General features: G+C 39.5%; 2 protein-coding genes and 1 non-coding gene across 9 annotated transcripts; 1 reads left to right on the top strand and 2 right to left on the bottom strand.

Annotated features, from left to right (window-relative positions):
• Nucleotides 1–5631: 5631 nt before the first annotated feature.
• Nucleotides 5632–28528, bottom strand: DDIAS (DNA damage induced apoptosis suppressor). The gene is made up of 5 exons (XM_047878281.1): nt 28437–28528; nt 17406–17534; nt 11137–11298; nt 10132–10249; nt 5632–8800 (listed from the first exon to the last, which is right to left on the bottom strand). The coding sequence occupies exons 2-5, from the start codon at nt 17516–17518 to the stop codon at nt 6224–6226; spliced, it is 2970 nt and encodes a 989-aa protein (XP_047734237.1). The 5' UTR covers nt 17519–17534; nt 28437–28528; the 3' UTR covers nt 5632–6223.
• Nucleotides 28529–28578: 50 nt separating this feature from the next.
• On the top strand, nt 28579–105675 carry PRCP (prolylcarboxypeptidase). Of its 7 annotated transcripts, XM_047878287.1 has the most exons (11): nt 29325–29416; nt 29687–29868; nt 60942–61062; nt 72948–73088; nt 76325–76426; nt 82713–82894; nt 84218–84375; nt 84947–85119; nt 95946–96110; nt 96819–97006; nt 104930–105675. In XM_047878287.1, the coding sequence occupies exons 5-11, from the start codon at nt 76331–76333 to the stop codon at nt 105144–105146; spliced, it is 1179 nt and encodes a 392-aa protein (XP_047734243.1). In that variant the 5' UTR covers nt 29325–29416; nt 29687–29868; nt 60942–61062; nt 72948–73088; nt 76325–76330; the 3' UTR covers nt 105147–105675. The 7 variants fall into 7 exon arrangements, with proteins under 7 accessions (XP_047734240.1, XP_047734239.1, XP_047734238.1 ...); XM_047878284.1 differs by lacking the exons at nt 29325–29416; nt 60942–61062 and adding an exon at nt 28579–28638; XM_047878283.1 differs by lacking the exons at nt 29325–29416; nt 60942–61062 and adding an exon at nt 28675–29216.
• Nucleotides 98470–98576, bottom strand: LOC125147349 (U6 spliceosomal RNA). The gene has a single exon (XR_007145160.1). It is a non-coding gene; the product is annotated as a U6 spliceosomal RNA (small nuclear RNA).
• Nucleotides 105676–136005: the final 30330 nt, after the last annotated feature.

A 136005-nucleotide genomic window follows, 5' to 3' on the forward strand; every position in this document is an offset into this window, starting at 1 on the left:
AACTCTGACACTGATGAGCTGTGTGACTTTGGACTAATCATTTAATTTCAAGCCTTGATTTTCTCAAATACTAACTACACACTAGATTAGATATCTTTAAGTTCCCTTCCATCTAAAACACACTATATGGTTCTGTATTCTTTAGACATATCACTTAAGATCTTATCCTTCACAATTAGGAATGAAACTACATACTCATCACTAGAAAGGCATTCATTTATTCACCCATTCATTTATTCACAATTTACTAGCATATGCTATAAGGCAGGTGCAGGAATCCCTCCCCTACCTCTACTCCAAGAGTCGGATTTGTTCTTTTTCTTGAAATTCATCTCCTTTCCAATCCTTTCGTCTTATCCTCTGCATTGGGACATGCACTTGAGAAATCAGTGTCTTGGATTAAGAGTGAGTACATGGGTCATGGAACATGCTAGGTAGGGTTAACGGAATGATAAAAGAATCAAACATTTGGGCTCCCTGACATGGTGTTCTTTAGTTACTAGATCATAGGCAGTATGATTATTTGACATGATCATTTAGCATTTATAAAGTATCGGGTTTTAAAAAATCATTTACTATAAATTTATGTTATTGTCTAATTATAGCTTTTCTACAGTTGGTATGAAACTCTTATTTTTGCTATTTTAGCACCTTCATTAAAAGGATGTGTTTTGTTGCATTTCTCTTCTGAATTTATACATTCTGTGGTTTTAAGTGTTCTATTATTAATATTAACTTGCACCACAAAAAATTTGTTTTTGTAGGTCAAAACCAGTCAGATAATTTCTTATCATTCTAATATGACCTAGTATGCTGTAAGCTGCAAAGACTGAGATGCAAATACCACTAGCCAGTGAAGAAATGGTTTCTTATGTATTTTCATTCTATTTTTTTTTTTCCCCCACTAAGGAAATTTGGACAAGTTACTTCACCTTGAACATTGATTTTTCCATTAGTTAAATGGGATACATTGCAAACTTGAATAGAATTTTTAAATACTTATGCATGTACAAATATTTACAGATCATTGGAAGAAAAGTATGAATGTGATTTATTCCCCAAATAGCTAATGTTTAGATCACTGTACTTCTCATTTGGGCAATGTAATGCTTCAGATACACAATTCCTTGGCAAGCTGGAAATCAGTGTTTTAAAAAACTTTGAGGATAACTATCCTCAGTTGACTCAATTATTCCACATCTGCTAACCGGCAGACTATACCTCATATAAGCTATCTATATGCTCCAAAACACATCTGCAGCTGAGATGAAACTGGGAGCTATGTTTAAACCACAGTCATGTGCCTGTGCTTTTGTCCAGGTGCTCACCTCGGAATATTTCAAGAACTAAAATATCTTATTTCCATTCCTTGCAGGAAACCACATGTTGGTAACATTAAGACATCATATCTAAATTTTCATACCTGGAATTTATTCAGGTTCCTAGAGAAGAGTTACATTTTCACATTTAGATAAAAATAAGCTTGAAGAAACAGGCTGGTCTTTCTGACTTTGATCTTAAGAGATGAAACCACAAGAACTAACAACTGTATGTGGCCTAACATTCTACAAAGTTTGTTGATGTTTACATTCACATTTAATCTTCATTGTAACCTTGTGAAGTGCTTTCAGCAGTTGAAGTAGAAAGTACACAAGTTTTGATGGAAGACAAAGATTAAGACATGCTTTGAACATGGAAAGCATTCCAAACAAAAGGAATGAAGAGTACAAAGGCTTTAGGTCAAGATATCTGTATTACTTTGGGCCAATTAGCCTTTTTAATCTTGCTTTCCTCATTATAAAATGAGGATCTCAATGTTGATAGCCTTCAGTTATCTGTCAAGTACCTACTGGGTGCCAAGAAGTGTTCTAGTCACTGAAACTATGGCAGTGAACTGTAAAAACTTACTCTAATGGAAATTATAGCATAGGAAGAATAGAAAAGAAATACATAGTAATATAAGATGGTGATAATCACTGTGAAGAAAATAAACATTTTTTTTAAAAAGGGCCAATAATAGAACACTGACAGGCACCATCTTTTTTAAAACGCAGGCAAATAAAAGGATAGTCAAAGACATAAGGGGAGATGATCAAATACTTCTGAGACTTGAGTATGCAGGGATCCTACTCCAGCACACATGCTTCCGGGAGACTGGTACTTTAGAGTGCCTTCAAGATTTTCTAAGTTCTCCAGTTTCTGGGACTAAGCAAGGCACCCTGAGTCTGGATCTGGTCCCACATGGGATGTGGTTGCTGGAAGTACCTCCCTTGAAATTTTCTAAGTTTCACTTAGTGCCTGGGATAAGTACCATTTCTCCCCTTTCAAGTACTCTCCAACCCCCTAACTCATGCTGGGTGTGCAGCAAATGCTCAAAGGAGCTCTGGGTCTTGCACCTATGGCATCGCCCTGGGTCTGAAGAAATATTTCATTCACATGGCAGTATGTGATTGGGCTGCAGGAATGGTGCTTTGTTTAGGTGACTCTCCTATTGAACAAATTCCAGGTTCGAGGCTACCAAATGTCACCACTGACCTGTGGGATTGAGTTGTGTGTGTGGGCTTGTGCATGGGCTCTCATCGTTTTAGCTATGGCGTTGCCTCTGGTCTGTAGACCCCAGGCTTGTGAGGTGGTGGCAGTTGTTCTTTACCGTTTACCTCCTGCCACTGGCACTAAGGAGGTCCCCTACACTTTTGCAGGTTTTGTACCTTGTGCCAGGCCAGGCCCTTCTCATCTGAGGCCTTTTATGACTATTGCTCCACAATGCCAATTGTCCCTTCTAACCAATGTCCTCCTTTCAATTGATATTGACATTGTGGTGTCAATAAGTTTGGACTTAAGCCATGCCGATGGAGAAATGGACATTCCTTGTACAAATGAAACCCCTCTTCCTGTTCCATCTCTGGGCCTCTTGTCTATTCTTCCTGGGTGTGGCCAGAGATCACAGCCTAGGAATGCAATTACAGCTTAAAAAGTTCAAGAAAAGACATTGTGAGAATATGTGTTCTGTGTTTATGCTACAAAAGTCCAAATGATAAATACAATATGACCATAAAATGAAATATTATTCATTTCCCTGAATATTCTGGGTAAGGCTTGCATTTTTGGTAATCATCAATGAAACACAGCAACAACCTTTGATAGTCACTGGAAGCCAGTATTCAGTGGCACAATGGGTGCAGCATCCTAAGTAATGATGTAATGAGCATTAAAAAGATGGTATTAGGGAACTCTAGAGGGAAGATCCACATAGTTCAATACAAACAGGTTCTTAAGAGCCATAGCATTGTGAGTAACTGCATTACCATTCTTTTAATGCAGTTGGGAGATATATTATAAAGAATCTTTATGTGCACTGATTGAACAATAAGCGTGTACCTTTTCTATTCAGTGTTCTAAATCTTTATTGACAAACCACATTACCTTATGTGGGCCCATGAATTTCATAATACATTTTAAAATCAAACTGTTTATAGACAAGGGCCCTGCAAAAAAAGATCTGCCCTGGAGGTAGCCCCAATCAAAGAGGAGCAGAAACTAGGCAAAACCAGAAACGATGAGAATGGTAACTTGGAAAAGGGGGAAATGCAGAGATCACATAAAATAAGAAATGACAAGTCTGGGGCACCTGGGTGGCTCTGACGGTTGAGTGTCTGACACTCACTGCTTTGGGATTCTCAAAAAACAAAACAAAACAAAACAAAAGACAAATCCATTGGATTTGGAAGAGACAGATTGCAGCAGGTTGAACAGTGAGTGGTGAGAAAGTTGACTGTGACCATTTTTTTTTTTTTTTTAACATTTATTCATTTTTGAGAGTGACAGAGACAGAGCATGAGCAGGAGAAGGGCAGAGAGAATTGGAGACACAGAATCCGAAGCAGGCTCCAGACTCGGAACTGTCAGCACAGGGCCAACACAGGGCTTGAACTCTCGGACCACAAGATCATAACCTGAGCCCGTCAGACGCTTAACCGACCCAGGCGCCCTGACCCTATTTTTTAAAGGACCCTGGTTATGAACAACAGTACTTAGCAGGGAGGTAGCAAGGACTATTATAGCAAGAATATCAAAAAGAATAATGAGTGCAATCGAGTAATAAAAGTACTTTTACAAAAGTGAGATCTGGTAGGCACAACTGAACCAAGCAATCTAATTTAGCATCACCAATAGACAGCTTGACATTGTCTCTTAATGAGAATTCAATATGAAGTACATAATATAACCCATGAAGTGTCTCTGCCAAAACCCTGAATCTAATCAAGTCTTCAGGACTTTTTTACAGGAAATAGTGGGGGACATAGAAATAAGGTACTGTTACTATAAAGAAGCAAACATACAAATCTTAACTGTGGGATGTTCTACAAAACAATGGTCTGATTTCTTCAAAGAGCCAGTGTTGAAAAATAAGAGGTAAAGTTCTAGAAGAGACAAGAAACATAATGAAACACCGTGAATGAAACTTAATGAATTCCTGGTTAAACATCATCAACAATTATAAGGTAATTTAGGGACAAGTAGAAAAATTTGATTATGCACTGAATATTACATGATATTTGGACAATTGCTGTTATTTTTCTTTGGCATGATAATGATACTACAATTCTGTAGAAGAAAAACACTTACTCTAAGGAAACTCAGGTTGAAGTATTTGGGAGTGAAATGTCCGATCTGCAGCTTATCTTCAAATGGTTCACAAAAACAACTATATGTATCCATTCAGACACAATAAAAACAAATACGCATACACAAAAGGCAAAATCTTAAAAATGATTTTACTATTCTTCCAAATTCTGTGTTTATATATTTTCAAAATAAAAGTTGGGTGGGGGGAGATCCAAAAAGCCAGTAGTGACAAGGCAGTGATGGGTATAATAATCAACAGCCCAACTAGAAAGATGAGCACTAAACGGAAGGTGTGTATCATTTTCTGAGATTAAAGAAGCTGTGGAAGAGTACAGATATGGACAAGTGGGTAGCTATGGGTGTGGGAAGTTGAGGGAATACCAAATGAGCTCAATCTTCCCCATGATGTATGAGGTGAGGAGAGTAGTGTGGGTTGGAGGTATTAAGAGTGAAGATTTGGAATGGCCACTGTGACAAACAGCAAAGGAAGCTGACCAGACATATGTAAAAGATTTCACAGGGTACAGCTGAGGTGCTGCTAAGGATAGTCTAGAAACTACTCATTTTTGCTCCTCTAAGCTTTTCAAGCTTATCTCCTATCATAGGACTTACCAGATGCTTACTAATTGTTTATTTTACTAGACCTTGAGTTTCTTGAGGGAACAGGCTTGACTTTCATTTTTGAGTTCCTAGCACCTAGCCCAGTGCCTGATATGTAGTGACCATTCAATAAATAGTTACTAAATAAAATAATGACAGTTTCACATTTAACTGTAAATAGGTTTTTATTGACCTTTCTTATCCCCAGCCCATAAATGTTGCTGGGTTAAATTAATTCTGTACCACACTCCCATAGCAACATAAATGTTTTAGTACCCATTAAAAACCTCTATCACTGCATTTACTGCATTGCCCTGAAATTGTGTTATATGTCTGTCTTATCCAGCAGACTAAAATCTTTTGAGATTACTGATCTGGTAGCTTTGTATCACAAACTCAGCACAGTAGTTGGCCCTAACATATAGCAGGCATTTTCTGAGATGAACAGACCAATCAAGACTTTAAGTTTTGGTTTGCAAAAGCTTTATTTCTAAATATACATGTGATTTTAACAAATACTTTTAATAAGCAAAATTAACAGTGTTACTAAAGGACAATCAACAATATAAGATAAAGTGCCAAAGTGTTTGAACAAATGTATGCTGGAAAAAACAATGGCTTTATTTTTTATTTTTATTTTTTTAAGTTTATTTTTGACAAAGAGAGCACACGTGCGCACAGGAGGGGCAGGGAGAGAGGGAGACAGAGAATCCCAAGCAGGCTCTGCACCCTCAGCAAAGAGCCCAGTGTGGGGCTGGAACTCACAAAACATGAGACCATGACCCTGGTCGAAATCAAGAGAGTCAGACATTTAACCGACTGCAACACCCACGTGCCCAAACAAAGGGTTTATGTTTTAAAAAGCACGACGATACCTATTTACTATTTGCCTCTGTTCAAGTTCTCAAAATGGCAAGATTGCCTTCCGGTATATACCACGGGAGCCAAGTTTCCAAACAGATTTACTTTTAAAAGTTTAGCAATTAGGTTCAGGTGACTTATGAAAATAATTCAGGAGACCAACTGCTTTTAGTCTCAGGCACAGAAGGTGGCCAATTTTTTGAAAACGGAAGGCAACATTTGACTTCTGAACAAGAATCAAGTCCCAAAACTGACTCTTTGCAAAACCAGTCTGAACTTGTGTTAAGAGTTTTCTGTTTTGTTACTCCTGCTGTAAACATGTTCTTTAACTCCTTTTTAATTAAACATTTTTCAATTCTTCGTTTGACACATTTCAGTTTCTTTCTCGGTGGTTCTTTTTGATCAGGAGAATCACAGGCAGCAGAGCATTTCCTTAGACTCAAGGCTTGGAATCCAAGCATTTCTGAAGGAAATACTTTTTTAGTGGTAGGAGGGACCCATTCATCTTCAGTTTCAAGACACTCAGCAAAAGGACTATTGTTGAAAACCTCTGGTTGTGGAATACCAGATATAACAGGGCTTCTGGATTTCTGGCTCAGCGTCCTTACATTGTTTGGACAGCTAGGGGTGGCTTGCTGTGCATCATTTTCAGAGGAAATCTTTCTTTTTTTATAGTTACCATCAAGATCCAAATAAAGGTCAGGTAAGTTTTTGAAAGCTCCTTTCATCCCATGAATTCTTGTTTGGTGGAATCCTGCAACTGGAGTTGACTGTGAACATGGAACAAAATCTTGGCTATCTACAAAATCATATTCTGAATCTGACTGACAATGAGCTGGAGAAGAGCATGTTCTTGGACACAGAGTGGCAGACATACTTTGCAAAGACAATTTTTGTGAAAACTGGCTGGAATTCTCAGGGAGTGATCTCATTAGAAAATCAGATTCTATATGATGACTTTCTGCCAAAGATTTTCCCCACTGTAACAAAATATGCTGTGACTTTTTCGTAATTTCTGTTGTGATGTCCATTTCTTTAGCACTATCATCAAAGAGATCAGCAGAAGCATCGTAGCTACCTTCGTGACCAGTAGAATAGTTCTGTGTTAAGTTATTATTGATATGTCTACCAGGCATTTCTTTCAGTGTAATTGTAGTTGTATCTGGACTACAGCCAAGAGCTTCTGAAGGATACGTAAGTTTCCTGCAAATTGCAAAACTGTCATCTTGGTTCTTTGGCCATCTACAATGTTGTTTATTTTCTAAGTTACAAAGCTCAGAAACATCATTATATCTCCTAGAACCCAAAGCTACCAACTTTTCACTCATTTCTGAAAGTGATTTTTCTCCACACCTATTGAAGTATTTGCTACTGAGACAAGAATGGTCACTCTCTGAAGTAGTGAGCTTAAGTGAAATTTCAGCCCTATGTAGTGGAATTCTGGTAGACTTCAGAGTAACTGTTGTTCCTAAACTTTTTGAAGATGGAAACAGAGCTGAGAGATAAGCATTTGATGGAAAATATTCAGAAATATCACTTCCATTACTATTTATAGAGACAACCTCTGCTGTGTTATTTAACTGTGACTCCTTTTGAACACAAGGACTTGAATTTGCTTCACAGTTGGAAAAGAAGTTATCTTTGCTACAGCTTGCCTTGACTGTTGCTTGTGATGATCTTAAAGCTACAGGTGGTGTATGCAAGGCTCCAGTTCTCTGGGAAGCCACAGATAACCTGACGTGGTCTGCCTGTAATCTATCGATATTATCTAGATGACATTTCCTATTACTGGCATGTGTCTGAGTTGTAGCAATTTCACTTTCGATAACTGCCAGGAACTCGTTCAGGCTTTCAGAGAATGGCAGATCATCCCAAATCTCAGTGTCACAGTCCTGGGAACCAATAGCTATTTCTTCAAGTCTGAGTGATGAAGGTGTACAACATGTAGATCTCTTCTGAAGACTAGGGGGGTTATCTAAATCAAGATACTGGTCACATGTTAGCTCATGCTGGGAATATTGATTTTTAATTTCCACTGCACTGTGGAAGGATTTTTTATTATTTGACTCCAGGAGCTCTCGCATTTTTAAAGGGAAAAAATTAGAGTCCACAATTCCGATTTCATGACTGCTATGGACTACACTGGGCTGATAGGCTTGCAAGACAAGTTCTTCATCCAACTTCTGGGCTGTACTCTTTTTATCCATGTATGAAACAAGGCTCCAAGAACCCTGAAAGGCATCATGGCAGCTATGGGAACCAGTGGCCTCGGAAAAAGAGATGCACTTTCTGTTCTGGTAAAGAGTACCAATGGCCTTGCTTTCTTCTGAAGCTGAAAAATCATCACCTGTTAGGTGTGAAAGTGTGTAAGTGAGTTCAAGTGATGCCTGCCAGAATCTTGAAAAACTATCTCTGCCATGGGACTTGAAGAAACCAGAACTGCTGTCAGGGCCACATATGCTGCTGAGATCACTATTTGTGTGTTCTAAAGCAAGTAAGTGGCTATTTGGTGCCTGGGAGCCATCATGAAGTTTCCTGAAATGAGAAAGCTGCAAAAGCTGATGGAAGTAGTCAATGACAGTGAAGCCTGCAACACCTGGGTCTGGTAGAACAATCTGGCAAGCTATTAGTGCTCTTACTTCTCTCTTGTGGTCAGAACGTTGCTTTAAGAAGTTATTGGAATCTGAACCTCGTCCATGTTGGTTTCCAAAATTCTGTCAAAGTAAATGAAGTTAAATGAGAATACACATTTTTTCCTTTGACTCAAAGGTGAAACAGGGACTTAACAGATTAAAACAGACACAATTACATCTCCTACTCCTATAGTTTTAATTTCTGTAGTGTTATAGGTAGAGAAGCATAAGTAATAGAAATAAACCTTGGAGTAAAGAGACTGGTTCTAACATTTACTAGGGTTGGGGCTTAGGACAAATTATTTAACGTCTCTGAATCTTAGTTTTCTCATGTATAAATTAAGGATAAATATGCAGGACTACTGTATTATCAATAATACTTGGAAAACTATAGTGCTTAGCAAATAGTAGTTGCTCAATAAATAGTGCCTACTATTATATTTCTCATTAGTGTCCATAAACTTCGAATGTTTAAGGAAGTGTTCCCACTCATAAAGAAGAAAAAAAAAAAAAAGGAAGAAGAAGAGAGGCACTTGGTGGTGCAGTTGGTTTAGAGCCTGACTTTTGATTTTGGTTAACGATCTTACAGTTCGTGAATTTGAGCCCCACATCATCTCTGCACTGACAACGCAGAGCCTGCGTGGGATTCTCTCTCTCTGCCCCTCCCTCACTTATGTCCCTTCCTCCCTGCCCCCAACCCCGCCAAGATAAATAAACTTTAATAAAAAAAAAAAATAAGAAAAAGAACAAGAACCATCTAAGACTTTAACAGGAAAAAAAAAGCTCCGTAACTCCTAATTTACTGCTTTGAGTTTTTCTCACTGTTCAGCTATGGAATGCTCTATTCCCACTTGTGAAACCCTGAATCCAGTGTGGGCAAAATTTCCATTTGTTTCCTTTAGCATAGAGGAGACAGAAAATGATTATTCCTTTAGAGTCAGTATATTCTTGTAACTTCTACATCACTTTTGTAATTCTTTAAGGCCATCCTTCCCACTGATCCTTAAAGTAACCAATATTCAGATGCTTTGCTTTCCATGTTCGTTCCCTCCTTCTTTTACAGCTGATAGAATCAAAAAGCTAAAAGAGTTGATACAAATTTTACTACAGAATTTAAACAAAATTTGGAGATGAAATAAACACCGAATATCAAAACAAAATTATGTATTCTGAATTTAAAATAAATTTGGATTTTTAAAGCTCTGAAATCTTTGAACTGGGCTCTTCTGACTTTTGAAAGAGGAAGTTGTCACATTGGTGTTTTAACAGATCATGTATAACCTATTTTTTATACATTTAAAATGTTATAGACTCTCACATTTATGACTCCTAAAAACTACTCAGAAAAGTCAAATCATTTATTACAATGGAAATGTTAAAGGAATACTAAAAAGAAAGCTAGTTTCAATTACCGTCACTCCAAAAATAAAGCTTTGTCCAATGAAGCAAATTTCAACTGCTTTAGTTAATAGGTTCTGAATTGCATCACTGTCCAGTGTTTCTGAAATTTCATTATGGTCCTGAATGTACCTTGATTGGAAAGAAAATTAAAGATGTGAAGAGAAAAAATTTGAAATTTTAACTTGCCATAAAGAAAATACAATTAGTTTGAAAATGCAGTATAACCTTTTCAGTTACATGTAGGAAAAAAGTGTCTTTAAAAATAAGGCATTTTGCTCCCTCTCTAGTGTCCCATAGCCTAGAAAGCCAAAAACTATCAAGTGTATTATAAAGTAGATGCCTTCCTAGTAATCAGGCCCAGTATTTATTCCAAAAGTGGCTGTAGGAGTAGTAATGGAATCTCTAGCCCTTGTCCTCAAAGCAGAGGCAATTCTTTTCTCTTCCCTGGCAATGCAGTTTGCTCTCAACTATAAGGAAATAGAGATTTCTTCTGTCAGGGGATTGGGGGAGGAGGGTAGAAGACTGAAGGGAAGAAAAAGTTTTAATTGCTTATATATATCTTTCATACGTCTCAGGACATCTTATTAGGTCAAACTATGCAGATGAAGACACAAGGTAAGTGAGAGGAACAACATTTCTACCTCTGATATGCAAATATTCCCTCAATAGCTTCTTCAACCTCAAGGGACTTTAGCCACTTCAATAGTTTGAAATGGTTTGAAACAATTTACTTTCTTATTTCGTATTTCTCCAATCTGGATTGGACTATTGTAAATTAATACTTTAACTACAGTTCAGTTGGTCTAACTAAAAGGAGCCTAGTTTAACATCACAATGTGTAATCAGAAAATAAATACCTTTCTATTTCTTTGATTATCTTTTAAAGGAACTGATGATCTGAGGTCAAGCTATCATATTTTAACTAAATGCATACTATCTTAAAAACATGTATCTTCAAATTCTATTGGTATACTAAATGAGTAGCTAGGAAAAAAAAAAGCTTTAAATATTCTTACCTGTGCAAAGCAGTGGCTGTAAGACCAAAAAATGCATCTAAGCAGCTCCCAAATACAGTAATGCCAAACAATTTGCTTGATTCTGCAACTTTTAAGGAAAGTTTGTATCTGTAACTGGCATTTTCAGCTTTACCAGTGGAGCCACATTTTGGACAATTAGACCTGAAAGAGTGGAGGAAATAAAAAAGGATAGAGATGTTCATTAATTTTTTTTTATATTACAGGAAACAAATCTGGAAAAGATTAAAAATAATATTGTGTGTACAAATGTACTTATATAACTTATATCCTTCTTAAACAATTTCAACCAACATCTTTTGAATCTCTATTCGTAACAACTACTTTTACGATTTAAGTAGCACCAAATTGATAGAAACCTGAAGAAAAACTGTGTGAGAGGAGAAAGTGGAAAAAGAGGGAGAGAGAGTGAGAGGGAAAGGAGAAAGGGAGGAACAGATAGATTTTCTTATTGGGTAAATTATCATTAACAAATCGAGGCATATAATAAACAGTCTAGAATTGGGAGGCAAAGTAAACATTAATGAAGTGAACACCACACCAACCGAATACCTGATGTTTAATGTCTATCTTTTATTAAGAAAACAGTATCTGTGAAGAGAATAATGAACAATCTTGAAATATTTAAAAAATCTTGATACACAAAGTACCTAGTTCCATGGTCAACTGTAACTCTACTGTTATGTACTAGCAGTCAGGTCTTGGGATAGTTACTAAATCCCTTAAAACCTTGATTTTCTAATCTGTAAAAATGGGGTTGAAGAATAAAATGAGACAAAATCTAAGAAAAGAAAGTAAAGAAAGGATCTAGTACAGATCTTGCCAAATTAGTAACTATTGGTCTGCTTCTTCCTCATAGTTATATTAAATACTGTGATGATTACTGTCAACTCTACTTACTGTTTCCCTCCTTTCTAGTTGTTTGCAAGGTCTTACAACTGTGATAGCCATCTTTCAGGTTCTTAAATTTAGCAAAATAACCCCTTAGTACATCTTATGGTAGTTGTTAATCCTAGGACTTTATTTTTGTCTCGTGTCCCTAATGATCTGGCTTCAAAATGAGTGGTAAAATGCAAATAGAGAATAATGTTAGAGATGGTTGTATAATTGATGGTTGCCAGATAGCCACTAGGGGGAGCTTAAAATCCATAGTTCACAAGGTGACTATTTTGAACAGAGGTTAATCCTTTCTATAAGAAGTTACTGATTCATAATCACTAGATCTGTGCTAATTATTATCTTTTTGCCACACTGAAAATGGCTCTGTGCTAATCCATTCATCTAACCTTACCCTTATATATTAATAATGCATTTGGGTCTAATGTAAAAACTATTAGTAAATCTTAGAAAAATATGCATCAGCATTTTGCAGTTTACAAACTAAAGTGGGGGCCCTAGAGCCTACCTACTAATCAACCCTGGCCACTACTGCTTCTCTAATTCCTACTTCCCTCTAGAAGCACCTCCTACATGGAGAATGCAATTTGAAAATCATCACTGCTCTAATTTTGAAGGTTAAAAAAAGAAAAAAGTTAACTCCATAGGACACAAACACCTGTTTTGTTTGCTGTTGCTAAAGATTTGAGGTTCAATAAAATTCTTAGGGAGCAGACCTTTTGCTTTTCATTGTCTCTAAAATGTGTAAAGGCTAGAGTATAGAATTCTTCTGTCATAAATTTGCTCTTCTGTAACCGTGGGGAAATGAGAGAAATCTTCCTTCCTTCCTTCCTTCCTTCCTTCCTTCCTTCCTCCCTCCCTCCCTCCCTCCCTTCTTCCTTTCTCGTTCTTTCTTTCTTTCTGAATGTGGAAGCAGGGCAGAGGGAGAGAAAGAATCTTAAGCAGGCTCCATGTTCAGTATGGAGCCAATCACGGGGCGGGGTCCCATGACCCTGGGATCATGACTTGAGCCAAAATCAAGAGTTGGATGCTCAACCAACTCAGCCATCCAGGTGCCCCAAGAGGGTGAGGAATTTGTTTCCTGTGTTGGCTTACAAATGATTTCAAGTAAGAAAAAAGGGAAGCAGAAGTAACAGTAGAAAAGATACACACTGGAAATCACAGGGATGTATTTTTTATATAATGTCAATATAATATATAGAGACAATAGGTTATATTTCTGTGGACTATAGTTCTACATGCAAGGACAATTGCTGTGGGTTTTATGTACCGAAACAGTTCAGTCAGAGCTCCCTTACCAGGGCATCTTAAGCTCTGGAAGGGGGTCAGTGATGTCATTCTGGATACATATTCCACTGCTAATTTGAAGGTAACTTGGTAATTAGGAATATAGCCAGTAGTCATGTTGTTTAGGCTTGAATATGTTTCTGCCACTAACTAGATAGCTGTGTTATTTGGGGCAAGTTATTTAACTTTTCTAAGCTTTAATTTTTCTCCTCTGAAGGCTGGCATTAACAATAGCATCACCTCATAGGGCTGGTGTATTAAAAAATATAATGCTTACAAAGCTCCTAGCAAAGTACTTACGTGTATGGTAAATGTTTGTTAATGTTATCTATTATTATTACCAGACTCAAGAGGGAACAATGGCACTACTGTTCAACCTAAATTTTTGAGGCAGATTACCTTTAAAAAAAATTTTACTGTTTATTTTTGAGAAAGAGTGCAAACAGGGGGAGGGGCAGAGAGAGGGTGAGACAAAGAACCGAAAGCAGGCTCCAGGCCAAGCTGTTAGCACAGAGCCCACCATGGGGCTCAAACTTGTGAACCATGAGATCATGACCTGAGGTAAAGTTGACTGAACCACCCAGGTGCCCTGAGGCAGATTATCTTTAAAATAAATGACTTGGTAAAAAAACACACCCCAAAACCAGTTTTAAAAATATTCCACATGTATAGACTACTGATTATGTAGCACACAATGTCCTAATAAGCATTTCATGTATCTTAACTCATTATATCCTTTATAACAACCCAATGAGGCAGATATTACCTTCCCCATTTTGAGGCCCAGATAATTCAAGTGACTTGCCCAAGGCTACAGTTTCAAGTGGCAGGGTTGGGAGTTTGGCTCCTGAAAAGGCAGTTTGGCTCCAGAGAATTATGCTTTTTAATCACCATAACATACTGCAATACGTAAAATGTACCTATAGAAACTATCATATTGTCATTCATTCATTCAACAAACGTTTTTGTGCTTTTGTTATAAACTAGACCTTGGCCTGGATGCTGAGGATTTAATGATGAATACCACAAGTGGGGTTGTTCTGAGTTTATAAATGCATACCTGAGAGAATGGCTCAATAAAAGAACAAGTGATAAGGGGATCTTCTGGAAAGATCCCTTAAAGTCTAGATGGTTGTTGGAACTGCTAATCCTTCCCCATTGAATGCTAACTAGACAGACTATTTAAGAATATTGCTGGGGGCGGAGTGGGGGTGGCGTTTGGGGGCTCAGTCGATTGAGCAGGAGCATCGGACTTCCACTCAGGTCATGATCTTATGATTCAGGGCCCCTGTCCAGCTCTGTGCTGAGTGCTGAGCCTGGAGCTTGCTTTGGATTCTATAGCTCCCTCTCTCTCTGCCCCTCCCCTACTCACGCTCTCTCTCTCAAAAATAAATAATCATTAAAAAAAAATTAAAAAAAAGAATATTGCTGGCATACTATTCTTCCATACTACTAAGTACTTACTATATATCCTCTTCGCAGAAAAGAAAGTGTTCTTAAAAAACTCCAACCCTAACCCTTACTTGTACTTTAAAAATCAAAGAATCTTAGACTCTCAGGTATAATTGGCCTGTATCTCAGGACCACAATAAAGTATTATGTGTCAAGCACCATTCAAGCTGCTGAAAGGTAGAGATTTCTAACAGTCTCTGTTCTCAAGGAATTTATTTAAAAAAATAATCTAGGTATAATGCAAAAATAAACAAACAATAAGGAAACAAAGAAAAAAACCCTATTTCTAGGGATATTCCAGAAGTGGACTAAATTTTCATCAGGATTGAGATGTACTCTCAAGAAGTTATTTTTCTCCTCTAAAGTAGAACCAATCCAAGAAAATCTTATGTCCTGGTACGGTGAATTTTTTCAAAAGAACTTATTATAACTAACTTTTATGTAATCTAGTCCTATAACTTATTTTTTTTTTAATGTTTATTTACTTATTTTGAGAGAGAGAGAGAGAGAGAGAATGAGAGTTAGTGAGCTGGGGAGGGGCAGCTGTCAGCTCAGAGCCTGATGCAGGGCTCGATCTCACAAACTGTGAGATCATGACCTAAGCCGAGATCAAGAATCAGACACTCAACTCACTGAGCCACCCAGACGCCCCATAGTCCCACAATTTATTAAACAAAAGTACAATTCTGTCTGTAGGCACTTTCACCTTTAGTACATTGGGCAGGCTTTTCTCTGGAATGAATTCTCTGACGATTAAGGAGCTCTGAACTCCACCTAAAAGCTTTCCCACATTTTTTACATAAAAAAGGTTTCTTTCCACTGTGGAGTCTCAGATACTGACTTAGATATGAATTCTGACTGAAGGTCTTCCTACACTCATTACACTCATAGGACTTTGATATGCCCAAATTCGAAAGACCCCCAAGAACAAACCACCAGAGTCCAGAGTCAAAGCCAAGCGGCAAGGGTCGTTTATTGCAGGTTTGAACCCGGACCTCCGCGCACTCGTTACTGGTGACGCTAAGAGGTCACGAGCGAGGAGGATCTTACAGCTTCTTTTATAGACAGGCACAAACAAGTTAGGGATTTTTCGCGGTTACAGAGCTGTTATTGGTTGTCATTTAAATTTGAACACTCAGCAGAACTTGATTGGTTCCCGCCTTTAGGTCAGACCACAACCGGGCACGCCCTGGCTGGTTCCGGGAAGGCGGGGGGGGGGGGGGGGGGGGGGGGGGGGGGGGGGGGCGGGTCTTTTCTTTGCAGTTGAGGGTACACCTGGTAATTTTTCTCTTAGTCTCTCAACATCTCCCCTGAATGAAACCTCCGATGCCAAAGAAGATGAGCACTCCACCGGAAGGACTTCCTACACTCATTACATTTGTAGGGTTTCCTCTTGTATGAATTCTCTGATGTTGAATGAGGTTTGACTTCTGGTTGAAGGTTTTCCCACAGTTGCTACACTTACAGCATTTTTCTCCAGAATGAATTGTCTCATGGATATACGGTGTGAGTGATAAATGAAGACTTTACCACATTCACTACATTTACGGTCTTCCCTGTGGGAGTTTTCTTATGAGTGAAAATCATCTGCCTGAAGCATTTCTCCTGGACAGGGGACCGCCTTGTTCTCTCCACTTCGGGATTTCTCTGTTGCTGCTCTAAAGTGCTCTGAACTTCAGAGGTAGCTTCAAAAGTAGAGGTGTCAGTGGTGAGTTTTTCTGAGAACACCTGTGATTCTACTTTGTAATGAGTGGTTGTGGCAGTGATCCTTTGTCCCTGGACTGTGTGTCATCTTCACTCATTGGGAAAGGCCAAGTCTCCTGAGATTCACACTGGAACTGGGTCTCCTTAGACTGGAGTTGGATGCTTGGTGCCTCCTGGGCTGCTCCCAGAGGTGCCTTCTCCTCCCATGGGTCTTCTTGTACAGGTCCATGTGTAGGGCCTAGGATCTGGAGGTGATCAGGCACCACCTGGTTTATGTGGAACCAAAACTTCCAAGAGACCATCCTCAGAGTAAGCCCAAGGGGAAGGAAGAGTAGCTTGAATCTTGTTCAGGGCTTTGAAGGCAGAAAAGACACACAGAAACACACACCAACTGCTCCACCTGGCCTGAGAGAGATCTGAACTTGGCAACTCCCCCTCTACTATTGCTTCTCTGTCCAGCCTAAAGACCAATGCTCTGGCTCCCCTAATGGATCACATGTCCCCTTCTCACCTATAGTCCTGGTTCACCAAGTCCTTTCTGTAAATGCTCTAGCACAGTTAGTTTCCTTTCCACTTTTGGGATGGTTTCTGGTATGATGGATGTAAACCTTACTTGCCCTTGAGTCGTAGGAAATCTATAGTGTACACATGTATTTCCTCTCATGCTTACAGACTTTACTTTTTTTTTTTTTAAGTTTATTTATTTATTTTGAGACAGAGAGAGAGAGCAGAAGGGAAGGGACAGAGGTGGCGGCAAAAGAGAGGATCCTAAGCAAGCTCCATGCTGTCAGTGCAGAGCCTGACACAGGGGTTGAAATCATGAACCGTGAGATTATTACCTGAGCCAAAGTCAAGAGTCGACGCTTAACAGACTGAACCACCCAGGGCGCCGCCACAGGCTTTATTTTTACCTTTTGGAGACCAGGATTAGTCGAGAGAAGCACTTCTGACATGATGGATAGATAAAACTGGAATTCTGGAGAGCAAGAACTGAGGCAAGAAGAAATCTTCTCCCTCCATTCATGTGTTCTTACTGTGTCCTACAAAACAAAATATCCATGGGATGATTGGCAAATCTTTAACTGTACGTACATAATTCATCTCTTAGGAAAACAACTTAGCCTCCACTGTAAAGCAAATAGATAGATGGCTTTTGTGGTTAAGTGCCAATGTATTGGAAAACTCATTTTATTTGTCTGCCTAATTAAAACTATTATAGTAAGAAAACAAGATTTAAAACAAAGTAGCTCAAACAAATATTCTGTTTTTTAATAAATGCTGCATCCCAGTAACCAGGAAAGATATCATTTAGACCTTTTCACATATTTAAAAGAGCTATAAGAGCTTGTTTCTTCAATTAATAGGAAGGAACTTAAAGAAACTTACATGATTCTTTTAAAGATTCTAAATTGGTAAATGGTTCTTTTTGGCTGAAAAAAAAATCGCCTTATTAGATTTCGGTATATATATTTTACACAGCCTAATGAAAAAAAAAAGATAATTCTGATTCTGCAAACAGAAAAATAAAAATGTTACATGGTCAAGAGAGTACAAAGTACTTTAAGATCCTTGTATAAAACACTCAGAGAAGCAGAACAGTAAAATAGCAATGGTCTCCTCTTTTTAAAAATTCAAATGTTGGTTTATCAAAAATTTAAAAATTGATTAGCTTGGGGCCCCTGGGTGGCTCAGCCGGTTGAGCGACTGCCTCTTGATTTTGGCTCAAGTCATGCTCTCGTGGTTCGTGGGATCAAGCCCTGTGTCGGGCTCCACACTGACAGCACAGAGCCTGCTTGGGATTCTCTCTCTCTCAAAATAAATAAACTTAAAAAAAATTTTTTTTAAACGGATTAGCTTATTCAAAGCATGTTTAAGATAGAGTTGCATCAATAAATTTTCATTTGTAAACATATGGCAAAAGGTTTCAATTTCTGAAAATGGGTGGAACTGTTTCTGTGACTGGCATCAGCAAATTCAAACAAAGGGATACTGATTCTATCAATCAAATATTTCTGTGAAAATAAAATCTTGCCATCTAGGCAGTAAGATGAAAACCTGCAAAGATGAAACATAAAGGGGCGCCTGGCTGGCTCAGTCAGTAGAGCATGCAACTTTTGATCTCAGGGTCATGAGTTTGAGCCCCATATCGGGCATGGAGCCTACTTAAAAATAAAAAGATGAAACATAAAGGGATTTATATAAATCACTGACCTATGTTATTAAAGGGAGCATAGAAAAAAGAAAAAATCTAATCCTAATTCTTTGTTGTTAATCCTTGTTTTGGGACCCTTAGGATAACGTGAGCAGTAAGGTTTTATCATAAGCAGATATGTAGTCCCAGATTTGGTTGTCCTCTTAGGTCACAAGGCAATCTCTAAGGGCAAAGTAGAGTAGGTGAATGGGCTACAAGGGGAAGGCAGAAAGGTCACAGAATACTGAATTAGTGCTCTTAACCTCAAGTTCCTTTCCAACACAACAAATGATAGAATGTAAGTCAGCAAAGGCATCTTCCCTCTAAATCTCCTCTAAAATCCAGTTTGGGGTAGAGTGTAACACAGTGGTACACCTATCTGTGAGCTATGGGAGATAAAGGCACAGCTCCCTCCTGAAAAATGTTGTCTCTTACCTGCTTAAAATGATGCTATTTATTTATTTTTTTTTAATTTTTTTTTTTTCAACGTTTATTTATTTTTGCGACAGAGAGAGACAGAGCATGAACGGGGGAGGGGCAGAGAGAGAGGGAGACACAGAATCGGAAACAGGCTCCAGGCTCTGAGCCATCAGCCCAGAGCCTGACATGGGGCTCGAACTCCCGGACCGGGAGATCGTGACCTGGCTGAAGTCGGACGCTTAACCAACTGCGCCACCCAGGCGCCCCAAAATGATGCTATTTAGATTGAAGCCACAGTTCCTTACAATGGTCTATGAGGCTCTTGGTCATTTAGCCTTACCTCCTTGACCTCACCCTGTACCACACTCCCTCTTAATCTCTGCACTTCAGTCCATACTTGCCTTTTTTTGCTCCTCAAACACACCAAACAATTTCTCTTCCCAGAAGCTTCTGAGAAGAGTAATCTGTAACTCTAATGTTACCCCTGAGAGAGCCCCACATTATTTCAAGTAGACTCACCAGCTTTCCTCTTAGCTTCTGTGGCATCACTCATTTTATTCCTTTATAGAACTAATGCTGCTTGTGATATATCCAACCATGAAAATGCATATATTATCTTACTTATTTTTGTTTGTTCTACCCCTACTAGTCTGAAAGTTCCTTGAAGAAAGGGATGTAGTCTAACTTGTGTTCTACTATATATCTCCAGTGCTCAGAATATATTATACTCTCAATATTCTGAATAGAAAACTATAAGCAGAATTTTGCAATTTAAGAAAAAATTTCATGATAGTAGGTATATACAATATAACAGAATTTCCTTTTTCATTTAAAGCTCCATTTAAAAAGCCTTCCTCTGGGGCACCCAGGTGTCTGAGCCGGTTAAGCTTCTGACTATTGATTTCAGCTCTGGTCATTATCTCTTGGTTGGTGGGATAAAGCCCCATGTCAGGCTCTGTGCTGACAGCACGAAGCCTGCTTGGGATTCTCTCTCTGCCCCACTACCCTCCAAATAAATAAACTTAAAAAATACAAAAGGCTTCCCCTTTTAACAAAAAGATGATGGCTTTTCTTTTTTTTCTGCATCTTATACTACTGTACTTCTATAGTCCTACCATCTGTTTTCTTTGTCTACTCTAATCATTTCCATTTGGTTTTATTCTCCCAAATACCTTTTCTCTTGATTCTCTCTCGTTATTTATGTGTCAGTAATCTATGCTTAAAGAGAACACATCCCTTGTTCTCTTCTCAACCCTCCAACATTTCCCTATTACATTTCTCTGCCTTTGCTTCTTTTCATTCTTCCCTCTAAAATGTTCTTTCATTTTCCTGGCTAATGCTTATTCTTCTTTAAGAGTCTTCTCAGGGGCTTTCATCTCCAGGAAGCTTCTCAGGTTAAAGACCCTACTTTTTTCCACATCATAGTAAACTTACCTGTTTAATGTTTTTTTGCTGGAAACCAGTGTAAGTTCTTAGAGGGACCATCTCATTATACACCCAGGGCCAAGCTCAAAAACTGTCAATCTGAACTTCAGCTGTTAACTTTCTTCTTGATGTTTAGCTTTCCTTTACCTAAGCCAGTTTTGCCATATACCACTAAATACACAATTTTACCAAATCACAAAATAATCTTATATTTATATAGAGTGCACAGAATAGTTTCACATATAATACCTTATTTAAAACTTATTTTAATCATCCACATTATATCTTCATTTCCATTGTTCCCCCTTAATTGTGGTCAAATTATGAGCAGAGACTATCTTCTTTAGGGCTCTAAAATAGAATTTTAGGGGCACTTAGGTGGCTCAGTCAATTAAGGGTCTGACTGGATTTTGGTTCAGGTCACTACCTCATGGTAAGATTGAGCTCTGCAATGGGTGCGGGGCTTGCTTAAGATTCTCTCCCTCTTCCTTTGCCCCTCCCTCGCTCACGCTCTCCCTCAAAAAAATTCTAGACATAAAAAAAGATTCTCTGGGTTCGCTGGGTGGCTCAGTTGGTGAAGTGTCCAACTTCAGCTCAGGTCATGACCTCATGATTCATGAGTTCAAGCCCCACATTGGACTCAGTGCTGATAGTGCAGGGCCTGCTTGGGATCTTGTCTACCTCTTTCTCTGCCCCTCCCCTGCTCATGCTTGCTCTTTTTCAAAATAAATAAACTTAAAAAAAAAAAAAAAGAAAGAAAAAGATTCTTTCTCTCACAAAAAAGTAAAACAAAATATTGTACCACAACTATATGGGCATTCATCAGATCATATTCTTAGACAAACTGTTATCAAATTCAAACCTTAGGAAATAGAATAAACCTTAAAAGATAACTAACTAGGAAGCTGTGCTATTGTAGGGAAAACAATGAAAAGATGTTTACTGTCTAATTGGGCAGACAGCTCACCAACAAATGAAAAACACAAGCAGAAATATTTGGGTTATTTCTAAATTCACTGTGCAAGCACTAATTGCTAGATTTTAAAAGTAAAATTGATTAAATTATATTTATGTAAGGGTTTATTGCCCTCTAGTGGATCAAATAAGTATGTCTAAAAAACTACAGTATTTACAAATTACTGGCAAAATGAAAAAGGTCATTAAACTATTTTTACTATTTATGTTTCACCTGGTAAACTTCAGAAATGGAAAGAAGGCTTCTCATTAATTGTCTGGTGGACAAAAATGCATTAAGATCCTTTCAGGCAGTCACTGTTAGTTATTCCTTTTGCTGTTTTTATAGTATTTCCTTCAGGACACTTGTTATCTAGTTGGTTTTAGCTCTCTACTGTCTGGCTTGTAGTGTGGTAAATTCACGTTTGACAGAGAACTGAATGAAGCATCAGGAATAAGTATATACTAAAGTTATGAAACCTTATGATAGACTTGGGAACAATTTCATATTTAGTACCTCTTGCTTTTGATAAGGATGGTGATATAGCGTTACAGTTCTTTCAGCTCTAGCACAGCCAGAAAACCATATTCCAATACATATTATCAATTTTTTATTGTGCAGCTGCTAAATACCAGGTACTGCGGATAATATAAGTGATGGGCAAAACAGACAATAATCACATAAAAAATTTAACTGAATTTTAACATAGTAAACTCTATAAAAAAAACTAGGGGCTCCTGGGTCACTTGGTTAAGCATCTGACTCTTGATGTTGGCTCAGGTCATGATCCCAGGGCTGTAGGTTCAAGCCCTGCATTGTCCTCCTCACTGAACGTGAAGCCTGCTTGGGATTTTCTCACTCTCTCTCTCTCTCTCTCTCCCCTGCTCACATGCTCCTTCTCTTAAAAAAAAAAAAAAAAGTACATAATGCTATGAGAAAATATAACAAGGAGACTTTTCTAGTCTTAGCTTGGAGGAGTGGGGAGAAAGGAAAATAGGCAAACACATAATCTTTGTTTGAAAAGTATTTTGGGGGCACCTGGGTGCATCAATCAGTAAAGTGGCCGACTCTTGATTTTGGCTCAGGTCATGACATCATGGTTAGTGGGATCAAGCCCCACACTGGGCTCCACAGTAACAGTGTAGAACCTGCTTGGGATTCTCACTAGCCTGTCTGCCACTCATGTGCACTTGCATGCTCTCTCTCTGAAAATAAACTTAAAAAAAAAAAAAAAGGTATTTTGAAAATGCATTACATTTATACTTTTAAAAACCAATAAATATAAAAAAACACTAGGTAGGGAACTCAGCAATAACATATAAAGCAAATCTTGGGTCCTCTCAATCTCTCATACATAAAAGTAGAAACAAGGAGGGGTGCCTGGGTGGTTCATCTATTGAGAATCCGACTCCTGGTTTCAGCTTAGGTCATGATCTTGTGGTTCGTTGCCTTGAGCCCTGAGTTGGGCTCCGTGCTGGCAATTCAGAGCCTGCTTGGATCCCCTCTCTCTCCCTCTCTCTGCCCCTCCCCTTTATATTTGTGTGTGTGCTTGCACACTCTCTATCTCTCTCAAAATAAATAAAGAAACTTTATAAAAATGCTCTGGAATACCTGCTTTCTTTCTTTCTAGTCAAGCTATATGAGAATATGAACCATATCCAAACGTGCTTTACTAATTTGCCATGAAAAATTATAATCACAGGGGACACATCTTAAGCCCGTATTTTCTTTTGGGTATAACTGTATGTCAAGCCAAATTATAAAGAGAAAGTTGCTTGAAGAGGGGGCATTACGTGAATCAAATATTTTAATGGAATCAGGCTAATACAGCTGATGAATCTTTTTCACACGAGAGATGGTTTTGACAATGGGCCCAGATACATAAATCATTGATTACCATCCATTTTCATACTAGCCAAGTGGTTCTCAAACTTTAGTGTGCCTCAAAATCACCTAGAAGGCCTAATAAAATGGACTTCTGGGACCCAATTTGAGTTTGACTCAGTAAATCTGGGAGGAGGACCAGAGAATTTGTATGTCTCACAAGTTCTCAGATAATGTTTATGCTGCCTAGGCTTGAAAATCACTGGCTAGCCACTGAGGCCATCGGATAGTGAACAACACTTGTGATTAACATGGTTATAGTTAAATCGTAAAGCCTGAGAGCATTACAGTATCTTTCATATTACTTTGTAAATCTTTGCTCTAATCTATTATCTGGGGACCCTTCAGCTTACCTCCTTCACTATCAATTTCCTAGAAAGCAGCTTAATATGAAAAACGATGCCCCTAGCCCCTACATACACACACACACTAACATACTTTTTTTTCTCCTCTGGGCTAACCTAGAAAATCAGAATAATTTTTTTAAACATGTTTATGTATTTTTGAGAGAGAAAGAGCACACAAGCACACAAGGGGCAGAGAGAGAGGGAGACAGAGGATCTGAAGTGGGCTCTGCGCTGAGAGCAGAGCCCAAAGCAGGACTCATGCTCACAAACCTCAAGATCATGACCTCAGCCGAAGTCAGATGCTTAACTAAGTCACCCAGGTGCCCCTACAGTAATTCTTATTAAATGTTAGATCTTGGAGAAAAATTTAAGTGTTTAATATTGCTGGGCACACAAATTCCTGTCTCATTCAAGGTCCTTTTACCTAGACTAAGAATCAAATTGACATGAGACTGGTTAACAAGAAATCAAATTTAATACACGCATACGTACAGGAATCCACAGACATGGAAATTCCAAAGACAGTCAAGCAAAATGAGGTATACTGTTTATGTTATCCTGAACTAAGGAGAAGTGGGTAGAGGAAGTACAAAGCTTTTCCTGAATCTGCTAGATTTTGATTGTTTTTTAACTCAAAAGAATCTTCATGTCAAAGAGGCCCATCATGGGGCAGCTTCCATACTCCCCAAACTGTTCTTGCTTTGCAAGAAAACCTGTCACTTTGCTGCTCTCAGATTTCCTGTTTCATACTATATAGGCCAAGAGGCCTCACCTAAGGGAAGGGTGGCTATTTTGAGCTGTTTACTTAAAACTATCTAAAGGTCACCCCCAAGGGTACATTGTCTAATTTTTCTAAAAGTAGTCATAACAAATCCTTGAGAAATGATTTACTGACAGTAACATGAAAATTCTAGAAAGGGATAAGAGAAGGCAGGAGACGGAAAATTAAACAAAAAACAAAGAAAGAAAACCTCTTTTGTTTGGAGAAGTATTGGTGAAAAATACTTTTATTAATTTTTTTAAGTTGATTTATTTATTTATTTTGAGAGAGAGAGAGAGAGAGAGAGAGAGAGAGAGAGAAAGAATGCCAAGCAGGTTCAGTGCTGTCAGTATAGAGCCTGATATGGGGCTCGAACTCAGGAACTGTGAGATCAGGACCTGAGCCAAAATCAAGAGTTGGCTGCTTACCTAACTGGACTACTCAGGAGCCCCAGTGAAAAATACTTTAATTTTTTTTTAACATTTATTTATTTTTGAGAGACAGAGAGGCAGAGCGTGAGCAGGGGAGGGGCAAAGAGAGAGGGAGACACAGAATCAGAAGCAGGCTCCAGGCTCCGAGGCTGTCAGCACAGAGCCTGACACAGGGCTCGAACCCACAAACCGTGAGATCATGACGTGAGCCGAAGTCAGACGCTCAACTGACTGAGCCACCCAGGAGCCCCCAAAATACTTTTAAAATACTACCCAAGAGGGGCGGCTGGCTGGCTCATCCATAGAGCATACAACTTTTTTTTTTTAATGTTTTTTTTTTTTTAACTTTTATTTTTATTTTTTTTTCAACGTTTATTTATTTTTGAGACAGAGAGAGACAGAGCATGAATGGGGGAGGGTCAGAGAGAGGGAGACACAGAATCTGAAAGAGGCTCCAGGCTCTGAGCTGTCAGCACAGAGCCTGACGCGGGGCTTGAACTCACAGACCGAGAGATCATGACCTGAGCTGAAGTCGGACGCTTAACCGACTGAGCCACCACCCAGGCGCCCCTAATGTTTATTTTTGATAGCACGCTTGAGTTAGGGAGGGACAGGAACAAGGGAGACAGGATCTGAAGCAGGCTCTGTGCTGACAGCAGCAAGCCCGATGCAGGTCTTGAATTCACAAACTGTGAGATTATGATCTGAGCCAATGCTCACCAACGAGACACTCAGGCACCCCAAGCATGCAACTCTTAATCTCAGGACACCGAGTTCAAGTTCCACACTGGGTATGGGGCCTACTTAAAAGAAAAACCCAAAACAACAACAAAAAACTCAGAACACTACCCAAGAATATCTTAGTACAACATAGTCTGTCTAATGAATTTATGATACATGCAGTACTATTCTAGGGATGGGAAAGGGGACAGTTACAGATAGAAAAGACAGGCTCTAGTGTTCAAGAAATTTATAAGGTACATATAATATCTGCAAGATCCAGATTTCCACATCTCAACAGCTTACCAGAGAGCCAACTATTTTGATATTTCATAGACATCTCAAGTAAAAAAGGTAAAAAAGTTGAATTCTTAGTTTCCCCTCAAACTGCTTTGTAGAAGCTGCTTTTAGACAACAGTCTTGAGCAATGGAACGTAGAGCAAGGCAAAAAGGCGCAGTGACCACCTGGCTGAATACAGACAGGCCCATCAGGTGACCCACCTCAAAATATCCGTAGGCCCTAACAGACCAATGGACCAGTTACCAAAAAAGGGAAAATTCCATTCGAAGCCACACCTCCTCATCTTCTCCCTTTAAAAATGGCCCCCCAACCCCCACTGCCTTGAGACAGATGGTCTCTCCTTTGCTGTCCTGCCCACTGCTCCCTTGTGGTGTATTCAATAAACTTCTATCTCCTTTGTTCTGCCTTGGATGAATCCTTTCACCACCTGCACTGTGCCACCGGCTTCTATGCGATTATCTCCCCACATTTGGGGGCCGCCATCCGATCTGACAGACATCACATTCTTTTCTTACAATTTTCTTCATCTCACCAAATGGTACAACTCTCCAACCACTTAAGTCAGGTCAAATACCTAGGAGTCATCTTTCATTTATTTTTCCCTCAGATCCCACATTATACCCATCAGTGTGTCCTTGGATCTATTTCCATATCTAAAAACCATCATCTACTTTCCCTCCCTTATATTCTGCCACCATCTTAATCCAAACCACCATCACCTGTTTCTGCTGCTGCATTAACCTAACCACGTGATCTGGTCCCTGCCCATCTCTCCAGACTCATCACCTGTTCTTTCTGAATATATTCCAGCAACACTGGTCTTTTCTTAGGTTCTTGAACACTCAAATGCCAAGCTCTTTCCTGCCTCTAGGCCTTTGCACAACCTATTCACTCTGGAATTTTCTTCCTTTTCTCTATTGCGTGGGTGGATCATTCTCACCTTTTAAGCCTTGTAAACTGTCCACTCCTCTGTTAAAAAGAAAATCACAGATCCCAAATGGAGTCACTTAGGCAGAGTCCCCAAACCAGGGCTTAATATCTAAATCTAACTGTAGTTTCAACCTTCCCCAGAAATGTAGTCTTAACTAGTCAGAAAGGAATTTTCCGATCTGTGCCGACATCGGGCTCTCTCCCTCCTACAAAGGTAATCTGTATAAGATTCCTCGCTCTCCCCCCTGAGGGAAAGTAACCTTGCCTGGAACAATCCTTTTTTTTTTTTTTTTTGTAATAATTTTCTTGCCTCACTCTCCTTCCTATAAAAACCTTCCATTTTGTACAACTCTTCAGAGCTCCCTTCTACTTGCTAGATAAGATGCTGCCTGAATCATTTAATAAAGCTAATTCATTTTCAAATTTACTTGGCTGAATTGTTTTTTAAGACCTCAGGGAGGCCTTCCCAGACCAACCTAACTCCATCAGATTCCCCTGTTATCCTTAACTCCCTGCATAAAAGGTTTAAGTTCCATTAGGTGAAGAATCTAACTTCTTTACCATTGTAATCTCAGGGCCTACCAATTCTTGGCAGAGGGAGGCACTTACAACTATCTATGGAATAACTACTGGATATTTTGTGACCCAATCTTGCAGGGCAGTAAAGCCTTCCTGACTGAAAAGTCTTAATAAACTGAGACTTAAAGAAGAGGTAAGAATTGGCTACGTTGGGGATGGGGTTAGAAGAGGTCTGCAGGTGAGATGGGAAGGTGCATTTGAGGAACTCAAAAAAGGCATTTCGTAGGACTGGAGCCTAGAGTGGTGAAAAACAAAGAGAGGTAGGCAAAGGCTAGGTGAGAAGGACCCTGTAAAACATGTGAAGGAGTTCAGACTTAAACCTGAGGGCAAATAGGAAGCAAGGAAACGCTTTAAAGGCGGGGGGGGGGGGGGGGGTGTCCTGATCAGATCTGATTTACATATATCCTGGCAATATGGAGACTGGATTGGAAAGTAACATGATTGAAAGAAGACTCGCTGGGAGGCTGATGACTTAAGTGGCGAGAACTTTAAGGATTTGAGATATTTAAGAGGCTGGTAATGAGTGGCTGGATAGGAGATAAGGAAGGAGTCTAGAAAATTGCCAGTTTCTGGTTTGAGCACAGTGGTCACTTAAGCGAAGCACTCTTCCCTCCAGGCCGTCAAAGAGGTTTGGAAAAGACTCCCTTTCCGTACGTATTACTCGTCATAGCAGCCTGCTAAAACCATATCTCTGAGCACCTCAAAAGCTGGAGTAGTACTTTTCCTCTTCGTATTACCGGTTCCAGACACTCCCCCGTAACTAGCTCGATGGCACAGTAAATGTTGAGTAAACGTTCGCTGAGCGGTTATCAACAGCACTAAAATTTAAATGACCGACCTTTTTACTCTTTACCCTCCCGACCACTGTTTTACGGAAAAGACTAACTCCCGAAGAAACAAAATAGAACGCTGTTAAGTCTCATTTATAACGACAATGAAGGCTTCGTTAGGGGCCTCGTCCTTTGCGCGCCCCGTGACTCTCTCCCCACAGCTCCTCACCTGAGACACAGAACCGAGACCTGCCCGGGCGACGCTCGTTGGCGCAGGCCACCAGGACTCAGCGACCAGCCAAGCGCCTTGAATCGAATCTCCCGCGTCCTTTTCCGCAGGAAGTGACGCTTTGGCCTTGGTCCCTCAGAGCCAATCAGAAGAAGGCGCCGCAGAGGGTGGAGATTGAACACCGCGTTCTGTGAGCATTCGGGTACGACCATTTTCGTCGAATTGGGGGTAGAGAGACAGGGTTTGGGGAATGTTCTTCCCTGACTGGTGGGGTAGTGGCACAGTCTATAAAGCTGGTTTGGGGGGTAGCATAGGAATCTCAGGAAAGGGTGGTAGCGCCTCTCCAATCGGGGTTCAGCAGGGTGACTGGAAGGAGGAGTGGTAGCTGGGCGAAAGGGGTTGGCGGCGCGGTGAAGACGGAAGGGAGGCTACCCGGAGCCGGGAGAAGAAAGGGGGGCGTATCCTGGGAGAAGGGCCCAGGACCAAGCGGGATTCGGGGGCTACCTGGGCGACTCCCGTTATGGGATGAGTTATGTAGGCAACATAGAAGTTTGGGGTGATTCATGAACAGAGAGTACCACAGGAGGTGGTTGGCTAACATACTGGAAGTGGGTGCAAGGAGCCAGACCGAGTGGTCTGCGAAGCTGTGCTCCATTGCCTCCTGAGTCACCCAGTGCAGGTCCCCACACTTCTCGGAGTTTCAGTTTCTTCATCTGTAAATGGGAGTAGTAATCATACAGGACACACAAGATTGCTGCGCTGCTTGAGTTAAATGAGTTGGTATGTGTGCCATTATGCCTAGCGATAATAGTGACATGTAAAGAACGCTCAATAAATTGTCATGGTAGCTATTATTATTACCATTATATGGGGTTTGCTGAGGGCAAGGGGTGTGGCAGTGGAATTGAGGCAGACAGGGCGTGACAGGGAAAGGTGGGCTTGGGGAGCTCTCAAGGAAAGGATGGGATTCCGGCAGTCAGGTAGGAGGGGTCCTGAGATGCTAAGGGCAGACTTGGAGTGTGATCGCAATTAAGGTGGACTCTAAAGAGAGAGACTGCACGGTAGGAAAATAGAAAAGTTGCGGCACCTTCTGGCACGCGGGCGGTGTGGTTTAGGTTACCAGGTTTGGGCTGTGTTGCTGTGGGGCAGAGTGGCTTTGGGTTTCACGGGGGAGGAGCCCATCTGCGGTGGGTGGAGCTTAGGACTCTAGCTCCCCGCATTTGCTGGTCTCGCTCCCACTCACTCTGCAGCTGCCACCCTGGCCATGGGGCGCCACACTGTCCTGCTCCTGCTCCTGGCTTTCCTGACGCTTCGGGAGGTCATCCCCGTACCGCTGGCCCTGAGGGCCCTCAGCAATCTGCACAGGTCAGCCAGCTTCACATCCCGCCCCGCTGTACCCACGAAGTACACGGTTCACTACCTCCAACAGAAGGTAAGGCGAGGCGGGGCGGGCGTGGGAGAAGACTGGGGCTTCCCAGTCCCCCTGGGGCTTCCCAGGTCACCGGGCCTAACCCACCCCAGCTGAGGCACCGGAGCCCACCCGGAGTTTCAGACCCCTGGTGCCTAGGACTTGTCTAATCTTGGGCTCACAGTTTCCAGAGGGTGGCACCAAGCCCCAGTTCTGTTTAAAATCTCATCTCCCATTACCAGTACTTTAATATCAGCTCTGGGTCCAACTCTCTTCCGTAATTTGACTTCCCATCAAATTAAAATTATTTAATGCCAACTCGGGCTCCTACTGGTAGTGACAACCATCCTTTGTCCCAAAGCCGCCGTTAAGTACACACTTCCAATATCTTGTTAGATAATATTTAGTATTCAGCCTAAAACACCAGTCTGTCATCTCATGCTCAGCTCAAAGTTGATTTTGTAGCCCTTTTGTTGAGAGTTGTTAACCTTTCCTTGGTGGCACAGTCCTTTAAGTATCTGACTCTTGATTTCAGCTCAGGTCATGATCTCAGGTTTGAGATGGAGCCCCACATAGGGCACTGTGCTGACAGCGAGAGCCTGCTTGGGATTCTCTGTTTCATTCTTTCTCTTTCTGCTCCTCCCCCACTCTCAAAATAAACTTAAAAAAAAAAGATTTTTAATTTTTCCTATTTTCCATAAGACTGAACATTTATGTAACCCATACTTGTAAAGGAAGTTGTAGAGGTATGTCAGGATTTGACGGTCAGCATGGGGCTGGGGGTTAGCATTTATATGGTTCTGAAGATTGAGTTTAAAGTAGGCTTGATGCCTTTGTGTTGGCTGAAGCATGAGGCACTCTACAAGTCTGGATGGAAAAGTACATCCTGTGTGAAATACAATTCTGTATTTCTGGGGGCCTGTGTAAAGGTAGGCAAAGATTTGGGAAAGTTTTAGATTAGAAAGAATGCAAGAGTCTGAGGTTTGGCTTTTGGAGTAGCATAGATCAGCATTCCACTCTGCTAGCTCCGTGACCTTGGGAAGGATACAGTACCTCTCTGAACCCAGTTTCTTGATCTGGGGCTTTGGTGATGGTTGAATGAAAACAGATAACATGTCCCTAGCAGAATATCTGACCATGAGTAGACACTTTTTAAAGTTCGGCTTATTGACCTGTGTGAATTTTAATAGGAATTTGGGATAGAAGGGGTGCATGAATTTGTAACTGATAAGAAATGATTTTTAACCCGGAAATTTAAATTAGAGTTTCTGAGGAAGAGAAAGCATTTCAATTTCAGCAGCGACACCAGGAAACGGGCCTTTTTCTCAAGCAGCTCACATAAATGCACTCTCTAGGCTATGACTTCCTCATTTACAAATTGAGCGGTTTGAACAAGGAATGACATGTTACACACTGTACTGAGGAAAATTTAGGGCTCTTTGGGAAGCTATCTCAGAGAGGTGGTAGGTGAAGGCCCAAGTGAGAGTGCTCCAGTAACCTCTCTCTCCCCGAACTCTTTGAGCCTGAACTTTATGCTTTGGTGTGTTTTATATATTTGTATTTTGTATACGACTATTTGCAGAGTTTCATCGGTAAAGTAAAATTGAAGGGAAACTATTGGAATGAGGGTGTCTGAAATCTCTTTAAAAATGATGAAAAAGAGAACTAGCAGCTGAAAAGGAACAAAAGGTGGGAGAGACCAAATGATCTGTGAGCACTTAATTTATATTCCTTCATTATAGATTACTTTTTTGACCACTTTACTGTTTAGAAACATAATTTAAGATCAGTTCTTTTTCCATTCTTGGTGGCTTGCAAAATCTGTTTGGCTTTACTCAGCCACCTTTGCCCTCTGGCTTAGCTTGTATTTTAGGACACAGATCCCACATGTTTATTTATTACTATAATAATAATATCCATTACATAAGTTCCAACTGAATTTTATTTCATTTTTTGGAGAAAACTTCCACATATGTATTTATTGCATAATAATAGTTATAGTAGTTACCAATTCTGGACTGTAGATTTTTAGTTGGGACTTACCATGTCTGTATAAACGCAACTTGATTTTTTTTTTTTTTTTTAGTTAGAGCACATGAAATATTTTTATGCCTTTTATTTTTTTCTTTTTTCAAGTTTTTATTTAAATTCCAGATGGTTAACATAAAGAGTAATTTTAGTTTCAGTGTGCTTTTATGCCTTTTAAAAATAAATGTTATTATTATAACTGTAAGTCTCAGTTTTTATTCAAGGCTTAAGTTTTATAAAACCTTGTAATGATTTTCTTTATCTGTAGTTATATCTGTCCAGTTGGCAAAGCTATTCCCAGCTATCCTTATATGAACATAAGCTCCATTTATGGTCTGGGTAAAAACGCCTTAGGGGAGGCCTTTTCCTCTCCTTTGCCCCCCAACACACACATATACTTTTAGCAACATAGAATGTAGACTCAATTGAATTTTACAGTGGTTAAAAATTCTATCTGGCATACCATGTCTCTTCTCCTAAAGTTAAACTCATACCTGTATCCCAACTGAAATGTCCCCTCTTCTGTGAAGTGTTCTTGACTTTAGGGCAACTTAGTTGATCTTTTTTCGCTCTGCAGACTTATTATTTTGGTGTGTCCCCCATACCTAGATAGCACACTCTAGTACCCAGAGGAGCCCATAAAAATTATAAAGTACAAAATACATATTTGTGGAGGGAGTGAATGAATGACTATCCAAAAAAGCCTAAACAAGGCAAAGTCTGTCATCATTTAATTGACACAAATCACTTATTTTTATTTTCATCTTTTACTTCTATTCTTTACTAATTATTTTTTCTCTTCTTTCAGAGTCTTCAAATGTTGTTGATTTAGTAGGAATATTTGATTTCTTTTATCCGAAGTAACTGAATCGGGAGACCAGAGAAAGGATAGTACCTCACTTGGTCACATCCAGGCTTTGGGCACATGCGTGATGCCAGTGTTGTAAGGGACTCCTTGGAATCCATGGCTTGTGGTTACAATGTTTCCTTACTTCTCATTACTCTTCACCTCTCACCCAAGCCTGTCACAGTAGAATTTGAGTACTGAGAGCATTTTACTATGTGATGTACTGGGAAAAGGGAATGGGTCCTTTGAGGCTCTCATTTTCCTCAGTGGTGACTTAGGAAACAGTATTCATTGTATTAATCAGACTTCTCTACAGAAACAGAACCAATAGAATGTGTCTGTGTGTGTCTGTGTGTCTCTCTTTTCACAGAGATTGATTTATTTTAAGGAATTAGCTCATGTGATTATGGAGGCCTGGTAAATTCAAAATCTACAGGGGAGGCTGGCAGGCTGGACACCCAGAGAAGAGTTGCAATTTGAGACCAAAGAGAGCCTACTTGTATAATTCCTTCTTGCTCAGGAGAGGTCAGTCTTTTTTTTTTTTTTTTTTTGGCTATTCAGGCCCTCACCTGGTTGGATGAGGTCCACCGACATTATGGAGGGTAAATCTGCTTTATTCAAAGTCCAGTGATTTAAATGTTAATCCTGTCCAAAAATATACCATCATAGAAACATCCAGAATGTTTGACCAAATATCTGGACCCTATAGCCCAGCCAAGTTGACATGTAAAATTAACCATCACTTCTACCAAGGTTGTTTTGAGGGCCAGATATGGTAACCCATAAAAGCACATGCACAGTGCCTAGAATATGGTAGGAACTTAAAGAAAGTAATAGAGTAGTGCTGGTTTCTTCCCCACTCTGTCCTAAAACCACACTCTCATAGTGTTATCATTTCAGATTGATCCAAATGCATGACCATTGTGGTAATGCCTCTTCTAGAAATTTAGTGGTCAGTCATCTATACTCAACTATTCCTATTTACTGACCAGTGTTTATGTTAGAATTCTGCATCTTCATGCAGCATTAAGCTCATGGCCACTGACTTCTGCAAGGCCTTCACACAGCTCCTTCCTTGCCTGCTGTGAGGTAATCCCATCAATGGGCTGAGCTATTTTTATTTGTGTTACAACTTTACTTTCATTTCCTACTCCAGGTTCTCCTTTCCCACTCATGTCACGGTGGCCCTAATGTCTAGTAAAATATTGCTCTTTTCCTCCTGTTCTTTTTAGTTTTTGCCCTCTTCTCTTCTTATTATTAATTGGTTCATCTGTTGATGGTTTTCCCCTTATGGCCTGGACCACATGTCACAAATATTATATGAACTGATTTCTGTTTTTAATCATGGAATCAATGCCAGAAGTGGTCTTAGAGATCATGTCGTCCATCCCTTAGATATGATGAAGTAACCTTGATCTAAATTATGGAGAGTCAGGAACTTGATAGAGATCGAATACCATACAAGTTTGAGAACAAATTCTGTTTCTCTGAGCATCTATTTTTATAATCAGCAAGATGGGGATAATTATATTATTCATCTCACAGATTTGTTGTGAAATGAGCTAGTATGTGTAAAGGGCTTAAATAGCACAGTTTATATCACTTCACTCAATAAATGGTAAATATTTTTATTTTATCTTGTGGTTTCTTAATGCATGTGGCTTTAATCTACCCCCTCTCCACACAGAATATTTAAATCATCACTTAGCATACCTAAAATAGTTATTTTGTAAAATATGAAAATCTGTATGAACTTTTCAGTTACACAATAGTAATATATGCCTTTTTATCTGTGAGATATAATTTAATACACTTAGAAATAAGGCAAAGAAATTAACTCTTTCCTTGTTTGAAACAATTTTCTTTTACATAAGACTGATAACGGAAAGCATATAAGCTATTTCTATTATTTTTTTCCTGTTCTATTTTGTGTTTTGGTAAATTGTGGAGGGGACAATATGACAGTGAATGCATTATTTTAGGTTTTTCAAGTATCTTCTCTTTTTGATACTAATACTAAATCTAACACTATCTTTCTAATAGCTCTCAATGTTTTACTAGTTAATGCTGAAATGTAATTTCAGTAAAAATTAATTTTAAGGTTTTGCTATGTCATATTTATGTCCCTCTGCAGCATATTACAAGGACTTTAAGTACTTAAACATTTTCAAAGTTTGGGTTCTAGTATCAACCAGACTTGTTACTAACTCATATAATGACCTGGGACAAGTTGCTTACCTCTAGATCTCAGTGTAAGGTCTCTTATGTAAGATAAGAGGATTCCATAAGCAATCTGTGATACATGTGTCATTCTGTTCACTGAGTGCCTCCTGTCTGTATGGCCCTATATCAGGATCAGTGGGGATTTGAATACAGGTTGTGTTTTTTACCCTTGCCATTAATTGAATTTGGCACAGCAGACATGAACAATTTTTCCATCTGAACTTTGAATTAGACACAGACTCATATAAAGGGTTTTTTTAAATTAAAACTACTTAGCTCTATGGGGCACCTGGGTGGCTCAGTCGGTTGAGCGTCTGACTTCAGCTCAGGTCATGATCTCGCCGTCTGTGAATTTGGGCCCCACATCGGGCTCTGTGCCGACAGCTCAGAGCCTGGAGCCTGTTTTAGATTCTGTGTTTCCCTCTCTCTCTGCCCCTCCCCCACTCACGCTCAGTCTCTGAAAAATGAACAAACCTTAAAAAAATTTTTTTTTAATTACTTAGCTCTACAATTAACACAGTATTTATAACATAGAACACTATATTTATGATTTTGAAGTTTGCTTGGTTATGGGTGGATTGGAGAAGAAAGAAGAATCATAGGGAAGAAGAATACTTTGATGATATGTCTTATTTGTCTTCATATTTCTAGTGCATTGCACAGTGCCATCTACATAATACTTCTTTTTTTTTTTAATGTTTATTTGTTTATTTGTTTTTGGGGGGAGGGCAACAGCAGGGGGAAGTAGAGAGAGAATCCCAAGAAGGCTCCATGCTATCACCATGGATCCCAATGTGGGGCTTGAACCCACAAGTCATGAGATCATGACCTGAGTTGAAATCAAGAGTTGGATGCTTAACTGATGAGCCACCCAGGTGTGCCTACATAATAGTTCTTAATAAAGATTTTCTTTGAATGGAAAAAATTGACTAAAAATTAAAATGAATAAGAAGTAAGAGGAGGGAGAATAAAATGAAATGTGCAGTATATAAATGTCTAATGTACTGATAATACTAGTAATCTGCTACTGTTGATTGAAAACTTTATATGCCCTTGGTTTTTTGTTTTTGATTTTTTAAAGTTTATTTATTTATTTTGAGAGAGAAAGAGAGAGCGTAAGCAGGGAAGGGGCAGAAAGAGAGGGAGAGAGAATCCCAAGCAGGGTCCACACTGTCAACACAGAACCCAATATTGGGCTCTAACTCATGAACTGTGAGATCATGACTTAAGCAGAAATCATGAGTTGGACACTCAACCGACTGAGCCACCCAGGTGCCCCTTATATGCCCTAGGTTTTGAGTACTTAATAGACATTCATTTATTTAATTTCTATAGCAGTCCTATGAGGTAGATGGTATTATTATTCCACTTTATAGGTGAGAGAATGATCATACAGAAATGTTGAGTTACATGTTCAAGATGCACTGTCCCATTTTGTTTTTCTGAAAATAAACTATAACGAGTTTCTAGTTCTAAAATAAATGTTATAACCTTGCTTGTTATACTAGTTGGGATAGGATAGGTTATGCTGCTGTAGCAGAACTCCAAAAATTTAGTGACTTAACCCCCCGAAAATGTATTACTCAAATTGTATTTCCATTGGGGTGAGCAGAGGGTTCCCTTATTACATTCACTTCAAGACTAAAGGACTTATGGAAGCTTCCTCTCAACATATACTTTAATGATCACCATAGCAGTGGAAAAAGAACATGAAATGATAATAAATGTTCCAGTCTGGAAATGGCACATTCATTTCATAATTCATTGGCCCAAACAGACTACATTGCTGCATCTGAGGACAGGTTGGGGACACAAAAAATACTGATTCTGGAGTGCCTAGAAGGAGAAACAGCACTAATGACTACCATACTCATTCAGTCTCTTATCCACCCACCCATCCACCTACTCACTGTTCATCTAATTCCTTTTATATATCAGGAATATATATAATGATATATATTCCAGGTCCCAGGAAGGCAGAGATGATTATATCCTGGAAGACCTCACATACTTGTTGGCCATTGCAGTCATACATACTTAAGCTTGTATCTGAAAAATATGGAAAAGGACTAATACATTTGTAATGTAGATTACTTCAAAAAGTCCCTGAAGTAAGGCTGGTCTACTTAATATTTTCTTGCTCAACTTACCCTTATCATGATAGTTCACTGACCTGATGTATATATACATTGGAGCATGTAGTAAATAAAGGAATTTATTTATTCATACTGTCATTCAGTAATTGAAAAAGATTGTTTTGCCTGTGTTTTTTCATAATAAAGGAAACAAAATTGATATAGAGATTTATGTAAAAAATCTGATGTATGCTTTGTAAGTGTTCATCAAAGGGACAATTTTGCATTGGACAGTGTGTATGTGATTGGGGTGTTTATAAAATTTGTTTTTTTTAAAATATTTTTTGTTATGATTCACAATTTAAGAAGAGTCATAGTTGTTTATGAGTGGTGAATGAATAAACATTTATTGATTGTCTTATCTGGGCCAGGTATTATTTTAAACTCTTTTATATCCTACTTTTAATTATTACAATCACTTTTAAAAATAAATACTTTTATAAAGTTATTTATTTATTTTGAGAGAGAGAGAAAGAGAGAACATGCAGAGGAGGGGCAGAGAGACGGGGGGAGAGAATCCCAAGCTGGCTCTGCTAACAGCACAGTCAGGCTCAGTTTCATGAACCATGAGATCATTCAATCTTTACAACAGCCCTGTGAGGTAGATATCATGCTCAATTTTAGAGGTGAAACTATGAAGGTTCAGAAAAATCAAAAGAAGAAATATTCAAAATATCCCACTTGTCAATTTGCTGGTTTCTCAATCCCAAATTGTAAATGATTTATTATATATCCATAAAAGGGAATATTATTGTCTCTTGAAAATGGTGGCCTTGGGGTGCCTGGGTGGCTCGGTCGGTTAAGTGTCCGACTTCGGCTCAGGTCATGATCTCACGGTCCGTGAGTTCGAGCCCCGCGTTGGGCTCTGTGCTGACAGCTCAGAGCCTGGAGCCTGTTTCAGATTCTGTGTCTCCCTCTGTCTCTGCCCCTCCCCTATTCATGCTCTGTCTCTCTCTGTCTCAAAAATTAATAAACGTTAAAAAAAAAAATTAAAAAAAAAAGAAAATGATGGCCTTGAAGTATATCTGGTAGTGTGGGGAGATGTTCATCAATTAATGATAAGTGAAAAAAGCAAAATAGAAAACTTGAGTACAATGTGTTTCCAAATTCATTTACTCAATTTTTGTTAAGTTCCTACTTTTTGCAAGGCTCTTCTAGGCACTGGGGGAAGAGCATTCAAGGCGTAGAAAAGAGTAAGTACAAAAACCCCAAGGTAGGTGTGTGCCTGGTGGGAACAACTACAAGGAGGCCAGTATGGCTGGAAAGATGTACCCAAGGAGAGAATAGTAGGGGATGAAGATAGTGAAGAAGAAAGAGAACATAAATACTTCACTAGCAGAGAAGGAAAGTAAATGGACTAGGAAAATGCAGTGTGATGCAGGCAGCTTTGAAGCCTCATACATATTAGACCATTTGCCAGGCTGTGTGTTTTTCTAGCTACATTTACTTTCTTGGGTATGAGTGAGAAGTTGGTGGAAAGTTCTTTTTAGCCAGGATTATCCTTTTGCCAAATCAGTAAAAGAAAGTCAGAGAGAGACATGGGGACTGAGGGGCATATGCAAGGGAGTAATTTACTCATTGACCATGAAATTTAAGCCAAGTCAGAAAGGGAGTGAGGATGGGGTGAGGGACAGTAAAAGGTAGACTATATGAGGTTGAAGGTCCTCCTTGCTTCCTGCAGTGCTCCCTCTACTGTAGTCCCTATGGGTCACATTAATCACATCTCCTCCCATCAAGCCACTTTTCTGCTCAGAGCCTGCAATGATTCCTTATTGTTTGCTTTATTTAGAATAAAATCCTGTAGCATTCAAGGCCTTCCACCTTGTGACCCCAACCCACCTTTCCAGTGTGTTAATCTATTCTTCACACACGCTCATTCTTTTCCTGTTTCCTTGCTTTAGCCCATATTGTTCCTTTGGCCTGGAGTACCTTTCCCAATGCTGTCCCTGCTTTACCAATCCCATCCATTTTTTAAGCCCCGTCTCAGATACTGTCTGCCTCCTCCATGAGACATTTCTTCATATCCTGGAAAGTGTGTGAAAGTCAAATCTTTGTTTGTACTTCTCTCATGGCATGTGTCTTATTCTAGCCTTGCTTTAAAATCTTTTGTATCCTTGTCTTACTCCGTTTTTAAAGCAGAAATTCTGTCTTGTATCCATAGTCCTCTATAGAATGCTGCCCATAGTTTTACATAGTTTTTATAGTTTTATAGAGTATCATTTTTTTTTTAAAATATTTTTTCAACGTTTATTTATTTCTGGGACAGAGAGAGACAGAGCATGAACGGGGGAGGGGCAGAGAGAGAGGGAGACACAGAATCGGAAACAGGCTCTAGGCTCTGAGCCATCAGCCCAGAGCCCGATGCGGGGCTCGAACTCTCGGACCGCGAGATCGTGACCTGGCTGAAGTCGGACGCTTAACCGACTGCGCCACCCAGGCGCCCCTAGAGTATCATTTTTACAAATGCTTGTTGAATCTGTATCTTTCTCCCTCTCCCTTTTCCTGCTTCTCTACCTATTGAGGTAAGGGAGGTGTGTGTGTGTGTGTGTGTGTGTGTGTGTGTGTGTGTGTGTGTAGGGAGGGAAACAGTATAGAAACTTGATTCTCAACTGTCTAAATCCTTTTGGGAAACATTATAGAATGCCAGGCAAATAAAAACAGGCCCACTTCTTCACATTCTCTTATTTTCACGATCTGGAAGCTGTAGCTAGTTATCTGTACTGACCCTTCTCATATATGTACAGAGAAAGAATAGTGGGAGGGAGTGCAGCAATTTCTGTTTGCTCTTTCCATTGTGTATGGGTGAGGGCCAGGGAAAGGGTAAAGGATGAAGACATTAGGAAAAAATGTCCCCCTAAAGCTTACTTCTGTGGCAATTCTATACTGCCCATATTTATTAGAGAGCTAAGGTAAAAAGGCAGTACTTTTTATGATTTGGGTTTGCATTTGCAAAAAGAATCCAATTAGCTACGTGTATTTGTAAATCCATACTTTCTGTTACATATGTGTCAGTTCTAGGTTGCCACTCAGTGCTGTACCTGAAGAGGATCAGCTGTTGTGTCTCTGTCAAGCTCACAATGTTCTCTTTCCTGTTGCTCATGTTGTGGGGTCTGCCCACATGGGTTAGGAAAAGGCAGATTTATTAAAGTACAGTTTCCTTAGGAGCTTTCCCTGAGCAGCTCTTCAAGTTGGTTGTATGATACAGGGAAATATCATTCTGTTATAGCAGACAGGATATCTAACATTTATATAGTAAAACAGCACAGTTGTATGTTCATTCAGAAACATTTACTGGCTCTTCCTATGTGCCACGTGTTGTGTTAATAAATGGGGATAAGTGGAAAGCAAAGACAGACCACATGAAGTTTACAGTTTAGTGGGAAAAAACACAATAACAAGTAATTACAAGTGGGACAACACATGCTTTAAGGAAGTAATTTGCTGTGGGATCTACGATGGAGTCCTGAGTCCTGAGTCTTGGGTATTAGAGAAACCTATAGGCAGCTATAGTATCAAAGCAGAGACTGGGAAGCTGAGCAGGAGTTAGCCAGGAGAAGGGAGATGATTGAGATTTCTGTCCAGGTAGAGGGTGTATCATGTATAAGATCCTAAAATAGAAAAGAGCAGTCTATGTTGGAGGAACTGAAAGTTCAGTAAGACTGGGAGAGGCAAGAGGTTGGCCCTCAACAGTGTGAGGTCAGTATTGTCACGATTTCCATTTGCACACGCATGGTATGGGTATTCCTTCTCTGAATCTGTCATTGACTTTAAGAATATAGCTTGGTGTTGAAGTGGTAAGGGGCAAAGCACTGCTCTGCTGACCAGAGTAAATGCATTCACCTTGTGACAGATACTGCATAAGTGTTCTTTTTTTGTTGTTGTTGTTATTTCTTTATTTATTATATGAAATTTATTGTCAAATTAGTTTCCATACAACACCCAGTGCTCATCCCAAAAGAAACATAAGTGTTCTTAATATATTTATCTTCCACCTTGCAAGGAGGTACTACCTTTCTTTTTATAGAGAAATAAAGGGCTCAGAGGTAAAGTAATATGTCTGTGATCACATAGCTAATAAGTGGTAGTACCAGGATTTAAACTGAGCTCTGTTGAAATCAGCTCTTGATCGATGTTGTTTCTGTACTAACTGTATTTCTGGAATAGACAGAAGTTTGTGTAACTCATGGCCTTAATTAGAGATAGCGTGTAAGTCACATTAAAAAATGTTTTTTAATGTTTATTTATTTTTGAGAGAGACAGTGTGAGTGGGGGAGGGGCAGAGAGAGAGAGGGAGACAGAGGATCTGAAGCAGGCTCTGAGCTCTCAGCACAGAGATCATGACCAGAGCAGATATGATAACTAACTGAGCCACCCAGGTGCCCTGGCGGTCATATTTGTTAAGGAAATCTAGATTAAACAGTAATAAAGTAGAATAAAAGGAATCTTAATTCTCTAGCACTAGGTTGGTTAATTTTGGAGAGAAAAAAAATCATAATGGAGGTTTTAATAATACAGAACTTTCTTCTGACTTGGCTTTTGTGTTACAGAAAGAATACTTTTACATGAATGGGCTTTAAATAAATGAACCATGTTAACAGGAGAAGGGAACTATGAAGCCTTCTAAGATATAGACTGTGAGGTATTTGTGGGTGGCTCTATACATTCTAGACTAAAGGATGTTAAGAGACCTCCACTGATGATCCCAAAAAAGGTACTATCCAAGGAAATAAAGGAGGAGACTAAAGTGGTAGGTCAGGAGTGAGGTCACTGCTTTAGAAATTGTCCCTATAAATTTGGTGCTCAGTACAGTTTACCCTAATTCCATTAAGGAAGCCTCCTTTTTAAGCTTTCCCAACAGTCTGTGTACAAAATTGGCCTTGGAGTATGTTGAAGTTCATGTAAATGTTCCTCATCTATGCTGCATGGACTGGTCACTGCTATATATTCATCTTCTACTCCACTTGAATGTTCCTCTCTTTTCCAGTAACTCAAAGGAGGAGAGGTCACCCTTTGGCACTTGGCTTTTGAAAGTCTTCCTTGATTAGAAAGTCAAATTCAGGGGTGCCTGGGTTGATTGAGCATCTGACTCTTGATTTCGTCTGGGGTCATTTCATCCCAGGGTTTTGGGATTGAATCCCGCTTTGGGCTCTATGCTGAGCTTAGAGCCTGCTTGAAGTTCTCTCTCTGTCTCTCTCTGTCTCCCTCTCACTTTGCCCCTCTCTTCTGCTCTGCTTTCTTTCTCTAAAATAAAATAAAAGAGGGCACCTAGGTAGCTCAGTCGTTTGAGTGTCTAACTCTGGCTTAGGTCATGATCTCATGGTTCGTGGGTTCAAGCCCTGCATCGGACTCTGTGCTGACAGTTCAGAGCCTAGAGCCTGCTTTGGATTCTGTGTCCCCCCTCTCTCTCTGCCTCTCCCCTGCTCATGCTTTGTCTCTTCCTGTCTCTCAAAAGTGAATAAAGACTAAAAAATTTAAAGGGGGAGGGGTAAAGAAAATAATAAAATAAAAGAAAAGTTCAGTTAACCAGACCTAGGTATTTTGTTTTCTATAAAAGCCTGGATGGTAGTCTCATCTTTAAACATGGTGCTTAGAATGATACTGTTATTCTTCTGTTTAATAAAGTGTTATTATTTTAAAGAATATTAGACTGAAAATTTAAGCTAATACCTTTACTTTTATGAGAAACCTGGCTGTTTGAATCATGATTGTAATTCTATTATTCTGATACCTTAGAGGAAATAAGTAGTGCTTTGAGATGTGGATTTATAATCTTCAGCATATGAGGTGATGAAAGTGATGTCACAGATTATTTTAAAATTCTTTAGAAGTGGATATTCAGTCATGTTTTATTTCTGTGATACATACTTTTCCTCAGAGCTATACAATTCATACAGTGATGAATGTGTACTAAAGGTGTATTGTACTGTCACAGGACTGGATTGAAAGTCAAAAGCAGAAACATATCACATATCAGGCCACATGATATTTGGTGTGTAAGGGGCTCTTACTGTCATCAAGTCATTGCTTTTTTGCTGTCTTCAGTTCCATGATAACTGCAAGTTTTTTTCTTAATTTCACTTTGCAAGGTCATATTGTTTTAAGTGGTGAAACCAATGTTGCACTCTGTATGTTAACTAACTAGGATTTAAATAAAAATTTGAAAAGAAAAAAATAACTGTTTTAAGTGAATAGTCAGAACAAATTGCTAAAGTTTTAATGTCACAATTTCTTTCTCATATGTAGTACTATTAAACACATAACATACCATTGTAGATGTTTGTGTGTGTATTTGGCAGTGGTTTCAGACTGGGGAGGTGAATGCTAATAAAATATACTCTACAAAATGTCCTAGTAATACATCAAGCTCTGACTTCATGCAGCTCCTTGCTAGGCACTCTCATGCATGCATTACCCAACTTAATCAACATAAGACCTCTCTAAGATAGGCAGTATTTTTTCATTTTACGTACAAGAAAACAAGCCCAAAGACATGAAGTAACTTGTTCAAATTCAAATAGCTCTGGTAGTTGGCAGAACCGGTACTCAAACCCAGATCTGTCTGCAAATTCCTTTCTCTTTCTGCAACGTCACAGGACATTCATTTATGGTTTTCTGGAGGTGCGGGGGGAAACAGTTTTTGAAAGATATGCTTGGTGCTGGTCAGATTTTATTAGTGCAAAAGCAAGTGTCTGCGTGTGTGTGTGCATTTAAACCTTGCCACACACTGGTATTTTTTATTAAGTTTTCCTGGTGGTGTATGACTGCAGGTTTGGCCAGCATCATTGTGATTTAATAACCTAATTTAAACAAGGAACTACAACCCAAACAATGGCTCTGATTCAGCTCAGAGGAAAGTGAGGAAGTACTTGTTATCATTTGTCAGTGAATTCTTATTTTTATGCAGTTTGAACCATGGGTCACACTGCAGACACTATCCTTTAAAACTGTCGGAAACCTTTGTCATTTCCTGAGCACTGATGGCCTCTTCCTTGGAGGGAGCTGCTCATGCAACAATTTCAGAAAGCAGTGATGATGACTCCCTTCTCCTCCGCCTACGATGCTTCCTTTCTCTTAAACAATTAGCTTTAAATGACAATGACTGGTGAGGGTAGTGCAGACCCAAACAGGCTTTTTGTTTGCCTTTTTATATAGTGTGATTTCTAGAAAATGACCACAGTTTAAAAGAGAAGAGAATTAATATTTGCTAACCACCTCTCCATGATCTCTTCAAGGGCAGCAACCTTGGGTCTCATTCATCTGTGGATCTGGGAGGGTGCAGTACCAAGCTCTGTACATGTGGAGCTGAGCTGATAGAATGACACTGCATGTCATGTCCTCTGTTATTGAAAACATTAATTGCAAATAAACATTAGGCAAGGTATAGAAGAGCCTATTGCTGTTACTTACATACACCCAGTGCTTTGGTTCATCTCTGAAGAATTTGAATGTAACATGATGAAATGAATATTGGCTAAGATGCTTGGAGACTTACTCCCCAAAAAATATGGATCACGGTTTTTAAAGATTTCCAAAAGGGCTTTTTGCAGTTAAATTCTGTAACATTGCCAAACCCTTTTCTTGGTTTGAATTTATAGTCATTTATCTATAGTCTCTGTTCTCCAGATGATCTTTCTCCATTTCATACTCCAGCCAAGCATATACATACATTTACTCTTTCCTGTTGGTATTCCTCTGAAGATCTATTCTTTAAATACTTCTTTGATCTTCAAGACATCTGGCTTGTTTAGCACTTGCTTGTTCCTTCTGTTATAAAATATTCCCCTCCAGGAAGCCCTTGTTAATTGGAAAAGGAGTGAAGTCTTCTGCTGTTTTTTTGCTTCTGTTTCACACTCCAATTCATTCACTGCCCTTTGCTCATCTTTGCTTACACACATCTAACAAGTGCAGGCAACTCTAGTTGATTTGTGAATTCCATGTGCTTTGTTTTTATTTATTTATTTTTAATTTTTTTAATGTTTATTTTTGAGAGAGAGAGAGAGAGAGAGAGAGAGAGAGCGAGCGTGCATGAGGCAGGGGGAGGGGCATAGAGAAAGAGGGAGACACAGAATCTGAGCTGCCAGCCCAGGCTCTGAGCTGTCAGCACAGAGCTCAATGCGGGGCATGAACTCACAAACCACGAGATCATGACCTGAGCTGACGTCTGATGCTCAACCCACTGAGTCACCCATGCACCCCAATGTGCTTTATTATTTTTCATTTATTTTATTCATTTTAATTTTTTTTAATGTTTATTCATTTTTGAGAGACACAGTGTGAGCAGGGGAGGGGCAGACAGAGAAGGGAGACACAGAATCCAAAGCACGCTCCAGGCTCTCAGCTATTAGCACAGAGCCTGATGCAGGGCTTGAACTCAGGAGCTGTAACATCATGACCTGAGCCGAAATCGGACGCTTAACCGAGTGAGCCACGTAGGACCCCATAATGTGCTTTATTTTTAAATTCCAAACTGACTGACCTCATGCCTCCCAGGATATGTTGATTTCCCCATTCCTTGCTCAGCTAGTGTAGGCTTAGACAAAACAAATGAGTTTTAGGATCAGCCTTTAAAAACATAATCAGAGAAGTAAATCGCTAGAAAAGAATCTCTAATATTTATTCTATAGTTATTTATTATTGACACTGTGTGCCAAGTATTACACATCGGTCACTTCATTGTTTTGTACACACTGTGTGTGTGTACACAGTGTTTTGTACACACGCTATGCTGGGATGTGACTCACACAGTACTGGTATCTCTCTACTCGGAATGGTTTGTCTTCCTCCTTTCTCTTCCTGGCATTCTTGTACATCTTTCCTGGCTCAGGTCTTATATATCACCTTATCTGTGAAACTTTATTTCTCTTTATTTCTCTTCTCAAGCTGGGTATTGACTACTGTTCCCTTTGTGTCCTCCATTGTACTTTATAAATGCTTCTTTTGTACTCAGTTACTCTGGATTGCAATGATTTGTTTATATGTTGGTCTCCGTATAAGGATGTGAGTAGCCTGAGTGCTGGGACCACACCTATCAGTGTACCCACAGTGTATGCCCTCAACAATGGTTTAAATGAGTAACTGACCCAACCTGAGGTGATTTCTCCCTTTTCTGAATGCTGTTAACACTTGCTTTTATTTTATATTTTGTCTAGTACTACCAATATGGTATAGACACTGTCCAATCAGAACAGAAACTGATCATAGAACTGAGGGTTCTTGCAGTGCTGTGGGTTGGTTCTTTAGACCTGAGGTCTGGAGAAGGAAATGGGACAGCAGGATTGGTGGGCGTAGAAAGGGGGCAGACATCACTCAAGTTACTAAGATAATTATTTGCCAACTGGTATAGAAGGATTTCAATATTAATAATAACTGGCTGAGTATCAGCCTTGGTTCTTCCAAGTAGTAAGTGCCTCAAGAATAGCATGCTGCTTATACTGGATAGTATCCCTTATATGGATACCTAAGTGCAATTGAGAGGTATGGGTGTTCAAAGCAAGTTAAACTTTAATAACAAGTATTAATGTCATTATATAACATTCCCTTCTAAAACTCCTTTGATTTTTTTCACATTACTATTAATGGCACTAATCTCCTGGTCATCCAGGATTAGAGTATTTTGGAATCATCTGATTCCTTCACTTTCACCTCTACACCAGACCAGAGTCCACTTAACCATCAAGACTCTTCCATGATTCCTTCTTAGTTCATGCCACCTACTTTGCATGTTCAGGGTTATTAGCTTTTTTCTACCCACACAACTCCAAGCTAAACTATTACAGTAGCCTCCTCAGTCCCTTTGTTCTATCAGCCTCAGTCCAGGCCAGCTGGCACTGTGTTTTTTTCTCCCCTCCTCTTTTCTAATCTAGGTCTGTACTGGGCCCTGCTTAAACCCCACCTCCTCAGGGAAACCTTCAATTGACTCAGCTTAGTATCAGCTATCTTTCCCTGGGCTCCCAGAATACTTATTGTCTGTAGCATTCATTAACTATACATTAACTTTCTGAAATGGCTCTTGTTGCCTGAACTGTAATTATATCTTGGAATGTGATTTAACAGGTAGTTATCTCTCAGGTAGAAAGCATACTTGCCCTAGAATTAATATCCCCACAGGGGCATAATGGTTCAGAACATTTAGAGTTTTAAAATTTCCTGATTGACATAATTTCAAATTCTGTAGACAGGCTGCTGAATAGCATGCAATTCTGTTTAAAAGAAATGCTGACTGTGACCTGCTAACTTCAGTTTATAACCCATGAATGGATCACAACCTCCTTTTTATGAAACACTAATGTAGACTATATGGGCTCTACAAAGATGGATGTTTCTCCTATAATGGAGAGGTAAGGCCTGGAAGCAAAAATCTTTACTAGGTTGTATGTAAATTATTGCAAGAGAGATATATAGCACAAGATTTCGGAGGAAGGAGAATTGCATGGTGATAACTACTTCCTATTGTAGGAAGATTCTGTTTGGGAGAAAAGGGACTTGGTATTTCTTAGAGATTTTCCCTTGATAGTTAAATCATTCTTTTCAGAGTTGTTTTTTTTTTTCAAGGGCCTGTAGGAATAATATACATCCATTTCTTCTTTCTTTAAAAATATTTTTAATGTTTATTTTTGAGAGAGAGAGAGAGGGACAGAGAGACAGAGCTTGAGCAGTGGAGGGGCAGAGAGAGAGGGAGACAGAATCCAAAGCAGGCTCCAGGCTCTGAGCTGTCAGCACAGAGCCCGACACAGGGCTCAAACTCACAAACCTTGAGATCATGACCTGAGCCAAAGTTGGATGCTTAACCAACTGAGCCCCCAGGTGCCCCTCCTTCCACTTTCTTTAAATTTTTATTTCATTTCCAGTATTATTAATGTACAGTGTTATATTAGTTTCAGGTGTACAATTTATTTTTTAGATGGTACCACAATTCTACACATTACTCAGCGGCCATTATGATAAGTTTACTCTTAATCCCCTTCACCTATTCACCCGTTGCCCCACTTACCTCCCCTCTTGTTACCATCAGTTTGTTCTCTAAGAATCTACTTTTTTTTTTAAGTTTATTTATTTATTTTGAAAGTAAGGGAGAGAGTGAGAGAGAGAGAGAGAGAGAGAGAGAGAGAGTGAGCATAGGGAGAGAGACAAAGAGGGAGAGAGAGAAAATCCCAAGCAGGCTCTGCACTGTCAGCATGGAGCCTGACATGGGGCTTGAGCCCACAAACCGTGAGATCATGATATGAGCCGAAACCAAGAGGCAAAAGCTTAACTAACTGAGCCACCCAAGTGCCCCAAGAGTCTACTTTTTGATTGCTTCTTTTCTTCTTTGTTGTTTTGTTTCTTAAATTCTGCATATGAGTGAAATTTAATGGTATTTGTCTTTCTCTGACTGACTTATTTCTCTTAGCAGTATATTTTCAAGATCTATCCGTTTTGTTACAAATGGCAAGATTTTTTTTTTATGGCTAAGACTATATGTGTGTGTGTGTATATATATATGTATATATATATACACACACATATATATATGTGTGTGTATATACATATATATGTATATACATATATATACATCTATATATATGTGTGTGTATATATACATATATATATATATATATGTATATATACACACACACACACACATACATACACACACCACATCTTCTTTATCCATTCATCTATCCATGGACATTTGGGTTGCTTCCATAATTTGGCTATTATAAATAGTACTGCAGTAAATGTAGGGGTGCATACATCTTTTGAATTAGTGTTTTCTTATTCTTTGGGTAATACTCAGGGAATTACTGGATTAGATGGTTATTCTATTGTTAATTTTTTTAGAAATCTCTACTGTTTTGTACAGTGGCTGCACCAGTTTGCATTCCTGCCAATAGTGCAAAAAGTTTCCCTTTTCTCCACATGCTCACTATCACTTGTTTCTTCCGTTTTTGATTTTAGTCATTCTGATAGGTATAAGGTGATATTGTGGTCTTGATTTGCATTTCCCTGGTGATGAGTGGTGTTGAGCATCTTTTCATGTGTCTTTTGCCATTGGATGTCTTTTTTGAAGAAATGTCTGCTGCTCATGTCTTCTGCCCAGTTTTTATTTGAATTATTCATTTTTTGGGTGTTGAGTTGTATATGTTGGATACTAACCCTTTATCAGATGTATCATTTGCAAATATCTTCTCCCATTCAGTAGGTTGCCTTTTAGATTTGTTGATTATTTCCTTCACTGTGCAGAAGCTTTTTATTTTGATGTAGTCCCAATAGTTTATTTTTGCTTTTGTTTCCTTTACCATGGGAGACAAATCTAGAAGGATGTTCATATGATTGATGTCAGAGAAATTACTGCCTGTGCTCTCATCTAGGATTTTTATGGTTTCAGGTATCACATTTAGGTTCTTAGTTCATTTTGAGTTTGTTTTTGTGTATGGTGTAAGAAAGTGGTCCAGTTTCATTATTTAGCATGTCGCTGTCCACTTTTCCCAATACCATTTGTTGAAGAGACTGTCTGTATCACATTGGGTATTCTTTCTGCCTTTGTTGAAGATTAATTGGCCATATAATCATGGGTTTACTTCTGGGCTCTCTGTTCTGTTTCATTGATATATGTGTCTGTTTTTTTGTGCCAGTACCATACTGTTTTGATTATTACAGCTTTGTAGTATATCTTGAAATCTGGGATTGTGATACTTCCAGTTTTGTTACTCTTTTTCAAGATTGCTTTGGCTATTCAGAGTCTTTTTGTGGTTCCATATGAATTTTGAGATTATTCTAGTCTAGTTCTATGAAAAATGCTATTGGTATTTTGATAGGGATTGCAGTAAATCTGTAGATTGCTTTAGGTACTGTGGACATTTTAACAATATTTGTTCTCCCAGTTCACGAGCATGGAATATATTTCCATTTGTGTCATCTTCAAATTTCTTTCATCAGTGTTTTATAGTTTTCAGAGTACAGGTCTTTCACCTCTTTGTTTAAGGTGTTTTGTTTTATTTTTGAGAGAGAGTGAGATCTCTCTCTCAGAAGTGATCTCAGAAGCGTGAGATCATGACCTGAGCTGAAATCAAGAGTTGGATGTTTAACTGACTGAGCCACCCAGGCACTGTGTCACCATCTTAAGTTTATTACTAGTTTTTTTAAAAATTATTTTTGATACAATTTTAAATGAGACTGTTTTCTTAATTTCCCTTTATGCGACTTCACTATTAGTATATTGAAATATGACAGATTTCTGTATATTGATTTTGTATCCTGTGACCTTACTGAATTCATTTATCAGTTTTTGTAGTTGTTTTGGTGGTCTTTAGGGTTTTCTATATGTAGTATCATGTCATCTGCAAATAGTAAAAGTTTTACTTCTTACCAATTTGGATGCCTCTTATTTCTTTTTGTTGCCTGATTGCTGTGGCTAGGGCTTCTAGTACTATGTTGAATAAAAGTGGTGAGAGTCAACGTCCTTGTCTTGTTTCTTACCTTAGGGGAAGTTTTCAGTTTTTCTCACTTAAGTATGATATTAAATGTGGGTTTTTCTTTTTATTTATTTATTTATTTATTATTTTTTTATTTTTAATGAAATTTATTGACAAATTGGTTTCCATACAACACCCAGTGCTCATCCCAAAAGGTGCCTTCCTCAATACCCATCACCCACCCTCTCCTCCCTCCCACCCCCCATCAACCCTCAGTTTGTTCTCAGTTTTTAAGTCTCTTATGCTTTGGCTCTCTCCCATTCTAACCTCTTTTTTTTTTTTTCCTTCCCCTCCCCCATGGGTTCCTGTTAAGTTTCTCAGGATCCACATAAGAGTGAAACCATATGGTATCTGTCTTTCTCTGTATGGCTTATTTCACTTAGCATCACACTCTCCAGTTCCATCCACGTTGCTACAAAAGGCCATATTTCATTTTTTCTCATTGCCACGTAATATTCCATTGTGTATATAAAAAATGTGGGTTTTTCTTATATGGCTTTTATTTTGTTGAGGTATGTTCACTCTAAACCTACTTTGTTGAGGATATTTATCATGGATGGATGTTGTACTTTGTCAAACTTTTTCTGCATTTTCTGTATGATCTTTGAAATGACCATGTGGCTTTTATCCTTTTTCTTGTTTCACGCTGATTGATTTGTGAATATTGAATCATTGTTGCCTTCTGGGAATAAATCCCACTTGATTGTAGTGAATTATTTTTTAAGTGTGTTGTTGGATTTGGTTTGCTAATATTTTGTTGAGGATTTTTGTGTCCAAGTTCATCAAGAGCTTGGCCTATAGTTCTCTTTGTTTGTAGTGTCTTTATCAGGTTTTGGTATCAGGGTAATGCTGGTCTTGTAGAAAGAATTTGGAAGCTTTCCTTCCTCCTCTATTTTTTGGAATATTTTGAGAAGACTAGGTAGTTAACTCTAAATGTTTGATAGAATTCACCTTTGAAGCCCTCTGGTCCTGGACTTAACATTCATTTCTTCTTTATTCACCATCTTGTTTTTCTTCTCAGTGTTGATGTGTTTGCAAAGTAGCAGAGCTTATAATTGAGGTTTCCTGACTTGGACTGTATTTCTAAACATTAATGAGCAAAGCAGAATACTATAAGGGAGAAAATTTATTTCTTTTTTTATAGTCATGCATTTTGGGGCCAAACAAAAATGATTCTTTTAAAAACGGGGAGCTCTAAGAGGTACTAGGCTGTGGGATGAAAGCATTACTTGTGAATAGTTTACCTTCTCATTGTAGGCTGCTTGGATTATAGTTTTAAAGGGAGACAATGTCCTATTGTAAGTAGTTTTGGGAGATTATAATTATTACTCTTGAATAATTTCCTTCAGAATGTGCTGTTTGTTTTCCACGAACTTTGCTTTTTAAATGAAATAAACTTTTGAGGTGAAGATTTCCTTGGTTTTACTCTTTATGGCAACTCTCTTCTCTTATAGAAGATCCTTTATGTAAATTCTATCTTTCATTATTTTTACTGCCTTAATGAGAACAGAATTGCTCCTGGGGAAAATGTATTATCAAACTGCTTTTTAAGGTTTCCCAGGGGTCACATGCCAACTGTTGTGAAAACATTGCTGTGGTTGTAATGTACTTTTATGCGTGTGTGTGTGTGTGTGTGTGTGTGTGTGTGTGTTTAATACCACAAAGTGTGGGCCGCCTGGGTGGCTCAGTTGGTTAAGTGTCTGATGTTGGCTCAAGTCATGATCTCGTGGTTCATGGCTTTGAGCTCTACGTTGGGCTCTGTGCTGACAGCTTGAAGCCTGGAGCCTGCTCTGGATTCTGTCTCCCTCTCCCTCTGCCCCTCCCCTACTCACACTCTTTCTTTCTGTCTCAAAAACAAGTAAACATTAAAAATATATACCACAATGTGTAATTACTGATGGCTATCAATCATCAGGGAGTATTTGGTATAATTCAATAAATTTTGAGCCTCTACTGTGGTCAGGGATTTATACAAACACTACCTTCTAGGGAAGATATTAATATTCCTTTTAAAGATGAGGCAACTAAGGTTCAGAGATGTGAAAAAATGTACTGAAACTCACCTGGCTTGGAACGTGACACAATGGGTTTTCAACTCAGGACGTGTCAGGCAGCAAAGCTGGGCTCTTTGCACTGGAGAAGCAGCCACTCTGTAGGCCCTGGGATTGTCCTGGAAAACTTTATGGAGGGGACACTTCTTAAATGAATACTTGGATGGATGGAGGATGAAGTAGGGAGTTTTCTGTAATGACGTGGGTAGGAAAATATTCCAAGCAGGGGAAAATTCACGTGCAGTAGCCTGGAGACTTGAGAAAGCATATTATGTCCAGTGGGTTTCTGAATTATGAAATAGGAGAGGGATAAGCAATGGAAGATGAGGTTGGAAAAGAGGTGGGCAGGGTCCCAGTAGAGGCATTATCATGTCCTCTGTGTTTGCCTTCATTGCAGCCTCCTATACCAGCAGTTAGTTAGATTGTGTTTCCTCTTTGCTGCTATAACGAACATCTTGTGCTACCTGGATTCATGATAGCATCCATTGTGTAGAAATAGTTTCTTTACTTGCTTGTCTCAACTGGGCTATGACCTCTTTTAGAGCAAAGACTGTGTCTTTTATCCTTGTGTCTGGTGTAGCCAGGCACATGCAGTAGGCAGTCAGGAAGTAGTGGGAGGATGAAAGGGCCTTGTCCTTGCTGAAGAGAGTCAGTATTGAGTTGGATTTTAACATGATAATTTTTGGACCTGTCCATATTTCCTGATGCTAACATACCTGATAGAAAGATAACATAGTGTCACTGGTAGACAAAAGGGGTGAGAGCAGAGTTAATTGGTTCAGGTAGGCTACTTGGTCCTCTGGTGTCACATTACACTTCTCACTTTTTCTTTCCAATTCAACTCAACAGTTATTGATGAAACAGTGCTGTACCCATTGTGCTTTGTGCTGTGGGGGTTCAGATGTGAATAAGAGAGAGGAGGCAGACTGTTATTGAACATAGTAGTGGAAGTCTTAGCCTCTGCAATCAGACAACACAAAGAAATAAAAGGCATCCAAATCGGCCAGGAGGAGGTCATACTTTCACTCTTGGCAGATGACATGATATTATATATGGAAAACCCAAAAGATTCCACAGAAAACTGCTAGAATTGATTCATGAATTCAGCAAAGTTGCAGGATATAAAATCAATGCACAGAAATCAGTTGCATTCCTATACACCAACAATGAAGTGACAGAAAGAGAAATCAAGGAATTGATCCCATTTACAGTTGCGCAAAAAACATAAAATACCTAGGAATAATCTAACCAAAGAGGTGAGAAATCTATACACTGTAAACTATAGAAAGCTTTTGAAAGAAATTGAAGAAGACACAAAAAAAAATGGAAAAAGATTCCATGCTCCGGCATAGGAAGAATAAATATTGTTAAAATGTCAATATTCCCCAAAGCAATCTACATATTCAATGCAATCCCTATCAAAGTAACACCAGCATTCTTCACAGAGCTAGAACAAATAATCCTAAAACTTGTATGGAACCAGAAAAGACCCCGAATAACCAAAGCAATCTTGAAAAAGAAAACCACAGCAGGAGGCATCACAATCCCAGACTTCAAGCTATACTCCAAAGCTGTAATCATCAAGACAGTATGGTACTGGCACAAGAACAGACACTCACGTCAATGGAACAAAATAGAGAACCCAGAAATGGACCCAGAAATGTATGACTAACTAATCTTTGAGAAAGCAGGAAAGAATATCCAATGGAATAAAGACAGTCTCTTCAGCAAATGGTGCTCGAAAACTGGACGGTGACATGCAGAAGAATGAACCTGGACCAGCTTCTTACACCATACACAAAAATCAACTCAAAATGGATGAAAGACCTCAATGTAAGACAGGAAGCCATCAAAATCCTCGAGGAGAAAGCAGGCAAAAACCTCTTTGATCTTGCCCGCAGCAACTTCTTACTCAACACGTCCCTGGAGGCAAGGGAAACAAAAGCAAAAGTGAACTACTGGGACCTCATCAAAATAAAAAGCTTCTGCACAGCGAAGGAAACAATCAGCAAAACTAAAAGGCAACCGATAGAATGGGAGAAGATATTTGCAAATGACATATCAGATAAAGGGTTAGTATCCAAAATCTATAAAGAACTTATCAAACTCAACACCCAAAAAACAAAGAATCCAGTGAAGAAATGGGCAAAAAACATGAATAGACACTTCTCCAAGGAAGACATCCAGATGGCCAACCAACACATGAAAACATGCTCCATATCACTCATCATCAGGGAAATACAAATCAAAACCACAATGAGATACCACCTCACACCTGTCAGAATGGCTAACATTAACAACTCAGGCAACAACAGATGTTGGCGAGGATGCGGAGAAAGAGGATCTCTTTTGCATTGTTGGTGGGAATGCAAGCTGGTGCAGCCACTCTGGAAAACAGTATGGAGGTTCCTCAAAAAACTAAAAATAGAACTACCCTACAACCCAGCAATTGCACTACTAGGCATTTATCCGTGGGATACAGGTGTTCTGTTTCGAAGGGACACATGCATCCCCATATTTATAGCAGCACTATCAACAATAGCCAAAGTATGGAAAGAGCCCAAAGGTCCCTCGATGGATGAATGGCTGAAGAAGATGTGGTATGTATGTATGTGTGTGTGTGTGTGTGTGTGTGTGTGTGTGTGTGTATATATATATATATATATAAATATTACTGAGCAATCAAAAAGAATGAAATCTTGCCATTTGCAACTACGTGGATGGAACTGGAGGGTATTATGCTAAGTGAAATTAGTCAGAGAAAGACAAAAATCATATGACTTCACTCATATGAGGACTTTAAGAGACAAAACAGATGAACATAAGGGAAGGGAAACAAAAATAATATAGAAACAGGGAGGGGGACAAAACAGAAAAGACTCATAAATATGGAGAACAAACTGGAGGGGTTGTGGGAGGGGGGATGGGCTAAATGGGTAAGGGGCATTAAGGAATCTACTCCTGAAATCATTGTTTCACTATATGCTAACTAATTTGGATGTAAATTTTAAAAAATAAAAAATAAAAAAAAAAAGAACAACAAAAAGGAGAAGGCAGTATGATGTGGTGGTAAAAGTCACCTTCATTAGAATTTCTGTGAAGAACAAATGAGAGAATGTACATTTAGGCCTTAGGTGCAGCCTTTGCACTATTCACAGGTACAAGTGGGATTAATACACAATCATTTGATCAACAGATTCTAACATCTTATTTAGGGTTACTTTAGGTTTGGGTTAATAGTATACAGCAGGGATAGGATATGTGTCTATAAATAACTACTGTGAAAGAGTACATTTGAAAAATGTTATAAGAGAACTAAAATTACCAGAGAAGCACAAAGAAGGCAGGAAGGCCAAGGACTGCTTTGCGTAGAAAATGGCATTGAATAGAATCCCCTGGACCTCTTCACACAGTGACATAACTGATAGAAGGCTATGGAGATTAAAGGCTTAATTAACTGTTATCTGCTCTGAGACCCCTTCTCTGACCATTGTATTAAAATTAGGTGTATCTCTGTATTCTGTTATGGTTTCTGAGTGTTTATTTGTGTCTTTGCTTATTTGTTGTCTGTTTCTATCATTAGACTATAAGCACTGTAAAGGCAGTGACCATATCTAGCTTGTCCACTGTTGTCTGTAGTACTTACCCATGGTAGGCACTCAAGAAATGCTTTTAAATGAAGAAATGACTGTAACTACTCACTGTCACTTCTCTGTACATCCTATTAACTCTGGGAAGTTGTTATACAAGATGGTGACACAATGGCAAAAGCACCTGAAAGTAATCAAAGAAGCAACTTGGTCATGTTTGAACTTGTCATTGTTCTGAGTTTTTTGGTTTCAGCTGAGGATATCCTTTTCCCTTTCCTTTATCTTTTTTACAGTGTCCATATCACTCAGACCGGATGAATGCTGAAAACAATGAGTAGTCTAGAGAGTGTATTTTTAAGTTGATGATTAAAGGTCTCTAGAGACCATTTTATAGTGAAATCGGGACTGAGAACTTTGACGCTGGAGTTCCCCAGGAAGAAGCTTAGGCAGCTACTTTTCTTCAGTTGCTTCCTTTTGTGGATGATTTTCATGTGAGGATTTCGTAAAGTTTAATATTTTGGAATGCTAAAAGCTTTTAAAATCTTGTATTATTCAATGTATTAAAAATAATTCATTTTAAAGCAATCTCTGAAAATGAATGCTATAGATTTTTGTTTCAATGGTTCTCACAGTGTGATTCACAGAAGATCCTCCATGGTGGAGGAGGAGATGCATTTTAGCATGTGGTAACATTTGACAGAGGTAACAAGGTAAAGATTGTGGTCCCTGATGGCTTTTGTCTCATCAGAGGGGAACAGAGGCCGTAAAGTTTGAGAACTTCGGGGTCTCACTTTGTACAATTTCTTTAATTAGATTTTGGAGGAAAAAGGTGGAAATAGAATCTACTTTATTAACTTCCACTATTTACTAGGAGGAGCCTGATGGCCTTGGAAGTCTTGTATTAGTTTAGTGGGGATCTTACTATTTAGAATGCCCACCATCAGGTTCAGTGCAGAATCAGTCATTAAAGAGCAGAATGGTGGTTACACTGGTTTGGAAGACTTCATTTTGTTGATGGCTGTTGTGCATATACTGCTGATATTATACACTGGGCCCTTTTTCATTGTGATCTTTCTTGGGTGTATTATGATTTTGGAAAATGAACATTGTTATATGTGATATATGTAACAATTTAAAAGAGATCTGGGCTTGGGTGGCTAGTGGCTCAGTCAGTTAGTCTCCTGACTCTTCATTTTGACTCAGGTCATGATCTCATGGTTCGTGAGTTCAAGCCCTGTGTTGGGCTCAGTGCTGGCAGTACAGAGCCTGCTTGGGATTCTCTCTCTCCCCTCTCTCCCTGCCCCTACGCTGCTTGTTTCTCTCTCTTGAAATAAATAAATAAACTTAAAAAAAAAAAAAAAGAGAGATCTGGGTTAAAACTTAGCTTATTTATCAGTCTTGCAGTGATCTCTCATCTGGCCCTTTCAGTAGTAACCTTCTGTTTATTCTTTCTCCCTTTTTAAAAATCGTCTTCTCTAGGCCTGCCTCAGCAGAATGGCTGGAGTGATCTCTTTAAGACATGGATGGGAACAAGTCTTAAAGCTTTTAGGGAAAGGGGAGGGGGCGGTGCCTGGATGGCTCAGTTGGTTAAGTGTCTGAGGTCAGATCAGATCATGATCTCATGGTTCATGGGTTTGAACCCTGCTTGGGGCTCTGTGCTGACAGCTCAGAGCCTGGAGCTGTTTCAAATTCTGTGTCTCCCTCTCTGTCTCTCTCTCTGCCCCTTCTCTGTGCGCTTGCTCTCCCCCCCCCCCACCCGTCTCTCAAAAACAACAAACAAACAAACAAACAAAAAAGCTCTTAGGGCTTCCCATTGCCGTTAATGTTAAATTTAAACTCCCTACCCTAAGCCTCATCCCATATTCTTCTCCCCCTTATTCACCATGCTCCATGGTGACACCTTTCTGTTTCTATAACATGCTAAGTAAGCCCTTTCTGGCCTCTGAGCCTTTATATTTTCCATTCCTTCTTTCTGGAATTCTTCCCCTGGCTGGCTCCTTTAGGCTTTACCTTCAATGCCACTCTGTGGAGAATACTTGTGTGTTAGTTTCTTAGAGCTGTTGTAACAAACAGCTGTTTGTGTTAGTTTCTTAGAGCTGTTGTAACAATTCTGTTGTTGCCAGAATTGGTTTGTTTAGGGGGACCAAAGGGAGAATCTGTTTCATGCCTTTGCTAGTTTCTGCTGGTTGCTGGCAGTCCTTGGTGTTCCTTGGCTTGTAGCTGTGTAATTTCATTGTCTCCCTCTGTTGTCACATGGTTGTCTTTCTTTTATTCATCTGTAACTTTACATGGCATTCTCCTCTCTGTCTTTGTCTCTGTGTCTCTTCTCATTAGAACATTAGTATATTAGATTAAGGGTCATCTTGCTCCAGTATGACCTCATCTTAACTATTTACATCTACAATGACTCTATTTCCATAAAAATTCATATTCTGAGGTTCCAGGAAGGATATGAATTTTGGGGGGTTGAGGGAAACCCTATTCAACCCAACACACCTTTCCTGAACTCTTAACTTAAAGTAGGCTGTAGCAGTGGAGCAATATCTATGAACATACTCACAAATTATTTGTTTCTGGCCGGTGGTGAGGAAGGCACTTCATTAGACCGCATTTCATGCATTTTACTCAATTCTGGGCACGCCATGCATGAGAGGAACATAATTGAACTAGGATGTGAATGGGGTTATGAACATTTCAGAAAGTGTCATATGGGTAAGAAACAGGGTTGCTCTGTTGGAGAAGATCTGAGAAGTCATCACAGCCCTCTGCAGGAGGACCGTCCCTTCAGAGGAGGGGAAGTACAGAAGATTGAATGGTGTTACTTATACCGCAGGCCTGTGGTCCTGTATGTGGAAAGCCTGGTTTTGCCTTTTTAGGGGTAGGGCTAGGATATTTATTTTTTTACACTATAGCAGATACCAGCCTCCATCTCTCAGAAGTTCTGGGATGGTATACGATTATAAGAGTGCTACCAGAAGAATATTTTGTGTGTACAGAAACATTTAGAACACTATAGGGGCACCTGGGTGGCTCAATTAAGCGTCTGACTATGGCTCAGGTCATGATCTGGTGGTTTGTGGGTTCGAGCCCCACTTCAGGCTCTGTGCTGACAGCTCAGAGCCTGGAGCCTGCTTTGGATTCTGCGTCTCCCTCTCTCTCTGCCCCAACCCTGTTTGCGCTCTCTGTCTCTCAAAAATGAGTAAACATTAGAAAAAATTTTTTAAAGAACACTAGAGTATAAAGGAAGAAAAATGATGGTAATACATCATATTATATTTAACAAAGCAGGAGAATATTAACATGTAAAGCTTTGTTTGGTAATATACAGCATTATATAACTTTTATAAGATTATCATTGAAATACATATTGCATATATGAGTTCTGTCAAGATTTTTTACTCCATGAAATGGAATAAATATAACAGAGTTTAGATTCCCTTTCAAGTCAGCAAGTGGATTTCGATAGCATTTGTCTGTGGTGTAGAGGACCTCGTGGTTCTAGGTATTCATGTTTGTGTAGAGATCAGGGATGATCTCCGGTCTTTTTACCCCTGTCCTTCTGTCAGCTTCTTTATGGAATTCCCATCCTAGTTTTATATAGCTGTTAAATGTCTCTACTCCTACTCCTGGGTTGTGGATCTCTGCTGAAGCAAACCTTCAACTGGGCAGATTGCTATCTATGTCTGCAAATTCAGCCTCCACCTCAGGGACCCTTAGGAGGCCTAAGCATCAGTTCCTTCTTCCATGTCACACTTTTACCTCTATCTTCAAATCATTGAAACACTATGCCCTGTCCCCTACTTCACTGATTAAGAAACTAAGTTGCTGTGTAACAAGCATTTTAGCTAGAACCCCTTCAGTTTCTTCCCTTTCCACCTAGAAATGTAACTCCTCCTGCAGCCATCTGTTTCTCAGTGAAGGAGAGGTTCTTCCTCCTGTCCAAGTCAAATCCCTCCATCTGTGCTGTTGACCGCATTCTGTCTTGCCTCCTTAGACTCCCCCTGCATCATGATATGCCTCCTTGTATATAGTTTCAACTGTTTTGTCTAATCATGTGCTCTTGACCATGATACCTCTTTTGTGTTTCTTCCTTCTTTATAAAACTCTGTTGTTCAATAAGTGTATCTTACACATTGATCAGATCAACATTTTGTAGCACATTTGGGTTTACCAAATACCAGTATGCTGCTGAATGAGCCGTTATGATATACATTTTACAGGAAACTGTCATTCAGGTTAGGTAACTGTGCACTGGCTGAGAACCACACCTTTAAATTCTTTCCAGTCCTAAAAATTGTGACTATAACCCTGTCACAAGGTCAGGTATATTTTAGGTTATATACTTCAGAAGAATGCTTATTAGTTTTCCCCCTGCCCCTACACCCAGATGCTGGTCTATTGTCTATATTAATTTCATACTTCTTTATCTTCCTGTTTGTACTCTCAGCAGAGGGCATGCAGTTCCTGTGTCCTCAGCATCCTGGATAAGGCTAAACTATTGTGAATTGGTTTTAGATTTTATGCTTGGGTCAAAAGGCACAGCCACTTACAGTGTTCTGCAACTCTTCCAAAGCCAATAGTAGACTCATGCAGTAAATGAGCCTGCACAAACTTCACTCTTGGGCACTTTGATCTCCATTCTCTTTGCTTTGAACCATGCTGTTCTCTGAAGCCCCGTTGGGTCTAATTTTACACCAATAGCAGAGCTAGGATGTATGCATGCAATCATTCATTCTCTGTATATTCACTGATGTTCTTTTATGTGCTAGACATTATACAAGTCCCTGGACATTTAGTGGACAAACCAGACAAGTCTCTGCCTCATTAAGGCTGTTTCCAGTGAACCAGTTTCATTCAATGTTGGTTTAGAGATGCAAGCTCAGATTTCAGGTAAGTTTCTCTTTATAGGAAGATTTTCATTGCTATATCTGGAGGCAGCCTGATGAATATAATCTGATCTCTCATTTCTTCCCCTCATAAACTGTATACCTCCTGCCATAAAACAACAACAGTTCTTGAGTAGGCTTGTTCTGCACAGCTTACCTTGTTCGCTTTACTTGAAATGCTCTTCTGTTTCTTCTGTACCTGAAAAAATCTTGTTACTCTTCAGAGTTAAGCTTGGATATTACCTCTGTGGTAAAGCCTTGCATGATTGCCTCAGGCAGGATGGTAACTACCTCTTGTGAGCTCCCATAGCCCTTTGTAGAACTTAACTACACCATCCTGTGAGTGTTCATTAGCATGTTCACCACTTTTGTTAAATTCAAAACTTGACAGATGGAATTGTATCTTAGTTCTCTTTCCTTAATGCCTATCATTTAATGAGTACTCAATACATATATTTATTTTTTATTTTATAGAGGGAGAGAAAGCACAAGTGGTGGAAAGGGGTAGAGGGAGAGAGAATCTAAGCAGGCTCCCTGCTCAGCATAGAGCCTGACACAGGACTCGATCTCATGATCTTGTGATCCTGACCTGAGCTGAAATCAAGAGTTGGGCGCTCAACCAACTGAGCTACCCAGGTGCCCTTCAGTACATATTTTTGAATGAAAGAAAATCTAATACAGATGTGATTTAGTACAGTATAATTTCCATATGATTATAGTGAATAGAAATATAAACATATATACATATACATGTATCTTGGAGGAAATTTTAAATGTTTACAAGTCTATTTTGTTGATTATCTTACACATATAGAAAAACGCACCATTCTAATTCTAGAATCCCCTTATTCTCTTTTAGAGTCACTTTCCCCCTACAAGAGTAACCACTATTCTGATTTTTAAAAGCATGAATTTTTGAACCCTTACTTTAAAAAAGATGATGAATGCCATATTTAAATTATGTGACTATATCTTTATTTTAAAAAGATAGATTTCGGGTGCCTCAGTGGCTCAGTCAGTTAAGCGTCTGACTTCGTCTCAGTTCATGATCTCATGGTTCGTGGGTTCGAGCCCCACGTTGGGCTCTGCACTGATAGCTTGGAGCCTGGAGCCTGCTTCGGATTCTGTGTCTGCCTCTCTCTCTGCCCCTCCCCCTCTTATGCTCTGTCTCTCTCAAAAATAAACATTAAAAAAAATAAAATAAAAAGAGAGTTTTAAAATAATTGGCATCACTATATCTCATTTAAGAGTTTGGACTTGAGATCTAATCTGAAATGTTATGAATCTAGTGTATAAAACTTAATAGGCTCTCCCACTACTTATACAACAGCGCCCTCTGACTGTGTAATATTTACTAAAATGTATGTATTTAGTAATCACAGTAATACTTTCTAATTTGAGAGCTTAAGCTGTGGCCAGGTAACTCTAGTGGTACAAAGCTTCCTAAAGCCATTGGGAGTTGATCATGTGATTATTGATCATCTGATGCTTGCACAAAGTTAGTCAACAGATAATGCCAGAATTGTTGTCTGATCCATCACTTAACTGTTTTTTGACAAAACATGTTTCTTTTTTTTTTTTCTCCCCAAAGTCTTAGAGTTCTTTTTAGGTAAGTAGTATTTTTTTAAATTATTTTTTAATAATAAAATTTAAATCCAAGTTAGTTAACATATAGTGTAATAATGATTTCAGGGATAGAATTTAGTGATTCAGCACTTCCATGTAACACCCAGGCTTGTGCTCTCCTTAAATGCCCATTGCTCATTTAGCCCATTCCTGCACCCAACACCCCGCCAGCAACCCTCAGTTTGTTCTCTATATTTAAGAGTCTTTTATGGTTTGTCTCCCTCTCTGTTTTTATATTATTTTTGCTTCCCTTCCTTGTGTTCATCTGTTTTGTTTCTTAAATTCCTATGAGTGATATCATATGATATTTGTCTTTTTCTCAGTGACTTATTTTGCTTAGTATAATACATTCTAGTTCCATCCATGTTGTTGCAAATGGCAGGATTTCATTCTTTTTGATCTCTGAGTAATATTCCAGTGTGTGTGTGTGTGTGTGTGTGTGTGTGTGTGTGTGTGTGTACCACATCTTCTTTATTCATTTGTCAGCTGATGGACATTGGAGCTCTTTCCATATTTTGGCTTTTGTCAATAGTGCTGCTATAAACATTGGGATGCATGTGGCCCTTTGAATCAGCACTCCTGTATCCTTTGGATAAACATCTAGTAGTGCAGGGGTGCCTGGGTAGCTCAGTCGGTTAAGCATCCAACTTTGGCTCAGGTCATGATCTCGTGGTTCGTGAGTTCAAGCCCCGTGTTGGGCTCTGTGCTGACAGCTTGGAGCCTAGGGACTGCTTTGGATTCTGTGTCTCCCTCTCTCTCTGGCCCTCCTTTGCTCATGCTCATGCTCTCTCTCAAAAATAAATAAACATTAAAAAAATTAAAAAAAAATACCTAGTAGTGCAATTGCTAGGATGTAGGGTAATTCTATTTTTAATTTTTTGAGGGACCTCCACACTGTTTTCCAGAGTGGCTGCACCAGCTTGCATTCCCACCAGCAGTGCAAAAGAGATCCTCTTTCTCCGCATCCTCGCCAACATCTGTTTTTGACTGAGTTGTTAATTTTAGCCATCCTGACTGGTGTGAGGTGGTATCTCATTGTGGTTTTGATTTGTATTTCCCTGATGATGAGTGACGTAGAGCATATTTTCAAAAACATGTTATTTCTTGATTTACTGTAATGTTTTAGGTGTTTCAAGGGCAGGATATCTCCACCTCTGTGTTAGTAGTAGAGCAGAGAGTATTTTGTTTTTGTAGAATTTTGGTAATTTAGAATGCGTTTCCCCCTTGAGGCATACAGTACTCGGTCAGAGGAAAAGGGAGTAACTGAGCACTGCGCAGTTATTGGAGAGGGTGCATGAATCCATTTTCTTGCCAAGCATATATTGTTTTTTCAAATGTAATTAGATGCTGTTGTGTATTCATTTATACCAGTATTAAATTTATATTAGCTTCTCCTGTATATTTTCTCAAGCAGTGACTATTAAATAGAGCATGTATGAAAATTCTAACATTAACAAGAGGGCTTCATACATAAAAATGTGAGGAACCACTGATTAGAAGAATTGAACTATATTCATTTAATGATTATTTATTAAAAAAATATATTTTTTAAGTGGGGCCCCTGGGTGGCTCAGTCAGTTAAGTGTCCTAATTTGGCTCAGGTCATGATCTCACAGTTCATGAGTTTGAGCCCTGCGTCCGGCTCTGTGCTGACAGCTCAGAGCCTGGAACTTGCTTTGGATTCTGTGTCTCCCTCTTTCTGTGCCCCTCCCCTGCTCTCTCTCTCTCTCTCTCTCTCTCTCTCTCTCTCTCAAAAACAAACATTAAAACATTTATGAAATATCTTTTTTTAATGTTTATTTTTGAGAGAGAGAGAGAGAGAGAATGAGAGCACACATGCAGGGAGTGGCAGAGAGAAAGATAGACTGAGGATCCAAAGGGGGCTCTGCACTGACAGCACAGAGCCCAATCCAGGACTAAAACTCATGAACCATGAGTTTATGATCTGAACTGAAGTCAGACATTTAACCAATTGAGCCATTCAGGTGCCCTAAAGTATCGGTCTTTTAAAAAAATATTTATTTTGAGAGAGAGGAGGGGATGCATGAGCTGGGGAGGGACAGAGAGAGAGAGAGAGAGAGAGAGAGAGGAAGAGAGAGAATCCCAAGCAGACTCTGCACTCTTGGTGAAGAGCCTGATGTGGGGCTTGATCTCATGAACTGCAAGATCATTACCTCAGCCAAAATTGAGAGTCAGATGCTTAACCGACTGAGCCACCCAGGTGTCACTAAAGCATCTGTCTTATACAGGTACACTGTGGTAGCTATTGTGTTCTTGCCTTTCTAACTATCCATTTATGAATATAGGAGACCGGATGGTCTAACTTTTTTCTACAGTGGACTCTCCCATATCACCCCTTTTCTATACTTCTCCCCATGTCATTTTCTCTTTAAATAATTTATTTCTAATTGTTTCCTTTTTAAGATTAGGAGTAGGTTACCAAAAAAGTATGGAAGGGGGGAATACAATTCTCTCTCCTGGTTAATATGCACAGAAGGATGTGTGCAGAACAGTGTCTTATTATACAGAATGATGATTTCATTTGAAGGGTATGTCTGAGGAAACTTCCACTTTCCTTGTTAAAATGGAAACTAGACCTGCAAAGGATGGCAATGAAGAGAACATCCCTGTGGGAAGGGAAGGACAATCCTGTCTCTTAGACTCACCTTCCTCTTGGAGGGACTTGGACCATTTCCTTTGTCATCACCACAATATCCTCAAGGAATATTGATCTTGTTTTAGCTTGGGCTACCTCCTGTATGAGGGATAACTTAACTTAGTAGGATTCCACTTGTAGATATCCAGCCTTCTTCGGGTACAGACCCATGGCCTGCCTAAGCCTTACCTTCCAGATTTTGGTTCCTTCTTTGAAAACCTGTGTCTTTCCAACATGAAGGTGTCTACCCCTTCAGGAGAGATCAACCTTGCCTAGAAACAATGTGTCTCTATTTAGGAACTCTAACAGAATATAATGGCACGGTTCCAAAATTAATACAGGACATACACATCAAGTGGAAGAAAGGGGGTCTTATTTCATTTTAGCATCTTTGGATTAGAATTGGAAACCAGAGAGCCCTCTTTTAAGGTACTTTTGTTTATTGGAGGTATGAGTCCATTTTTTTTTTTTGTCCTGTATATCTCTGAGTATACTTCTCATACCTTTAGTAAAATTTCAATTAGCTATGATCATATATCTGGGTGCATAAATAAAACTGTGTACTATGTTTTCTAAAATGAAAGGCTATTGTATAAGAGTTAGTGTAATTTTAAAAATTTTTTTATTTTAATTTTTTTGAAAAAGAGAGAGAGAGGCAGAGGGAGAGGGAGAAAGAGAATCCCAAACAGGCTTCACGCTCCACACAGAGCCTGACTCCAGGCTTGATCTCACAATCATGAGATCATGACCTGAGCTGAAATCAAGAGTCTGATGCTTAACTGACTGAGCCACCTAGGCATCTCTGTGATTTTGTTTTTTATTAGTGACTAATTAAATGGGTTAAAAACAGTAATAGTAACAATTTTTGAGTCAGGCTGGTGAAAAGACCAATATTCCACATATTCTTCACTTTAACCATTAGTAAATGGCTGGAGGATATGTCCTTCATTTTACAAATTTGCAGAAAGCTAGTATAGTGTCTCCTGCTTAAGGTTGACATTGGTAGTCAGCTCTCTCTGCAGTAGTATGTTACAGCGAAAAATCAGACTGGGTTTCTTTGGAGGTAGGATTGGGTAGGGGATAAAAACACATGAAAAACTTGTATTTGATTTTTATTTTTTAGTTATGTTATCATGTGCGAGTATTCTGACCTCTCTGAGTGTCGGCAACCTTTTTGTAAGACTGGTGTAATGAAAGTGCCCCTAGAGCTCCACTGGGAAGATGGTGATATGATCTGTATAAAGAAAGCCCCAGCATGGTGCCAGAGATGTAGTTGGTGCTCTGTGTGATTTACTTTCCTTTCTCCCCTGCATCCCCAAATTGCCACCCAAATTGTTGGTAACAGGTATAATGTCTAATAGGCTCTTCTGGATGTGAACTTTATTCTTTGAACAGTTTTAAAGTCCAATAGTTATTTTTGCCACAATAAATTTTACTTAAAGGATATTCTCTTTGTTCCTTCTTGCCTACACATTCTTATGGATTTCTTTCTTATCTACAAGGTGGAGGGAAGTATCTCTTGAAAACTATTGGCACCACATTTTAGAAAGAACTGCTGTATGTGACTAGAGGTGTGTTTGCTTTTTGAGTTCATGCTTTGTTGCTTTTACAGCACTATTATCTATTTTAGTTATTTCAGTAAACCAAATTGCAAAAATAATTAAAACCTCTAGTTCTGCCTCCAACTTGTGACCTTGATCAAGTCACTTGACCTCTTTGAGCCCAGTTTCTTCAATTGAACACAGATCAAATGATTTCTAAAGCCCTTGTTCCCTTTCATGCTGTGATTTATGAAATCTCTTTATTCAGGAGCAGAGCTGAAAGTGGCATGTGGATCCTAGTTCTCAACAGCAGAGGGCACACGGCCCCTAGTGTGCTGGGCCATTAGGTATTGGAAACATTCTACAGTTTTGTAGCCTGAAGTTGATATTCTTGAAGCTAGGAAAAGCCAAGAAAAGTGTAAACTAATATTTTGCAAACAGGATTTCATAGCCTGTTTCTAGCTATTTAATATTTAGGTGAAACACTAAAAAAATAGGAGATTTCAACATTCCAAGGGTACTTCCTATAATTAAGTGAAGAGCTTTAGAGTTTTGTTTTGTTTTGTTTTGTTTCTGAAGAGCTTTATCCTTTCCCTCCCCCTTATTTACCCCATCTAAGTACCCCATGCTTAGGATTGGTTTCCAAATGGGATGGAGAGGAGAATTAACAATTATTAAGTACTTATTATACATTAGAAACTATACCTGGTACTTTAGGTACACTTTCTCTAATCATCACAGCAATCCTTTATTTTATTTTATTTATTTATTTTAATTAAAATAATTGATTTTATTTTATTTTTATGTTTTTAAATTTTTTAATGTTTATTTTTAAGAGAGAGAGAGACAGACAGACAGACAGACAGACAGAATGAGAGCCGGTGAGGGGTAGAGAGAGGGAGACACAGAATCCTAAGCAGGCTCCAGGCTCTGAGCTGTTAGCACAGAGCCTGATGTGGGGCTCGAACCCATGAACCATGAGATCATGACCTGAGTGAAGTTGGGCACTTAACCGACTGAGCCACCCAGGTGCCCCTAAAATAACTTTTTTTTAAATCTTTATTTGAGAGGGAGACAGAGTGTGAATGGGGGGAGGAACAGTGAGAGAGGGAGACACAGAACTCGAAGCAGGCTCCAGGCTCTGAGCTGTCAGCACAGTGCCCAAAACAAAGGCTCGGATCCATGAACCGTGAGATTATGACATAAGCCAAAGTTGGACACTTAACTGACTGAGCTACCCAGGCACTCCAGCAATCCTTTAAATTGTGTTATCCTTATTTTATATAGGAAGATACTGGGCTCAGAAAGGTTAAGTGACTTGCCTGAGGCCTCACAGTAGAGATTCAAGTTTAGGTCTATTAATTTGCAAACCTGCTTTCTCTACCTGAGTTCTTCCCTTCTCTTCCTAATCTAAATAGTTAGGGATGAATTGCTCACAGCAGTAGTGGCCAGACAGTGGTCACACATGGAAGTTGGCTTTCTCTGGTTCTAAAGTTTTTGTGGCCCTTGTAATTCTACATGGTTTCAAATTTCAAACCTTTAGACTGGATTATTGAAATACGGTTTTTTTGCAGGCTACTTTTTAAGGGTACAACAATATCTCATTTTACAAGAAGCAGAATAATCTTTGAGAATCCCATGGTAAGGTGTCTTGTTAGAGAGACATGTACCTACTTTCTTTAAGTCCAGCACAGCCAGTCTTTTCTTTTTTGGTGAAACAGATGATGGTTTTTCCTTTTGAGCTTCAAATGATGAAGTTGGCTTGTATTTGGGGACCATGTTGGGTGGTAATGCACATCTTTAAACACCAGAATCTCATTCAGAATGGTGAGATGTTTATGGTATTAGAGGTATTCTGAAACCTAGATCAAGAGAAGGAATAGCAGATTCATGTTCCATTTTGTGGCTTAGGCTAACTTAGTCATTGTTAAAACTTCAGCTGTACACCTGAATCACTTGGAGGGCTTGTTAAAACACAGACTACTGGGTTCTACCATCCACAATTTCTGATTCAGTAGTTCTGGGATTTAGCCAGAGCATTTGCATTTTTAACAGATTCCCAGGTGATGCTGATGCTGACTTGTAGGGACCTCACATGGAGGAGCTATACTTACTGAGTGGAGGCAAGTGGAATCACTTGTCTATCTTCCCTCCATTGTCTGTTTCTCTTGCTCTCTTTTATTTTTAGGCTGAGTGGGTATAGTTGAATTAGTTTATTTGTCTTTAATTTTCTTAATGTTTATTTATTTTTGAGAGAAAGAGAGAGACAGAGGACAAGTGGAGGAGGGGGAGAGAGAGGGAGACACAGAATCTGAAGCAGGCTCCAGGCTGTGCTGTCAGCATAGAACCCGATGCAGGGCTTGAACCCACAGGCTGTGAGCTCATGACCTGAGCCGAAGTCGGACACTTAACCGACTGAGCCATCCAGGCGCCCCTAGTTTAAATTAAATGTAGGGATTGTGGCTCAGCCAACACTTCATCCCATTGCTTAACTTACTTCTTGGTCCAGAACGAGAACTTGGCCATTCAATAGATGCTGGTTGAATGAGTGATTGATTATATATGTTGAATTAACATATATAATGCTACTGGTTTTTAGCACATGGACATCATTATTATAAACCTGTTCTATACAAACTGTTTATTTTCCTGAGGGAGGCCATCTTTAGATTAGAATAGCTTATGTATTAGGACTATATATAGTAATGATCATGGACCTCAGGAGGTATGCAACTTAGTGCAGTTTTGAGAAACTTGCCTTTTGGGACCTCTGGTATGAATGTGAAGTAGGTATGTGTGTGTAGATGGAGCTGGCTTATGGAGTCCCATCTGTTTTAGAATGGCCTACGGAAGTCTTGCAGAGCCTGGTTTAGGCTGGACAGGCTGGAGCAGCTCTGGATCACTGGGTCTGCCTCAGACCAGATGCAGCATTTTCACTTCTGTGTCTCCCAAGTACTAGAGAAATTCATCTCCGTGATCCTTTTTTTTAAAGTTAATTAATTAATTAATTTATTTATTTAGAGAGAGAGAGAGAGAGAATACATGTGCATGGAGGAGGGGCAGAGAGGGAGAGATTGAGAATCCCGAGCCAGCTCCACACTGTCAGCACAGAGCCCATAGGGCTCGAACTCATGAATCATGAGATCATGACCTGAGCCCAAATCAAAAGTCGAATGCTTAACCCACTGAGCTACCCAGTTGCCTCTGGCCCTATGATCCTAAAGGCTCAGTGGGCCTCTGTACTGTGGGATAACACTGTAAATTCAGGAAGATTGTGCATGAATCTTGCCATGTTGTAGGATTTGATAATTATATTTTAAATGGTGAGTTTATTAAGTGAAAGGTTAAAAAAATCCCCAAAATTTAAAGTTCACTTAAAAAAAAACTTTTTTAAAAAAGTTTTATTTATTTTTGAGAGAGAGAGAGAGAGAGAGAGAGAGAGAGACAGAGTGCAAGCAGGGGAGGGGCAGAGAGAGAGGGAGACACAGAATCTGAAGCAGGCTCCAGGCTCTGAGCTGTCAGCGCAGAGCCTGATGCGGGGCTCGAAGCCACAAATTGTGAGATCATGACCTGAGCCTAAGTCAGGAGCTCAACCAACTGAGCCACTCAGGCACCCCCTAAAGTTCATTTTTTTAATGTTTATTTTTGAGAGAAAGAGAGAGTGCAAGTGGGGGGAAGAATAGAGAGAGAGAGATACACAGAACCTGAAGCAGGCTCCAGGCTGTGCTGTCAGCACAGAGCCCAATGCAGGGCTTGAATTCATGAACCGTGAGATCATGACCTGAGCCGACTGAGCCACCCAGGCGCCCCTAAAGTTCATTTTAAGCTTGAAATTATTATGTCATTTTTATCATTTTTGACACGTTTTATACACGTTTTAAAGTCTCAGTGTGTATTTTGTCTCTTTCAGCATAGATTAAAATTTCTTCCTTTAAATTCATCTTACTTTTTTTGCGTTGAAATATTTTCAAGTAAATTGCAGACAGCATGACATTCTATCTCTAAATCCTTCAATATACAGGTGTAAAAAGTAAAAACATTTACTTATGCAGCCACAATATGATCACCCCTAACAAAATTAACAAGTTATTAGATTCTTCTAATACCTAGTCCATATTCACATTAACCTACTTGTCCTAATTATCATTTGTATCATTTGTTCAAACTAGGATACAATCTGGAATCATGCATTGCATCTGGTTATTTTGTTCCTTAAGTTTTGTTTAATCTAATTTATTTATCATGACATTGCCTTACCATTGTCTTATCGCACGTTTGGATTTGTCCAACTGCTTATTCAGAGTGCCTTTCGCTTGTTGTTCTACACTGTGTATTTCCTGGAAACAGGAAATTAGATCCATAAGAAATTAGATCTAAAGGGTGGAAAAAGATACAAGTTGAACATTTTGGGCACGATTTTATCATAGGTGAAGTTTGCTTTGTGTTGTACCACGTGAGGAGGTGCATAATCAATCTATGCCTGCCCCACTGTTAGTGATGCTAATTTTCATCACTAGATTGAGGTGATGGCAGCCTGATTCTTCCATTGTAAAGTTCCATTTTGCCCTGGTGACAAGAGAGCACTCTCCGTGATATTACTCTGGCACTAAGATGAATCTTCATTTCCCTGTCATTTATTCTCCTAATGTTTTTAACACCATGTGGTAATTCTTGCCTGAATCAGTAACTTCATAAGGGTTTGCAAAACTGTCATTTTTCTAATTCTGTCATTCCTTCTGCATTAGCTGACATTTAATTAAACAGAGGTCTTTTTCATTAACTGGGACTATTTGGTACCTTGAAACACAATTCTATTGGAAACTCAGGTTAAATATTGAGTTCTTTTTTGTATTCCCAATTTCTAAATTAGGAGTTGGTTTAATAAATACCTTAAACGGTGGCATATGACCATATATATTTGTTTCCTTTTTGATATCCATCTGAACTAGTAGATTTTTGTGAATTGAATGCTTCAATCAGCTACAATCATTATTCTTTATATGTTCAACTTGTTTTATGTTCAGTTTGTTAAAACAAGCCAATAATATAGTCCCTTGTAGTTGGTTCCTATATCTGTTAGACATCGCTGCATTAATTTTTGAGCACTTCCTTGCTTCCATGCACAGCAAGATGTATAGGTTTATCATTTAGCTTCCTTGTCCCAAAATGTTAGTCAGCCATTTCACTGACAAGCCCTAGTTCCTTTTAGTGTGGAATGGTATTAAACACCAAAATCCTAGTTCTTGGAATGTCAATTGTTACTGGGGTGACAGTGTTTATAGACCTTTTCAGTGGTCTGTTTAATCCATGAATTTTGATATTGAAAGTTTGGATAATGAAAATTCAAAACATAAAGGATATCTGTATTTTAAAAATTTAATGAATTCATATCCTATTTCCACTTCAGTTTTACCATACTGTGTTTTTAAGTAACTCCTTGATTTTATAATTGTTATCTTTTATCTTTTCTGTTATCTTATCACTGAGAATCTTGAGTACCAATAACATTGTTTTATTGTTGTTGTTGTGTTTAGGTAGGCTCCACACCCAGCGTGGGTCTTGAACTCACAACCCTGGGATTAAGAGTCACATGCTGTCTACCAGCTGAGAAAGCCAGGCACCCCTAACATTGTTTTATTTTACAATATAAAGAAAGTAACTTCAAAATAACAGTGCCAATATTACTACTGCAATTAAAATCAATTAAAAATTTTTTTAACATTTATTTATTTTTGAGAGAAACAATGCACGAACAGGGGAGGGGCAGAGAGAGAGGGAGACACAGAATCTGAAGCAGGCTGCAGGCTCCAGGCTCCGAGCTGTTTGCACAGAGCCTGACACAGGGCTTGAACTCATGTACTGCGAGATCATGACATGAGCCAAAGTCAGATGTTTAACCTACTAAGCTACCCAGGTGCCCTTGTAATTAAAATCAAATGAAGTTTAAAAAGTTTTGTGAATATTTTTGTAGCTTAGTTCGGTTTTAATGAAAGAATAAGTTTAATTACTTTTTTGTTGATCTCATTTACTTTCCTCTGAAATTTGTCTGCTTTGTTTTTGTCATAGGTTGATCATTTTGGATTTACTACAGATAAAACTTTTAAACAGCGGTACTTACTAGCTGATGAACACTGGAAGAAAGATGATGGATCAATACTTTTCTACACTGGTAATGAAGGGGACATTGTCTGGTTTTGCAATAATACGGTATGTGCAAATTTGTGAAATTCCTATGCTCACTTTGCCTTTTATTATGACAAACTAGAAAAAAATGTTTTGCGGTATATATGACCAAATATTACTGTACTTAATCAAGAAGCTCTTTAGAGTTTAAAGAATTACTCATGAAAAGAGTGAAATACTATTTTTGGACAATTGAATCTTAGATTTTTTTTTTTTAATCCCAATTTATTTCTAGAGTGAATAAGGATATGAGGGACATGGGAAGAGGAATATTATTGCATATAGATTTTTTTGGTTTTTGTTTGTTTTGATTATGGTCTCCAGGATATAAACATGAGGGCATGAATTTTTGTTTTTTTTTGTTTAGTATTGATTTTCAGTCTAAGAACTGTGCTAGACATACAGTACGTGCTCAATAAATATTTGTTAAATGAATGAATAAAATCTAAACAATGCCAGTGCAAATAAGAAAAACAAAATGCAAGTTTGATTGTCAAATAGAAATGGACAGAGGTAAAGTTGTAGCTATATTTTAGTTTAGCTTTCCTGTTCTACTATTTTTCTTATATTTGTGAGTAAAAAAATAGTATAGATGTTAGCTTGCTTTCCTGACCATACATTCTATTGTCTTTTATAATAACACTTAAATCCATTAACAAAATTTACTTTAGAAGGACACTTGAAAGGAAGATATTTTCCTTTTCTTATGTTCTAGCGCTATGACTAGAAAATGTCAATTTTCTACCAAAAAGCTAGTCTGTGAATTACCTTAAACTGAAGACTGAGTCACATTTTCTCCATTGCCAATGTCTGCCACGGTGCCTGGTATTCAAGAGGTCTTAGTAAATGTTTGTTGAACTAAACTGAATTGAAAGCAAAGATATCGACCCAATTATAATGTTATTGCATTTCTCATTTTTCAATATTTCCTTAAGACTGTTGAGTCTAAATATGTTAGTTGAAATCAAATAATTCAGATCCTAGGATGTCTATTTCTCTTACATCAGTGACAAGTGAAATCAGGATTTATTTTCCATCAGATTCCTGCTTAGTTATTCGGTGAAACAACTGAGGCTGCTTTGTCTTTTTCTCTTTCTCATGTGTGATTTCCCATTTATGCCACAGCCATGGGGCAGCTTCTCATGTCCAGTTATTTTTCCCAGCTCTTTTTCCTCTTTCTTATAGACAGGCAGATGTTCTTGCCTCCACTGCTCTGACAGGCAGCATAATTTAAGGCTTACCTTAGAAGTGACAGAAAGGAAGAGCTACACAGTGTAGGAACAGTTCCAGGGAAGTGACTAGATGTATATCCTTAGAAGGGTCCTGGCCCTTTCCCAGCCCTAGACAGCTCCCTTTATACTAAAATGTCCTGGTTGCACTGTCACATAATCTGGATGTTCATTTATTAAGACACTGTAGCAGAATGGTCAAGAGTGACAGACTGGTTAGGATTGAATTCTGGTTTTGCCATTATGCTGTGTGACTTTGGGCAGTCTCTTATTCTGTGCCTTGGTTTTTTTACCTGTTAAATGGGTGTAGTGATAATAATCTAGTTCATACAGTTGCTGTGAGGACTAAATAAGAGTTAGGAATTTAGGACAGTGCTGGCACAGAGTGTTATTAAATTGTTAATATATTACATGGACCTCTTCTGAAAAATAAAAACACCCTGAAATAGATGCAGGTAAAAATTACTGACTACAATCAATGTTCAATTAAATTGCTTCCTTTGAAAGCCTGAGTTCAGCTCCCCAGAGGCCTGGCTATTTTGATAGATGATCCTTACCCTTAAGAAGCTCACAGTCTGAGGGCACCTGGGTGACTCTGGGTTGAGCTCTTGGTTTCAGCTCAGGTCATGATATCATGGTTTGTGAGTTCAAGCCTTGTGTCAAGCCCCTAGTCGGGCTCCAGGCTGGTGTCTCAGAGCCTGCTTGGGATTCTCTCTCTCCCTCTCTCTTTACTCCTCCCCTGCTCGTGCTTTCTCTCTCCCAAAATAAATAAATAAACTTTAAAAAAAAGAAGTTCATAGTCTGGTAGGGTAAGACACATACAAACAAATATTTCAGCGTAGTAATAGAGATCTATACCTAGCACGGTGATGTTGAGAGGCAGGACTGATCAGCAATGCCAAAATGGGGCAGGCAGAGGAGGGCATGCGTGAGCTGGTTGTTACAGGGTCTGCAGATAAATGGCAGGAAATGGGCAAGGAGTTAAGAGAGAAAGTGAAGGTTATTGAAACCATCACAGATAACAGGTTAAATTCTCCATCGTCACGTGCATGTAGCTCTTTAAATTGTTCATTTATTGATCAAGATGAATAAAAACTTTTAGAGGTTCTTAGCCCTTGTTAGGAAGCAGCAGTTCATTAAAAAACAGCAGTGTGCCCTAGGAATGACAAATAGTTTTTAATCTGTGCTAAATTTAAATCTAATCGATTGATGTTGGCTGTCTAGAGTGCTTTGTTGAGAAGGATTCTGAGGGCACCACTTGAGGTAAGAGAAAAAATTCAGTGATTGATTAATGACCAGCATTAAGTATGGAAATAAGATCTGAAAGCATTTGATGATTGTACTGTGAAGCTAGCCTGTGCTTGAATCTTGGCTCTGCCGCTTTCTAGCCGTGTGACTGTTACAGGATATTTAAACTACTGTGTCTCAGTGTCCTTGTCTGTAAAATGGGGTTACTAAAAGTACCTATCTCTTAGATTGTTGTGATAATCAAATGAAGTAATATATATGGAGTATTTAGAGCAGCCCGACACATTGTAAGTACTCAATTATTATTAGCTATTGTTAGCTACTACTTATTTTTGAGAAAATAAGATTAATATAAAACCCAAGGGAGCCCAGTATGCTTATTTGTATTTCTTTTTTCTTTTATGTTGTAAATGTTTATGGGTAGCCAGCTAACTTAGATATCTACAGTTTTTCCTAGACTATTTTATACACAGTGCAATTTGAAGACTATTTTTGACAAAATATTGATTATGCAGCTCCAGTGTCAGAATAAGGAGAGTTGGAATGATTGGTGGTTGAGTGACTTGGGCTTATTTTTAATTATCTCACTGTACTATAGTATGAGATTAACATGCAACAACGAAACAACAGTTATTTATCTGTAGAACAAATATAAATTGTGCAACTTCTCAGAGCTCTTTTTGGTCTGGTTTAACATTCATCTCATATGACTTGGCAAAAGGTTCAATGACTGTTTCACATAAAAAATGATTTTTATCCTGTGAATTTGTAAATTCTCCCTAGGGGTTCATGTGGGATGTGGCTGAGGAACTGAAAGCTATGTTGGTGTTTGCTGAACATCGATACTATGGAGAATCCCTACCTTTTGGTAACAATTCATTCAAGGTAGGTACAGGCATACCTTGTTTTATTGAACTTCACTTTACTGGACTTCACAGATCATGTGTTATTTGCAAATTGAAGGTTTGTAGCAACCCTGTGTTGGGCAAGTCTATCAGTGCCATTTTTCCAACAGCATTTGCTTACTTTGTTTCTCTGTGTTGCATTATGGTAATTATTGTAATATGTCAAACTTTTTCATTATTATTACATTTATTATGGTGATCTGCAATCAGTGATCTAGAAGATGCTCACATAAGATGGCAAACTTAATTGATAAATAATGTGTGTGTTGTGACTGTCCCACCAACTGGCCATTCCCCCATCTCTGTCTCTCTCCTCAGGCCTCCTTATTCCCTGAGACATAAAAATGTTGAAATGAGGCCAGCTGGCCTCTGAGTGTTCCAATGAAAAGAAGAGTTGTATGTCTCTCACTTTGAATAAAAAACTAGAAATGATTAAGTATAGTGAGCAAGGCATGTTGAAAGCTGAGAGAGGCTGGAAGTTAGGCCTCTTGTAACAAACATTTAACCAGGTTGTGAATGCAAAGGAAAAGTTCTTGAAGGAAATTAAAATGCTCTTCCAGTGAGCATACAAATGACAAGAAAGTGAAACAGTCTTACTGCTGGTAAGGAGAAAGTTTGAGAGGTCTGGGTAGAAGATCAAACCAGCCACAACATTCCCTCAAGCCAAAGCCTAATCCAGAGCAAGGCCCTAATTCTCTTCAATGTGATAAAGGCTGAGAGAGGTGAGGAAGTTGTAGAAGAAAAATCTGAAGCTAGCAGAGTTCATGAGGTTTAAGGAAAGAAGCTGTCTCCATAACATAAAAGTACGAGGTGAAGCAGCAAGTGCTGATGTAGAAGCTACAGTAAGTTATCCAGAAGATCTAGCTGAGATAAATCATGAAGGTGGCTACAGTAAACAACAGATTTTCAATATAGACAAAACAGCTTTTTATTGAAAGAAGATGCCATTGAGGACTTTCATAAAGAGAAGTCAATGCCTGGCTTGAAGTTTTCAGGACAGCCTGACTCTCTTGTTAGGAGCTAATGTAACTGGTAACTTTAAATTAAAGCCAATGCACATTTACCATCCTGGAAATCCTAGGGCCCTAAAAAATTATGCTAAATCTACTCTGTGTGTGCTCTATAAATGAAAGAACAGAGCCTGGATGACTATACATCTGTTCACAACATGGTTCACTGAATACTTTAAGACCACTGTTGAGACCTACTGCTCGGGAAGAAAAAAGTTCCTTTCAAAATATTATTGTTCATTGACGATGCATCTGGTCACCCAAGACCTCTGATGGAGATGTACGACGAGATGAATATTATTTTCATTTCTGCTAACACAACATCCATTCTGCAACTCATGGATCAAGGAGTCACTTTGATTTTCAAATCTTATTTAAGAAATACATTTGTGGGGCACCTGGGTGGCTTAGCTGGTTAGGCATCTGACTTTGGCTCAGGTCATGATCTCGCAGTTCTTGGGTTTGAGCCCCACATCGGGCTCTCTGCTGTCAGCAGGGAGCCTGCTTTGGATCCTCTGGTGCCTCTCCTCTGCTCATTCTCTCTCTGAGAAAACAAACAAACAAACAAACAAAAAACATTTTGTAAGGTATAGCTGCCACAGAGAGTGATTCCTCTCTGATGGATCTTGGCAAAGTCAATTGAAAACCTTCTAAAGGATTCACCGTTCTATATGCTATGAAGAATATTCAGGATTCATGGGAAGAGGTCAAAATATCAACATGAACAGGAGTTTGGAAGAAGCTGATTTCAACCCTGTGGATGACTGTGAGGGTTTCAAGAAAGACTTCAGTGGAGGAGGTAACTGCAGATGTCGTGGAAATAAGAGAATCAGAATTAGAAGTGGACCTTGAAGATGTGCTAAATTGCTGAAATCTTGTGATAAAACTTGAATGGATGAAGAGTTGTTTCTCATGGATGAGGAGTTATTTCTTATGGATGAGCAAAGAAATTGGTTTCTTGAGATGGAAACTGCTGCTGGTGAAAATACTGTGAATATTGCTGAAATGTCAACAATGAATGTAGAAAATTAAACAAACTTTAAAGCAGCTACAGGGTTTGAGAAGATTGACTCCAATTCCGAAAAAAATTCTGAGGGGAAAATTCTATTGAACAGCATCACATGCTACAAAGAAATCATTCATGAAAGGAAGAGTCAATTGATATGGCAAATTTTATTGTTGTTTTGTTTTAAGACATTGCCAAAGCCAACCCATCCTTCAGCAATCACCACCCTGACTGGTCAACAGCCATCAACATTTAGGCAAGACCCTTTACTGGTAAAAAAGATGAAAGCTCAAAAAAACTCACTGAAAGCTCAGATGATGGTTAGCATTTTTTATCAATGAAGTATTTTTAAATTAAAGTGTATACATCTTTTGGGGCGCCTGGGTGGCTCAGTCGGTTGGGTGTCCGACTTTGGCTCAGGTCATGATCTTGTAGTCTGTGAGTTCGAGCCCTGCATTGGGCTTTGGGCTGACAGCTCAGAGCCTGGAGCCTGCTTCTGATTCTGTGTCTCCTTCTCTTTCTGCCCCTCCCCTGCTCATGCTCTGTCTCTCTGTGTCTCAAAAATAAATAAAAACATTAAAAAAAAATTTTTTTTTAAATAAAAAAAGTGTATACGTCTTTTTGGAAATAATACTAATTCACACTTAATAGACTACAGTATGGTGTAAACATAACTTTTATATGCACTAGGAAGCCAAAATAGTCATTGGACTTGCTTTATTAAGATATTAACTTTATTGTAGTGGTCTGGAACCAGACCTGCAATATCTCTGAGGTATGCCTGTATAGTTTTTAATTTTAAGTTTAAAAGGTTTTTTTTTGAAGTTTAGAGTATTACATGTTCTGATTACATGTTCCACTTTAAGAAAGAAATGATAGCTTTAGCTTGAATAGCCTGAAATTTCAATAATTTGTATTTAATCTTTCCTTTTATATATGCAGTTGAACAGATTGGGTGCTTTTTATTTATTTTTATTTTTATTTTTTAACATGTTATTTATTTTTGAGAGACAGAGAGAGACAGAGCACGAGAGGGGGAGAAGCAGAGAAAGAGGGGAACACGGAATCTGAAGCAGGCTCCAGGCTCAGAGCAGTCCACACAGAGCCTGATGCAGGGCTCAAACTCATGAACCATGAGATCATGACCTGAGCTAAAGTCGGATGCTTAACCGACTGAGCCACCCAGGTGCCTCCAAGCCCTTTTTAAACTATAATATTATCATTTCTAATGTTGATCATTTTTTAACTCAGTGGGAAATCTTAAGATATGGCTGCAGAGAATGTGAGGGGAACTTCTCATTGTTTCAGAAATATCAGTAAATTATTCTACTTTATAAATTATACACTTATAATATATATTATATTAATAATGTATTATATACTGGGTCTACCACAGGAAAAAGTATAATGAGCACTCAAATGTTTAAAAAGGTATTTTTCTTTTTTTTTTTTTAAAGGTATTTTTCAATAAAATAAGGACAAATTATCTCTGTCTCAGTGAGTCCAAATAGCCACTTGGATTCCCTTCTGACCTTTCCTAATCTCACAAGGAGTTTTGGCCTTGGCCACAGACTGTACACCCAATAAAAAGGATACTATTTCCTCAACTGAGTCACTCATGTACTTTGTGATTCTGGGTATATGAATTTGCTATCTGTGCTATTATTTACATAATACTTGTCTTTGAACAACTATTCAAATTTTGCATTATCTTAACAAGGGTTTTATGTACTAGTTTTTTTTTTCTAAATTACATTAAAACAAGTATTAAAATAAAAAAGATTACCTAAGATCATTATGCATACTACCAGTATGTATATACCATCTTTTTAGAAGAACTTGGGGCCAGTAATTTTCTAGGCTGCCTATTTTGAAAGGAGTTTATATATGTATATTTGTGTTTGTTTATTTTTGAGAGAGAGAGAGAGAAGCAGAGAGAGGGAGACACAGAATCCAAAGCAGGCTCCAGGCTCTGAGCTGTCAGCACAGAGCCCAACACGGGGCTCAAACCCACAAACCATGAGGTCATGACCTGAGCTGAAGTCAGATGCTTAACTAACTGAGCCAGCCAGGCACCCCTGAAAAGAGTTTTAATTTTCATTCTCAGAGGTTTTATTAGCTCATATTATAAGTAAATAAAATAAATGAAAATTTCTTGTGTTGTGAATGAAGAACAGAACTATTTGCTGATATTTGTTGGGCTATGGGGGGAAATTCAATTCTTTAGCTTATTATTCTGCATAATTATCTGATTAGGAGAGTTGATAGATCTTGAAACCATTGGAAGAAGTCAGCTTGTTGCAGATAGAAACATAATGTCACCTAGATTCCCATGTTCATACTTTGTTAGCAAAATGGAACTAAGGACTCTTTTTGATACGCTTCTTTCCCTTCATGTGCTCACAGAATTTGTCAGTAGCATGGGGGTTAATATTACAAATGTTATGCAAGGATTAGAAAAAAATGACACTCAACTATACATAGAAAATTGGAAGTCAAGACTAGTGATAGATAATGAAAGAGGAGGTAAGAGGTCAGAAAGTATGTATCTTGGGGTCCTTGGGTGGCTCAAGAGAGAGCAAGGTGGAAACTGCAGTGCTTATTGTGACTTAACATTGGAAGTTATACGTCACTTCTGACACATTAATTAGAACCAAGTCACTAAGCCCAGCCCAAGCTCAAAGAGAGAGGAATAAGACTTTTTCTTTTAAAGGAGAGATACTTTTTTTTTTTTTTTTAATTTTCAAGTTAGTTAACACACAGTGTAGTCTTGGTTTCAGGAGTAGAATCCGGTGATTCATCTCTTACATATGACACCCAGTGGTCACCCTGAGAAGTGCCCTCCTTAATGCCCATCACCCATTTAACCCATCCGCCCTCACCCTCTCCAGCAACCCTCAGTTTGTTCTCTGTATTTAAAAGAGTTTCTTATGGTTTGCCTCCCTCTGTTTTTATCTTGTTTTTCCTTCTCTTCCCCTATGTTCATTTGTTGAGTTTCTCAAATTCCACCTATGAGTCCAATCATACACTTTACTAGCTCCCTTAGTTTAGCAGGACTCTGAGCTTTACCCCCCTACGTTGCACTGAGGAAATTGTCTCTAGGCAGAGAGACAGTGATCATGGGGCTTACTTTATGAATATCCTTCTCTCAGGGATCAATGTCTTGTGTTGCCTGTTTTCTAATGCCTGGATGTAGTTGCTGTATTGCATTTTGTAACTCCAATTTTATAGTTGTTTACAACAGGGTAATTTCCAGTTGTTGGTATGCAGATATAATGATAATCTTTCTGATAAGGAAGGATGAGTTTGATTTTTATTGATGATTCTTCAGTTTTTCACAAGATTCAGTCTACCTTTGCCTGTATAGTAGCCATTTTATTTTTTAAATTTTTTTAATGTTTATTTTTGAGACAGAGAGAGAAAGAGAGAGAGAGAGAGAGAGAGAGAGAGAGATAGTACAATCAGGGGAGGGGCAGAGAGAGAGAGGGAGACACAGAATCCAAAGCAGGCTCCAGGCTCTGAGCTGTCAGCCCAGAGCCTGAGGCTGGACTCGAACTCATGAACTACGAGATCATGACCTGAGCCGAAGTCGGATGCTTAACAGAGCCACCCAGGTGCCCCAGTAGCCATTTTAAATGTTTCAAAATTTAAAATAAAAATTGTAGGGGCACCTTGGGTGGCTCAATTGGCTAAGTATCCGACTTCAGCTCAGATCATGATCTCGCGGTTCATGAGTTCGAGCCTGGCCTCGGGCTCTGAGCTGACAGCTCAGAGCCTGGAGCCAGCTTGGGATTCTGTGTCTCCCTCTCTCTCTGCGCCTCCCCTGCTTGTGCTCTGTCTCTCTGTCTGTCTCTCTCAAAAACAAATAAACATTAAAAAAAAGTAATAAAAATTGTAATACAGCAGTTGTCTGTTAAGCTGAGAATTGTATTCCATCACATTTACTATTAAATATTACAGTTTGTTTCTATTGTTTCTAAAACCTCAACAAGGTCTTTGGTAAATAGCACTTAATAGAAATTTACATTTGAATGCAAAATACATTATGTTCTTCGCACAAACTTGAAATAATTTTTTAATGATTTATTTAAATCAGCATTGTTATTGCGTTGACTGGGCATTTTAACTCAATAGCCTAGAAATTCTATTTGGAGTAAAACTTATCTGACTGGCTTTTTCCCTGGATCTATGCTATGCCTAAGCTGCTATTATGTGCACATTTATACTTGTTCTTTGTTACTTTTCTTTAGGATTCCAGATACTTGAATTATCTGACATCAGAACAAGCTCTGGCAGATTTTGCAGTGTTAATCAAAAACTTGAAAAGAACAATCCCAGGAGCTAAAAATCAACCTGTCATTGCCGTAGGGGGCTCTTATGGTGGCATGCTTGCAGCCTGGTTCAGGATGAAATACCCTCATATGGTGGTTGGGTAAATGCATTTATGTTGGACATGAGCACTTCTTTTTTTATTTTTATTTTTTTAATTTTTAAATTTACATCCAACTTAGTTAGCATGTAGTACAACAATGATTTCAGGAGTAGATTCCTTAATGCCCCTTACCTATTTAGCCCATCCCTCCTCCCACAACCCTCCAGTAACCCTCTGTTTGTTCTCCACATTTAAGAGTCTCTTATGTTTTGTCCCCCTCCGTGTTTTTATATTATTTTTGCTTCCCTTCCCTTATGTTCACCTGTTTTGTATCTTAAAGTCCTCAAATGAGTGAAGTCATATGATATTTGTCTTTCTCTGACTAATTTTGCTCTAGTTCCATCCACATAGTTAGAAATGGCAAGATTTCATTCCTTTTGATTGCTGAGTAATTGTCCATTGTATGTATATATCACATCTTTATCCATTCATCCATCGATGGACATTTGGGCTCTTTCCATACTTTGGCTATTGTTGATAGTGCTGCTATAAACATGGGAGTGCATGTGCTCCTTTGAAACAGCACACCTGTATCCCTTGGATAAATATCCAGTAGTACAATTGCTGTGTCATAGTGTAGTCCTATTTTTAATTTTTTTTTTTTTTTTTTTTTTTTTTTTTTTTTTTTTTTTTTTTTTTAAATTTTTTTTTCAACGTTTATTTATTTTGGGACAGAGAGAGACAGAGCATGAACGGGGGAGGGGCAGAGAGAGAGGGAGACACAGAATCGGAAACAGGCTCCAGGCTCTGAGCCATCAGCCCAGAGCCCGACGCGGGGCTCGAACTCACGGACCGCGAGATCGTGACCTGGCTGAAGTCGGACGCTTAACCGACTGCGCCACCCAGGCGCCCCCCTATTTTTAATTTTTTGAGGAACCTCCACACTGTTTTCCAGAGTGGCTGCACCAGTTTGCATTCCCACCAGCAGTGCAAAAGAGATCCTTTTTCTCCACATCCTTGCCAACATCTGTTGTTGCCTGAGTTGTTAATGTTAGCCATTCTGAGAGGTGTGAGGTGGTATCTCATTGTGGTTTTGATTTGTATTTCCCTGATGATGAGTGATGTTGAGCATTTTTTCATGTGTTGGTTGGCCATCTGGATGTCTTCTTTGGAGAAGTGGCTATTCATTGGACATGAGCACTTCTTAATACTGTCACAGCATACTTAGATATTTGTTTCTGTTGTACTGAGATTTCTGGTTTTTATCTCATTAACAGCTGTTATTTTTCTCACCATTTTTGTTCAATGTTTCAATTTTAAAACTTGAATTTGATGAGTTACATTTTTTTTCTGTTTGCCTTTATTATTTTCCTTCCAATTTAGAGCTCTTGCAGCCTCTGCCCCCATCTGGCATTTTGGTAATCTGGTACCTTGTGGTGTATTTATGAAGATCGTAACTGAAGATTTTAGGAAAAGTGGCCCAAATTGTTCAGAGACCATCCACAATTCCTGGGGTGCTATTACTCGACTCGCAAGAACAGGTAAGCTTTAATTAATAGAATAAAATCATGGAGTGTTTTACCTTTCACTTGTTAAATTCAACACTTGCTTGTTTTTATTTTTAAGTATAACATACAGAAAAGTACACAAATCAAAATACATCACTTGATGAATTTTCATGGAGTGAAACATAACCAATATGGTATATTAATATAATAATCATCCACTGTAATCAAGAACATAGTACTATGTTTTGTATCTGCTGTCTTTTGATCAACGCTATGTTTGTCAGATACTTCTGTTTGTTTTATTTCATTGTGGTTTATGCATTCTGATTGCTCTCTGATGTTCCATTTGTTTATTTATTTACTTATTTCAAAAGTATCTTTGAAACAGGAAATAATTCAAATAAATTCTGGCACACCCCATGAAGATAGACAACTTGTTTATCATGGGATTTTCCAGGTGCTTTAAAAATATTTTATTGAATGTTGAAAAAGCATACTTGGAGAAATGGTATAGAAGATTGAATTTTCTAAAATACCAAGTGATCGGTAAAGCCTTCTGTCAAGTAGTGCTTTTTATATTCCAACAATGTGATTCTGTTTTCAGGCAGTGGCTTGCATTGGCTTTCTGAAGCCCTTCACTTATGTACCCCATTAAGAAATTCGCAGGATGTTCAGCATTTGAAAGGCTGGATCTCTGAAACCTGGATAAATCTGGCAATGGTGGACTACCCTTACGAGTCTAACTTTTTACAGCCTTTGCCTGCTTGGCCTATCAAGGTAACAGGAAAATATCCTTTTGTTACTTTTTTTTTACTTAAGTTTACTTATTTATTTTGAGAAGGGAGAGGGGCAGAGAGATAGGGTGAGAGAGAATCCCAAGCAGGCTCCATGCTGTCAGCATTGAGCCCAACATGGGGCTTGATCTCATGAACCATGAGATCATGACCTGAGCCAAAATCAAAAGTCAGATGCTTAAGGGACTTGAGCCATCAGGCCCCTCTCCTTCATCACTTTTAATATGAACTTTTCTCTCTCTTTTTGTTTTGTTTTGTTTTTTGTTTTTTTTTTTAAATTTTTTTTTTTCAACGTTTATTTATTTTTGGGACAGAGAGAGACAGAGCATGAACGGGGGAGGGGCAGAGAGAGAGGGAGACACAGAATCGGAAACAGGCTGCAGGCTCTGAGCCATCAGCCCAGAGCCTGACGCGGGGCTCGAACTCCCGGACTGGGAGATCATGACCTGGCTGAAGTCGGACGCTTAACCGACTGCGCCACCCAGACGCCCCTTGTTTTGTTTTTTAAACTGGTGCTTTCTGTGACTTTTAGCATCAGAGGAATTTCCAATGACAAAGGGGCTCTGAGTATGACCAACCTGGGCAGAAATTCTGGCTTCTGTCACTTTCTGGTTACTCAACCTTGGACACCTTACCTAATGTTTGTAAACATCAGCTTCCTCTGATTTGAATAAAGGAGATAAATGTATAGATTATAGAGTTGTATGATTTAGAGCTAAGACCGGTAGTTGCTGCTAATGGAACGATTACTGTGTGCCAAGTCCTGTGCTGTACACTTTGCATGCACAATTTACTCCATCTTTGTCATACATCTGAGACACATAGACCTATGTCATATATGGTTAGTGCTTAATAAAAGGCAACTGCTATCATAGTGCTATGACTCAGTCAACTGCTAATGTGTTCTAAGTGCTCGACATATCATAAAGGAGTGATCCCCATGCAGCAGGGTGGAGTGGAAGCAGTACTGACTCTGGATCTTTGATCCAGAACCACCATATACCAGCTGTGTGATCTTGGGCAAGGCTGTCTTCCTCCTGAGCCTCCCTGTCTTCCTCTGCAAAGTGAGGTAATGATACTTACATTCTCCATAGGGTTGTGCTGAGGATCAAATAAAATATTAGACATGAAAGTACTGTGGAAACTGTAAAGATACATCGCACCATAAATTTTAAAGTTCTTTTCATGACAAAATTCTTTATTGTGTATTCATCCTCTTTTAAGCATTTCTTTGTAAAGAATATTCTTATTTAAAAATTAAAGTTTGGCTAACTTGATGGTTAAGTTTGGAGAATATAATTGATTCTGCAGGTAGAATGAGTGCTGGAAATATAAATAGACTTGGTCAGATGAAAACCAGTTTTCAAAAGCACTTTGAACTTAACAGTCCCTTTGAACTATTTACAAAATTTTTTTTCTTAATGTTTATATTTTAGAGAAAGAGAGAGAGACAGAGGGAGAGAGAGACAGAGAGAGAGTGTGAGCAGAGGAGGGGCAGAGAGAGAGGGAGACAGAATCCATAGCAGGCTTCAGGCTCTGAGCTGTCAGCCCAGAGCCCGACGTGGGGCTTGAACTCATGAACCGTGAGCTGAAGTCAAGACGCTTAACTGACTGAGCCACCCAGGTGCCCCATAAGTCCCTTTGAACTATTAAATGAACATTTTACTTAAAACTTTGTAACCCAAATAGAACAAGGTCATTTGCTATTAGAGATCCTATTCTTCATCTAAAAACTAGAATGAGAAGTGGATGTCTTGCACATAGCAGGCCAGAGGTAAATTTGTATTGAATTCAATTGAACTTAGACAATACAGAGTTATTTAAAAGATCAGATCTCTCTCATGGTAAGAAAACCTGGATCAAAATAATGAGAAAAAAACTAAATTTGAGCCAGTTAGCCTCCATACATGTCTTTGTGCTAATAATGCCTTATCTCTCTTATTTTACTGTTTACAGAACACTTTCATATATGCTGTCCCATATAATCCCCACAAAAATACTCTGGGAAAAAGAGGAGTATTCCACAATGGAGTGGAAATTTAAGCTCAGTCAAGAAATGGGGAAAGCACAATTTGAACTTGGGTCTACCATTGTTCAGAGCCTCTGATCTTTTACCATATCGCACTGGATTAGGAGAGGATTTGGCTGGATTTTGGGGTGGATCTCTAGCCACATTGTGACAACTATCAAATTTAACTACAGTCTGTTTACAAAGTGAAAATTAAGTTTGCATTTTTATGCCCATTTGAAGAACAAATGAGTTGTCACATGATAAGCATATGGGAATGGGGCGCCTGGGTGGCTCAGTCAGTTGAGTGTCCAACGCTTGATTTCAGCTCAGGTCATGATCTCACAGTTTATGAGTTCAAGCCCCGCGCTGGGCTCTGTACTGTCAGTGCGGAGCCTGCTTGGGATTCTTGCTGTCTCCCACTCTGCCCCTGTCCTGCTTGCACTCTGTCACTCTCTCAAAATAAATACATAAATCAAAAACATACAGGGAATTCCCTTGGTATTTGGAACAGAAGTTGGCAAACTTTATTTGTAAACAGCTAATAATAAAAATTTTAGGTTTTGTGGGCCATTTGGTCTCTGTCACAGTTGCTCTGTTCTGCAGGTGTGGCAGGAGAGTAGCCATAGGCAAATTCAAGTAAATGAGGAAGACTATGCAATAATACTTTATTTATAAAATAAGCAGTAGCCTGGATTTGGCCTGGGGGTGTGCCAACCCCTGATTTAGAAAAAAGCCAGAGGAATACAGCTTTTTTGTATTCGTTTGTATTATGATTTGGAACAAGGAACACTTTTCTCCCCATTTCTTTAATGTTCCTTTTGAAAAATTTGCTGATGCATCTCACATGTAAATAAATATCCTATCCTTCCTCTCTCCTAAGTATTCATTAAAAATTCATTCATTCAAAATTAGTAGAGTATATCTCAAATATTCTGCCATTTATTTTTGATTTAGCACAGTCCTTCTTTTATCTTCTGTATATATGCATTATAAAAGTTTATTTTTAAGGCAAGGTAATTTGTGTCTTTGCCCGACAATCAGGTTTTACTTCTTTTCTCCAGGACTACTTCTTGTTATTCTCTTCAGTCATTTCTTACTGGTTTTATCCTTTCTTTTGGCATATTAAGGAATTCTTTGTTGCTTATAATATATTTATGTTTCTGTTTCTTGCCTGCACCCAACCAAAAGAAATCTCTCATCGCCCCCTGCTTGAGAACTTTCCATTGCCTCTATTTCCAGTTTTATCCTATATGATTTCAAAGTTTTTCTACTACATGTCTCCCTCCCAAACTTTTAGCTTCAGATCACTTTCTTTCACTGTTCATTCTATTTCTCCTTTCTTGACCTCCTCTCTGTTCTCCCAACCCACTAATCCCAGGAACACTACCCAGTTGGGGACCGCTCTTTCACTTGGATAGTTCCATTTAACCATAACTCCTCCTCCCTCTGATACACTTCCTCCTTTTTAAAAGGCTGACAAACAGCCGTCCTTTTCTAAGTCTGTAACTTAGGCTTAGGATAGTGAGATAATGTGTAACAGTTGGGTTATGAAAAAAAGTAGGTGATTTCCAATTCTGCCTGGACCCTGTATGGTTCTGAAAGATCCAGAGGCAGTGATTGAATGCCTTTTCCGTGTCAACTCAAGTATCGTTCTTTTTAATTTGTTTGTGGGCTTTGCACACTCAGACTCCATTTGCTTTTGTTTACTGTTAACAGAAGCTGCAACATTCATGCAGAAATAATCATGGACTTGGCTGAGAGAGCACAAGGAAGAAGAGAAAAGGGAAATAGAAAACCTCTCTGTCATTTGACTGCTCTGTCAGCATAGAAACTACTAGGTCTCTTCTCAGCTTAAAGAACAGTTTTTAAGGATACTATAGCGGTTATTGATTTTGGAATAATTTTTTAGCTGATAACTCACCAAATCTTTGGCTTGGCCTTCTGAGCATGCAGTTAGATGTAGTGAAATAATAAGACATAAAATGGAAAATCTCTTCCGTTTGTCTTGGTGTTTGATAATGTATGCGACCTCTCTGGGTGGTTTAAGCGGTTTAGGTGCATTCTATGAAAAGGGAGCTTTTAATGACAAAACTAATGTGATTATCTGTGAGTGTGAGAGGGGTATTGAAGCCGTAGAGAAAGAAAATCTGTTAGAAAAGCTGAATGTATCTGCTTAATCCTTTCTCTAATGTGGATGGGCCATACTTTCTGAGAGGAGGTTGGTCTTTTTTTTTTTTTTTTTAACCCATCTTCTTTCCTTCTTTTAAAAAATTTTCTTTGCCCCCTTTTTATTTCTCTTATTCAGACGTTTATCCTTATAGGTAAGGGGACACATAAAGCTTTTAAACAAATCATTATCTTTACACTGTCTAGTGTGTGTGGGATCAAAGGGGAGATTCTAAATATCTGGGTATAGAGCTAATTAGTTTGGTACTAAGATTGAAATGTTCTTTCACCATGATTTCTACACTCTTTAAAACAAGAATTATTAAAATGGACTTCTAATGCTCTTTTTAAGTTTTTCCTGAATGTTCATCTTTGTTCTAGGAAATAGAAAGTGAATTAAGTCTATTTCATATGTTGATTTTTGAGCCTCATATGAATTACTCTACTGTTTTACAGTTTTCTTTTCTGTTGCATGATAAAAAAAAAAAGTTGTTTGGTTTTTACATTGCCACAGAATCCCTTTTATCTAAGTTTTTATGTAAAACAAACTTAGAAAAATATAAAGATAATCTAAGAATAAAAAAATTTGCAGAGCGTCTGGGTGGCTCAGTCGGTTGAGCATCCAACTTCGGCTCAGGTCATGATCTCGTAGTTTGTGAGTTCGAGCCCCGCATCAGGCTCTGTACTGACAGCTCAGAGCCTGGAGCCTGCTTCGGATTCTGTGTCTCCGTCTCTCTGCCACTTCCCCACTCATGCTCTGTCTCTCTCTGTCTCTCAAAGATGAATAAATGTTAAAACAATGTTTTTGCTTAACAAATTAAGCGTGAGACTACAGGTATATTTAGGCACTGTTTGTGTTGTTCTTTTTCTCTTACACTACAGTTTTGAAGTTGAGTATGTGTAGTATTGGCAGTTACAAATGGAAGCTCCACAGCGAATCTTGCATTTGAATGCCAGCTCTGCCACTTTCTGGCTGTGTGACTGGGACAGGTTTCTTAACCTCTCTGTTCTTTAGTTTCCTCATCTGCAAAGTGGGGATAATAGTAATTGTAATTACTAGTAATTGTTAGGGTCATTATGAGAATTTAATAGGACCCAGTGCTTAGTAAGCACTGAATTGATACTAATTATATAATAATAACAAGAGCTATTATTGTTGTATATAGTAACAAAGAGGCAGTGTTGTACTAGGACTTTGTTGCCAAAGTGTGGGTTCAGAACTTATATTCATAGTTTTAAAATTGTATATCTTTAGCCAGACCTCTCTGAGCTTGTTTTCTCCTCTGTGATATGGGGATGGTCGTTATATATTTTCCCCTGGGTCATCATAGGGAAAGTACCTGACCACAAGGAACCACAAGTTGGACTAGCAGCCTCAGTCCCAGTTGCTCTCATATCACTGAATTTATGACCTAAATAGAAATGCTATACCTTATATAGAAAGTGTTTGGAAGAAGCTAATTTGAGAGTGTTCACAAGATAAATAGGAAATATAGTACAGGGGCTACATGAGTGTTGAGTATTCTGAATGGAAGTGGTTGGCAGGGACTCTTTCCTTGTTATTACAGGCCCTCAATTAAGAATCATCAGGCCAAGTACTTGTACTCCTCAATTGGCTAATAACTGCACATTATCAGGTTTAAGGTGAAGGGAGTATTAGATGAAGTTGAACCAAAGATGCTGATATCTGACTGTGTTTGACTTATAAACATGGCAACTTCATATGGTTCAACTTAACATTTAGAGAAGTTTTGTGCATCCTGTGGATCTTTTATAAAAGTACATGATTATCTTTTTTTGAATAAACATGGGAATAGTGCTGAGGTTTTGCTAGTGTAACTCCAGTAATTTTTCAAAAACTTTATTCACTCTTTGCTACCATAATTGTTAAGGTAGTGTACAGAGATATGTAGAGATTGTGTTGTTTACACTAGAGAATGATGCTTGTACTCACAGAATTTTTCACTTAGAAAGGAACTTTAGAAGCACCTAAAATAATAAAATTCCCTTAGTAAATTTGTAAATATTTTACTAAAAAAAATTTGTAAATATTTTACAAAAAGAAGTTTTTTTGGGCCTTCTAGCTAATGTGCCACTAGGATTATAAATTGGTACTTTCTTTCTATAAGGCAGCTTGATGTAGCAAAAGCCTTAAAAATGTTTATTTCCTTTGAACTAATAACTCCTCTAAGAATTTATCTCAAGAAAACAGTTCAGGGTGTACGTAAAGATTTAGGCCCAAGGTTATTTATTGTAGCCTTATTTGTAGTACTGACAGATTGGAAAAATGATACAAACAAACAGTTGTAGGATTGCTTCAACTTTTCCTCAACTCCCCATCCTGATTGCTCCCCTCTACATTTTCTCATGTTGGTCAGTGTCCTTTTTAAAGTGTGGTGCTCGGAACTGGACCCAGTGCTCCAAGGGAGCCCTGACCTTACAGAGGACAGTGGGCCCAGGAGTGCCCTTAATCTGGATATGGAATTTCTATTAGTAGACGCCAAGTTTCTGACCACGATGTTCCCTCTGAGTAACTGGCACTGCCGAAACCCAAGTATTGTCAGCCGGTGCCGGTCCCCAGCCATGCCTGTGTCTTTTAAGGAGTGACAGTAACTGCTGTTTGCAGAGATGGCTATTCATGGGGACTCCTTTTCTTTGCCTGACAGAGGCCCAGTGTTCTAGCTCTGAGAGGGGATCTGATGCCAGCATGTGAGTCACACTTACTTGCTACTGTTCTTTAACAGAGTTTTAGGCAACTTGTTTGTTGTTGCTCATCAGCGCTCCCTTTTCCTCCTGCCTGGCTTACATTGTCACCCTGCCTCATCTACTGTGCTGTGCTTGGACATAATGCTCTCCTGTGCATTCCGCGGGTCCATTCCATACCTTTATGCTGCATTTGGAAACAGCTGAATCCACCGTTAGTGTCCACAGTCAGGAAGCAATGCTGACCAACTGTTGGCAATAAGTAGTTTAACAAATTCTGTGATTGGTTCTTGATTTCCATATTTTCTTGAGTGTTTCTGATTGGCATATTTCTTAGGGACATTTTCCAACAACTGTTAGGTATTTTTTGACTTACCATGAATAAATGAAAGTTGTAGAAAAGTAAAACACTGTTTTGCCTTTTTTCTTCAGCTTTCATTTTCTTATTGCTTTAGGCTTAACAGGTTTGTGAAGCTCTGAGGTTAGCTCAGTACTGTTTCTTCATGTACACCTTTTCAGGTTTATCTTACTCTTATGACCTCGCTGTTACTTTTTAAAGGTATATCCAGGTTATTTGGACATCTTAATTTCTGACTTTTCTTTTTTTTTTTTTTAATTTTTTTTTTTTAACGTTTATTTATTTTTGAGACAGAGAGAGACAGAGCATGAACAGGGAAGGAGCAGAGAGAGAGGGAGACACAGAATCTGAAACAGGCTCCAGGCTCTGAGCAGTCAGCACAGAGTCCGACGCGGGGCTCTCCTGGAAGATTTCAAGTATTATTAATAGTAGTCACCAATATCTTCATTAGATCTCCAGAACTTACTCATCTTATAACTGAAAGTAGTTTATATCCTTTGACCAACATTTCTGCATTTACCCATCGCCCTTCCCCCAGCCCTTACCAACTGCCATTCTACCTTGGTTCTATGAGTTTGACTTTTTTAGATTCTGCACATAACTGAGATCATACAATGTTTGTCTTTCTGTATCTGGCTTGTGTAATGTCTTCCAGTTTCATCCATATTCTCACAAATGGCAAGGCTTCTTTTTAAAGAGTGATTAATATTCCATTTCATTTATATACATCTCACATTTTCCTTATTCATTCATCCATCAATGGACACTTAGGTTTCCTTATCTTGGCTATTGTGAATAATGGTGCAGTGAACATGGGGGTGTAGATATTTGTTTTAGATCCTAATTTCCTTTCATTTGAATATTTGCCTAGAAGTGGAGTTGCTGGATTTTATGGTAGTTTTATTTTTAATTTTTTGAGGAACCTCCATACTGTTTTCCACAATGTACCAATTTATATTCTCACCCATAGTGCACAAGGGTTCTGAGGAATTCCATGAAGATCCCTTATAGGCGCCTTATGAAGGCCGTGGTGGTGACCACCTGGTACACATTTCCGTATCACCTTTTTTTCCTTACCTTTTTCTGTCCCTGTCGTTTATCTTCTTTGGGATCACATTCCCAAATAAACTATAAGCATGTATGTTTTGGTCCCAGGCTCTGTTTGTTTGTTTTTTTTCAATGTTTTAAAATGTTTGTTTTTGAGAGAACGAGAGAATGAGAGAAAGAGCACAAGCAGGGGAGGCTCAGAGAGAGAGAGGGAGACACAGAATCCGAAGCAGGCTCCAGGCTCTGAGCTGTCAGCACAGAGCCCAATGCGGGCTCAAACTCACAAACCGTGAGATCATGACCTGTGCCGAAGTCAGACGCTTAACCGACCGAGCCACCCAGGCGCCCCAATTTCTGACTTTTCTTACATTTGTTATTTCTAAAAACTTACTGGAAGTAGTGCACACTCTCTATCCCTTTTGGAAAGTCATGTTGTAGTTGAGCATGTTAAAGGCTCTGAGGATTCCCGCAGTCAAGTAAACTGTTCACATTTGCTGACACAATATTTCTTAAAATTATTTGACTCTGAAACCTTTTTTTCACAAAGTGCCATTCAACATTTCACAGAAATATTTTTGTGCTGAATGCATTTGGAGAGAGACTTTGAATTTTCCTTATGATTCATTTCTGCAGTCTTTTCACATTTCCTCTTTTTTCAGAAAGGTGTTGCTGGAAACTGGTCCTAAACAGAACTAGGAGGAGAGGCTGGGTTTGCTTTCTGCTGTTCACTTCCTTTCTCAGTGCCTCCTTTTTGGGCATGTCCCCAGCCTGGGCCTTGTTGCTCCTGTTGCATGAAGTCTCTCCCTGAAGTAGGGTAACTAGGCTCTTTCTTTCCTGGCTGCTTTTTCTCTCAGCTTGTCCCTTTCTCTTCCTGTCTCTTTTTTAAAAATCCGACTTGCCTGTTGTATACATCTTTTCCATATAAAATGAGAAAGGACCAAATCACTGACTTCATGATGCAAGCTGAGTGTGTTTCCCTTGCCATCAGGGCTATTTGCAGTTTTACAAAGGATGCTCCCTAAGCCGTGTAGCATAATGGATAAGATGCCTATTTCATAGCTAGAGAGATCTGGGTTATATCTAGATCTTAACATTTACTAGGTGGATGACCTCGAGTAAAGTGATTTAACATAAGATTCAGTTTCTTTTTGTAAAATAATGGACAATAATATATCTGATAGGATTGCTTGAGGATTATATAATACAATGGTTGTAAACCCAGAGCTCAGTAATCAGTAAGTGGTGGTATTATGCAGCTGTGAAACCATTGCCTGTGATTTTTCCCCAGTATTTTATTGTGAAAGATTTCAAACACAGAAATACTGAAATAATTGGACAGTGAACACCCATTAAAAATACCACCTAAATTCTATAAAAGTATTTTGCTAGATTTGATTTAGCACAGATATTTTTGGCTAGCCATCCCTCTATCCTTCATTCCATCTGATTTTTAAAATGCATTTCAGAATAAGTTGCAGACATCAGTATACTTCTCAGGGATACTTCACCTTTATCATCATTAATTAAAGTTCAGTATTTCTTTTTTTTTTTTTTGAGATAAAATTTATATACAGTGAATTGCACAAATTGCAAGTGAACTGTTTGTTGTGTAACCCAGACTTCCATGAAGATCAGGACTATTTCCCTACCCCTGAAAGTTCCCCCATGCCTCTATCTAGTCATTCCTGCCCTCACTTCTGACCCCAAGTATTCTCTGTGATTTTTAGGTACTAGATTTCAGATGCTGATGATAGTCTAGTGACAGGAATATTTGGAAGCTGGGTTGCTGCCTGATATATTTCTTATCACACCACAGATACTGGAGCTTGGTATAGTTTTTCCATAAGAAATTTTATAAATTTTACATTTTCACAAAAATGTATTTATTCATTCAGCTAGCATTTAGTTGTCAGATACCTTGCTGAGTGCTGAGGGGGATGTTGTGGAATCAAATGAGTACAGTACAGTGTTACAGGGGTTTTGATAGAAGCAAGTACAGGGTAAGTAAAGGGAGTAGTGATTTAGTTCTCCCCAACTTGAGGGCATAGCTAATGATGGCCTCATAGAGGAAGTGATACTTGCGCTAAGTATTATAGAAGGTGTATTGGTGTTTGCCAGACATTACTGGAGTGCGAGAGTGAGAAAAGGGTATTTTAGGGTGAACAAAGGCAAAGAGGAGAAAAAGACCCTGGTGTGTTGAGAATGGTTTTGCTAGGCTGGAACAAAGCGTGCAAAAAAGATGAGGCTACAGTGGTAGGTGTGGAATACTTTGCATACCATACAAATGCCTTTGGTTTATTTCTATAGCTTGGAGAGTAATTTAAATTTTACACTTGGAGAGTAATGGTTTATTCATTTATGAACAGGATTATACTCAAGAGATAGAAATTGTCAAGCAATGCTATTAGATGTTTAAGATTATTTTATAGGCAAATCACAGTCATATTTCTCTTTATTTCATTAAAATTATGATTTTATAAATATATTCTGACTCTTCTTCTTTTATGTCTCTTTAAAATGACAGGTAGTGTGCAAGTATTTGAACAATCCCAGTTTATCTGATGCACAGCTGCTGCAGAATATTTTCCAAGCTCTGAATATATATTACAATTACTCAGGCCAGGCGAGATGCCTGAATATATCAGAGACAACAACTAGCAATCTGGGAACCCAGGGTTGGAGCTATCAGGTAAGCTTGCATAATTTCCTCAAGTGGAATTTCCTGCTGATATGGTTGTACTGTAAGATAGTTCACAAGATTTTGTCACTAACCTGGGTCCAAATCTGGGCTCCATTATCTTTTTTTATTCCTTCCTTCCTTCCTTCATGTATTTAATCATCACCAAATATTTTCTGGGTACCCATGTGCCAGGCAACCTGCTAGACTCCAAAGATACAAAGATAAATACGGCATGATCTCACCTTTAAATATAGTTCGTTGAAAAAGATACGTATATTACAATATCTCTTGGTAAGTCCTATCAAAAGCAATGCTTCCTATCAAAAGGAAGCATTTTATGGATGAAGAAAAGAAGGGGAGTCTGACTTGACTCTCTGAGCCTCCATCCCTTCACCTGCATGAGACTAATAATACTAATACTAATACTAATACTAATACTAATACTTTCCCTCCTGAGGGTTAAATATGATAATAGATGTGGAAGAAAGCAATTTACCGATGAAGAATATATAGCCCTAACTTTTGTTACTTCTCAGCTGAGCCTTTCCAGGAATAATGAGAGGTGGTATGATGTAGGTAAAGAGCAGGAGCTCTGAAGCCAGACCGCCTGAGGTCAAACCCTAGCTTTGCTGCTACCAGCAGAATAACTTTGGACAAGTTATTTAACTCTTTGTGCTTCATTTTGTCATTGGATTCTCTTTTGTTTTCCTTTTTTAGGCTTGCACAGAAATGGTCATGCCTTTTTGTACTAATGGCATCGATGACATGTTTGAGCCTCGCTCATGGAACTTTAGGGAATATTCTGATGACTGTTTTAAACAGTGGGGTGTGAGACCAAGGCCCGCCTGGATCACTACTGTGTATGGAGGCAGAAACATCAGTTCACACAGCAACATTGTTTTTAGGTGAGTTTTTACTGGTGCAGAGAAAAACTTTGGTTGATGAAGACATTTGTAGAATAGCCGAGAAGGTAGAACCAGAAAAATGCTGATAGTAAAACAATGTAGAATACAGGAGTGGTATCCATCATGTCTTTCTTTGAAAGACAGAGGATGCTGAGCAAGAGATACACTTTTATACTCTATTACAAACATGCTTAAAGGCTTAAAAACAGTAACAGCAACAAAACTTAAATATTTTATTTAAAAAAACTAGCACAAAATGAAGTATCATTTGCTGTTCTCAGTTTGTACTGCCCTTGTTACTGTTATTATTAATTGATAGTAAATATTTTTCACTATTTTTTCAGCAAACACTTTTGAGGTGCCTACTCTGTTCTGTTTCAGGCACTATGTGAGGCACTTTAAATAAATTGCCTAATTGAATCCTCCCAGCAGTCCTCTGAAGTAGTTGTTATAGTCTCTTTTTTACTTAGGAGGAAAGGAAAGGTCGCTGAGTCCAATCTCTTGCCAAACCTCATCCAGCTTTGTAATGGTTACTAAGTGGTAAACCAGATCTCAACCTTGGCCTGCCTGACTACAAAACCTGTGTTTGCTCCTCTATGTTACATTGCTTCTTTAGAAGGGATGTATTTGGTATTGGCTCACATCAGGGTTAATTGAGTAGACTCTATGTGTATGTGATTGTGATTTTAAAATTTCCGTATTTTGGTTTGAACCTTAGCCTATCAGCTATTAAGACAAAAACAAGTTACTTAAAAAATTTCCCCAAATCTACATGGAAATAGAAGAGAGATAGCATATAGGCCTCTTAACCTGGAGCCATTGTTTAAACTGTAAATGTCATTCTTTTACAATCTCTTTAAAATGAGAGTCAAATTTGACCTTCTGGACATGGCCAATAGTTTTTTTGTTTTTGTTTTTGTTTTTGTTTTTGTTTTTTATTTTAGTATGTATTTTTTCTTAATATGAAATTTATTGTCAAATTGGTTTCCATTCAACACCCAGTGCTTATCCCAACAGGTGCCCTCCTCAGTGCCCATCACCCTCCCCTCCCTCCCACTTCCCATCAACCCTCAGTTTGTTCTTAGTTTTTAAGAGTCTCTTATGGTTTGCCTCCCTCCCTCTCTAACTTTTTTTTTCCTTCCCCTCCCCCATGGTCTTCTGTTAAGTTTCTCAGGATCCACATAAGAGTGAAAATATGTGGTATCTGTCTTTCTCTTTATGACTTATTTCACTTAGCATAACACTCTCCGGTTCCATCCACATTGCTACAAAAAGCCATATTTCATTCTTTCTCATTGCCAAGTAGTATTCGATTCTGTATATAAACCACAATTTCTTTATTCATTCATCAGTTGATGGACATTTAGGCTCTTTCCATAATCTGGCTATTGTTGAAAGTGCTGCTAAAAACATTGGGGTACAAGTGGCCCTATGCATCAGCATTCCTGTATACCTTGGGTAAAAAAAATATGGAACGCTTCACAAATTTGCATGTCATCCTTGTGCAGGGGCCACGCTAATCTTCTCTGTATCAGTCCAATTTTAGTATATGTGCTGCCGAAGCGAGCACTGTATGAGTTTGTTTAATGTATGAGTTTAATGTATGAGTTATGGGATTCAACCATAGATGAGTATCTTAGTAATCTATTTGCCCTTTTATATTATTTTCCTTAGGCTATCAAACTCATCATCATCATCATCATTGGGGGAGGGGGCAGATTTGGTGAGAAAAGTTTTGGGAATAGAACTGAAGCAAGAAGTGGAAATTCTAGCTCAGTGTTAGAAACTTTTAACTCAGTGTTAAGAGAGGACTTTCCAATAGAACTTTGCAAAGGTAAACTGAGCTATTTTAAGAAAAATTACTTAAGCTCTTAGATCCTCAGACTTCTTTTCTATAAAATGATAATAATAACTCACCCTACAGAGTTGTGTAATGCTTAAGAGTTAACCCAAGAAAGTATTTGGCCCAGATTTGGCAAATATATGTGCCCAAAAAAGATTTGTTGAATGAATAAATGGAAGGACACTCTGCCTTGTACTCATGTCCTAGACATAGGGAGTTATTCGTCTTTGCATGTCCTTCCCCTTCATCTTTTTTTCCTTTTCCTAAAACTCAGGCACCTTCCCAGAAACCTTCCCTGATCCCTCCAGGGAAGTGAGATTTACCCCTTAGCTCCCCTAGGCCTGTGAATATCACTTAGCACTCTGGACATGATCTATTTATGTTTCTGTCTGCCCCATGAGATTGAAAACTTCTTAATGGCAGAGACTTTGACTTAATTGTATCTGTGCTTTCAGCATTTGCATCCAGTACCTGGTACATACTAGATGCCCAAGAAATATGTGTGTTGATAAAAACAAGGAACAAAATACAAAGTTTAGAAAGTCTGTAGAGGCATATGAGAGTGTAAAGGCAGGACTATGTGAAGGTACTGGTTTATCTTTTTACAGTGGCAAGTACTTTTAAAAAGAAATCTTTATGCTGCTAGGTGTGAGGAAATCCAGTATAGAAGTTTTATTTTTTATTATTATTATTATTTTTAATGTTTACTTATTTTGAGAGAGAGAGAGTGTGTGTACATGTGTGTGTGCATGTGTATGCACATGCACATGCACAAGTGGGGGAGGAGCCGAGAGAGTGAGAATCCCAAGCAGGCTCCTCTCTGTTAGCACAGAGCCCAACGTGGGGCTCGATGTCAGAACCGTGAATGAGATCATGACCTGAAACGATATCAAGAGTTAGAAGGTTAACCGACTGAGCCACCTAGACGTCCCCAGTATATTTAAAAATTCAAAATTGTCCTGCTTTTCTAAAGTAAACACATTCCCAAAGTAAAGAAACAGCCTTAGGTGTGCCTCTGTTGTCTCTACTTAGTGGCTACCAACTAGAAAACGGTTTTGGTTGATGAATAAGAAAATGTCCAAGGAACCAGGTGGAAAGTATCTTTATGTCCATGCTTCTCTCCTTAGGTCATCTCACACAAGTCCAACTGTGACTGCTTTCCTGAATGGAAAGTTTAGTCCGTATTTGTCAGTGCAATTAAAACCTTGGGCTTTGAAGTGAGGAAGACCAAGTTAGCTGTATAGACTCAGGCAAATTGCCAATATATAAAAGTTAGAAATAATGACTACCAAACAAGGTTACTTTAATGAGTAAATAGATTATCATGGAAGTAAGCATCATGAGGACATTTTGTCTGTTCACTGTTGAACACATAGTAGGTACTCAGTAAACGTTTGTTGAATGAATGAGGAATTAATAACTAGGAGCCATTAATCATTCCATTTCAACAATTTTTTTTATTGTATGGTTGTTTTGTTAGAAGGATTTCTTTTTTTCCCCAACCCCAACTGGTAAGAAACTATTTTACCAATGGTCATGCTCAGTAATTTAAATATAAATCCAAAAGGGAGTCCCTGAGGAGCTGGTTAGTTTAATATCATTTCTCAGGCAAATTAATTGTTGCTAGTGATTAGAAGCTCACTGTTGGGAATTTTATCCAGGCATCTAGACTCTCTCATGAAAGCCAGTATTTTTTTGGTAAATGTCCCAGTGGCTGGTTAAGCTTTCACGTGTCTAGGACCAAGAAATTCAAGTCCATGTGCATCTTGGGTCTCTCGGCAACTCCAAACACTGTTGCTAAGCCACTGGGCTGATTCAGATGACCTTTTAAATCAAATGCAGTTTGCTTATTATGTGGCTGTTGGGATGGCTTTTTTGTTTTGCAAATAATGGAGAGTTTCCTATCTGGGTTGGTCCTGTTAAATTGGAATAATGATAAAGGCGATTTGTTCACTTAAGAAAATCTAACCCCTTGTGTAGTTTACTTTAAGAATTTATCTGGTAATTGAAAACTAAGACTGTTATTTTGCACGTGAGTTTTCCTTTTCATTTTTAACGAAACCAAAAATGTACATTTTTGGAGTGATTTCTTTCCAAGAATGATGTTACTAAGTTGAAGTTGAATTAATTTTTTTTAAAAGAGAAATGTGGTGGGGATTGTAAAAGGAATTTAAAATTGTATCTCAAACACACATATATTTAATGTACCTAAATGCTTATTTTCTCATTTAGCTTGTACATTAACTGGAAAATGTTGACCACATTACTTTTCTGGCCAAATGTCTGTGAGACATGCTTTCACATCCCTTTTCATGATTCATTTACCTCTCAGAAGTATTAACACTTCTCATACTTACAGAATATGATAATTATTGTAATAATACTGCACATTTGTGTAGTATTTTATAGTTTATATCTTACTACCACATATATTATTTAACTTGAGCCTCACAAGATCTCTGTGATGGAGGGGCATTATCTTTTAAAAAAAATTATTTTTTGTTATATATGTGGGAATTAAGGTTCACATATGTTAGGTGACTTACTTAAAGTCATGGGCTGGTAGGGCAATAAAACTTACATCTTCTTAGTTAGTGGTTCTTCTCACTACTACACACAGCTGAAGGTTAGTCTCTCTATATTTATATTGATCATTTATATTAACTTTGGTTTCCCACATAAAAAGTACTGAAGTGATTTCATATGCCTGAACTTGCCTACATATATTTATATATCTCTTTGTAGGGCATTTGGTACAAGTCCGCAGGCATCTAAACACTTAAAAAATTTTTTTTCATTCACACAATAAACACCTGGCTCCTACCATGTGCCAGGTCTGGTCTAGGCACTGTGGGCAGTAATAAACAAAAGAGACAAAAATCCCTGCCCTCATGGAGTTGTAGTTGGAGAGCTGACAGTGCAGAGCCTGCTTGGGATTCTCTCTTCCTCTCTCTCTCTGCCTGGCCCCTGCTCATGCTCTCTCTCTCTCTCTCTCTCAAAATAAATAAGCATTTAAAAAAAAGATATTATTGGATAGGCATCTGTATAGATTGTACTTATAGATGAGACTTTTAAAAATGATTATGCAAATTATGGGAACAATTTCATATATCTGATAATGTGACCTTGAATATTTGTTATTTCAGGCTTTGTAACAATATCAGCAAAATGGAATGTACATGAAACAAATGTCAGAAAGCATATAGAAATGTTCCATAAGTGATATGTAGATAAAGATATACCAAAAAGTACAGTACCAGGGGAAAGTAATCTAATAGCTACCAGGTTCTTAATCCAGGTATTTCAGTCTTTATTTTATTTTGAGGAATCTAAACTTCCATAAGATTAGGAAGGTGAGGCGGCACAGACCTGGCACTGGAACCCAGGTGTGTCTGATCCCAAAGCTCATGTTCTTATTCTGCACCATACAAGTCAAGAGTGCTGTTGATTTACGATGTGTGCATGAAAGATTGAACATTAGACTGGGGCTACAAGGTGTGAATTTGTATCTCAGATTTGCCGCTGCTAGATGAATGATATGGGCAAATCTTTTAGTTTCTCTGGGTACTAGTTTTCTTGTCTATAAAGAGTTGTTATTAAACCTACCTCACAGAGTTGTTATAGTAGTCAAGGCTTTGTAAATTCTAAACTACTCTATGCAGATATGGAGTTAATAAATGTTAGGAAGGAATTTGATTTCTAATAGCATCTAGAATAAAATACTTAGGAATAAGTTTAACAAAAGAAGTGTAAGACTTATACAACTACAAAACATTGTTGGAAGAAATTAAAATCTAAATAAATGGAAAGACATCTCATGTTCTTGTCGAAGAGATAATATTGGTAAGGTGTTAATAGTCTGTAAATTGATCTACAAATTCAATGCAATCTCTATGAAAATCTCAGCTCGCTTTTTCACATAAATTGACAAGCTGATCTTAAAAGTGTAAGGGACCCAGAATAGCCAGAATAATCTTGAAAAGGGAGGACAGGGGCACCTGGGTGGTTCAGTTGGTTAAGTGTCCAACTTTGGCTCAAGTCATGATCTCACACTTTGTGAGTTTGAGCCCTGCATGGGGTTGGGCTCTCTGCTGTCAGTGCAGAGCCTGCTTCAGATCCTCTGTCCCCTTAGCTCTCTGCCCCCCCCCCACTCCCCCCCCCCGTCTCTGTCTCTCAATAAACATTATGAAAAAAAAAGAACAAATTTAAAGAACTCATACCTCATACTTCCTGTTTTCAAATTTATTATTATAAAGCTACCATAACCAATATATTAGGATACTACCATAAGGACATACAGATCAGTCAAAGAGAATTGACCGTCTGGAAGTCAACCCTTGGTATATATATGGTCAATTGATTTTCGACAAGGGCCAAGACAAATTATTGGGGAAAGAGTATTTTTTTTCAAGAAATGATGCTGAGAAACCTGGATATTCACAGGCAAAAAATGAAGTTGGATCCCTATTTCATAACCATGCAAAAAAGTAACTTAAAATGGATCAAATGATATTAGTTGATAACTCAATTTAAAATCAGTCAAGGATCTGAAGAGACATTTTTTTGCAGAGAAGACATATGCATGACCAGTCAGCACATGAAAAAACGCTCAATACCTTCAGTCATTTGGGAAATTAAAATCAAAACCACAATGAGATTCCATTTTATGCCCACAGAGGATGGCTATAATCAAGAAGACAGATAATAAGTATTGGCAAGGATATAGAGAAATTGCAACCCTCATATATTGCTAGTGAGAATATAAAATAGTGTAGCCACTTTGGAAAAAGTTTGGCAGTGCATCAAAAGGTTAAGTCACCATACATCCCAGAAATTCCATTCTTAGGTATATACCCAAGAGAAATGAAAGCCTGCACCCAAGCAAAAACTTGTATATGAATGTTTATAGGAGCAATGTTCATTATGGCCAAAAAATGGAAACAACACAAATGTGCATCTAATGACTGGATAAATAAAATGTAATATACCCATACAATGGAATATTATTTGGCAATTAAAAGAAATAATGTACTGATACACGCTACAATATGTATGAAACTTGAAAACATTATGCCAAAGTGAATTAAGCCAATCACAAAAGACCACGTATTGTATAATTCCATTTATGTGAAATGTAAAGATAAAGGCAAATTTATAGAGGCAGAAAATTGATTAGTGGTTGCTTGGGGCTGAGAGTGAGGAGGTATGGGGAAGGGAATAGGGACTGACTGCCATGAGTATAGATTTCATTTTGGAGGTGATGAACTTTTCTAAAATTGATTGTGGTGATGGTTGCAAACTCTGAATATACTAAAAGCCATTGAATTGTGCATTTTAAGTGGGTGACTTTTGTGATAGGTGAATTATGGCTCAGTAAGAGCTGTTGATAATATTCTTAGGAATACTGTCAGTGGTATATTGGTTTTTTACTCAGCTAAACTAAATAGCCTATTTTAATGACTGATCCTGTTTACATCATTCTGAAATGTGTTGTGTGAAACAGCCAAGACTAATAAAATACCATTTCTTTAAGTTTAAAGCTAATATAAAATGAAGATCTTTGAGTAATGCCCAAATTTTCTGAGTTGGGGTCCTAGGTAGTAAGGAAACCAGCATTAATTGAAGGAGTCCTCTGTGCCTGACACTGTGCTTATTCAGTACATCCACATGTGCCATCTGGTTTAGCCCTTATTAACAACCTTATGAGGTCATCCTTGTTATCTCTATTTTACAGATGAAGAAACTGAGTCAGTAACTTGTGTGAGGTATCCAGCTTTTGAGTGATGAAGCTGGGATTAAAATTCAGGCTTCTATATTCCATGTCCTAGTAGAAGCTGGGTTGATTCATATAGTACCACCTTCAGTCTTCTCTGATTCTATTTCTTGCACCTAGTTACAGAAATTAAGTAAAATTCCAGCATGAAGCACCTTTTTATATGACAGATTAGATCTCATATCAAATCCCCCAGGTTATAAATTTGTAATTTTTGATGTTATGCACATGATAGGTTTCTCCTATCTTATCTGGGTGTAGATATGAAAAACTAACAATCTTATTTTTTCTTTTTTCCCTCACTTAGCAATGGTGAACTAGACCCCTGGTCAGGAGGTGGAGTAACCAAGGATATCACAGACACCTTGGTTGCGATCACCATCCCAGAAGGGGCCCATCATCTAGATCTTCGAGCCAGAAATGCCTTTGACCCCACGACCGTGCTATTAGCCCGCTCCTTGGAAGTTAGACACATGAAGCAGTGGATCAGAGATTTCTATGCCAGTCAGAGAAAGAAGCACTGAGAAATTTTGATCACTTTCAGTTTCTTTTCCGCTCATTCTACCCACGTTCCCATTCACTTTGGTTTTCTACATGTAATTACTTTCCCTTGTTTGTCATTAGATTTGATGAGGCAAAGGTTGAGATAGAAGAAAGGGTGATGATGGTGACAGCAGCCACCCCACACCCTGAATCGTCGCCCTCTTCACACCACCCCTGGGAAGAATCTCTTTGTGACAGCTTTCCTACACCATCAGTGGCCCTCATAACCGGAGCAGAGTTCCTGACTGCCTTTCACAAGAGGGAGGGTCACTTCCTTTGTTTCTCTGCAAGCAGAGCTTCCTCTTGGGTTTGAGGGTAAAGTCTCTTTGGTCCGTTTGTCACTCCCTATCCCTTCCCTCAAAAAAGAACAGCAGAAGATAGACAAAAATGATGTAATTGCAGCTGGTAGGAAGGATGTCCGATGCCAATCCAGGAAATGGAAGCCATTTCTTTTGTACTTGATTTAATGATTTTGACTGTGCTGTAAATAAAGAATAAGGCTGGACCTTATACCTGTGTGTTGCTTCTGAAGCTCACTCCAGCTGTTGGGAATGCTGTGTGCATTGGGCTTGGCTGCTTTTGGAAAATCCTTTAATTTTCTCTCTTCTACTTGGCAGCTTTTCTCAGTTCTGGGATACTTGCCACTGTGGTACTGCCAGTAAGAAATCTGGCCTTTTTCTGCTCCATTTCTCTTTGTTTCTAAGGTCAGTTTTGTGGTAATTTGGTTACATTTTGCCAGTTTAGGAGAATGACTCTGTTTTGCTTTTGCTTTTACATCTGAGCAAGCTTTTATATGCTGTGGTTACTGATGATACTTCAGCAAGAAGCCTTTAAAAATTGATGAATCAACTACTTGGAAAGTAGAATATAGTCATGTTCAGCATTTTGTTTTTTAGATTTTATTTTCTTGTGGTTGTTACTGCTGTCATTAAAATCAGAAGCATCCAGGCACCAAGAGGCAGGTGTGCGAGAACTTTTCTGTATGGCTTCCAAGGGACAAGCTGACTGATTCGTGCAGGCAGCATATTTGACATTAATAAATGGCTGAGCCGTTCCTATTTCCAAGGGGTTGGCTTCTTTCAAGCAGTTCTTACACTGAGACCTTTCTTCAGAGAAGCTTTTCTAGGATAACAAATAGGGTTGGATCAAAACCTTTCAGGGACACACAGAGAGACTAACAGTTTCTACTCTGTTGAAAGATTTCTTCCCCCTTCTTTTTATTTTCTCTCAATAATTTTTTTTTCTTCACCCTGCCTTGGGAACATTTTCTGCTTTTCAAAAACTGTACCTTGAGTTCAGTCATTTCTAAAGCAGTTATTTTTGTTTTTTAAGTGCAGACATAGAGTTCATTCTTGGGTGGGAAACTGAAATATTTCCCTTACTTTCCCGGCATCTGGGAGATACAGAAAAAAAATCTTTGTCTGGTTTCGGAAGCCTTCAGTTCTCATTGTAATGAGTTGTCCATCAAAGCATTTGGTCACTATTTTCGTTTCAGCATCAGAGAAAAGTCTGCTGGAGTGAGAATTTAAGGGTCAAAACAATACTAGTTTTTATTCTTTATATAAGCAGGGTTTATGGGCTTAGTAGAGGATATTCGTACTATTTATTTTAGGTACTATTGATTTTATGGTATTTTCCTTGAAACCTTATACTTGGTTAAAGTCTTTAAAATATTTTGCCACTTAATTTAACATTGTTTGGATAAGTTACAGTTTTGTGAAGAGAAAAACTGCCAAAATTACTATATTTGTATGCAATTATAATTTGGTATTACGTACACATTTTTCAATGTACATTTCATTACAGACAACAACCTTAGGTTAGCCTAATTACAATGCTAGAATTTAATTTACATTGAAAAAGACTTAGAACATGAAATAAGTTATTATTTAAAGCATCTCTCTCATTAATAGATGATGCTTTTGAAAGACAAGGAAAGAGAGACGTAAAGAATTGTGGTATTTCTGGGGTGCCTGGATGACTCAGTTGGTTAAGCGTCCAACTTCAGTTCAGGTCATGATCTCACGGTTCGTGGGTTTGAACCCTGCGTCGGTCTTTGTGCTGATGGCTCAGGGCCTGGATCCTGCTTTAGATTCTGTGCCTCCCTCTCTGCCCCTCCCCCACTTGCACTCTGTCTCTCTCAAAAAAATAAACATTAAAAAAAAAAAGAAGAATTGGAGTATTTCTATTTTCTATTTTTGGTATTTTAACTACCTCAGTCAATGGATAGAACTAAAGAAACTTAGGAAACTTTCTTAAGGGATCTGGAGGATCAAGAGATTATCCAGAGGAATCAGTGTCTAGTGTGTTAGAAGGTGAGGGAAATTAGATATCATCCAGTCCAACCCCATCATTTGTAGGTGATGGCATTGTGGCTTAGAGAGACGGGACTTGTCATAGCTCATTTTTGGTAGAACCAGGCCTTAAATCCAGGTTTGTTTTGTTTTGTTCTGCTGTTGTTTTTTACATTGATGTAGCTAAATCTCTATTTGGATAAGTAACAAAACCTCAACAAACTAGTTTAAGCAAAAGAGGAAATTTATTGAAACTATGCAGGCATAGCTCCAGGATTTGAATAAAACCAGGAATTGGGGGGGGGGGGGGCGGGAGCCAGTGTCTAGAAAGTCATGAAAAAAAGACTGCTACTTTCTGTTTTGTCTTGCTTTCAACAGAGGTCACCAGCCTGTGGGCGAGATTTGTTCCTCAGATTTTTATAGTTTGGCCAGCAGTATAAAATGCAAATGAGCATCAGTAATTACTGATTAGAATTACTGAAAACACTGATTGCTGAGCTTCACCCCAGAGTTTGTAATATGTCTTGGCGGTCAACCCTGGGAAGTTACCTTTCTAACAAGTTTCTAGAGGATACTGGGGGATCATATTTTGAGAACCGGCAGTTGAAAGAATTCTGAGTTTGAATATCTTGAGACAGGACATGCCCTGTCAATTTGCCTCACTCCTGTTGTCCTGCCTAATTCCATCTGAGTGTGGGAGCCCTGCCTAAGGCTTCCCTTCCCATGGTTGCTTTGTTCTTTCTCTGCCGACCAGCTTCTTTTCTGCTGGCACAAGGACCATGATGACATCCCAGCATGGTGTCCTCAGGCACCTGTGGCTGCACCACCTAACAAGCCCACAGGTGTTTAGAAAGGGATGAGGTTATAAAACCATGGCTTCAGAGATACACTATTTAGGATGGAGAGAGAGCAGTTCAGACAACTCTATCTATCTATCTATCTATCTATCATCTATCTATCTATCACACAGTGTTTTTCAGAACATAAATGTCCAACAAAATGCCAATGCTTAGGTAGGAGAAAGATCCATAGTTACGCAAGTTTGGAAAATGATGGCTTAAGGCCATCTACGAGGCTTAAGGCATTCTGGGACCTGGAGAAAACGATGGTGAAAAGAAAATATAGTATCTGTTCTAATAAGGTTTATGGTCTAGTGGAAGAAAGACACGAAATGTCAAGTTCTATAATGAGTTGGTATAAGTGCCATGAAGAGTGGGGGCTATTTTGGCAGGGAATCTGAGCTAGTCTACAGGAATATGAGAATGCTTTTTTGAGATGTGATGTTTTAGCTGTGATCTAAATGATGAATGGGAGCTGTATAGGAAGCGGAGTGGAGAAAATGGCATGTGTGAAAGTCCTGAGTGTTGCATATTCCAAGAACTGAAAGAAGGCCACTGTAGTAGGATAGCAGACCATAGGGGAAGTGATATAAGATAAATCTGCAGGCTTGGGCAGGGAGAAAGCTCATTCAAGTAGACCGTGATAAGGAATCATTACAGGGAATGAGAAATCATTGACAGTCCTTAGTTGGGAATGACATGAACAGATTTTCATTTCAAAAGGTCATCCTGGGAGTGCCTGGATGGCTCAGTCGGCTAAGCGTCTGACTTTGGTCAGGTTATGATCTTGCAGTCCATGAGTTTGAGCACTGTGTCAGGCTCTGGGCTGACAGCTCGGAGCCTGGAGCCTGCTTCAGATTCTGTGTCTCCCTCTCTCTCTGCCCCTCCTTCACTTATGCTCTGTCTCTGTCTCTGTCTCTCAAATATAAATAAAATGTAAAAAAATAAATGAATTAAAAAATAGAAAGGTCACACTGGCTAGGGGCGCCTGGGTGGCTCAGTTGGTTAAGCATCCAACTTTGCCTCAGGTTATGATCTCCCAGTCCGTGAGTTTGAGCACTGTGTCAGGCTCTGTGCTGACAGCGCAGAGCCTGGAGACTGCTTTGGATTCTGTGTCTCCCTCTCTCTCTACCCCTCCCCCACCCACACTCTGCCTCTCTGTCTCTCAAAAATAAACAAACATTAAAAAAATAAATAAATAACCATATGTTTTCACTGTTATGTGGATCCTGAGTAAGTTAACAGAAACCCATGGGGGAGGGGAAGGAAAAAAAAAAAAAGAGGTTAGAGTGGGAGAGAGCCAAAGCATAAAAGACTCTTAAAAACAGAACAAACTGAGGGTTGATGGGTGGGAGTGAGGGGAGGGTGGGTGATGGGTATTGAAGAGGGCATCTTTTGGGATGAGCACTGGGTGTTGTATGGAAACCAATTTGACAATAAATTTCATATATTAAAAATAAATAAATAAATAGATAAATAAACAAATAAATAAATAAATAAATAAATAGGTCATGCTGGCTATAGAGTGGAATATGCATTGTAGGAGGCAAGCATGTGGTGTAGAGACCACTGTTGCATTTGTGCATGTTAGAAAAGAGGGTGGCACTGACTAGGGTGGTAGAGGTGACAGCGAGAAGTGGAGGAATTTGAGAGTTTTAGTAAGGAATGTCAATGGGATTTGGTGATGTGTTCTATGAGATATGAGTTGGGCAGGTGTCAAGGATGATGAATTCTGGCTTATGCACTTGGATAGATTGTGGTGCCATGCACTGGCAAGGAGCCTCAGAGGGCAGAGGGTGACCAGGTTTGGCAGGAAGATTATGGGTTCAGTTCAGTTTTGTCAGGCTGAGTTTTATGTACTTTTGAAATTACCAAGTAGAACTAGCTGTCAAGTAGGGCTGTTGGATGTAAAGGTCTGGAATCCAGTCTGGGCTGGAAAGCCATGGTGAATGGATAGTAATCAAAGCCTGGGATGTTAGTTCACGGAACTCTAGTGTTCAGGAAACTTCAGGAGCCACTAATGTATTGTACTTACCATGATACATTAAGTAAGCCCCAAACATCTTGTACTACAACTGTAGGACATATGACCCCACTTAGCCAACCCACCACTTGTGCTGTGGTACAACCATGGCTTAAATTGGGATCTACCTCTCTGCACTCATTTCCCATTCTTACTTGCCTCCTATTACTTTCCTTATGCCCTGCCATTCAGTCACACTAAAATTCCTCTGAAATTCCTTTCCTAGCGTTACCCCCCAATATGTTTTTCCAATATGTGTTCACTGGCAAACTTGTGTGCATCTTTCAAAGCCCAGATCAACTTGATTACTTACACTGTGAAGTTCTTTCTCAGCTTTCCTAAAGGGAATGGTTTCCTTATTTACGCTCTCAAAGAACAAGGTTCACACCTAGTATGTCAGCTCTAATGTAGGCTCTACCAAGGTAAGGATTATCTGTTTTATTCATCTCTGCATCTCTAGTACCTTAAACAGTGCCCGACTTCCTCTAATTTAACACACATATCCCAAATTGTAATGTTTTGCTAAATGTTCTCACCCTCTTAGGAAGACCAAGCTCTCTGAGAACAGGAACTATGCCTCCTTCTTTCTCGTAACCAGCATCTAGGATGGAGCCTGGCAGCCAGGTCTTGGTAGGCCCTCTGTAAATTTATATGAATAGATACATTGCGGGGTGGAAAGGCCAAACTTTCTATCCCTCTGTCTCTATAGCCAAGTACCTTTCACAGCTCTGATGTGATCATGTGACCTCCTGCCCAGGCTTCCCTGGATTTTGGAAAGGGGATCTCCTAGTACTCAATACCTCTAGAACACAGACTTCCCGATTTACCCTCTCTTCAACTGAGTGTGTTCCTGGCTCCCTCTCCCACTCTATCAGCCTGGCAGTCTTTATCAAGGGGATGAACCTCTCTTGAGATTAGGTGGGAACTAGAACACTAGAAACGGAGACATGCAAGTGGATGGATTTCTCTGAAGCCATTTTTCAATGCAAAGAGTGAAAGAAGGGGCTGGTTTCAATAGATTTTGTTACCTACTAATGAAGATCGGAGGATGGATGCTTACAGTAGCAAAGTGCAAATTCAGTCTTAGTTCTGCATGTGTGTTTAACATGGCTAACACCTTTAATAAGTTCAGGCCTGGAGTGTGAAAGTTACTTGCCCAAGGTCATATAGCTAACAGTTTATTTATTGTTTTTAAATTTTTGTCACACCTCATTCTGAAAGGATTTCAGATGTTCTAAAGATAATAGATTAAACACAGCATATGGGACAGAAGAGATTTAAAAGGGAAAGAGATGTAAAATGGATCTAAGTATGCAAACCATAAAGTGGCATTTATCAGCTAGGTTCCACAGAATGCTAATATGGCCAGATGTTAGTGGGTAGGTCATTAAAAAGGTATACGTGATGCAAATGCTTGAAATAAATGTAAACAGCTTATCTTTATTACAGAATCTCTCAAAACTTTGATATGCCATGTGCATTGTGAATCACCAAGAATGCAACATTTTCCAAACTTGTTTGATCCAGAACCCCCTTTTCAACAGCATTTGAGGAAGCCGTTGAGAAATACTGTTACAGAATTCTATATATTTTCAGAAGACAGGCCAAGAAAAGTTGGCTAACTTTTCTAGCAGCCATCTTCAAAGAAGACAACAAAGTCAGTTAAACAGTTCACACAGTGTGTAAGATAAACCAGACCAATCAACTTGGAGAAGCCAAGGCAGGAATGTTCTAAAGGAGCCTCAGAAAGGGGAAAAATGTAATGAGATCTTCAACTTCTTTACATATATGGCTAGGTTTCATTGTATTCATCCATATGTGATCCTTTAGTACAGAGGAAAGTCTTAACACCAAAGTACAGCAATTATTCTATAATGAGCTAATGAAATTTACTACTGGTGTGTATATATTTTGCTGATCTGGCTTCATCTGAAAATAGATTTTACAGTGTTTGGAGGAACACTCTCAGCCAAAATTTCACCAGATAGACGTGTCTTGGCCAGTTTGAATGCCTCAGTAGGTAGTTGAACAGGGAGAAGGAATGCTGTTTTATAACACAAATGAAGTAGTTTGAAAAAAAAAACAAGCTCGGACACCTGAATATACTGTTAACTTACTATGGGACCAACGGTAGCTCACCAGCCATGTGGATGCAGAGCAAGACAAGGAATCACGTGCTTCTTCCACTGCAGAGATGTTCGCATGTGTCATCAAACTTCCTCTATGGCTTTGGGGGATGATTTTAACTGTTCTGTTTTGTAGCTCCTGAAGCACAGAGGTAAATAGCCAAATAAAGATTTACAGAAAACCATCCAGTCAGTAACTCTAAGATATTAAACTCTAAATGAAAACTTTTTGCTCAGGTGATATGTAAAGAGCTATGACACTGAGGGTGTACAATCAGTGACCTTGAATAAGTGCAATACAGTGGAAGTAACTAGATGATAAATGGCTTCCTTCTCTCATCAACAAAGGCTGTCGGATTATTCCTGTTTCAGAAATATCCCTTGCAGCTGACAGAAGACGTTTTATATGTTACCATGATATCAGTTCATTTGTTTAATACCTGCCTTCAGAATGGAAGGTACAATGTAAATCAGTAAAACAAACCATCTGCTATGTCTTAAAGAAACTCATGGTCAGAGTTCCACCATCTTCTTTGTCTCATATTAAATGCTTATTTATTTATTTTGAGAGAGAGCAGGGGAGGGGCAGAGAGATAGAGGGTGAAAGAGAATCTCAAGCAGGCTCCATGCTGTCAGTGCAGAGCCCCATGCTGGGCTCCATCTCATGAACTGCAAGATCATGACCTGAACCAACATCAAGAGTCAGATGCTTAACTGACTGAGCCACCCAAACAACCCTTGTCTCTTTTTCTGATGCCACATAACCCTCACGGGCAGGAATTTAGTCTTTAGACCTAAGCAACTGGTTTTCAACTGGTGTCAGTTTTGCCCCCCAGGGGACATTTGGCAATGTCTGGGGTTATTATTGGTTGTCACAATTTGAGGTGGGCTGGTGTCTAGTGTGATTTGACATCCTACAATGCAGAGGACAGCCTGCCACAGCAGAGTCATCTGACTCAAAATGCCAATAATGCTGATGTTGAAAAACTCTAGTCCAACCTAAATCGCTATTGTAATCTAAGGCCCTTTTCTCAAGTTTTACCCCACAAAGAAGATGAAAAACTTATTGTTAATTCAATTCATCCAATAGCCTTATGCTGTAAACCATGCAGTAGCACAATGTTTAATACAGACACACTCCTCTCTAAAATTTAATAACCTGTATGTATTTTGGAGACTGATTCTCAAGTTAGTCCTTGAATTTACTTTTCCTGGACCAAATAACTGTAATTCTTTGGATTGTCCCTTTGTTTATCATTGTTCATTCAAACATTAATTGACTATGCAGTATAGTGTTAGGTAGTAAGAATTCAAAGGCAAAGCCCAGTTGTTTTCAAGAAGCTCAGTGTTAATTAATTGGGAGAGATGGTCACAATGTCGGGTGATGGGGCTAAGAATTTGTGTTGCACTCAGGATGCTGTGGGAGCATGAATACAGAAGTGATGGATTCGCCCTGAAGGTTTGAGGAAGGCTTTAAAGGAAAATTATTAAGTACACATTATGTACCAAGGGTTAGGCACCGATCATGTTACTGTGAAAAAAAGACAGAAGGACATAGTTTCCATTTTACTAGGGTTCCTAAAAAGAAAGCCAAGGGAAACCTCCCCTGTAATGCTGGTATCACACTTTATAGATCGCAGAATGCTGCCACCTGCCTTTGCTCATGTGAGCTCCTCAACATGCCTGGCAGATATTACCTCCATTTTATACAGGAAGATCATGAAGCCAAGAGAAATGAAGTGACTCCCTTCCATCCCCCCTCTCTTCTTAAATTCTCTGATCCCAGATCCTGTGCTTTTCTATCCTTCTTTGGTTCCAAATGCAATTTCCTGTGCAGAGAAGCAAGCACACTTCTTTCTACCCTCTCCTTTCTATCCTCTCCTTGCCCTGCTGTCTCCATGTCTGTTTTAACTTTTGTTTTCTGCTGGCCTCAGTGCTGAAGGGGTTTTCCAGTCCTCCCAGTTGCAACTGCCAAGGGAAGGGGGGAATGAGAATTGCTGTCCAACCACTGCCTATTTGAAAAATCATCGCTACCTCTATTCCCCGCCCACCCGCCTTTTTTTTTTTTTTTTTTTTTTGTGGAATAAGGAAAACTGAGATGTGGAACAGAAAATCCCTTTTGTTTGTCTTGGTGTTTGATAATGTATGCAACCTCTCTGGGTGGTTTAAGCGGTTTAGGTACTTTCTATAAAAGGGAGCTTTTAATGACAAAACTAATGTGATTATCTGAGTGAGTGTGAGAGGCGTATTCAAGGCTTAAAGAAAATCTGTTAGAATAGCTGAATGTATCTGCTTAATCCTTTCTCTAATGTGGCTGAACAATGCTCTGGGAAGCCATTGGTCCGTTCTTTCTTCTAGTAAATGCCTGTCTCCAGAGGTAGGGACTGTTTGCCACTTTTGATACCCATACGCTTCACCTTCTCAGCTGCACAAAAAGCACAGGAAAAGTCTGGAGGAACCCAAAGGACTGGCAGAAAGCAAGTGTTTCCTCTGAATGCTGAGGGCAAAATGTACAGCACATGCCTGCTTTCCCCACAGCGTGTGGAGACACCCGGGGCCATGGTCACCAGCGGTAATGGTTTCTCTGAGAAGGGCCCAGGTCTCATCAGCGCTCGCTTTCATTGAGTGCTGGCTGAAGGATCACTTGTGGAAGCTTAACATCTTACACCTGAGTTAAAGTGTGGCTTCACTACTCTTTTTTGGGGCGGGGCAAGGGATGGGCAGGAAAGAGAAGCATAAGAGGGGAGAAAAGTGATACACATTTGGATTCTGCAAATTGCTCTGTTGACTTTGGGCCAAAATTAGATCCCTCAGAGTCTGTTTCTCTAATTCGTGAGCTCAAGATAATAATGCCTGCCACTTAAAGCCACTGTGAGAACCATACTGAAAATGTGAACATAAATATGAAAGTGTCACAGCCAATCTAGAACATTTTCAAATAACATGCTCACTTTTATTTTACCTTACTTTGTTTAAAGTATTTTTTTAACTTTTAATGTTTATTTATTTTTGAAAGAGAGAGAGAGAGAGTGCAAGTAGAAGAGGAGCAGAGAGAGAGGGAGACACAGAGCACGAAGCAGGCTCCAGGCTCTGAGTTGTCAGCACAGAGCCTGATACGGGGCTTGAATTCACCAACAGTGAGATCATGACCTGAGCCAAAGTCAGACACTTAACCAACTGAGCCATCCAAGCGCCCTAAAGTATTATTTTTAATATTTGTTCTTTTAAGAATTCTCTTCTAAGTGTTTAATTCATTTTAACTCAGCAGAACATTTGTCGACTACTTACTATATGCTGGGCATTATGCCTAGTTCTGAATAAGTCTAGCCTTTAAGGAAGTCGCAGTCTGGTAGGGGAGGCAGGCATGTAAATTCAGCTTGATAAATGTGCATCAGAATTGGTTAATTCTAACTTGAGGTCAATAATAATAGCTACCTCTTATACAGTGCTTATTATTTGCCAGGAGCTTAGCCAACTGCTTCACCTAAGTTACTTCATTCAATCCTTATAGCCCTGTGAGGTAGAAACTATCGTGAGGCTGAGGCTTGGTCAGATCAGCTAAGTCACTTTTCCACAGTGGTAAGTGGTGGGCCAAATTAAAGTCCCAGATCTGACTTTACAGTCTAAACTCTTACTCATTGTGCTGGGTGGGCTACACTTGAGATCAAGAAAGACTTCCCAGAGGAGTTAACCATAGCTGGGCTTCCAAACATATCTAGAAGTTTTCCAGGTGTACAGAGGAACAGGGCATTCTAAGCAGTTGGAATAGCATAGGTATAAAGGTACATTGGCTAGAAAAGCATTTGTGCAGAGAGGAACTGTGATTAGCAGTGGAGTGTGACAAGTTGGAGGAGTACATAGGAGCCAGGTTATGATCTCTCGCACGGCACCTTTGTGAGGAAAGTAGGTAAATTCTTTATTTTAATTAATTTCTTGATTTCTATTCTGTCAGGGGGTTGCAGCAAAATGGGAACTGTTGCCCCCTTTATGCTGCAGAAGTACAAAGTACACTTCAAATTTTAGGATGAGAAAACTTTCAGAAAAGAGGGCACGTAAGAGATCATGAACTCCTTCTGTGCAAGAAGAAATCAAGAGTGACTGCATACAAATGTCTTCATCGAGGCCATAAAGCAGTGTAATCAGCTGATCCAGGAATATCTGTGTTTTTTAGATGGATTATGAGGTGAAAGTAAACATTTAATGAGAGTTATAGGAGTATCTTCAGGTGCATCTATAGAAATTGGTACATTGAAAAGAGGGAGAGATTTGTAGTAGATAATTCCAGGGAATGGGAATAAGGTCCTTAGCTGGAGCTATAGTTTCTCCACTGGGAAACAGCTGTCTTTAGAGAATGGTGTTGCATAAATGAGTGTCTTGGCTGAACTGAAGCTGGGAATCAGGTTTGCCGGGAAGGTAGAGTTAGGGGGATATCTTCCTATGTCTACTTATGAATTTTCTTTGGCTACTTTAAATGGGGGACTGGAAGGGATGTAGGACACTTCTTGTTCTTACCGAGCACACAGTCTGAAAGACAGGCTAGGCAAGAAAACAGGTAATTGCAACCAGCTGGAGTTAGTCCTATAAGGCGGCTTAGGATGGCTATGTGGTCCCAAAGGGGTACGAGTAACCGGACAGTGTTACAGATGGGTGGGGAAAGCTTTCTGGGTGGAGGAAGTGACATTTAAGAAAGACCTGGAAGGTGAGTAAGTGTGTGGTGAAGGTGAGGGCAATGTGTGCTCTAGATAAAGGGAACAAGTGCTCCAAGGAGAGACTCCTGCATTTGGGAACTGTAGCTCAAATGTGCTGTTCCCGTTTGGTATAGCTGAAGTGTAGTGTGTGAGGTGGGAGTGACACGAGATGTTTTTTCTCTGACTTTCCTTTCCCCAATAAGCAAGATTACATAAACAGGTAATTTACCGGAATGTGTCATAGCTCTGACAAAAAAGATTGAAATACGTTTGGGGGTGCCACAGAGAGCAGGTGCTGGTGTGCTGGGAGCATACTAAGTGATTGCACAAAACAAAACCTCCAATATTCTCCCTCCCTGTGTCACTACACTGACCTGAGAACTAGTCTCTCCAAGGGGTCTACTTCTTACCTCTAAGATGGAAAACAAAAGGCATGAAATCGATGCTCAGAATGTAAACTAGACAAATAAATGCCAGGGCAGCAGGAGGGGAGAGCAATAAAGTGAGTAGGCCTGAGTGATGGTGGTAACCTGCTGAATTCCCAGGTCACAGAGTAATTTACTGACTGGTCCTAGGCCACTAGATAATTATCCAGACAGCCCCGATTCTGGTGCAAAGCCTCCTGCTGCTTAGGTTATTAATACCAGCAGCAGCCAGCGGGTGATGGTGGGAGCAGAGAGGAGCGAACCGAGCCCCCAGGCTGCTAAGTGAACACAGTCACCTGTCAGGACCCTCTGAGCTGGACCTCCCCAAGAATGCTGGCCAGCTCCAGCATTTAGCTCTTAGCTCAGCTGTTGCGTGGTCCCCAGGATCGGCTCCCCAAGTTTGGATGAGGGCTTGGGCAAAGGAAGAAGATAACCAAGTCCTGAAATTTGACCAACTTGTGCCAAAGAAATTCTGCTCTGTTTACCCTTGGAGCTGGCTGAAAAGTGATCTTGAGTCCTCCCCAGAATAACAAATTAATACCCATGGAGCAATGTCAAATATTCCTCTTTGACATGGCGTGGGAATTAGTCTTCACTGTGCTCAAGTGGGGCTAGGGAAAGTGATGGCATCTGTCCTAGGACTTAATCATTTGGGAGCTTGACGTCAGGTAATCCTGAAGGGATTTCAGGGAGCAGGTGGTGTGGGGTAGGGCTCTCATGTCCCATACCCTTCTTTAACATATGGTAACATGTAAAGTGCCCAGCACTTAGTAGACATTCTTAACCAACGTGACTGCACTTCCTTCTTCCTTCTATAACATTATTTGGTGAACGGTCACCTGAAGGATCGTTCATCTTTTCCCTTTAGGACAGTGGTTCTCATCAGGGGTCATTTTGCTTCCCAGAGAAATTGCCAATGTCTGGAGAGACATTTTTGGCTTTCATAATTGAATTGAATGCTACTTAGTGGCTAGAGGCTAGGGATGTTGTTAAATATCTACAATGCCCTGGACAGCCTCCCACAGCAAAGAATTATCCAGTTCAAATACCAGCAGTGCCAAGGTTGAGAAAACCTGTTTTAGGAGATTCTGTACACTGTAGCCAGAGTAATCCTTTTAAACACAAATCTTAAGTCACTTTCTTGCTTAAGAAGTCCCAAACGGTTTAGTCATCATACACGCTTTCCTAATTATTCACTCAGTACGTGTGGAGTTCTGTTGTGTGTCAGGCACTGTGTGAGACAGCAAACACACATCTGCAGAGACCCTGCTCTTGAATTGATGATTTCCAAACACTGACTTTGTGTCATCTCCAGGATACAGTCCAATCAACTGAGGCTAGAGAGAGGATGTAGGCAAATAGAAAATGACAACTTGGTTTTGGGACATGAAGCTACTGCTTGTGAGACATCTAGGGAAATCAGGGAGAAAGGACAGGCACTATTACTGTAGATGGAGCAGAATGTTCTACAACCAGAGGGGTGGGTGTAGGGTATTTTTTCTTGTTTCAGTAAATAGAACTCCCACCTTCTCAAGTCCCAAGCCTGAAACCCAGGCTTCCTTCTTGACCCTTCCCTCTTCCTCAGGCTATTAAAGTCTTTCTCATGTATTTCATGAACGAATTATGCCCCACTGTTTAAAGTATCCACGGTGGGTAATGAACTCACTTTTCTCCATTGCATCTGGAAATTACCCTAGCTATGCACCATCTTTAAGAGAATTTATTCAAAATATTTTCTGTAAGATTTAATTTTCTCAGGGGATTCTCACTGAGAAAGTTTGCCAAGCATCATGTCTCTTTGGCTGGTGTTTTAATTGAACTCTTAATCTCATGTTCTTTAAATAGTTTTTTCTTTGGAGAAATGTCTAGATTGGGTTTGTTTGTTGGTTTGTTTTTGTTTTTTGTCCATTGTTAATCAGGTTATTTGGTTTTTTCCTACTGATTTGTGAGAATTTCTTGTATATTTTGGATATTAACCCCTTATCAAATATATGGTTTGCAAATATCTTCTCCCATTCCATAGGTTACTTTTTCATTGTTGATTGTTTCTATTGCTGTGCAGAAGCATTTTTTGTTTGATAGAGTTCCATCTATTGATTTTTGCTTTTATTGCTTATGCTGTTGGTGTCATATCCAAAAACTCATTGCCAAGGCCAGTCTCAAGGAATTTTTTCCCAGTATTTTCTTCTAGGAGTTTTACAGTTTCAGGTCTAGTGGTGATGAATTCCTTCGGCTTCTGCTTTTCTTGAAAAATTGATGCCTCCTTCAATTCTGAAGGACTACCTGGTTGTAGGTGTGCCAAGACCCAGCAGTGTCCCAAAGGGGAAGATCAAATTCAGCACTTAGATGAAGGCTGATTGGAAGCTGAACCCTCAGGCAGCTGTTAGAAAAGTATGTAATTAACCCCTTTCATGTTTTTGCTTGTTTCCTCTGTGCTTGGCCCAAGTGTATAGCCACAGGGTGGGTGCACTGCTGCTCTCGTTAAGAACTGCATCTTTATTTGCTACAGTCCCATGGGACTTGTGGACGCAAGCCCTGTTGGCTATCAAAGCCAGATAATATGGAGACCCATCTCTTGGGTGGTGGCTGCAAAAACTGGGTGCAGAAATATGTACATTTCCTTCCAGGTTGATACTGGTGAATTGAAACAGACTAGAGGGAGAAAGTAGGGAAGGTATCCATTGTAGTAAATTAGAAACCTGACCCACAGACAGCAGCTTTCAAAAGTATACAGATGGAGAGTCCTTTCAGGGAAAGACTGGAAAATGGTCATTTTTGCCTGCTCCTTCTGCACTGAGCCCTGGGAGAGAGTGTTTGTGCACCCCTTAAGAACTGCTTCTTTGTTTACTATAGTTCTGTGGGACTCATGAATGCCATCCCTGTTGGCTTTCAGAGCTGGGTGCTTTGGGGGGTCCATCACTTAGGGGTATTAAAAATTAGAGCACTTGGGGCACGTGGGTGGCTCAGTTGGTTAAGCCTCTTGACTCTTGATATCGGCTCAGGTCATGATCTCATGGTTTCATGAGTTTGAGCCCTATTCTGTCAGTGCAGAGCCTGTTTGAGATCGTCTCTTCCACTCTCTGCCCCTCCCCCATTCGCTCACTCTCTGTCTCTCTCTCTCTCTTAAAATATATTAATATACTTAAAAAAAAAAAGGTAGAGCACTAAAAATGGGGTCCAAACTCTGTGCACTTCAGGACTTGAGTTCTTCCCAAATGCATGGCACTGCCCAGGAGGTAGACTCTCTAATAAGAGGGTGTCTCAGCCTTTCTTACCTGTTTCAATGTGGGCATTTTCTCATTTGCCTGATGTGTAAGAGTTGCTCAGCTAGTTTCTGGGTTTCTTTCAGAGGAAATTGCTCTGACTGTAGCTGTTTATTCAGTGTGTCCATGAAAGGAGGGGAGTTCAGAAGCCCCTGTGTTGCCATCTTGGTCAATCTCCTGCATGTCTTAACAGTTTAAAAAAATTGGATAGGATATGAGAGGAAAGATGTATGTATGTATGTATTTTGACTGGAAGGTGAAGTGGTGTGTGTGTGTGTGTGTGTGTGTGTGTGTGTGTTAGGCGAAGGGGAAGAGGAAGGTGGTGGGTGTGTATAAAAGATTTCCCTTTTACTCAGAGTGTTGTTGTGATGATAATAATGGTTTTACCATACTTTGGAAACCATTAAGCGCTGTTGAAATGTGGTTGCTGTTATTGTTAGTGCTTGAAACATATAATCCAGGCTCTCGGTGATGGCACCACATTGGGCCAAGCACCAGGATTTTCTCCTCTTTGTTTCCTCTTTACTGCCTTCACAGGGCTTTTCGTGGTTTAGAAATACAGAAATTATACCACTTGTCCAAGTCAAGACAGATTAGAAAGGGAGGCAGAAGAACTTCCCTAAGCACTGTGGCAGAGGTACTGTTCATGGTCTCATTCTCCATCCCCTTGCAGCAGGGAGTGAGGACCCTAGGGAGGCTTCTTGGTAGTTTGTTTGGCCCAAGCTGAGAGGAGACATCATGTTGGCTGTAGCCACACAGATACTGCCAAAGGACATTGCCTGCTTAATATGCATGATAGCCCCACAGTGAGCTGCAAGATGTGGCTTCTCCACAAATAGGTAGAGTGACTTTATTGTCTCTGGGGGGATTTCAGGAGTGAGCACTAGCCTGGGTGTAAGGACACCTGAATTCAAGGCCAAGCTTTGACATTCACCAGCTATGTGACCTTGGGCAAGCTCTTTGATCGTTCTGGGCCATGGTTTCCTTAAGTGTGATTAGGGGGTAAGATTTAGAATATAAGGGTAAATACAAACTAAAAATAAAAGACTTAATTCTCCCTGTTGAGAGTAAGGAAAAGACTTCTCTTTTTTCTTGGAGTATTTTCTTTAGGTAACTTATAAATTCTTTCTCTGTCCCTTTGAGACGTATATAAATCCTTTTAAAAGCATCCCGCCAGTTTTACAACCCAGGAATGTCTTTCTCAAGGACTTGGGAACCATTTCTCCTTTTTGTATTGTGGTAAAATATATATAACATAAAACTTATCGTGTTGGCCATTTTATTTTTTTTAATTATTTATTGATTTTTAAGAGACAGAGCAAGAGCAGGGAGGGGCAGAGAGAGAGGGAGACACAGAATCTGAAGCAGGCTCCAGGCTCTGAGCTGTCAGCACAGAGCCCAGTGTAGGGCTTGAACTCACAAACCACGAGATCATGACCTGAGCCGAAGTCGGATGCTTAACAAACTGAGCCACCCAAGCGCCCCACGTGTTGGCCATTTTAAAGCAAATGGTTCAGTGGAGTTGAGTACGCTCACATTGTTGTGCAATGACACCACAATTGATCTTGCAACAGATGACACCCCCATCTCCCAGTTCTGTAGAAAGGTAGGAGCCTAACTTCTGTGGGTGCCCAGCTTCAACTTGTGAAAATACTTCCTTTCATAAAGATACAGAAAATATATTTTAAATGTTCATTTATTTTTGAGAGAGAAGAGAGCAGGCAGGGGAGGAGCAGAGAGAGGCTGCTCCATGCTGACAGCACAGAGCCTGATGCGGGGCTCGAACTCAAAAACTGCGAGATCATGACATGGGCTGAAATCATATGCCTAACCAACTGAGCCACCCACGTGCCCCAATTTTAATATTTTTTATAAAGCCAATTAGCCAACACAGTTGGCCACCTCAATTACCAGGTGAATCTAGGATGCATTGAGTGTGACAAATGGTGCTGCCACGTCCTCTTAACTGAGGACTAGTTATTGTTTATCTTTTTAAAAATTTTTTTTCAACATTTCTTATTTTTGAGAGACAGAGCATGAATGGGGGAGGGACAGAGAGGGAGACACAGAATCCAAAGCAGGCTCCAGACTCTGAGCTGTCACCACAAAGCCTGATGCAGGGCTCAAACTCATGAACCATGAGATCATGACCTGAGCCAAAGTTGGACACTTAACTCAGCCACCCAGGCACCCCATATTATCATTTATCTTGAGAACATGAACAAAATGGGTTGCATCTGCTTGGCTCTTGATTTGCTAGGGCTGCCATAAGAAAGTACTACAGATGGGGTGGGGGAGTGGCTTAAACAACAGAAATTGATTTTCTTACACTTCTGGACTGGAGGTGTCAGCAGGTTTACTTTCTTCTGAGGCATCTCCTTGGCTTGCAGATGGCTGCCTTCTCACTGTGTCCTTACATGACTTTTCCACTGCACGCACACCGCTGGTGGCTTTTTGTGTGTCCCAATTTAGTCTTCTTAGAAGGATACCAGTCAGATTGCATTAGGGCCTTCCCTTTAACTACCTCTTTAAAGGCCTTATCTCCAAATATAGTTATATTCTGAGGGGCTGGGGGTTATGACTTCACTATATGAATTTTTTTTTAATTTTTTTAATGTCTATTTATTTTTAAGAGACAGAGACAGAGTGTGGGCTGGGGAGGGCAGAGAGAGAGGGAGACACAGAATCCGAAGCAGGCTCCAGGCTCTGAGCTGTCAGCACAGAGCCCGACGCGGGGCTCGAACTCACTGACCGCTAGATCACAACCTGAGCCGAAGTCGGACACTTAACCGACTGAGCCACCCAGATGCTCCAACATATGAATTTTAAAGGGAAAAAAATTCAGCTCATGGAAACCATATAAAAGGGTGAGGTTTCTTTCTGTCTTTGTAATCTCTGTGGATTGATTGCCCATGATATGCATCATATTCTGGTTTAATGCTTATTTAATAATAAAATTATTTTCTTTCTCTGCAACCTTTGTGGAGAAGTTTTCTGGATCGGGAAGAGAGTTTATAATTGCATTTCCCCAACAGTATAAAAAGTACTGAGGTGGGAACCAGGGTCAGAAGTTTGAGATCTGGCCCCTATAGAAAGAGCTGCATGAATCACTTCCTGTTTGGGACCTTGGTTTCCCAATCTTGATGTGCAAGTGGAAGGCTGTTTTCAATTGGGATTCCAGTGATTTCTTCAAATTCTACATCCTCTGGAAATAAAATTTCTCAATTCTTTTTTTATGAAATGCATTGGCGACAGTGGTTTAGGGGGAGTGGGGGAGGGGAAGGACCAGAGCAAGAGCAGTCTACGGGAGCACATTCTCTGAAGGACAGCAGCTCAAGTTGCCTCCAGACCTCTATTGAAATATCTGGATAAATGAAGCACCTTGTATTAGCATTCTTCAAGGGGCCCTAAGACTCATGCAGATTACCCTGGTCCTAAGGGCTCACTGACCGTGAGGTGGCCACAAGTTCATCTCCTCAAAACCAGTTTTCCACTTTCTCTCCCTTTTTGACAGAGCACAGAGGGGAGGCCCTTTTTTGTTCTGAATAGTCTTATTCTTCCGCCTTTGGTGTTCCTACTGGGTCAAGTATTCATTTGTGCCCTGCTTCATCCAGTGTCATATAGTACATGGAGGACAGGAGATGAAGATGAGGGTTACAATGCTAAGAAGCTGTCTTGTATAGCAGTTAGCTAACTCTTGGGTTCTGGAGCCAGAATGGCTCTGTTCAAATACGGACTCCGCCACTTTGTGGTTGTGTGACATTGGGCAAATTATGAAGTCTCTCTGAGCTTCCGTTTCCTCATTTAAGAAAATGGGGATGCAACATAGAATTTAGTTTACGGTGTTATTATGAGGACCCAAAGAGTTGATTTATGTCAGTGCCTGACACGTAGTGTATCAAAAATATCATAATTCACTAAGAGAAATCTCAACAATTAGGATATACAATTTATAAATAAGGAAATACAAGTTGCTGCTAAGTATGTGAAAAAATAGTCAACTTCATTCACAATAAAACCACTTTTTTCCTACCAGGCTGGCAAAAATGGAAATGTTTAATAACACATTGCATTGGTGGGGGTGAAGGAAATCAGACATAGTTTGCTAATGGAAATGTTAACAAGAGAGCAACTTGGCAATAAGTAAAAAAAGTTAAAATTAACATATCCTCTTTTTCTGCAATCCACTTCTTGGACTTTATTCTAAAAACTGTAAATTAAGGTACCAAAATATTTATATAAATACCAGAATATTTAATAAAGGCTTTTTTTTTTTGGTAATGTGAAAATCGTGAAAAAGTCAGAACAATTGTACCTATAATGAGATGGAACAATGTCCAAGATAAATTGCTAAGTGGGAAAATACAGGTACAGAACTGTTAGCATAGTATAATAGCATTTGTGTAAATAAAAGGAAGTATACAAACAAAGTTTTATTAGTGTAGAATATATTTTTATTTATATAAGAAGAATATAGATACACATGAAATTGGTAAGTTACCTCTGGAAGGGATAAATGGAAGTGGCTAGAGACAGGTCGATTTCCTTTTCATTATAACCTTTCCTACCTTTAGAATTTCTTTACCACGTGCATGTATTTTCTAGCAAAAAAAAAAAAATGTACAGTGGTAAGAAAAAAAAAACTATCTGTAAAAAGTAATGTTTGTATATTAACTTCATATAGACCTAGTTTTTCATTAGAAAACAATTTGACTTACTAGTTTCAGGTGTTTTTACAAAACTCAGCAAACTGGATCCTGGATTTTAACTCAAACACAATCAGTGACATCACTTAAGATAATTCATTAACAGACCTACAGTTTTTTCAGTTAAGTGCTACTCATTGGTCCAGCTTTTTCATCTCTTTAAAGTGAGGACAACAAGTGTCCTCACTTGCTTGACAGGGCTGCCAGAGGAATATCTGATGAGGGTTTCAGCAGTAATTCATAGAGGTGATGGAGTTGCAGAAGTGGGGTCTGTTACAATTTGAGGATGTTGGGCCAAGTTAGCTAAGTGTCCTCTCTCCTGCTCACCGCTTCCAGAAGCATAAAAGCATCTGAATTTTCCCCACTGGTTGGGATTTGTGGATCCACTCAATCTGCTCTTTCCTCTTTGCCCTGAATGAGCAACTCTGCCTTGTTTCTTGGGAGATTAATTTGGGGCATCACCATCTTCCTGCCACCAAGCCCATCCTCAGCCATCTTTGACTTCTCCCACTGCCCTCAACCCATGTCCAATCCATTGATAGGTTTGGTGGCTTCTGTCATCCCACTGTGCCATCTGTTACTGAATCTCCCCTCATCCTTGATGAGTATGACGCTTGATGTAGTTTTACTGGTCCTCCTCTTCAGATGGTCTCCCAGTTTCCTTAACTTGGTGAATTATTTGATTTTCAACACTCAGATCGAATTTGGCTCTTTGTTAAATCTGTGCTGAAACTTTCCCTTCACGGTGACTATTCTGTGTACACTCTACTTCATACTTATATTTGTGTACACCTTTTGTAGCCTTTGTAATATCACAAAGCACAATGGACTGAATGTGCCCCCCTCCCCCCCCCCCACCAAATTAATGAAACCCTAACCTCCAATGCTATGGTATTAGGAGTGGTGGGGGGCTTTGGGAGGTAATTTTGTCATGAGAATGAAGCCCTCGTGAATGGGAACACAGCAAGAAGGAGGCAGTCTGCAACCCAGAAGAGGGGTCTCACCAGAATCTGACTGTGGGACCCCCAGATTTTGGACTTCCAGCCTGTAGAGCTGTGAGAAATAAATTTCTGTTGTTTATAAGCCACCGGTCTATGTTAATTTGTTATAGCAGCTAGAACTTACTAGGATGCAATGTGACTACTTATGTTTCATGTTGTTCTCACTAGACTGGGAGGGTTCCCCTTCCCCTTTCTAAACTATCATGGATTGATTAGCTTCTATGTCCCAAGCACATACCACATAAGAATTTTACCTATATTGTCTCATTTCATCACTCCCTCAGCAACCTCTGGAAATAGATATTGATGAAATCTACATTAGAGGTGAGGATTCCAAGAACAGAGAGTTTAAGTGGTTTCCTGAGCTGTGATTTGGAACTTTCCTCTTTACCTTCTGTTACATCATCCATCTACATGGCCAGGCATGTGGCAGATGTTCAATACTGGGTTATCAACTAAAATTCCTGAACGTAAGCCTCAGTTTAGACACTACCCGTTCTAGGAATCCTGGAATCTAATGTTGCCCCTGTTGCACATGAACCCTGATCAGACCTGTTACCATGCTTATCTCTCTGATTTGTGATCTTTCACCAGGCTGGTCAGTTTGCAAAGTCTGTTGAATGGACTAGGCAGATTACACTTCTCCTCTGGTGAGAGTAAGCAGGGCAGGAATGGAGGGCTGGCCTGCTGAGCCAGCTCTGGAAGAAATACTCCCAAAGCACCCAGGGCCGAGGCAGTTAATTTGCCCCAGTGGTGAGGAGGAAATTTCTTGTAAAAGCAAGCTCCCCTCAGAACAATGTGGCCTTTTATTTTTTAGCTTTGGAATGGAGCCTAGCTGTCCATGGAAACAAAGAGAGGAGAGAATCACTGAACCAGTCTTGCACATAAAAAACTGACCATGTCTGTCTTTGAAGTCTCCTTTATGTCGTTTAGAAAACTTTGGATTATAGGGGTGTTTTTTCCTCCTTTTCTTCCTCAGTTCCTCACCCACCCCAATTTTTTTTTTTTTCAGAGAAAAGAGAGAACTGGGTGTAAGGGAACCTTTCTTTGAAATAGGGCAGAAGTCATTAATTAAGGCTCCCATTCATTCCTGCTGACACTTGCTCATCAATCAGATTTCCTCTTAGCATTCTGATGACCCTGCTGACCTGGGGTCCTCCATACTGTCTGCCAGACAGAATTGAAACTCAGACCACACACCAGAACAGAAGGAGTGAGCTCTGGCTCCTAGCTTCCTGAGACTGAGAAGAAAGAGTTTGGGCACAAAGCTGGCTGGTCAGGAGCTCTTCTGACTTGAGGTGAAGGTAAATAGAGAAGATATTTTCTTTACGGAAGCAAGTGTTGCTCACTTCACCAAAGCAGTGATCTATAGTTGCCTTCCCTTTCTCCCCCTACCCCAGAGCCAGGCATGGAGCTTGGAGCCCAGCCAGCTGAGCCCGGGAAACGAGGCTAGCAGTTCCCCTTTGCCAACTCGGCACTGCTGAAAGAAGTTAACAGCTCTAAGCCTTCTCTCAGAAAAGTACAAGTTGCTGTTCTGGACATGACAGTGGCATTTCATGGCGGTGGGGGGGGGGGGGGGGTTGGGTCAGCCTGAGGTGTAGGACCTTTATTTCATTACTTATTCATCACTCATTCATTCAGTAGCCATTTCCCCAGCACCCACTACATAGTAGATGTCATGCTAGGCGCTGTGAATGAAGCAGATGCAATCTTAATCCTCATGGAGTTTATAGTCTAGTTGGGAATATATCGGGACTTTCCTGCAAGAAAAATTAGGTTTAGGCAGACTCACTGTGGTTATGTGCAATTAAAATTCAATGAATATTTATAGATCTCCTTCTAGGTATTAAGCACTGTGTTAGAAGCTGAGAATACCAAAATTGAAAAGAAAAAGAAAATGCCCCCACCCCATGTCCTCAAGGAATTAATAGAGTAGGCAATAACAGACCAGTGAATAAGCTCATTAGTATTCAGTGTGAGAAGTGTTATCACCGTGGTACATACAGGACTCAGAGAATAGAGAATGGTTTACTCTATGGAGCTTCTTGGCTCTTATTCTGAAGGAGATAGGAACCACTGAAGGGTTTTGAGCAGAGGAGTGACACAAACTGACACATTTTAAAAAGTTTAGAGGATAGATTTAGGAATCAAGGGAGGAAGTAGGGACATTGGTCAGGAGATTTATTGCAGTAAACCAGGTTTAGTATCTTGGACCAAAGAGGTAATGATATGGGTAAGGAGAAGAGGTTGGATTTTAGATGCTTTAGATACAACCAACAGAACTGGCCCTAGGTAGGAGCAAAGACTTTTCAACATTTATTTATTTTTGGGACAGAGAGGGACAGAGCATGAACGAGGGAGGGGCAGAGAGAGAGGGAAACACAGAATCGGAAACAGGCTCCAGGCTCTGAGCCATCAGCCCAGAGCCTGACGCGGGGCTCGAACTCCCGGACCGCGAGATAGTGACCTGGCTGAAGTCTGATGCCTAACCGACTGCGCCACCCAGGCGCCCCACAAAGACTTTTCATTCACAGGAACAGGGGAGAACGTAGAGAATGTGGGCACAGACGTGTCTAAGGGAAAATGGGCTGATGCAGCTGCAGGAACTTCTGTAGACTGTTTCTACTTTCTCTGAGAAAGAAGAAGCAATGATGGAAGAAAAGATGGAGGTTTAAAGAGAGGAAAATGGGTGAACTACTTCCTTAAGAAAGCAGGAGAGAGACTAGACCATGGACCTGATTCCTGAGCAGCTCCAAGAGCCTGCTCTAGTTTAGGAGTCAGGAACACAAAGTCAGACCAGTCAGCACGGCTGTGTATTTATCTCCAGCCAGGTTCAGCTGCTCAGAAGCAGGCTGGGAGAAGTGAAGAGGTGCATCTCACTGAGGCTGGGGTTTTTCAAGATGAGTACAGTGAAGCAAGAAAGGGAAAAGAAAGTTGAAGGTGCATGTAGCGGAGAAATTATAATGACAGAGCGTGGACTGTAAGCTGGGTCAAGTGAGAAGTGAAACTGCAGCAGGGTGATAGAGTGGGTGGTAGTGAAAAGGAGTGGGGTCCATGGATTGCAGGTTACTGTGTGGTCCAAGATTTGTTGGAACTGGGATACTAAGACTGGAAAGACACGAGATGGTGTTGATCAGAATGTGGCATGTTTGAAACTGAGATGAGATAAATGCTATTATTGATTCACAGTAAGGTGTTGGATAAGACTATGGGAATGAGTGGCTGGGTTGGGCTGTAGGGTAATATCATCGGAGGAGATGAGACCAAGGAAAACAGAAACCAGGATACAGGAAGGAACATCTACATGATTACTGAAATTATGTCTCAATGAGATATAATTATATTATATTATATATATATTATATATATTATAATTATATAATTATCTATTACATTATAACTAAGTAAGAATAAAAGAGAAATACAGTTTCCAAGAAATGAGGAGGCATGACCTAGAGGTCAGTAGATGACAGCAACCAAGAGAGGGTAGTGGGCAGTATGGTCTGGTGACATGATTTAAAACTAGGAGGTTTAGGGGTGCCTGGGTGTCTCAGTTGGTTAAGTGCTGACTTCATGATCACGATCTCACTGTTCACGAGTTTGATCCCACATCTGGCTCTGTGCTGACAGCTCAGAGCTGCCCCTCCTCCTGCTGGCACTCTGTCTCTCTCTCTCTTTCAAAAAATAAACATTAAAAAAATAAAAACTAGGAGTTTTAGGGACATGCAGAGGCGTTATAATGGGCAAGGAGAACATTTACTCCACCTGGGCTCCATAGACCAAGGAGTTTGGAGATTAAAAAACAACCACTTGAGAGGGTTTCTGGGGAAGCAGTGTCCTCCCAGAAGGATCAGGTTTCCATTAGAACAAGAAGGCAAAGTAAAGATTGAGGATATAAGGGTTTACTGATGACTGGCTTTGATTTCCAGGTGGATACAGTGGAAGAGTTTCCTAAGGTATCTCCTGAGGTCAGTGGCATCAGAAAAGAGGATATAGAGAACCAAATGGGGATGAAAGCCCAGAGGATGAGGATGTCCAGACTCCTTTTGATGTCCGACTTTAGCATAAAGGGCATATGAGATTAATTCTGATGGTCTTGAGGCAGACGGTAGTAGTGTGAGGCTATGGGTGTTGAGCCAGGGAAGGAGAGAGAGGTGAGGGCCCCATCAGGAGCATGGAATTCTGAGGGAGGTGGTCTTACACTGATTAACCCAAACTCCAAGGCATTCTTCTCATATCATGCAAGGTACTCTGAGGCTTTCTCCTGACTCTATTGGTGGATTTTTTTTCCTAGTGAAACTGGGCAGCTGTCACTGTTTAAAACCGTTTGTGTGGATATGATATGATCCAGACCTGCTTTCACTCTCCTTATAAATTGGGATCTTGGGAAATGGCCTGGCTGGCCTACCCCTAAATTTGACTCTAGGAATAATGAATAACCCAATTTTGCTGAAGATAATCACTGGATTATTAATGGACTGTTTGTAATAGGATATAAGTTAGTCAGAATGTCTTTGATTCTGAGATGTCTGGCAAGACATCAGGGGGTAATAAGTTGTGTTCCTTGGGCCATGGCTGCCAGGGGCATACATGCTTTTCTACAAGCTATATTGAGGATCATACATTTTAGACTAGTCAGATGAATCTTAATATAAATTTTACTATCTTTGGCTCCTTTTTTTTTTTTTAATGTTTATTTATTTTTGAGAGAGAGAGAATGAGCAGGGGAGGGACAGAGAGAGGGAGACAGAGGATCCTCACTGACAGCAGAGAGCCCAATGCGGGGCTTGAACTCATGAGTTTTGAGATCATGACCTGAACTGAAGTTGGACGCCCAACCAACTGAGCCACCCAGGCACCCTGTGGCTTCTTATTCAATGACTCAATGTCATTATCTTTCACTGGAAGGGCAGATACCACCTAGAGCAAAGTATTCATCATTCAGCTTTCAGTTTCAGACCTGAATTCTTTGCCGAATCCTTAGAAAGACAATAGTTTTCAGAGTCAGACATTTTTGACAAAAAAAGATGGATTTCTAGAGGTCTTAAGCTACCCTTATACATCAAAAGCAAAGCTTAAATTTTTAACAAGAATTTAAATTTAGCCAGTGATTTTCAGACCTTTTGACCACAATTCCTGGTAAGAAATACATTTTTTTTTAATCCTCACCTAACACACACACACACGCACACGCACACATACACATATATTCATGTAAAAGTGAAACAAAAATTTCAGGAAATAGTCTTGCCCTTCGGGAAGACATCCCACCTCTCCTAGCATGGTTAATGTTGGGAGGAGAAGACAGAGCATGGAAGAGGTAGGATAAGATAAACACTGGAGGGGCGCCTGGGTGGTGCAGTCGGTTAAGCGTCCGACTTCAGCCAGGTCACGATCTCGCGGTCTGTGAGTTCGAGCCCCGCGTCGGGCTCTGGGCTGATGACTCAGAGCCTGGAGCCTGTTTCCGATTCTGTGTCTCCCTCTCTCTCTGCCCCTCCCCCGTTCATGCTCTGTCTCTCTCTGTCCCAAAAATAAATAAACATTGAAAAAAAAATTAAAAAAAAAAAAAAAAGATAGACACTGGAGTCCTCATTCCCCCGGCCCCTCAGTCGCCTTTGAGGGTATGACCTTGAGTTGTGTGACCTTGAGTTGTGTGTGTGTGTCTGTCTGCCTGTCTGTGTGTCTGTACCATGGAAGTCCTCAGATGAGTGTGAGGAAAGTGAAAGCACTGGAACTAGTGGCCTGGGTCCAGGGCCCAGGGATGCTGTCCGCCTCTAGTAGAAGTTGTGCCTGTGGGTTAGCACTGAGTCCAGCCAGACTAGGGAGCTGTGGCCAAGAAGCAGTCTAGCTAGGTGGCATAGGTAGTGCCTCTTCCCCTGATGTGTGAAGAGCACACAGCGTGTTCAGAAGTTTCTGCTCAGCTCAGTGCTGGGGCTCCGAGGTGCTGAGAAGACTGGTGTAGGACATCCCCAGAGATCTGGTAGGATCAGTAACACTTCCGTGTGTACCAGTCTAGGGACCAGGTATAAGGAGTTTCCTGAAGAGATGTGAGGACCTCCTCACCAGCTGCCACCAACCTATGCTGGTAACCTATCTTACTCCTCCTCACAGATCCAAATGCCATTCCTGGGGTGGATCAGAGGAAGGAGGGAAAAAAGAAAACCTCAGCGTTTATTCCGAGATACCAGGATACAGAAAAGAGACTGTTAAACCAGAAGAGAAAGAGATACCATTTAACTGAAAATTTTCAATCCTCTTGCTCCTGCAACTTTTGAGGAAGATTGGAAAAATTAAAGAAAATATGAAATGGTAGTTTGTGAAATTCACATCTCCAGTACAAAAGTACCGATTTCCAGTTGTTTTTTCTTAATGATCTGGGCACTTAAAATTTTTTTTTAATTGTTTATTTATTTTTGAGAGAGAGAGACAGCGTGTGAGCAGAGGAGGGACAAAGACAGAGGGACGCACAGAATCCGAAGCAGGCTCCAGGCTCTGAGCTGTCAGCACAGAGCCCAATGTGGGGCTTGAATCCACAAACCCTGAGATCATGACCTGAGCCAAAGTTGGTCGCTTAACCGATTGAGCCACCCAGACGCCCCATAGGCACTTTAGACAGTATGACACTTAAACTTAACCTTGAAGGTGTATGCTATTAGCCCTATGGGACACAGAGAAAATATTGTGTCAGGTGTCACATAAGTGGTAAGAAGCAACACTGGATCCCCAGCCTGTCAGTGTTCAAAGCCTTGTGTTACCTTGCAGCTGCTGTGGTGGTATAATTAGACTGCTGTCCCAGGCAGCGCTGAAGTTGCTAATTCCTTCAGTCCCTCTGGGCACTGATGGTTCTACATGGTTCTACACAGGAAAAAACAGAAACAAGGGGACGGTAACACTCAGACCCAGATGGCTTCCAGGGAGTCTTTAGATACTCAGTAATCACACATACGGTGCTTTACAGTTCACAAGCCTCATCATATTTTTTAGCTGATCTCTGCAAAAACCTTGAAGCAGGTGTTCATATTGTCCTCCTTCTACAGATGAAGGAACCAGGTCTTAGATCAAGTAAGTTTCTGAAAGGCACACACAGTTTTTTGGGTTTTTTTTAATGTTCATTTATTTTTGAGAGAGAGAGAGAGAGAGAGAGAGAGAGAAGGAGACCCAGCATCCGAGGCAGGATCCAGCACAGAGCCCAATGTGAAGCTTGAACCCACAAACTGTGAGATCATGACCTGAGCCAAAGTTGGACATTTAACCAACTTAACCACCCAGGCGCCCCTGGAAGGCACACAGTTAAGGGGTAGAACAGAGACCCTCAGCCTGATCTTTTTATTTCTAAAGAGACACACATTGGAAGACTCTGCCTTCCTACTTAGACAGAAAGACAATAGAAATGGGGTGCCATTGCTGACAGCACAAAGCCTGTTTGGGATTCTCTCTCTCCCTTTCTCTCTTCCCCTCCCCTACTCTCTCTCCAAATAAATAAATAAAAATTAACAAAAAAAGAAGAAGGACATTGGAAAACCATTGTTACCTTTCTTTCTTCTTCCCTGCAAGTGGGATACAGGCCCCTCAGCCCTCCTTCTTATCCTCTGACTGGTGGTCTCCTTTTTGTGTCTGGCTATGCTGTTCAGGACAAGCAGAGTCTGAATTTTTGACAGGTGATAAATGGCAACAGTTTATTCCTCTTTCTCCAGTCTGTGGGCTGGCAGCCGCTGCAGCTGGGGAGCAGCTGCCCAAAGCTGGGGTGTGGTGGGTGAGGGGAAGTCAGAAGATGCTTGGCCACAGGCGGATGCAGGGATGCAGGCTTCTGGTTCCATAGGGCCTTTGAAAGAAGGTCCTGCATGAGTGCAGACCTTTCTGATCAGCTGGTTTGGCACCTCTTCCTCTCTGGTTTTGAAGAGTCAGAGAAGATGAGGGATAAGGAACAAATGCCCCTCTGCCGAGTAGAGACCTAGCTTGCATATCTGAATAAATTGGCTTCCATATTTTTTTTTTAAAAGGTTTAATTGAATTGTGAACAGAAGAACTGATGTGTCTTTTATCGGTCTGCTGCCTGTTGACTTTAGCTGGGAGATAATCACCATGGTTAACAAGGATCCTGGCAGCCCATTATTACTCATTCCTGACCATTCCCGTTCACCATTGTTTTGGTATATAATACCCTGAAAGAATATGAAATCCCAACGCTCTGCAGTGTGGTGGTTTCTTTTTATGAACCACAACCTCCTATCCTCTCCCCAGCTCTCTCCCTTCCTTCTCCCTTCCTCCCACCCCTGCCAACTGCGGCGGACAAGGAGGAGGCTGAGCAGGCCTCGTATCCTCGTGTCCTCACTCCAACCACAAGAGCTCTGCCATCATCTGCCTTATGAAATGACTTACTGGATACCATTTACTCCAAAGGGTTCCTCTGTGAGACAGTTGAAAACCAATACTGTCCGATGTTCATGATGTCCAGCTACAAGCTCTGACGGGAGTGAGGCAGTTGCATTGAGGCTTCCCGTTCTTCATCTGCTGTATAAGTGAGGCGAATTATTGTTCGTCCATATTTTCTGTCCTCCCCCATATCTGTGGCACCAGAAAGCAGGTGAAGAACCCTTGGCCCATCCTGTTGGTACAAGTGTCCAGTTAGTTGCTGACTGAATTCATTTTTCTCATCAGGCCTGAGCCTCTAAAGGCACAGCTGGTTTTCCTGACAAGGGAAAGGGTGACCACTCTCAAATTTCCTCAGTCTTGGTCCAAATTTTGTTTGGGACTGGGGCAGGTTTAAAGCTCCACAGGTTAACAGTGTCCATGTAGTTCTGTTTCTTTAAGCTGGGCTGCTTACCCAAATGCATAGCAGGAGCAGCAGGGAGCAGCAGGCAATGCTGGTCTCCAGAATTAATTTGGGCATTGCCATGGGCTTACTCCTTGGTGCGCAGTCTGGCTCTCATTGACCCCTTGCTCTCTTCAGTTTACATACTATCTTGGACTCATTTTACAACACCGGCACTTTCCTTTAAGATATATATAGTTAAAATTCACTCTCTGGATCCATAAATCCAGAGCAAAATCTCTGTTAAGGATGGGAAATTAGGCTAGTACCTAAGGTCGTGAATCATTACCAGGCCCTGAGGCAGTAATGAAGACCCAGCTTTTACCTTCATGGTTCTCACAGGCCAACAAGGGACTCAGCTTCCAAAGCAAATAATTCCAATACATTTTGTGCAATGTTATTGTAGATTTTGTATCAAAAACCAAAGGAAGGAGAGAGTAATTGTTGGACCATAAGTTCTTTGAGAGCAAAGATCCCATCTGTCTTATTCACTGCTATTTACCTAGAACTCAGCATAGTAGCTGGAACATGATGGTATTTAATATTCGTTTGTTTAAGTGAACTGATTCATTTGTACCAGCTATATCCAATAGTCTGATTGATTCATTCAATTATTTAATCATTCATTTAATCATTTATTCACTCCTTAAATAATGTTAGCTA

This window comes from Prionailurus viverrinus, chromosome D1 (assembly GCF_022837055.1).
Source record: "Prionailurus viverrinus isolate Anna chromosome D1, UM_Priviv_1.0, whole genome shotgun sequence".
Lineage (NCBI taxonomy): Eukaryota > Metazoa > Chordata > Mammalia > Carnivora > Felidae > Prionailurus > Prionailurus viverrinus.

What these genes read in the sequence shown, in the direction of transcription:
- DDIAS (XM_047878281.1), bottom strand. Translation starts at nt 17,518, where the DNA reads ATGAATGGAGGGAGAAGATTTCTTCTTGCCTCAGTTCTTGCTCTCCAG. An exon ending in CTAATCCTGGTCTCCAAAAG is followed by an intron (nt 11,299 to 17,405) that starts GTAAAAATAAAG and finishes CCACTCTTTCAG; the next exon opens with GTCTAATTGTCCAAAATGTG. An exon ending in ACAGCCACTGCTTTGCACAG is followed by an intron (nt 10,250 to 11,136) that starts GTAAGAATATTT and finishes TTTCCAATCAAG; the next exon opens with GTACATTCAGGACCATAATG.
- PRCP (XM_047878282.1), top strand. An exon ending in TCTGGTTTTGCAATAATACG is followed by an intron (nt 73,089 to 76,324) that starts GTATGTGCAAAT and finishes AATTCTCCCTAG; the next exon opens with GGGTTCATGTGGGATGTGGC. An exon ending in TGCCTGCTTGGCCTATCAAG is followed by an intron (nt 85,120 to 95,945) that starts GTAACAGGAAAA and finishes TTAAAATGACAG; the next exon opens with GTAGTGTGCAAGTATTTGAA.